Source organism: Podarcis vaucheri (genome assembly GCF_965113315.1).
Source record: "Podarcis vaucheri genome assembly, chromosome: 3".
NCBI lineage: Eukaryota > Metazoa > Chordata > Lepidosauria > Squamata > Lacertidae > Podarcis > Podarcis vaucheri.
The window spans coordinates 41,068,615-41,206,975 of NC_138761.1; the positions used below are offsets into that span (position 1 = coordinate 41,068,615).

General features: G+C 43.6%; 2 protein-coding genes and 1 long non-coding RNA gene across 8 annotated transcripts; 1 reads left to right on the forward strand and 2 right to left on the reverse strand.

Annotated features, from left to right (window-relative positions):
- Positions 1-49,953: 49,953 nt before the first annotated feature.
- Positions 49,954-65,041, reverse strand: LOC309528661. The gene is made up of 4 exons (XR_014217866.1): positions 64,939-65,041; positions 51,899-52,006; positions 50,873-50,968; positions 49,954-50,273 (listed from the first exon to the last, which is right to left on the reverse strand). It is a non-coding gene; the product is annotated as an uncharacterized lncRNA (long non-coding RNA).
- MRPS18A (mitochondrial ribosomal protein S18A) lies at positions 64,916-101,495 on the forward strand. Of its 4 annotated transcripts, XM_082216274.1 has the most exons (7): positions 64,917-65,071; positions 66,301-66,353; positions 68,357-68,388; positions 73,039-73,143; positions 89,294-89,417; positions 90,475-90,547; positions 101,077-101,495. In XM_082216274.1, the coding sequence occupies exons 1-7, from the start codon at positions 64,932-64,934 to the stop codon at positions 101,219-101,221; spliced, it is 672 nt and encodes a 223-aa protein (XP_082072400.1). In that variant the 5' UTR covers positions 64,917-64,931; the 3' UTR covers positions 101,222-101,495. The 4 variants fall into 4 exon arrangements, with proteins under 4 accessions (XP_082072401.1, XP_082072400.1, XP_082072402.1 ...); XM_082216275.1 differs by lacking the exon at positions 66,301-66,353 and having other exon boundaries at positions 64,916-65,071; XM_082216276.1 differs by lacking the exons at positions 64,917-65,071; positions 66,301-66,353 and adding an exon at positions 65,072-65,206.
- A 1,488-nt stretch (positions 101,496-102,983) lies between these two features.
- Positions 102,984-121,356, reverse strand: RSPH9 (radial spoke head component 9). Of its 3 annotated transcripts, none has more exons than XM_082216266.1 (5): positions 121,041-121,354; positions 119,541-119,700; positions 117,916-118,045; positions 116,818-116,964; positions 102,984-103,672 (listed from the first exon to the last, which is right to left on the reverse strand). In XM_082216266.1, exons 1-5 carry the CDS (start codon positions 121,265-121,267, stop codon positions 103,512-103,514), a joined length of 825 nt encoding a protein of 274 aa, XP_082072392.1. In that variant the 5' UTR covers positions 121,268-121,354; the 3' UTR covers positions 102,984-103,511. The 3 variants fall into 3 exon arrangements, with proteins under 3 accessions (XP_082072392.1, XP_082072394.1, XP_082072393.1); XM_082216268.1 differs by having other exon boundaries at positions 103,565-103,702; positions 121,041-121,355; XM_082216267.1 differs by lacking the exon at positions 102,984-103,672 and adding an exon at positions 104,623-104,846 and having other exon boundaries at positions 121,041-121,356.
- Positions 121,357-138,361: the final 17,005 nt, after the last annotated feature.

The window sequence follows — 138,361 nt, forward strand, 5'->3', positions numbered from 1 at the left end:
CAGCAAGCCCTAGGCTCTGTGGTTTAGATCACAGCACCACCCGCATCCCTAGAGCAACAAAGGTGGGACCAAAAATAAACCAGGACACGTGTGGCATGAAGCAATGGGATTTCAGCAGAAAGTTGCCGGTTATGCATTGTCTGGGAATGAAGCAGTGTGGCCACCCTCAGACTCTTGTAGGCACAAACAGTACTCAAAACTGAGTTCCGTGTGACTGCTCCAACAGTATCATGAGCATGATTCATCATGAATGCATAATAAAAAGGCTGTCTGGAAGAGCCCCTAGAAGGGAAGCAGATAATATTGAGATGAGATTACCTCCAAAAATACCTCCTCAGAAATTGTTATTAGCCTCAGGAAAGGGAAAGAATTTAAACTCTTCCACATGCATCACAATCCTGAACACACACCTCACCCTACAGACACACACAGTGTGGCTACTATTTTAAGATGACACAAAAAGAATGGATGTTTCAATGATTATTTAACATCACCAGGCCCTCACTCAGCCCAATATCTTTGTCTTTCTAATCCCACTACCAGCTCTTTGGGGCTACAAAATAGTAAACTAGTGCCAGTGTTCTACACACATTCTGAATAAAGTTCCTGTATGCTGCAGCCATGATGACAATTCATAAATCCTAGATTCTAATGCCAGAAGTGACGGCTTTCATCATCTTATCTCTTACATAGCCCAGGCCAATAGGCTTCAGCCAATATTATTTACTGATATGTCCTTGAAGCAAGGTTCCCCTTTCCCGTTGGGCTTCAGCTGGCTGGAAAAGCTTGTGGAAGGATTTTTGAAGCCTTTCCACTGCTGTCAGAGGAGTTGAATTGATTTTCTGTTCAGTTCTAAGAAAAAGATATCTGGCTAAATCCCTTTCCAGGTCGCTGAATGTCTCTGTTCCCACTCCTGCCTCACTTCTGCGGAGGCTCCAGCTGGATCCACAGAACTGTATATGTTAGTTTAGAAATATGAACCAGCTCCCTTAATCCTTGCTGCCCACAGGAGTTCTCAGAGGGTCTGAAGTTAGTTTAAGATGCCAGCAGGACATCTGAAGATGTGGCTTTAAGAAGGCACTCTTGTAGGAAGGGAACCTTTTTTTTAACCACTATGGCATTAAAAAGGGAAACGTGAGAGATAATATAGCTTAGCTTGCATCTTCAGTTTCTCAGGCAAGTGAATGGGAGCTTCGTCCCCTATGACCCTGCCTGCATCATCAGCCTAAGCCTCCTGCAGGGGACAACCCAAAGTGTTTGGGAAAGTTGTTTTTGTGTTTATAGAATGATGTGATACAGTACTTGCAGCAACCAAAAAGTCCACGAAGCATCCAGACTGTGGTCAAGAAAAGTCTCCATGCTGAGTGTAAGTTCAGCAGACGGTACTTTCACCAGCCTTTTTACCAAGAAGAGGACTGATTCAAATGAACAAAAAGAGTAATGTTGCAATGGCTTCAAGATGCCCTACATGGAGATATTAGCCAAAAAATACCACACTAGAGAAAAGCACCCACCCAAGATGGTGGTTTTCAGTGGCATGTCTCCAATGGCGTAGTGTGGAGGGTACAGAAACCTGGGGCCATCCAATAAGCTGAGTGTTGTATGACAGAGGACAAACAACAGGAAATCCTTTTTCACACAGTACATTCTTTAAATTTGATTTCATAAGGGATTGTGATGGTCACCAACTTGGATAGTAGTCAAATTTGGGGAGGACTAGCCACAATAGCTAAGTTCTGTCTCCACTTCAGAGGCAGTAAGCTTCTCAATATCAGCTGCTAGGCCCCATGCGCTGAGGGAGCACAGTTGCACCGAGATCATGCTTGCAGACTTCCTGTAAGTGTCTGGTTACCACTGGGAGAACAAAATGCTGGACTAGGTGAGTCTTCGGTCTGATGCAAAGACTCTCTTTCTGCGATTTTCGAGGTGCGACATATTTCTGGTGAAGCCTTCTTCTGCTGAGCAGCAAGGGGAGAAACAACATTACTTTATTTGCCTCACCTTGTTTAAAAGTGCAAAGAGCGAAACCAGGGCAATCGACTACCGTGAAGGGAAAGTGCTGTTCACAGCTCGCCCTGGGCAGCTTGTCTCTGCGTCCGTGTGCCGCCTCATCCTCCCATCCTTGTCTGCCTCGCTCACCCTTTCAAACAGCTTTCTTTGTTCTCTCCACCTCAAAAAGTCACTCCCATTCAGAGCAAATATTTCTCTAATCCCTAATGAGATCCTCCGCAGCCCCCACTCTTTTATTGGGGAGCCATCGCAGCAAGCCAAGCAAACATTACCTCAGGGACCCTTTGAATTAGGACTGGGGTGTGAATAGGTCCCACGCATTCCCCCCAGCTCCTGCCCTTTCCTATAGCAACCCTGTTGGGAGCGAGTGTGCCACACAGACCCTCCGTTGTACGGCGGACCTTGTCACCTGTCTCTGTTGGGGGGGGGAGGAGCAAGCCATTGCTTCGCTGTCTCCCGGGGACAGAGCTAATTGCTCTGGGCAGGCAGAACAGAGGAATACCATGGAGTTTGGTGCTCCCAACTTTCCCTGGGTGGTGTGGAGTTCAAGGACACAGGGCATACGTGCCTGGATTTGGTTTCCTTAACAATTTGCATTTATTTGGAAATATGCAAGTTGAGCATAGGAGGATGTGGCCAAGCATGCTATCAGCAAATAAACTGTCCCCCATCAGATCTGTGGAATGAGGCATCCCTGCAACGGCAGATGCAGAGAGTGATGTTGTGCTCAGGTCCTGCTTACAGGCATCTGGTTGGTCCCTGTAAGAGCAAAACACTGGACCAGATGGCCCTTTGGTCAGACCCAGCAGTGTTCTTCTTATGTTCTTATGCTTTCAGTTTGCCGAAGCCAAAAACTCAACTCAGCCTCCTCTCCAACTAACTTAAAAACGGCCGTCCCTTTGTTCCTTCTCACAAAAAAGGGCTAGATTACATCATCCTTAGCTAGAGTGTGGGGGAGAAAGTTATCACCCCATCCAGAACAGAACAGTTCAGGGCCTTCCAGCTGTTTTCTACAATCTCCACAATTTTCCAGCATCTCCCTTACAAAAATAAAAAAGGTATTGTTAGATCAGGCCAATAGTTCTGACCAATTTAAGCATCCCCTCTGGCACCACTAACTCCCTCCTGTCCAAACCCCAAACTCTTGATCCAGCATCACTTCAAGACAAACCCAACAATCAGATGGCAAACCCATAACAATATAGTTAATGCTTACAATCATTAGTGTTAATAATATTTCTAAGAGGTTCAACTAAGGGTTCCTGTGTGGGACAAAGTATATAGCTCTGGGGTCTGTGGAAGGTCTGCTTCAGAGGGCAGGAAGAAGTTGAGGTCTGATAGGAAGAAGGAGAGACTTGGAGGGAAAGGCACCCATTCCTTCCTTCTCCTGCAATAGAAGCTGGCCAATAGGTCCTTCCTTTTCACAGCTTCTCTTCTCTCACACCTGCCTCTGCTTCCTGTCTGCCCCCCTGCCCCCAGGGGGCTCTGGGTCTCTCAACCTGACTGCAGCAATCTAGGGATGTCTCAACCCAACTTAACTGAGGCCCTAATTCCCCTGATTAAGCCCAATTTGGCTTTGGGTGTTGCCAAATCTGCTGCACAGCCCTACTGATTTCTGTGTACTTCTTTTCCCTTCTTTGGGTGCAACTGTGGGCCAAAATAAATCTTAATTGCATGGCTAGAAACGCCATTTGAGGTGGGGGTGGTGTTTTTAAAAAATGATATTAAGGATGCTTTTCATTAGGAGCAGAGCACACAGGGAAGGGAGGTTTAACTCTTCCCTACAGTCCCTATGACACAACAGGAGCATTTTTCTAATGCTAGGTGCCATAAGGGGAGTGGTTTTTATTAGGATCATTGCTGGGAAAGGAAGAGTTAAACCTCCACACATTGTAGCCTTGATGAAAACTACTGAAAGCTTTGTTTTGTTTGTTAACCATGCAATTAAAGTAACATCTAGTTTGGCTCTCAAGAGATGGAAGAGATCCTATTGGTTATAGGGACTTGATGTGGATAGCTTTTTCATTGACAGGTCCTGACCCCATATGCATCTGAAGGAGCTTCTAATTGCTGCGACGTCACTGGAGGATAGCCATATGCCGCTGTCGCGTTTCCTGAGATTCTGTTTCTCAGAAAGCAACAAAATTCAGTAAGCTAATGTTACAGTGTACCCTGGCACAAATCTTATAAAAGGGGGGTATGCTACAGCTCTAGTGTCCTGAAATATGGAGCTCACTGTGGTTTCGAAAAACACATTCCTTGCAATACAAGTTATTTGGCAACTACACAGAAACAGAAAAGCTTTTACTGGAAGGACTTGCCAAAAGGTCTATGAAACCTAAGGGCTTCTCCAGACAATGTATTTGTTGAGGATTCAACTTGATTCTCTAACGTGGTAGGATTGTAGCAGGTCTTTATTGAGCATTCATTCTGATTTGTTTGTGTGGAGGTTGTACGACGACGAGTCTACATTTATCCTGATTTGCTTTTGTTGTGTTTATATGTCTTTCTGTTCAGCACTGGATCATTTCACATTTTTCAAGGCAGTTCTCCATCACTTTCCTAACTGCAAAAGGGCAGTGTCTTTCTCTTTTTTTAAGGATTTGTCTCACCTAGGCGACTGAGTGCTTTAATCTACTTTAATTGTGCCAAACCTTTCCCAATATGCACTTGAGTCCCTCCTACAAAATACTGATAGTCTGGAGGCACCCTGAGTATAGGCATTGTAGAGACCCGGTCAGGATTCCAAATGCCTTTTGGATGGCATTGCAAATTGTGAATTGAAGAAGCTTTTAGGCAAGCAGATTTCTGAGGAAAGGGTAAATGGGATGGTTATACCCGATGCCTGAGCTAATCAGCATGCAGGTAATGAAGTGGATAAGCACAAGCTTCTCAAACTGAAATTATTGCTATTAAAATTTATATCCTGCCCTTCCTGTCAAAGAAGTAGATGCAAAGAGCAATATTGTATCAAGGAGCACAAAGGCCATGTTAGAAGTTGATCACTGAATTATTCTGGTACAAAGAAAATGAGCATAAGAACATTTATAAGACAAATGGTACTGTAACCCAGGATTAAATGTGACTGCAGTGAATTCTGGTTATTTCTTTGGAAGCATATGAGGGCATAGGGTATTAATCTTTAGCCTTGTGTGCCAAAATAAGTACAGAAGGTATTTGAATAGTGGACTCTTTCTGCAATTTATAATTCTCTGCTGAGATTTCTGCCTCATTTCTTTGGCATTTGTTAGGCCTGATGAAAGCTGCTTCTCAGTTTGGGAAGGCTTCTTGATGTTAACATCTCTAACTGAGGATTCCCCTTCCAAGACAAACCGTGTCTCTCAAATATTAACTTAGCCATGACATAGCCATCCAAACTGTGGTTCTTCAGTATGTCAAAGGCCTGCTAGAGGGGTTTCCTTCCTAAGCTAGCAGGAGATCACTGTCTGAGGATGTGGGCTATAGAGATACATAAATGTTAGCATGGCAGCAACAGAATGGGAACGAGACGGTAGATCTTGTCATGACAGAGGGTCCATCATGGGCCCTTAAATGGAGAAAGAACTTCACACAAATCTCTATAGAGGTGGAACCTACAAACATAGAAAAACACAGTGAATTTTTTTTAAAAAAAATGTTTTGAAAAATACATTGAATTTTGCATAGCTCACTGTCACCATCTAATACCGTATTTGTATATTGCACTTTACAACACATTTAAAACATCCTATTTGCAGCTGTGCAGATGAGTCCAGAGTGACTGGTAGTGTTGGGTTTCTTAAAGCTGTTCTTGGTAGATTCCAGTAATGGCTGGCAAGGTGGTCCAAGTGGGGCAGCTTACTCTCCTAGCTTCCCAACGCAGTGGGTCACTGAGACTTACCAGGAAGGGTGCAGCAGGAGCCTCAGCTTGGCTCTGCCGCCATGCATGGCACTGCACCAAGTTCCCTGTGCCTCACCCTTCCCTCCTGGTAAGCACAGCGCCATCTCATCTAGTAGATTCTCAGAAAACAAAATGCAGATAGGAGAACTTCCAGTGGCCAGCAATACACTTGTCGGAAATTGGTGTTCAGTCAGTGCCCCTTGTCAGTCCCCCATGTTGAATAATTATGCAAAATAACCACATTGACTAATTTATTCAAGTCAAGGAACTTACATTACTGTGGTGCAGAAACTTAGTGCATAATGTGTTCCACTTCTCAGGAGCCCAATTTTTTCCAATTATGGATAGAACAGAGAGTTTTCTTGTTTGTATTGCTCCCATGTCCACTCCCAACAGATTTAGCTCTAAAACAATCTCATCCAACAATATGCTTGCCAGGTATCAAAGTTTGACTGCTCCAGTTTAGACAATTCATCCATTTTGCCAGGAATGGATTTTTGTCTGTAACAGGACTTCGAACTCAGTTCTGGTACTAAAATTAATTCCTGAGCTAAGCATTAATTCTAAAAGTATGTGTTCTTTCTAGCTGTTTCACACCTGTCTCCAGTTGGTAGAACTTGAAATTCTACGCACGCGCACACACACAATGTAGGTGCCACAAGCTTAAAGTTTGCCTGCAACTGTTTTAAGAACTCAACTAGAGTTCTTGAAAAGTTATTAAAGGACAGCTATTGCTGAACTTCTCTATAAAGGTGTGTGCCTGAAGTGGCTGTGAATATGAAACTTGAAGGTTAAAGTCAGGAACCTGTTGCTGGACATCAACTCCCATCAGCTGCTGCCAGCATGGCCAGTGGTTAGGGGAGACAGGAGTTGGAAATACAACAGCAACTAGAGAACCACAGCCGGGTTTCCCATCTTGTCATGGACTGGGTGGATGCAGTGGAGTGCAGGGAGGCACCAGCTGGGGAACCCCCAAGGGAAGAAGGCTCAGAGCCAGGGGACTGGTGGTAGGATGATGATGAGTGGAGGGAGGGGGGAGAGGGAGCAGACTGGGAGGAGGTGTCAGAATCTAAAGAGGTAAATGGGTTTAGTGAGCAGGAAGAGGCTGTGGCAGAGAGCAGTCCAGAATCAAAGGCAGAAGCGGAGGCAGGAGAGAAGAGGGACCAAGAGGTAGAGATGAGGCAAGCTGCTGAAGAAGCCAGGGGGTCTCACCATCCTGCTGTGACTAGCTTCTCCCTGCCCGCCCCGCCCCCCCCCGCTGCCGCAGACTCCCAGAACTCCCAGAGGTATGAAGAGGGCAGAGCAGAGACAGACAAGGTGTCTCAGATTGCTTGGGAAGGACTCAGGGGAGGAGGGGCCTTAGAGAGCTGTGGGAAGGCTGTGGTACCTTCAGTCCTCACAACTGCCTCACGGGGGAGAGATCTGCTGGGGAAAGTTGTTGTGCTCACCAGGCCTGAGCTGTTTTGTTTCTTTGAATTAAGAGTTAACTTCCCTGACACCTTGTGAGTTATTGCTGGCCTGCTCCCGACACCCACCCAGACACATCTCCGGTTTAAGGATGGATCTTAAACCAGATCTTTTGCAAGCAGTGTAGGATCTGCTGTCATAATTAGGCTAGCTGAAAACTACCTGCCCGTTTGAGACCAGAAATATGAAGGCAGGAATGTCATCCTTCACTTTCAATTGTCATCGATACATGAACTTGTCTGACCTATAAGAGGCAGACCCCATACCAAAAACTGCATTCTTTCCCATCAATCCAAGAGGAGCCAGGGGCCAGAGATTTCACCGCCCAGCAACCAGCCGTATAATTTGCAGTTAGGCTCTAAGCCAAGATGGCTGACTCTGCATGTCTACCATGCAGCAGTTTATAATGCCCATTTTCACTGAATGGAAAACATGCTCCTAATATCTTTATAGTCAGGGTAAAAGGGGGGAAGGAAGTGAGAATATAATTCGGAGAGTGACTGTTCTGCCTATCCATGTCACTAAACATGGGCCATAGTAGGACTTCTTTCATCACCAAACTCATTGCTGTTTGGTTAGAGGCAGCTAGGTTCTTCACTTGCTTTCATCCTTCCACTGCCCCAATATGCAGCCTGAGAGCACTCAGGCTTGGAATGAGGCTCTGGTTAAGTGCTGGAAATGTAAGGAATCTGAAGGTACTTTCTACCACCTTTGGTGGACGTGCCCGAAGATTAAGGCTTTCTGGGAAATGATATATAATGAAATGAAAAAGGTGCTAAAGTGTACCTTCCCTAAGAAACCAGAGGCCTTTCTCTTGGGCATTAGTAACCAATTGGTGTCGAAGAAAAATAGAACTTTTTTTATGTACGCTACTACAGCAGCAAGAATACTCGTCGCAAAACATTGGAAGACCCAAGATCTACCCACCTTGGAAGAATGGCAGATGAAGGTGATGGACTATATGACATTGGCTGAAATGACCGACAGAATCCGTGAACAGGGGAAAGAGACGGCGGATGAAGACTGGAAGAAATTTAAAATCTATCTTAAGAAATATTATAAAATTAATGAATGTTAAAATGTTGAGGTTCTTAGTAAGAAAAGGAGATTACAGCGACAAAAGACTAAGTTAAAGAAAAGAACAAATAAGGAACAAAATTAGATAAAAATTTAAATTTAGGACTTGCTGAAACAATTTTGGGAATTGGGATGCAGAAAGGGGAGGTTTGGGGGAGTCAGAGAAATGAGGCTTATGAAAAAAGGAGATGAACTTATACATGTTTGTTTTGCCTGTTTATATGTTTGTATTGTTTATAAAAACTTTGTAAAATCAATAAAAAAATTTATTTTTAAAAAATGGAATGAGGCTCTGGTAAACTTCCCTGTTTTTTACACCCATTAGCTCAGGTATCAACTTTGAAGTCCCCTCCAAACCTGGTGCAGCTTCCAGCACCAGAGGAACCCTCAACTCTCAGGAATGAATTTTCAGAGGTGCGACAGGTTGCCAGGAGTGGGGTGGGGATGGCTGACTATTGCCCTCCTCCCTGCTTTCTGTTCCTGCAAACAGAAGGGGGGTAGCGAAGACCATATTTTTCAATCCCCCGCTCCCTTGTTTACAGCAGCATTCTGTGAACAGAGTTCAGCTCACAGATCTCTGGATTCGACCCTTAGAAAATAGCAAACTTTCCAATGTTTGTTTTCTAAATCTTTGAACAGTACACCAAATTCAGGGCTGAAACTATAGTCCTCCCTTCCTTTCCATTGTGCCCAGAGGAAGGACATGAGTATTATTTGGGAACTGGTATCTTAAGCATTCCCTGCAATGTATCTATTTTGATGTTAATAAATACTATTTAAAATTCTTTTTTGTGTGTTGCTATTGAGGAAAAGATAGACGAATACACTGTGTTGTTAAATTAAATTAAACTCCCTGTCGGAGAACAATAAGGGCACCTTTGTTAAAAGGCCACCTTTCCCTGTGGCTACCTGTGCCAAGGTGAGTTCCAAGCAACACACCTCTTGAAGAAGAAGACAGCCTGTTATTGTGTGGTGGTTTGAAACCCAGTCATTTCAAATAGCTTCCTGACCCGGACACCATTATTACCTGTATCTGTGAAGCAAAGCAACCCCATCTCTCCTTTAAGACCAGTTCCCTTTTTTCGTTAACATCCAGAGATTTCTGTTTTTGCCAAGAGGTCCATCCATACAAGTGTCTTGGGAACAGAGAGATCACTTAGTCCTCCTCCAGGGATTTTATTCTCCAATCTCTGCCCTCAGTTCACTCCCACCATTGGCCAAAGTGGGGAATTTCCAAACAACTTCCATCCCAGAAGGATGAGTCCTGTGATCTGTCAGCCAAGTCTCATCTTAACCTTTTTGGCCTTGATGAGATCCAGGCCTTAATTTGAAGTGCTTTATATCCAGTAATTCAAGAGCACTGGGTATTCTAGTAGAAATAATGAATCTGTCGGTCCTTTTTCCCTATAGGCCTTTCCCTTTCCAGCTTAGTTTCTCTTTTAAATTACTGAAAATATCTTTTCTGGTTGCTTTTTCTTTCAACTTACTAGCAAAGCCAAGAAGGCAACTGACCCAAGTTGCCAAAGTGATCCAGTACTAGTCCATACCCTCCAAGATTTCTCTGATAAAAACAGGGATTTCCCATTCCATAATGATAATTTTTCTATTTATACCCCACACATCTTATTGGGTTGCCCCAGCACTCTGGGAAGCTTCCAACATATATAAAAAGCATAATAAAATATTAAACTTTTTTTTTTAAAAAAAAAAAACCTTCCCTATTGTCAGGGAACTGACATCGGAGGAAAGGGAAGTGGTAGGGCTCCCAGAGACTGGGAGAGAGTCAACAGCTAAAGCAGGGACCAGTAGGGGGAGCGCGGGGTCTCTGGAGGAGGATCTCAGTAATGCTGAGAGACACGCAGCAGCCCAGGCAGGAAGCAGAAGGGGAGAGAAAGGGGTGAGAGACACTTCGAGCGAAAATAGCGGGGAGGTGTCAGAAGCAACTGCAGGGAGACCTATGCTTCGCCGGAAGCTGTCACGTCGTGAGTCCAGGAGACGCGTTTCCGTTAAGGAACTTCTTTGCTGGAAGCGCTTCCGCAGACAGCCACTGTCGGACTCTACAAGTGACTAGAGCAGACATGTCTGAGGAGCTCTGTTACACACAGAGGTTTGTGGGGTCGCACAAACTCTGAAGGGGCACTATTTTAAGCACAAGCAGCTAATCATCCCCTTGACAGCAGTCCGACAGTCTCTGTACGCTGCCTGTGCAGGAGAAGGCATCATGAGCGACCCAGCAGGAGCCGGAGCCGCAGGAGGTGGAGCTGGTCCAAGCTTGGAAGACAGATACCGAGCATTGGAGGTCCAACTTGCGCTGCAGACGGCGAGGCTCGAGGAGAGGAGGGCTCAAGATGCAGACAAGAAGGGAAGAACCACTCAGTTCCCCAGAAAGGTACCAGGATTAGTGCAGAAGTTTGGGGGGGACCCCAAGGATTACCATGCCTTTAGAACTGAAATGCAATATGCCCTGAATGTGCAGTTTGATGAGTTCCCTGATGAGGAATCCCGAGTTGCTTTCGTAATTGGGCATCTTGAGAAGGGGGCGTGGGACTGGGTTCGACCCCTGATGGCAACGCACAACGATATCCTGAAGGACGCTATGAAATTCTTTCGTGCAATGGATATCATGTTCTCCAGCGATATTGAGGAGGGGGGAGTGCGCAGACAGCTAATGGCTTGCAAGCAGGGAAGCAGATCTGTCCGTGAGTACTGGACTGAATTTACCATGCTGATTCACAGATTGGGGTGGGATTTATCGGCAGCACCCATTCAGATGCTATTTGAAGAAGGTCTTTCTTCAGCTGTGAAAGACGAGCTGGCCAGGAGCCCCAGGGCGGTGTCTATGGATCAGCTGACCAAATCTGCGCTGACCATTGGAGCGCGCCAGGAGGCAAGAGCCTTGGAGAGGCGGGAAGGGAGAGGGGAACGTTGGAAGGAGTTACGCATTCCAGACATTCCTGAGCCAGCTTTCCCGCCGGCAGAGCCGATGGAAATCGGAACAGCCCGCGCGCGCGCAGTTTCAAAGCCCAGTGAGGGGGCGAAGAAGGAGGGAAAGGGACCCCGGAAATGCTATCTCTGCCAACAGCCAGGCCACTTTGCCAGAGTCTGCCCCCAGAGGAAGGAATGGCAAGGGATGGTGGGAACTGTTGAGGGGGAAGAGCAGGGAGAAACGGAGCAGGTAAAAGCCAACGCCTGGTTGCCAGCAGGGCACTGCAGCCAGGCCAAAGAGCAGTGAAAGTGCCCCTTTCCCAAGTGCCAGTGCCAGAAGCTCCTCGACCTGCTCTAGTGATTGAAGTGTCGCTAGAGTTGCAAAATGGACACCCCCTAAAAATAAAGGCGCTGTTGGACTCAGGCAGCTCCTGCAATTTCATGAGCAAGGAGTTTGCGGCTGAACACCAAATACAGACTATCCCCTTAAGCAACCCCCTGCAGGTGACCACGATCGATGGCAGAGAACTGTTGGGAGGAGGCGTCAGCTTGCAGACCATCCCAATGATAATGAGGGTGGCAAGGCACACAGAACTGATAGCGTTTAATGTGGCCACCTTGGGAGGCGCTCCCATTATTTTGGGAATGAGCTGGCTAGCCCTACATGATCCGCTGGTGGGCTGGCATCAAAGAGTGGTTTCCTTCGGTTCCGCACATTGCTTAGAACACTGCAGGGGGGAAAAGGGGTCAGCAGGGGCCCAAGCCACCCTAGCAGGGACGGAAGTGATGGAGAAGGGGAAGGTGCCATCACAGTATGCTGATCTCAGCGACGTGTTCAGCGAGAAGGAAGCTGACCAACTACCCCCGCATAGGCCCTTTGATTGCCAGATCAATTTACTCCCTGGAGCACAGCTTCCTGTAGGCAGGTTGTATGCCATGTCAGACAGGGAGATGCAGGAGTTGCGAGCGTTCATTGACAAGAACCTGAAGAGAGGCTTCATCAGAGAGTCCAAGGCAGCGGGGGGTAGCCCAGTGTTTTTTGTGGATAAAAAGAACACGGACAAGCCGAGACTGGTATGTGACTTTCGGGCCCTAAATGCAGTGACAGAGCCGGTGGCTTTTCCTATGCCCAGGATTGATGATATTTTGACCAGGGTGCGAAAAGGAAAGATTTTTACAAAGCTGGACCTAAGGGGGGCGTACAACCTGATACGTATAAGGAAAGGGGATGAATGGAAAACCACCATGTTCACCCCTTTGGGGGCATTTGAATATCTCGTTATGCCTTTTGGATTACAAGCAGGCTCCGCGTGTTTTCAAGCCTTTATGAACCATGTACTGGGGCCTTTGCTCTACAAGAATTGCGTGGCCTTCTTAGATGACGTGTTGGTGTATTCGGAGAATGAGGAGCAACATGTGAGAGACGTCAGAGAAGTGTTGAGCAGGCTGCATGCCAACAGACTGTGGGTGAAACTGGAGAAGTGTCAGTTTCATACCAAGGAGGTGGAATTCCTGGGGTACCGCTTGTCAGACAAGGGGTTGGCCATGGACCCCGGCAAGGTTCAAGCGGTGCTGGAATGGAAAACCCCCAAGACTAAGAAGGATGTGCAGAGGTTCCTAGGGTTTGGAAACTTTTATCGTAAGTTCATCCGAAACTTCGCTCACCTGACGGCGCCCATCACGGACTGTCTCAGCAGCAAAAAGAAGTTTGTTTGGACGGGGGAGGCGGAGCGAGCGTTTGAGGAACTGAAAAAGGCCTTCGCCTCTGACGAACAACTTCTACATGTGGATTTACAAAAAAAGCTGAGGGTCGAAACAGACGCTTCTGACAGAGCCATAGGGGCGGTGCTTCTTCTGCAGCCAGGGAAGGAGGGGTCCGAGTGGCGACCGTGTGCCTTCTTTTCGCGAAAGCTGAACAAATCGGAGAGAAACTACACGGTGTATGACCGGGAACTTCTTGCGATTTATGAGGCCTTCCGGAGATGGAGGCACCTACTAATTGGTGCACAACAGAAGGTGCAAGTACGCACGGACCATAAGAATCTAGAGTATTGGAGAACTGCGCGAGTGCTCAACCAACGGCAGTTGAGATGGGCCCAGGAGTTCTCCAAATTTAACTTTGAGATTTGTTACGTACCAGGCCAGGAGAACGTGAGGGCGGACGCTCTATCACGCAAACCTGAATATTTGGAGGGAGAGGGTGCACCCGAAGAGACCCATGTCATTCCCGAGGATCGCTGGGTGTGTGGGGCGGCACTGGTGGGGCAAAGGGAACTGATAGAGGGAACGGTGCAGGATGAATATGCCCAGGACAAACTCAGGGGTCTCAGGAGGGAGGGAGACAAACCCGGGGGTTTTGAGGAGAGAAACGGGGCGTTGTACTACAAGGGAGCGTTATACGTACCTGAAGGAGAATTGAGGGAAAAGGTACTCAAGCAACTGCACGATAGCCCCACAGCAGGGCATTTTGGGCAACACAAAACCATGTGGCTGGCGTTGGCAGAATTTGCCTATAACAATGCGGAGAACGTGTCCACGGGAATGAGCCCTTTTTTGGCCAATCACGGGTGTCATCCCCGAGCCTTCCCAGGGGGGGAGGGGGAGAACTGGAGCGTTCCAGCCGCAGAACAGTTCGTTGAAGAAATGGAAGCGATCCATCGCCAGCTCCAACTCAATTTAAACAGGGCGAAGGAGGAATATAAGAGGCAGGCAGACAAAACCAGAAGGGAAGGAGAAAGCATTAGGGTGGGGGATCAGGTGTGGTTGTCCACCCAAGGGTTACCATTTATAGGAGGTTGTAAGAAGTTAAGACCCAAAAGACTGGGCCCATTTGAAGTCACGCAACAGGTCAACCCAGTGGCTTTCAGACTCCGGTTACCTAACCACATGAAGTTGCACCCAGTGTTCCACAGATCATTGCTGTCACCGTATATAGGGGACAGAGAGGGGAGGGTCAATAGGGGACCAGCTATGGAGGAAAAAGAACACAGCTACCATGTAGCGGAGATTCTCGATTCCAGGTGGAGGGGAGAGCAAGTAGAGTATTTGGTAATGTGGGAAGGGGAGCCGGAGTCGGAAAACACCTGGGTCAGGGCAGAGGATGTAGATGACGAGGTTTTGATTGAAACTTTTCATCAGAGATTCCCTCGGAAACCCCAGCCAGTGGCGAGGTTCCGGAGGGAATACTTCGCCACCACCGACGAAGAAGAAGAGTTGGAGGGGTTCGCTGATTCCGAGGTGGAGGAGGATTCAGCGAGTCGGAACGAAGACCGATGGAGGGAAATGTTCGAGACGTCGGAAGATGAGGAGGATTCTTTTAGGGGTTTCAGCTCCTCACCGCCCAGAGGAGAGAGTAGGGGCGGGGGAGAGGGGGGCCCTGGAGGGGAGGTGGATGTCAGGGAACTGACATCGGAGGAAAGGGAAGTGGTAGGGCTCCCAGAGACTGGGAGAGAGTCAACAGCTAAAGCAGGGACCAGTAGGGGGAGCGCGGGGTCTCTGGAGGAGGATCTCAGTAATGCTGAGAGACACGCAGCAGCCCAGGCAGGAAGCAGAAGGGGAGAGAAAGGGGTGAGAGACACTTCGAGCGAAAATAGCGGGGAGGTGTCAGAAGCAACTGCAGGGAGACCTATGCTTCGCCGGAAGCTGTCACGTCGTGAGTCCAGGAGACGCGTTTCCGTTAAGGAACTTCTTTGCTGGAAGCGCTTCCGCAGACAGCCACTGTCGGACTCTACAAGTGACTAGAGCAGACATGTCTGAGGAGCTCTGTTACACACAGAGGTTTGTGGGGTCGCACAAACTCTGAAGGGGCACTATTTTAAGCACAAGCAGCTAATCATCCCCTTGACACCTATACAGGATTGTCTTCAGATGGCTCTGGGGTTGGATAACTCCATACCCTCCAACATTTCTCCAATGAAAATAGGGACATCCTAAGGAAAAGTGGGACATTCCGGGATCAAATCAGAAACCGGGACAGCTTCTCCAAATCAGGGATGTCCCGGGAAAATAGGGATACTTGGAGGGTCTGCTAATCAAAAGCAGGCCATGATAAAATTATTGTGAGGTCCTTTTTCGGACATGAAATCCATACAATCCTATTTTACTCAGAAGCAGAAAGTTCTCTGTTTACCATGGCAGGTTTGAAGTATATGATTGGATGGAGCAGGCAAAGAGATTCAGCCTGTATGTCGGTCTGTGAGACTACGAACTGAACAATATGGTTTGTGGATCAGAGAAATGCAGGGCCCCAGAATGTGCCTTTGCAGCAGGGCCCCCCCTTCTTTAATCCAGCCTGCCTGGTGTCCTGACCCTAACCCCCTCTCCTGAGAAGTGGTTCTCCATTCCCCTCTGTCCTTTCGCAGATCTGAGTGGTCTTGGAATTCACTCAGAATGACAGAGAAGAGGAAATGAATTCCCAGACCCCTCAGACTACACAAAGCCTTAGAAGCTAATGAGGAAACTTTATTAAAAAATAATAATGTTGATAAAAAGAAACACTTGGAGCCTGTTCAAACTGTGTGCGTGACGCAGCCGCAGGAGACCCTTTCAAAAGCAAATGAGAATAAGCCTCATCTGAAGTCCGCCTCACAACGCCTCAGGCAGCAGGTCACATTAACCACGACTGCTAGTGTTGAGAGCCAGGTCCAAATCATTTCTCAACAAAGCCAGCCGCAAGCTTCTCATCCCCATAGCCTGCAAAGTGTGTACCCCCCCCCCACTGCCAACAGCCTTCTTCTCATCAGGGCTGGTTCTTCCCTAGATGAAAATGAAAGTTTCACAGCATTTGGCCATGTTTCTTCCCAGCAATTCCTCTTCAAGGAAATTCCCTGATGCTATAATTAGGGTTTCCCCTTATCCTCTTGCACCATCCTGCACAGATAGGGAGGGAATCTCATAAATCTTATTTCAGTCACAGTTTACAAAAACAGATACTCTTCCCTAGAGTCACGCTGATGAGTACATGGCTGGTTCAAAGGGATTCGAGTCTGTGCCACTCTTTAAACCTCCCATGGCCCTCCAGATGTTATTGGAATACAGCTGCCAGTATCTCTGGCCATAGGGCTATGATGGCTGAGGCTGACTGGAGTTGGGGGTCCAACAATACCTTGAGGGCTACAGGTACCCCATCCCTGCCCCCTCATGTCCTCATCATGCCATGCTCCCTGTACCTTTTGTCCTGACCCACAGTTCCTTCATCTGCACTCTTGTATACGCTGCATGTGAGAGCAAAATTGAGTATGTTTTCTCTGGACTTTCTACCCATCTCACCTGCCTAGTTTTAAATGTAGCAGACAAGTGGCCTTCTCACTGTCATATCACCTCACTCAATAATTTTCTGAGATTCTCTGCTCCACACGTGAATGCTTGCTGGCATTCCCTTTGTGTACAGAGATAATGAAATCTTATTCGGCAATAAATCTGTTAAGTCTTTAAAGGTACCGCAGGACTCCTTGCTGGTTTTGCTGCAAGAAAGTAACACGGCTGCCCCTCTGGAAATGGATACGGCCCTGTTATTAAAGAAAGACCGTGTGCCTCATGCAATGGGAACTACGTACACACCCCTAAGGAAATAAGAACTGTGACTACATTTGATCTTCTGGCATCCTGCCCAAAGTAAGAAAAATAAAACAAAATTCCAGCTGAGTTCCCTGGTATTGAGAGTTTATTGATCTTCTAATGAAATGCCTGTCACCAGAATGCAGGGAGGAAAGATCTGTATATCGTAGAGACCCCAAACAAGTGCAATACATCTCTATGTACTTTACACATAGAAATGTGCTGCATCCATGCCCCTGTGAGGTCTTTGTCAACAAAGGCTGCAGCTTGCATCCCAATCATCTCCCTGAGTGTTGCCCTTTATTTTATATTCCATATACATGAATTGCTCCCTATATTGTCTAGGTGACTCTGTGAATATGCAGAGCAAAACGTCTGGGTTCTCTGTCTGGCTGCTTTGTTTACCATGTCTAGTCCCACTAACACTATGCTGTCTTACCTTCACAAAGCAAATGTGTCATTCCACACACCCACCCCAGGGTAAAATGCACCTGCAATCAATCTGTGCTGCCACTTTGGTCCATTGCAAAGTCTAGGGGAAGACATTTGCACTAATGCATGTTCAACCACGCTTTAGGTTTCTAGACGTCATACTAGAACAATTCTGTAACTGCCCCCTCCCTCCCTCCCCGCTTGACTTTTTCAAAATGAAAAAGGCTGACCTACTTTATGGGTTTGGAGAGTCTTTTGGGAACTTTCAGTTTGTTGCTTTCTGCCTTGTGGGAGTTCCACAGTATCCCCATATAATACGTCACATATGTGAAAAGAGCATAAATCCCAGGAGTGGAAAACAAACAGCCCCAGGGTGCATCAGGAAGCGGGACTGCTGTAGCTAGGGCTGGGCCAATTTGGCCATTTTTGTTTAACTCAGTTTCTTATTTTCCTATCTTAAATTCAGCTCTCCATATTTCCACATCAATTTGCAATTAAGAAAAGTCCACCTGAAAATTCATGAGCATATTGTTCTGAATTTCTCTGAATAGACACACTATTGCATCCAATTTTGCCCAATACTCACATTTTTGCAAAGCAATTTCTCCTGATATAATCCATTTTTGTATGCCATTTCACTGTTTTTATGCATACTTCGGTGTATACATTTTTCTACACTTTTCTTGAATGAAGAGGTGAATTGCAAAATTCAGAGACAAGTGACTTCTGAAGGATGGTTGTGTTTTGGTTTGCATCTTGTTTCTGAAAAGGCATATTAGGTAGATTTGTCTTTTAATGAGAAGTGAATTTCTCTCCCACCCCCTGCTAGTCAATGACTAGGGGAAAAAACTATGCAAGCAAGCAAATGAATTGGAGCCCAATGCCTCAGGCTCTCACAGTACGATAGTATTCCATGCCACAACTGAATCACATAAAGCAGAATAGCACCATTTCTCATATACAGTGGTACCTCGGGTTAAGAACTTAATTCGTTCTGGAGGTCCATTCTTAACCTGAAACTGTTCTTAACCTGAGGTACCACTTTTAGCTAATGGGGCCTCCCGCTGCTGCTGCGCCGCTGCTGCACAATTTCTGTTCTCATCCTGAGGTAAAGTTCTTAACCCAAAGCACTACTTCCAGGTTAGTGGAGTCTGTAACCTGAAGTGTTTGTAACCTGAAGCGTTTTTAACCCGAGGTACCACTGTATATGTAAAGCAGGCTAGAGAACCCCACCCCCCAAAAGTCAGTTCCCTCCATATGTACTGCCACACATTTGTTTAATTCTTCCCCAAAGCTGCTAAAACTAGCATGGGAGAAGAATTTCAGATTATTCTGAGGCTTTCTCAGCTGAGGCTCGTTTTAAGTATCACTTGAATCTAGTGCTGGGTTAAAAGAGATGAGCGATCCTGTGCCGAATCTCTTGGGGGGGGCAGTACACCTCTACTTTATACTTTTTGAATTGTTCGATTTCCCCCGTCAGGGTCAGCCTGAGGTACAGCAGCAACTGGTCTTCCACCACCCATTCCCTCAAGTCAAGATGCATAAAGCTGGCCTAGTTCTATGGGCAAAGTTCCACAAATACCTCTCTCCCTCCTAAAAATGTAACAATAATTAAAGTTACTTAACCATTTGCCAACCTAACAGTTTGAAAGCATGTCAAAAGTGCAAGTAGATAAATAGGTACCGCTCTGGTGGGAAGGTAAACGGCGTTGCTGTGCACTGCTCTGGTTTGCCAGAAGCGGCTTAGTCATGCTGGCCACATGACCTGAAGCTGTCTGCGGACAAACGCCGGCTCCCTTGGCCTATAGAGTGAGATGAGCGCACAACCCCAGAGTCGGTCACGACTGGACCTAATGGTCAGGGGTACCTTTACCTTTACCTTTTTAACCATTTGCTGTCCTTTCAAGGCACCTGAAATCAGTCGCCTGAGATCAAGCTGCCTCACTCTGTTGAACAATAGGGCTGTCTATGGTGCCTATGCAGAGGCCACAGACTGGCAGGATGGCAGCTTCCGGGTGTCCTGCTAATCCCACCAAGATTCTGTTGCAACACGAAATGGTACCATTGTTCCACTTCTCCGGCTCGGCAGGCAACTAGTGCTCTAAATTTTGACACAGCTAGGGAGGTGGCTATTGATCCTCTTGTCATGTAAATGCTGGCATTGTTCTCTACTGTCATCTCGGCCAGACAGAACAGGGAACTCTCCCCTGAGGTAATCACCCAAAGGCGTGGTGGGCACCCACATTAACTGAGCAAGGCATTGTGCCATATACCTGTCTCAATGGTTTGTTCCCTCTGGAAAGGATGAAAACCCTCTATTCTTCAGCCTTCCTACAGTAATGTTTTTCACCCAAGCATTCCAATTCTTGCTACTTCCACTGACAGAAGTTCTAGTGAACATATAAGTGACCAGCGCTGAAGCTCTACAAGGTGCAAATTTGCATTTTATTCACAATAAGGTATAGAGCACAGGAAAGGGTTCTCTGTCCTCCCCAAATATTACACTATGAAACTACATGGGATGGAGAGTTTTATTACAGGTTTTGTGTTGTTGCCTTTCAATCATAGCAGAAACTGGGGTTAGAATCATTGATAGCTATTTTCCCCCCCATAAAATGTATATGCCACTTGACTGTAAAAAAAATTTAAAACCTCAAAAATAATTAAAATCGACAATAAACTAAAACCCAGATTAAAACACATGTCAACATTCCAAATGTCTACTAAAATGCTTTTAGTAGGTGCCAACAAAAAAGTACAGTGAAAGCGTCTTTCTGGTGTCAATAGGCAGGGAATTCCAAAGAACAAAAATATCATTTTCTTATATATGGTTTTAGTACAGTGGTACCTCGGGTTAAGTACTTAATTCGTTCCGGAGGTCTGTTCTTAACCTGAAACTGTTCTTAACCTGAAGCACCACTTTAGCTAATTGGGCCTCCTGCTGCCACTGCGCTGCCGGAGCACGATTTCTATTCTCATCCTGAAGCAAAGTTCTTAACCCAAGGTACTATTTCTGTAGTCTGTAACCTGAAGCGTCTGTAACCTGAAGCGTCTGTAACCCGAGATACCACTGTATATTGTAAATCACTTCACAATGCCACATGGGATACAATTCATTAATGAAATAAGAAGAGTAAAAAGAATGTCACTCCTCCTCTGGGCTTGCACTTTGGAAACTTTAGTAAGGTTTTTAATGTCTTTTTCCCCTGACTATTTAAAAAGCTGAATTACCATGTCACCAACATTGTAAATGTTATATCAATCCCTGGCAAAGCAACTTCATAACTTCAGGAAACCCCAGTTATTTTATTTCCTGCTTCTGCCCTCCACGATTTGGTCTGTCTCAGCTGGGTTCTCCCCTTCCCCAGCCCTAGAATCCACATCTACTTTGTTTTATAAAAAAAGTCATGTGGGTGATTCGCCCTCAGTGTGTCTGCACACTTCTACAGAAAGAATCTTGTGGGTGGCCTAGATATCGTGCAACTAGCCCCGGGTCTGGGCTAGCACGACTTCATCACCAAAAATATCAATAAATAACAGGTTCTGCATCATCGTCTGGAATGGTCCAGACTCTGCCATTAATACAGGGCATGATGAAAAGTGGGCTGAGCTGATCCCTGCATCACCGCTGCTGGACGCAGACCAGCATCTGATTCGCCGGAGGGTCCAGATGATGGTGGAGCCACTGTGCTTAGTCAATGGTGTGCTGAGAACCAGACCCAGCTGCAATTTGTTCAGGGATATATATCAGCCTGAGTCACATCCTGGGTTGAACCTATCAGCTTCTTGGCATCTTCTCTGGTCCAATCAGCCCATCGGCAGAGAAAGGCAAGAGATTGCGTCTACACTACACTCACATTTGACAGGGGCAGGAAGGATATCCGGGGAATGTGGGTACTGCTTCCACAGCCCTCACTCTCTTCTTTCTCTGCATTTCTCTGTTTGTCATGTGTTCTGAATATTGGTATTCGAGATAGCCACAATGACATCACCCACCCCACCTTCTTTTACGCCTGTTTGCTCTCCACCTTCCGCCGGCTGCAGTCTTTACAGGCAACCAAGCAAGCTGCCAACTCAGGCTCTGTTGTTTGTTCTGATCTTCCTCTGACTGGAGCAGCTCATGTCAGGCGGGGCTAACCTCTCCCTCTCCTGACCGGAGTGCAGGGAAAACAGCTGTGCATTCAACTTTCTTACAGTTAAGGAGCATTATGAATCTATTTTACCATTAGTAAATAATTTATTTATTTTTAAAAAACGAACACTAAACAAGCAAGCGAGAAGGCTGTGAGGCCTGGGTAGTGCTCCCCTTCAGAAAACTACTGTGATATTTACCAGTGTTGTGACAAACGTTAAAAGGTAAAGGTACCCCTGCCCGTACGGGCCAGTCTTGCCAGACTCTAGGGTTGTGCGCTCATCTCACTCTAGAGGCCGGGGGCCAGCGCTGTCCGCAGACACTTCCGGGTCACGTGGCCAGCGTGACAAGCTGCATCTGGCGAGCCAGCGCAGCACACGGAACGCCGTTTACCTTCCCGCTGGTAAGCGGTCCCTATTTATCTACTTGCACCCGGGGGTGCTTTCGAACTGCTAGGTTGGCAGGCGCTTGGGACCGAATGACGGGAGTGCACCCCGCCACGGGGATTCGAACCGCCGACCATGCGATCGGCAAGTCTTAGGCGCTGGGGTTTTACCCACAGCGCCACCCGTTACATAACAAGCGTTACATAAGCCCAATAAAGAAACCCAGAGGGATCTTTCACATGACACAAAATGAAATGGGTATATTTCATGCTGCGCATACTAAGTAACCACATGGCAAAACATGGCGGAGGGAGGGGGGTTGAAAAGAACGCTGGACCAGCCTGAGCATGCATATGTTTGATACCTAAAGTCATGTGCGCATCACCAGGTGGGAACAGCGCAATTCTTACTCATTTGTTGTTTGCTTATCTGAAGCATTTTTGCCCTACTCTTCACCCAAAGAAGGCTCCCAGAATACCCTACAAGACTGTTTCTGTATATCAGGGGTGGGCAAACAGTGACCCAAAGACTCATGCTTCCATTCATCTAATTCCATGCAGGGGGGACCCCAGAAGTGCCTTCAGACCGGGGATAATGCTAGAATTAGCTGACTCTCTCTTGTCGTTGGCTTTGGCTCCCTTTACTGCCTCCCAGCTTACCATTCCCAAGTGGCAGCAGGCACCACCACATATATAGGTTTTTCACAGTATCTAATCCCGTGGTGTTCCCTTTTCCAGAGAGGCCCACCTGGCACCAACATTCTTGTTTTCGTATTCTTATTTTCTCAGCCTTTCTTTTTCTCTGGCTTTACTTCCTGCCCTAATTCGCATTATAATTATTATAAACAAACTCAAAAGTTACACAAAGCACAGTGTTCAATCATCGTCAGATACACTCCTCTCGACAAGTCACAAGTTTCTATATTCAACAAAATGTTTCCATTTTTCGGCAACCATTATTGCTATATATTACAGTCGTACCTCGGGTTAAGTATTTAATTTGTTCCGGAGGTCCGTTCTTAACCTGAAACTGTTCTTAACCTGAAGACCACTTTAGCTAATGAGGCCTCCTGCTGCCGCTGCGCCACCGGAGCACGATTTCTGTTCTCATCCTGAAGCAAATTTCTTAACCTGAAGCACTATTTGTGGGTTAGCGGAGTCTGTAACCTGAAGCGTATGTAACCTGAAACGTATGTAACCCGAGGTACCACTGTATAGCAGTTAACTTCTCCAGCCCTGCGAGCGCTAGGCATTTCAGGAACTACTGTATACCCTTACTGTTGGGAGTTGTGGGCTCTTCCATTTCCAGTCATACAGTTTTTGCCACTTTCTAGTGTATTTTAATGTATAAATATTTTTTTATGCCATGTTTATGTTTTATCTTGTTTCGTAAGCTGCTCCGGAAACTCTGCTGATGGATGGTAAAAGAGTCTCTTGACATACATAAAGTAAACACTTGCTGCAACTTGCTACCCATGGAAACCAATGTGCTGAGAGAGAGAGAGAGAGAGAGAGAGAGAGAGAGAGAGAGATTTTCTGAGCAGACTTGCCACATGGTATACGGTTCCTACAGATCTTTGTACTGTGTGAAGTTGAGATCTGTTTGAATTAGACCTCCCTTCCCCCCAAAAGAAGTTCCTGCTTTGCAAAAAGTCCTTTGGCCCTCATTTTTGCCCTGTGTTAATACACATTCCTGTTGCCTCCCTCTTGAGTGGGAGTCCCTTTTCAGTCTTTTTATTTGTATTAATCTCTGCTGCTCATAAGCTACATTTATAGCATGAACATGTCACTGTTTAAGTTCTTTCCACAATCCTAGTTATTACACAGCTGGACATTTCAATGATAAAAAGCATTTCCTGCAGATAATTCGAACAAACTGTCACATAGCTTCATTAAGCTTTTGCACTTTTTAGTTTGAGAACTGGAAGAGAATTACTGCCCTCTGAACATGAAATGGCAGCTCATTTTAATTATTTAGAGAACTTTTCTAGAAAACTCTAATTTTTGGGTTTTCCTAGTTGTTACATGCCCCGATTGTCACTGCAAGGCAAGGAAATAATCTCTTTGGAAGGAAACATGAAAAATTACTACATTGCTAAATCTGGAGAAAGAAGGTGGCCCTCAAGAGGAACACTCCATTCTAATGCAAAACTGAAAGCAAGGAAGAAGTGGGGGGAGGGGAACAAGCATAACATGATCCCAACATGCAGGACTATTGTCACTCCAGCTAGATATGTAGACAGTACCTGCCTATCCATGCCCTTGTGCTAACTCCACAATTTCCTACATCTGGGAACTTCATTTGCAATGGGTGCCATGTGACTTGCTTAGGTGTGTACCATGTACTTTAAAAAAAGAAAAAAAATCAACATTAGACTGAGCTGTGGTCTGTGGCAGGTGTCCAGTGATACTAACCTTTGGTGCCAGCCCTGCCTCTGCCTTGTACACATGGCTGTCTGTCCACACCCATTTTACACCAGTGTTGCCTTTCTTCTTGTGAGCTCACCCTTTCTCACAATCAGGCTACTAATTGTGAGGAGGCTTCTCTATACCTTTGTGCACACCATAAATTTAAAACACCCTCCCTAAAGAATCCTGGGAACAGTAGTTTGTTAAGGGTGCTGGGCACTGTAGCTCTGTGAGGGATAAACTACAGTTCCCAGGATTCTTTGGGTGGCTGCTTTAAATGTATGGTGTGTATGTGTATGAAGCCTGAGGCTGACGGGAACTGGCTGTAATGTTCTCCGTCTAAATGGTGAGCAGGTAGAGGTGTTGAACAAGAAATAGTTCTCTTAAAGAAGGATGTACAACAGGTCTTCTCTCCTTTAGCAACTTTCCCACTCTGCTTCTAGCCTTGCCTCCTGCTTGGGCGTAATCTTCTAAACTAGATATGTGAGGTGCCCTTGAATGCATCTATCCTTACACTGCCCAACTAGGGTCAGCTGACTGGCTGCACCTCTCATGGCTCCTCCTTTACTTATGCCTCCATTTCCTATGCCTCCATCAATCATGGGTCCACCTCCTGCATTTCATTACTTTTGCAAGGTGATGTGTCCTCCCCAACTCCCTGACCTGATCAACCATATGGGAGCACAAAATACAACAACAACAACAATAACAACAACAACAAAACAACAACAATAATAATTTATTATTTATACCCCACCCATCTGGCTGAGTTTCCCCAGCCACTCTGGGTGGCTCCCAATCAAGTGTTAAAAACAATACAGCATTAAATATTAAAAACTTCCCTAACAGGGCTGCCTTCAGATGTCTTTTAAAGATAGGATAGCTGCTTGTTTCCTTCACATATGAAGGGAGGGCGTTCCACAGGGTGGGCGCCACTACCGAGAAGGCCCTCTGTCTGGTTCCCTGTAACCTCACTTCTCGCAATGAGGGAACCGCCAGAAGGCCCTCGGTGCTGGATCTCAGTGTCCGGGCTGGAAGATGGGGGTGGAGACGCTCCTTCAGGTATACAAGGGGAAATGTACAAAAAAAATGTCTTTTGAATCTGAGAGAGACCAAGGGCCTTTATCTACACTTCCTCTTGTCCTACTGCTTCCCCACCCCCACCCCCCGGGAAACCACTCGTTAGCACTCACTCAGAGCAAACAGCTATCTGTGTTTTCCCTGGATTACCATTTGTTCCCATTTATCTCCAAAGAGTGGGTTTTCCCTTGGAAAGGAGTGGGGCGGGGGAAATCACTCGGATCTCGGTCAAGTGGAAAACAGCTCAGCCCCATGCAAGGGGAAGTGTGGATGAGCCCTAAATTGCTTCCTAAGACTCTCCCTTCTCTATGTGCACTTTTGGTGCTGGTGGTGGGACAGTATAGTGAATTAAGATGGGGAAAGTTTGCCTTTCTTCAAGCCAGTACACTTGGAGCATAAGAAAGGCTAGTCCCATGCAATCTGTGAGCAAGGAATATCATGCCAGTGGTACTAGGATAGCACTGAGATAGCAATGTGTGTGTGTGTGTGTGTGTGTGTGTGTGTGTGTGTGTGAAATCCAGAGCGTAGGATGAATTTTGTCTAGCATTGCAACTAAACAAATTTCCAATGGGAATGATGCAAGAATATACGCAGCTTGCAGACTTAACATATAGAATAAGAGAACAAGAAGAACATACATTTAGAGAAGATTGAAAAATGCTTATTGAATATGGGGGGGATTGTGTACACTTGAAAACGTTGGCAGCAGTAAGATAAATTCCACAGTGTAAATAAGTTTTGATGGATGTAATCATGGAATGCTGAATGGTTTCGTTTATGTAAAATATGCAGGAATTTATGATATGCAAAATGAACCATGGAAAGAGGCAAAGGGAAGCAAGCAGGATGCATGTTGCATAATTCTCCAGGCTTGCAATCGATGGAGGTTGCCTGGTCAGCTTTGTGTTATCTGTTTGTTTATTTTCCTTTTTTAACTAGCCTCCCCCAGGTCGCGCTAAAAGTTACAAAGCAAAATTGTAGATAACTTAGCATCTCAAAGCAGTTCCGTATTCATTCATTCGCTCGCCACTCCTTCACACGCTCTGTTTGTGGTTGGTCCTCTGCTTCCGGTTGCCAGAGAGACCACAGTGTGTTCCGAGGAGAAGCAGGAAACAGCTGGTTGGATCAGGCCTGGTTAGAACATTTGGAGGCAGGCGGGGGCGGGGCATGGAAGGCAGTCTTTTGGCAGCCAGATCAACGGCAAAATCGGTAGCAGCAGGGGGTGTTCGGGAGGCTGCAGGGGTCCAGTGAGGGATGCATGCAGTTGACAGGCTGCCAATGTGTTATTTAAGCCATAACTAATCTGTACTAACTGATCCTGAGTATGCTTTCATCCTTAAGAACATAAGAAGGTCCTTACTGAATCCAAACCAAGGCGCATCTAATCCAGCATTGTTTTCAAGAAACCCAGCAAGTGACAGCTACTACCTGGTCACCAGAAATTGTCCAGTGGAACAGCAGTGTGCCAGGTGGTACCTTCTGTGAACGCCTTCAATTAATAAAGTAACAAGGATAGTTATGTCGTTACTAAACTTTACTGGTGTATATCACTTGCAACATGCTATATCAGATATAGTAACCTTTATTCCTCTGTTAACATGGATAAATATGTTGCTTTTGATATTCTGGCTGTCTTGGATGGATCCTCAGGGCTGCAGTTTGGCCTGGCTGGCTTTTGTGTTCGCTTCCAACCCTTCAGTTCCCTGCTTCATCATCTTACTTTTGTGTGCAATTATCCACTGGAAATAACCTCTGTTTCTTTCCACCTCTCCCTTTCCTCTCATTGTTTGGCCTTCATCTGGCTTCGAGATTGTAAACTTGGGTCTGTTTTAATTTATTTCATACAGTCTTGGTCCTTCAGAAAGAAATGATTAAAGTGTCCTGATCGTTTTCTCCCACCCTGCAAGAGGCATGTCAGGCAGAAATTCGACAGCTAGAGCCTTAGCCCATCTGATCATTTTCATGCACAGAAAAGCTACCTCTCGTGCCATTCCCTCTGTGACAACCCTGTGTTCTGAGACCCCACCACATAAGTGTCTTGCAATGACGCCCACAGGAAAACAAAGCTTGGGCTCCCTCTCAAGCCCATTATGGCTGGAATGTGATAAGAGAAAATACTTCTGGCCATACTGAGAAGGCCACTGGAATTTTAAATGTCTCCACATCCAGGGAATGTGGTCACGATATGCCTGTCCCATGTGACTACCGGCCTCTACCATGTCCTGTAGGGTGTGCCTAAATGCAGAGAGGGCAAGACAGAAAGGCTCTTGGGCACTGTGGGTCTCTCAGACCCTTTTACCATGGCGTCATGCCACAGGCTCATTTAATTCACTTGATAGCAAGCCCCAATAACTTCCATCCACTGCACTTCTGTGAAAGTATGTGCTCATTGGAGCCGTACACCATGCACCTATTAAACTTCCTTCTTCACTCGTGGCAGCAGCTAGAGTTAAATTGGCTCCAGCGGAGGCAGACAGTCAGAGAGACCTCCCCCAGTGAATCACCTCACCGTAAGAGTTGAATCTGACAATGACAACAGTTCCAAGACAGTGGATGTCATTTATCCATCTGTAAGCCCATCCTGGGGGAATCCTCCATTAACACCACATGTATGAAACTCTAGCATGTGACCCCACATCTGGAATGCGTTAGGCAATGAGAATGCTTCCAGCTGTGTTAGCCTTATTCTGCTTTAGAAGGACTGGATAAAGCGAAGTTTCTCTGACTGAAATGAAGCAGGGGTTTCCTTCGAGGGCTTTCCACATAGGGTGGTAACCGGTATATTTTGTCTCATGAGTGGCTAGCACATTGAATGTGTATGGTGAAATACAGGGGCCTGCTGTGCCCCCGTATATATTTAGGAGACATATGGCATAGTCAGTGGCCAATTTTCTTCATGTGAGAACATGGCAGCCTCAACTGAGATGCTGTCTGGGAGAAGCAAGTTAATGTGATTTTGGCAACACGAGCAAAAATGACAGCCTCTGGTTCTTTCTTTATTATTAGCCCCCAATGAGAGGGTGAAATCAATGTACAGAGAAATGAAGAAAACAGAAAAATATAAAACCTGCTTTTTACCTGAGGGGACATCCCTACCATACATTTAAAGCACTATTATATCATTTTAACAGTCACAGCTTCCTGCAAAGAATCCTGGGAAATGTAGTTTGTTAAGGATGCTGAGAATTGCTATTAGACGTCTATTCCCCTCATAAAGCTATAATTACCGGAGTGGTTTAACAATCAATCTCTCCTCCTAGGAAACTCTGGGGATTGTGGCTGTATAAGGGGAATAGGGGTGTCCTAACAGCTCTCAGCACCCTTAACAACTACAGTCCCCAAAATTCGGGAGTGGGGGGAGAGAACCATGATTTTTAAGGTGGCATAGTTTTGCTTTAAAGGTATAGTGCAGAAGGGGCCTCAATTGGTGTTCATAACTAAACTCCAGCAAATTGCTCTCCTTAATGGTGTGCTAAAATAGGATAAATAAAAATATGATGCCCAGTTTCAGTAACGGTAATCCTTCAGTGTACCCCATCTCCAGGCTTCCCCAATCTGGTGCCCTCCACATGCTTTGCATTACCATTTTGCATCAGCTCCTGTCAGAATAACTAAATTTAAATACAATTTCTCCGGTTTTTTTATTGACTTCACCCATAGGGGTCCCTCTGTGATATTCAGATGTAAAATGGTTTTGTGTACCTGGCCCCAAATTGCTCATTAAAATAACAACAATTATACTTTTTAACAACAAATACTGACCACTCTCAAAGAGTCCCCTGCTGTGTTCCATAACTCCCCCCCCCAAAAAAAATTCTACTGTTGCTCAAGATAGAAAAATGTGTCCCTTTTAACAAAAAACCAAAAAACTGGCCATGGCCACTTTCACCTGCAGCTCCCAGAAGGTTGGGTTTGAGTTAATGCAGCCATCAGCCCTGAAAGGTTTAGGTACTCCTCTCGAAATCTACTTGGGTTTTAGAGGGAAATGTAGGCATTTTGAGACAGTGTGGAATTCAGTTCCTTGAAAGAACTGAATCAGAGTTGCCACTAAGGAAGAGTTATTACTACTTGAAATGCACTGGGCAGTAAATTGTCTTCTGTGTACCTGTGAGGTCTTCTGTTTTCATTCTTTTAGGATGAAGCATTCACATAGTTTCAGTTCACAAAAACGGTGTGTTGCAGCTATCAGTGGTTTGGCAATGGGAGGCCTTAAGTTTGTATATATTTTACTAAATTAGCACATGCTAATGAGGAGTGGCTGCCCTCTAGAGGATGCCATGTAAAATCCCCATCAAAATGTGTCTATGGAGCTTCCTGATGAACCTAGGAAACTCAGAAAATAATGGGTCTAACTACACAATGCACATCAATGCAGTGCTTTTTTTCCTTAAAAAATTTTTTAGGGGTACTCTCATTTTCCTACTCATGTCGAAATACTGCCCTTCAATGAGGCCAAACTTAGATTCACAAAATGTTTAGGCCGGGGTATTCGTACCCCTGCATCCCACCCCCCACCCCCGAAAAAAGCACTGCATCAATGTATCTAACAATACCCTGACAAGCCATATTGGGAGGGGGTAAATTGGAGCTGAGAAGCAGGTGTGGAGAAGATATCCCTAACATTTTACCCACTCCAAGTTGCTTTTCCACTCCAAGTTGCCTCCAAAGTGGTTTTCCACATTACAGGATTCCAAATGATGGGGTGGCATTATTGATGTTGTTTGACTCTGGCTCACATCAGCCTCATCTGGCACAGGCAGCAATCCAGGATAATAGGAATTCCACTCAATATCTGGGCAGGGGGGCAAAGGTTAGCCAGCCCTGAAAACAGGGAACTGCTTGTTGGTAACCTGGATGTAGGAGCTCTTAACATTTCATCCTAATTCAGCCTTTCTCAACCTGTGGGTCCCCAGATGTTGTTGAACTACAACTCCCATCACCCCTAGCTAGCAAGGCCAGAGCTCAGGGATGATGGGAGTTGTAGTCCAACAACATCTGGGGACCCACAGGTTGAGAACCGCTGTTAATTCATGGATTCCTGAATGATGAAGAGCATTTACCAGGTTTTTGATTCTAAACTGCCTTTCTGACTTGGAAAACACTTTGGGTTGTTTGGGAAGGGATGGATGCTCCTATGCACATTTACTCAGGAGTAAAGTTCAACAGAACTCAGTGGGATTTATGTTTGAGTAAATATACAGTAATGAAGTTGGGGGCTAGATTAGATGGGGTTTTGCCCCACCACCCCAACGTTACGACTCTGGTTGTAGAAAGTTAAGAAAGAGATCAAACCAGGAGGACAAGCTTTACATGGCAGAAATCTTGATGTAGGGAGAATGGGTCTTTAGATAACTAAAGAGATCACCAAGTATAGATTATGTGTTGCTACAGAAACTAAATAGCCAGAGATCTTTCTTTTTTGTTACCACTGTTGTGTAAGTATTTTGTTTCTCTTTTGCCTGCCTTGTTTATTTGCCTTCCCTTTTTACTCTTTATCTGTTTTCCCCATTCCTTTTTTTTCTTTCTTTTTATTCTCCCGACTTCCACCATTCACTCAGTATAGCCTTTTCATAAACTGGTAACTAGAGTGCAGTTCAATGCAAGCCTACTCAAAAATCACCCCAGTTGATTTCAATGGAAGTTATGCCCTGAGTAAACATGCACAGGATTGCAGCTTTAGCTTCCTCATGTTACAGCTTCTTCTCCTGAGAACTCACTCTTTGTGATTCAGAGCACAAGTGGTGTGGCCAGAAAGCACGTTTACACCGGCCCAGACAGCATGACTCAGCTTCGCCTCACCCCTTGTGGAACCATTGTTACAGCAAAAGGAAGATGCAGCTTGTGACACTACAGCTTTTGGAAATAGCAGGGTGTCTGGCCAAACCACACAGGGGAGCGTACAGTGATCCAAGAAATGCCACAACCAACGCAGTAGACTTCCTTCACCTGTCATGCTCATACATTCGAAAAACAAACATTTCAGAGAAGCAGTAGGCAGAGAGATGCTATAAACATAAAAACAAAAGAGATTCGATTTCTGCAGCAAACTCCCCAATTAGATAATTGCAAATAAACAAGCAGGAGCTGGAGCAAAATGTTGCAGTAGAGCTGAGCATTGTGTAAAGTTCTGGAGAGAAGGAAAAGACCTCATGTTTACTTTTCTCCTTTTTGAAACATCCCTTCCTGGGGCACAGAAAGGAGTTTTTAACCTCATAACATGTGTCCTGTCCCCCAACCCTAATCTACTTAGTGTTTGAGCAGGCCAACTGCCACTCCACTCCTGTCCTCCATCAGTGGCAGAACCTGGGGTCTCAAATTTCAGCAGTGCCCTGTGCAACACCAAAATTTGGTGCCCCGCACCTCTCACACTCCATTCTAAAGGATAGTTGTGGCATCCCCTAAGGTGCTCCTGAGGCTCCGCAGCCAGTGCGACCAAACTGGTTGTGCTCCCCTAAATCCACCTCAGCCTCCATGCTCCTTTGGGGAGTGGCTGTTTTTCAACCAATATAATTCTGCATCTCAATGAATCTCAACCGCCCTCAACCATAAGCTCAATTCACCAAGCCCTATTCAGGCATGGTTGTTTTTTTAAAAAAAGAATTCATTAAATGGGTGAGGAGAGGCCTATGGGGACTAGCTTTGCCCTCGTCTCTGTTGTGGAGAGTGATCTTATGACACTGGGAGTGACATGGAGACCCCTCACATAGCTCTTAAACATGCAGAGAGCTTCCCTGAGCACAGGCTGCTTCCCTGCTCATGGATGGTGGGAAATTAGTCTGTGTCCATCCCCACAGCCCGACCCACCCATTCATTGAACTCTTAAAGAGAGCATCTGAAAGGGCCTACAAGCAGTCTACCTGACTTTTGGTTTCTGTAGACACCTTTTCCTTTCTATCTCTCTCTAGGATAAACAGCCATCAGCATGATCTAAGCTCCCATTGTCCAAATAGTGGTCCTTTGTATGTACAATTACATAGGGAGTGGCGTGCTGCTTCTTGCATCGTTTCTAAAAAGCAGTTCTACCCAGCCTGGTGGAAGCGCCACACTTTGAAGTAGATCCAAACTGTTTCTAAAACAAGAAAATGAAAGAAAGTGGCCTTTGCTCCACCACATAAAGTACGAGTACAATGGTGAAACCAGTGCTCGAACACTGGTATTGGGGATCTGTGGTTTGTTCCAAGTAATGGTTTGATGGGTGATTAAGAACAGGATCAGGCCACCTCTGAGGCGGGCTGAGGCAACTGCCTTGGCCAGAAGCACCTCTGCAGGCAACTGCCCCCCCACCTCCGCAACCAGTAGAGAAGCATCGCCAGCTTGCAATGGTATCTCGCCAGAACCCACAGATGATGTCGCTTCACAGGTGCCACCACACAACCCAGGTAAGGAGGGCTTCCATGGAACTATGACAGCTTGGAGCAGCACCTTCTCGTTTCACCTTAGGTGGAAAAACAGGATGTGCCACCCCTGATTAAGAGGATATCGCAACAAATTGTGGTCCAAACCCAAATCCTCTACCATCCCTAGATCAAGCCCAGCCTATGCAAGTCAGCCTATCCAGATCTGGGGCTCTATGACTAAGACATCTGCCTCTACCTAACTTTAAGCATGTTCCTTGAACAACACAGAAAGGAGCCAGAAGTGTCATCACTGACTTCATTTGAATGCATCACAGTGCTCCAGAACTATGGCTTACGCTTGATTCACATCTGTGACAAAATCATCCTGCGTTGTGTTGTTTTTGGCAAAGTAAAGGCTGGAGCAGTCAGCAGGCAGGGAACATAGTGCACTTGAGAAATCTGAGACTGCAGTTACATCCTCTTTCCACTCAAGCCGCACAAGCACTCATGAGTTAAATGTGTCTTCCATGACCTTCCAGAGCTTCAAAGAGTATTGGCTGGCTTGAATATGATTACCACACAGCTTGGGGTTTTTCCTTTTTCTACAAATGAGTTTTGTTTTTTACTGCCATAGCCTCAGCGGCAGAGCATATGCCTGCGCTTCCCAGGGCGGGCTTGCTCCCGAGGGAGGTGGGGCGCAGAGGGTATATGTTAGGGATATCTTCTCCACACCTGCTTCTCAGACATGACCCGGCACTGGAGCTGTACCGGCCAGGTGTGCCTCTCCACGGCTGAGGAGGGCTGCTCTCTGCCGCTGGGTCAGAAGAGCTGCTTCCGCCGGGCGCGAGGTGTGCTGCCCACTCACCCGCCATTTTGTCACCCCCCTCAGTCATGACATCCAGGGCGCACTGCACCCACCGCACCCCCCTTCCTATGCCTCTGCATAGCCTCTAACATTTCTGCATCCCTGAATTTATCCATGCTTACTTGGAAGGACCTTTTTGCTTAATTAGGCTTATTCCAAAATTAGGAAGCCTTAACTCATACCCACCTAAAGTCTGAGAATAGATACATTTCCCCACCTCTTATGAAAATCCCTTCTGCCAAAGGGAAAAGAAAACCAAAAACATGTGTATTTGTACTTTTCATTAACTGAACCAAAGTTCACGGAATAATAGCCGAATGAGCAAGCTGACTTCATTAATTTTGGTGGCATGCCCAAAGACAATTTCAAAATATACATCTATCTAGGCTCCCAAAGCAGGTTTTTGCTTTCCTTAGACATATTGTATTTATACAATTTAAATGCAATAATACATTGCCAGACTACTACCATGTTTCAGAATACAGTACACACTACCAAGATTGAGAAATCCAGTAAAGTAATGTGAGGGAGATTGTATTGTGACTGCCAAAGACAGTAAACTAACTGGTAAGCTCTAGTGTTGGGTATGCATTGAGCATGCATCGGCAACCAGAACTAACCAAGAGAAACAGATACTATAATACTATGTAACTGAAGGGATGGAGGACACATGGGAACGTGAGGGTTGAAGAGTCAAGATGCTACCAAACGACTATCCCTATGTTGAACATCAACATAAGCTTCAATCCCAAGAGCTCGCATGATAAGCATAGGGAGGTCACTTGCATATAACATCGACAACTGGGAAACACTGGCCTGCAAGCGCACCTTTACCAAAGGTGTCATGGGTTTTGAAGTCACTCGAACTCAGGATGAAAGGGGGAAACATGCAAAGAGGAAGGCACGCTTGGCAAACCCTCATCATGATCAACTTCTGCCTGGAAACCTATGTCCCCACTGTGGAAGGACAGTCACTTACAGACTGTGCTCATGGAAGACAATCTTACTCAGCTACGAGTGATTGCCAAAGAAAAAGAAGAAGCCAAAATGTAGAAAGTGCATCACCAACAAAGAGGCAGGTGAGGATGCAATTTGCATGCAATTTGCATATGTTGATTCATAGGCATAGATGCAAACTAAGAAATAACCACTATGATTTAAAGAGAAATACAATGCACCTTGCTGTAGCTAGGGCCAGGTGATCTATTTGCCTGCTCAGTCTGCTGCCTAGGTTCCCAGGTGTTGATGAGCAACTTCAAGGCTCCTGCTTACCATTCTTATGACTTTTTATCATTAAACCAGACTTGGACTGGGCAGTGCTTCAGACAGATGACCCCTTAAAATAGATTCCTGTGCACTGTAAAATAGGACTCAAGCCACCCTAGCTAAGGAGGACTTATGAGACACTTCCTCCTAAACCACAACATCCCACCCATCAAAAAAAACACCTCATAGGCCAGCTTCAGAAACATCCTCTGACACAGTGCACAGAGCACCCACTGGAGGTTTAGAGCAAGATGCCCTTTTGCAGAACCACCTTCTGCCCATACCTATTGAAATTATTCTCAGCTGCCAGTTTGGCTGGATGGGTAGGTAAAGTGTTGAGCAAGGCCTAGCAGCTGTAAGCGCAAGGACAGCTGAAATATTTAACAGACCTAGAGGCTGTCTGCAAAAGCTGCACATAACCAATTTGGGTTGTAGCTCAGTCTATAGCAACCAGACATGTGGGAGAGGAAGGAGGCTGTCTGGAGACATGGTGTGCTTGTAAGCAGAGACTGGACATGAGTAGTTTCCAGGGTAGCAAGATCAGCCTCCAGCCCCACAGAGGATGGAGATTCACAGTTGCTCCGCATTTGACACAGCAGTTGTGTTACTTGCATGCTACAGCTGAGACAACAGAAAACTCGTTTCTGGGGATCTTAGTTTTGGGGCAGCCTCTGAACTGTCCCCCAATTTTCACTGTCTGAAGATAGGAGGTAGGGAATTTCCAGTGCAACTTTTTCCCAGCCCAATTTAGTACTACTCCATCCAGTCCACATTGCCCAGCCCATTGCTTATTTCATCCCACCAGTATAAACTGACAACATAATTTCATTTGGCATAAACTGAGCTGGAATTGATCAGTTCTCCAGTGAACAATGCATACAAACATGCATATACTGGTGCAAGTTGTGCATTAAAATGCATATATTTGCAAGAATAGCACATACAAATGCATTATGGTTGGAAAAATTGCTTTGTAAAAATGTGTCGATTGCGCAAAATTGCACGCAAACCTATCTGCATTAAGATAAATTTACATTTAAATGCTGATGAATTTTCATGAGGACTTTTGATTTTTTAAAAAATCACAAACTGATGTGGAAATGTGGAGAGAACTGAATTTAACATTGGGAAAAATGAGAAACAGATTAACATTTTCCTGTCCCTATCTTTAATGTAGGCATCCTGTACTATGGACCTGCTCTAGGTGTTAGAAAAAAAGTACGCCAGAGAAACTGGATTGATGTACTCTAGAAATGTTTGGAAGTTTCCTAATTAAAGCATGTGAACTATTACAACGCCCTCCAGTCCGCCTGCCACCACTTCTGGAGCTGAATCTGGAGGTTGTGCCAGTGCAGCCTTTGCCAGCTTGATGTCCTTCAGTTGTTCTGCAGCCTGGTCCCAGTCTTTCCTAGCCTGCATGCTGTCTAGTATGCCACAAACTGTCCGAAGCAAAATTCTTGGTATGCAGTCAACACCTATACTTTGGACACCTCCTTCAGCAGCGAAAGCACCATAGGACAACTCATACCATTCCCCATGCAACAGTCCCCAAAGACCCATAGCTCACCTCTTTTACAGTGTGATGCATGCAAGGACTGTTGGGAAGGGTATGAAGTGGTCTACGGGTCAACCCAGGGTGGGTCAACCTGATGCCCTCTAGATTGGAGCCATGGGGCAGATGGAAGGGGCTGTCATTTGGCTATTGTGAGTGCATCTCCCTTGCAGCCATCTGCTCACAGGAGAACTGGAAGCAATAACAGCTGCCTCGGTAACTAGGTTCTGAAAACTTTTAGGAAAGCTTTGGATGGAATTATTATTTTCCAGTGAATGTTACTTTCTCTCTAGTGAGTCAATAGTGAGTATCTGGGATTTATGACTTTTCTGCATCTACTCACGCAAGTCTGTAGGAGCAATTGGTTTAGGTCATCATCTGACCTCATTGGAAAGTAGACACCCCCACTGTCTCAAACTACATTTGCTGGTTCATCAGAGTCCTATTTCAAGTGCTAGACCAGAAACCACAAGACAGTCAGTGCTTACTAGTCTCAAGTGCAGGACAGATCCTGTCGGAAGTGACACCTGAACCTTGCCCAGGAATTGTCAATCCGGTATTAACAGGAAATCTGAAGCAAAGCATATCAAAGGAAGTCTTGGGGTTAGATTTATGGGTCAACTAAATAAATGTAATTCAGAAATGTGACTTGTTCAGCCTCTGAACCAAGGGGATGCCACAGCACATTATATTGATTAGACTTGGGCTGTGTCCCCTGTGACCTAGTTTTTGAAGCCTAGGGATGGAACTATGAGAACTGCTGACTTCCTCCTCCCAAGAAATATGTCTATGGCAGCATTATTGGGGATGGATCCTTCTTGTTGGAATATCCACGGTTTTAGTAGGAAGCCAATTTCTCCACCCATCTTTTACGGTATTGTTACTTAATATTTTTGGTCCCTAGAACAGAGAGCCAGATATCTAACTAGTCCTACAGACCACTATTCCCCAAACATCTGCAACCAAGGAAATCATTTCTGAGGCACAATTCTCCTTCCATATCAACTACCTGGCCAGATGCAAAGTGTGAGCAGATGCCAGCATGAATTAATCATGTTTCTCTCTATGGGCTTTAGTTACACATTTCCTCCTTTATCCTGGAGCCAGCAATGCAGCTGTCTCCTCCCTGCAGATGAGTGCACTTGGCTCTTTCCTCAAACTTATGTCTCTTCTTTGCCTCACTGAGTCTTGCGTACAGCTGATCTAACTGTTTAGATGCTGAAGATGACCGATAAGAAGCTTGCCTTCCCCTTACCACCCTTCTATGGTCATGATGCACTCTAAAGATTGCAGAATCTTTGAAATGTCAGGCAGTGCCCCCTCTGGTGCGCTTAGTCTATTCTGTTACACTGGGTTTCTCTTCAGACACTTCCTTGCTTCGTTTTCCTTGTTTAGTTTGGCTCTGGGCATCTTTAGAACTAAACATTACAGGGAATAAGGAGAGAGCAGTTTATTCCAGAAAGCAATGAAGTAAGTCTAACTTACATCTGTACTGGAGAAGTACAGTGAGTTCAGTTTGGTCAATATATTCCCTTGGATGGATTCTCTGAGCCACTTCACCCAGGAGCCTTCTGGCTTTGTGGTAAGAATAACTGCATCACGTTGATTCTTTTATCTCCAGTCTCTTTGCAAAGTACAAGCATCTATCAGCAGGGCCATAGCTATACGATCTTGCATCCCTGGCAGAACCATCGAGGTTGCAACCCATAGCCACGAAAAATAGGGAAAAACAGGGCCCCCACATATCATACAAAGACCCTCTACAGTGGTACCTTGGGTTAAGAACTTAATTCATTCTGGAGGTCCGTTCTTAGCCTGAAAATGTTCTTAACCTGAGGTACCACTTTAGTTAATAGGGCCTCCCGCTGCTGCCATGACGCCGCCGCACAATTTCTGTTCTCATCCTGAAGTAAAGTTATTAACCTGAGGTTCTATTTTTGGGTTAGCAGAGTCTGCAACCTGAAGCGTCTGTAACCTGGAGTGTAACCCGAGGTACCACTGTATTTAAAACCTTTTTTTATGAGGCAATAGTCAATATGTTTATTTATAGACATATTTATGGACATATTTTTAGCCGGTTTTGCGCCCCACCCCCTGCCTGCGCCCCTGATGGGGGCCTTCCTCGCCACCCCTAGCTACGGCCCTATCTATCAGTCAACTACTACAGCACACCAAGAAAGAATATACAGGCCATATAGCATAACTGAATAACACTTCAGGTCCAACCACATGTTACACGCAAGCACTCATAATATGCATTTGAAAGCTGCTGGGGTGGGTGAACAGCGGTCTGGAATGCAGAAAGAGCAAGTAGAAAGGGTTAAGCAGTTTCAGCCTGTCTATGCCTTCTCGGCTACCAGTCACCTTTTCAGAAGTGGATTTCTTCTTCAAAAAGGAGCCATGGCACACTTACCCTCCTTTGATATATTATTGAACTGAGCCCTTGTTCGCCCCTGTCTCAAATTAGCAGCATATTGGTGTTGTGAGTTAGGACTGTTCTGATTACTCTGAACGGTTTTGCAAAAAACAAACACAAAAAATACAAGTTCTTCTGATAGGGGCCAGGGATTTCACAAGATTATACTAATGTTCCTGGATAGCTTTTCCAGTTTTTGGAATGCAGTTTCCATCTAACAGGAATTGACAGGGCTAGGGCTGGAAACACACAGCTCTATGTACAAGGGCTACAGGGCGGGATAGTTTTCTAGAAAATAACAAGATCCTGGATACTGGAGTAGCTCTGTCCAGTCAGGCTGGCCATTGGTTGATCTTACCAGGAAGGAGTCTTGGAGTCAGACTTGAAGTCTGCCTGGGCAGTGACAATGTTCACTAGCTCAGGAGCAGCTTGTTCTCTCACCCATCTCCAGTCTCACTTTTTCATGGCTGCCTTTGGCTCAGCTATGACACAATCAAGAGTCCAAGGAAGGTGACACTATCCAGCTAATGCAGGGGGTAACCTCAGGCCTGGGTGCCAAACATGGTTGGTTGAGCTCCTCTGCCTGACTCCCAGGACTTTCCACAGGCCGTGCCTCATCCCCTGTCCATACCCCTCACTGTGCTTCCTTCACACCTTCCTCTAAATTTTGCTTTTTGGCATGGCTAGAATGTGTCCTTGCACGGTAATAATGCCCTTGCTTGCCCAGTTGGACATAGATATAATAATAATTAATAATAATAATAATTTTTTATTTATACCCCGCTCTTCCCGGTTCAGGGTGGCTAACAACAGATTTAAGACACTTAATTGATACAACAAAAACAGCATAAAATACAGTATAAAACATGAACAACAATAAATTGTATAGAAACTATACATAAATATGTATAGAAACCTCTGGTTTCTTTATGGCTGGGCTGTAGCCTACTGTACAGTCACATCCGTTGGGCCACCCGTCAATGGCATGCACAATTATCTTTCAAAAAGCAAACAAGAGACTTGAAGATTCCTTTAACTAAGTGTGCAGGCAGAGAGTCCTGAGCAGCTGCAGCACTGATGTATTCACAGCAACATGTTACTAAGCACACAGTGAAGCCATTTCGTTTTCTTTTGGCTTCCCCCCCCCCCACATCTGCAGTGAGTTGCCTGGAGGACATGATTTCACACATTGCACTCAGAGACCCATGTCTGATAAAGTGAGGTCAAAGCCTGGTCCTTAAAACTGCTATCCTCAGTGGGGTCTGGAAGGATCGTCACCAACTTCCCCCTTGCATGTGTCAGAGATCTTTAGAATCTGAGTGAGCCGTTGAGCCTGACATCATTCTCCATGTGCAACTTGGCAGAAAGGCCCAGGGTGAGGCCTGGAGACGCTTTTGGGCTGAGGATAAACAGCCCTTGGAGAGTCTATAGGCTTCTGCATCATTTATTTGCTGGATGGGCTCGCTAGTCTGCTCTGGGAAAATCTCATATTTACACTGTTCTGTTCAATCGGGTCAATCCAAGCACTCTGCGCTAAGCATCCCTTCAATTATGTGACAAAGAAAGTTATATTTTTCAGCACTTTGGAATAAGCCCCTCACTGCTTCAGATAAAATATATTAAGTAATTTGACACGGGGATTCTTATGCTTTAATTGCTTAATTACTCATTGGAGTAGCTGCATTTTAGGAACTGTCCAGCTGTCAAGCGTTCTCCAGTGAACAGGGTCCTTTTCTGGGTACCAGAACGGTAACTTGCTGGCATGCTTGGCACCCACAATTGTTAGTTGTGCCAGCTTCATGCTGCAGCTAGTTCCAACAAACAAGCAAGATCAGCAGGTGAGAATAGCAACTGTCACAGAAAGCCTGCCATGGTAGAACCAATTCCTCTGATAACTTTGTTCATGAATGATCCCTGTGTCACCTCCAGTTTTGTTGCAACCATCAGTGGTCAAACGCAGTATAAAGAAGCATCCTTACACTGCCTCTTGCCTCTTAGCTTCATCAAAAATCACGTACTGACAGGCTTCGTTGCATTTCCAATGCAATGGCGGAGTGGATATTCAATTGCTTAACCATGCATCCAGGTAGAGTGTCACCCTGTGAAGAGCAGAGTGTCAGGAGTGTGTGCAGGAGCCAGGCCCTGTGACTGGTAGGGCTTTGCAGGACAGGGGCTTTCCTAAGTTTGTTCTGAAGAGGCAAGAGGCACAGGTGAGGCCAACTCATAGCACCTGGTGGCAATAGCCGGGAAGGGATATAAGGTCAGCAATTCCCTTTGGCTCTTTGCCACAGCAACACGCTTCCTGTCTTGTTGTGTTTGGGTTCTTGACTCCTTTCTTCCTGAGCCTCGGACCCTCGACTCCTGGCTCTCTGACCCTCAGGCCCTTGACTTCCTGACTCCCATTCCTGCTCCCACCCCGCTGTCTTGCCCCCGGTCCCGACGTCCTCCGCCAGGACTTCAACCACCCGTAAGCCAGACCGTGACACAGAGTAAAAGAAATGTACTCAGTTTGTTGCCGACTGACCATAAGAACGTAAGAAGAGCTTTCTGCATCAGGCCATTGGGCCATCTAGTCCAGCATCCTGTTCTGACAGTGGCCGACCAGATCCCTGTGGGAAACCCGCAAGCAGGACCTGAGTACAAGAGCTCCCTCCCCTCCTGTGATTTCCAGCAACTGGTTTTCAGAAGCTTTACTGCCTCCCACTGTGGAGACAGAGCATAGCTATCATGGCAAGTAGCTGCTGAGAGCCCTTCCCTCCATGAATTGGTTGAATCCTCTTTCAAAGCAATCCAAGTCTGTGGCCATCACTACCTCCAGTGGGAGAGAGTTCCATAATTTAACTATGCACTGCATGAAGAAGTACAGTGGCACCTCGGGTTACATACACTTCAGGTTACAGACTCTGCTAACCCAGAAATAGTACCTCGGGTTAAGAACTTTACCTCAGGATGAGAACAGAAATTGTGCTGCGGCGGCAGCAGGAGGCCCCATTAGCTAAAGTGGTGCTTCAGGTTGAGAACAGTTTCAGGTTAAGAACGGACCTCCAGAACAAATTAAGTTCTTAACCCGAGGTACCATTGTACTTTATTTTATCTCTCCTGACTCTTCCAGCATTCCACTGCACTGGATATCCACAAGTTTCAAGTGTGAAAGAAAAAGGTTTCTCTACTCTCTTTCTCTATGCTATATATAATTTTATAAAACTTCTATCATGTCACCTCTTACTCACCACTTCTCTAAACTAAAACGTTTTCAAACACCGCAATCTTTCTTCATAGAGGAGTCACAGAGGGGGAAACCAAGCATTTCGGTTGATGTAATAATCAGCTGACAGTGTAACCACAATCTGGTGGTTGGTGTATAATCAGATAGCGGTTTAACCACAATCTGGTAAGCCTGCATGCCACTGTCAGATCTTAAAGAAAACAACAAATAGAGCAGCATTATTTGGGGCCACCGTTTACAACATGGGTAGGCAAACTAAGGCCTGGGCGGCGGATCCGGCCCAATCACCTTCTAAATCTGGCCCATGGATGGTCCAGGAATCAGTGTGTTTTTACATGAGTAGAATGTGTGCTTAATATTTAAAATGCATCTCTGGGTTATTTGTGGGGCCTGCCTGGTGTTTTTATATGAGTAGTATGCGTGTTTTTATTTAAAATGCATCTCTGGGTTATTTGTGGGACATAGGAATTAACTAATTCATTATTATTTTTTCAAATTATAGTCCGGCCCCCCACAAGGTCTGAGGGACAGTGGACTGGCCCCCTGCTGAAAAAGTTTGCTGACCCCTGATTTACAATATTATATAGTGATATTGAAGGGGCTGAGAAACTTATTTAACTGAGAGATTTTGGCATATTGGATGAAATTTTAAGATGGAGGATATTTTTAAAACATTACACTTCCACAACGAACAAATTCTGCTATGCTATAACCAGCATTATCTTATTCAGTATATGCCTTCAAACACCACGATCAATATTTATATCCTGATTTCTGTAGGTGCTGTAGTAACACAGCAGTGAAGATCGAAGACAATAAAGCGAAAGAAAACAGACCCAATTTTAGAGAATAAAGGTAAATCTCACATGCAATTGAAAACTACAAAAGGGAAGCAATTAAAATAAAAGTTGCCCAGGTTCCACATAGCACTGTCTAAACGCTACTTGGAATTTTACAACCAAATAAAATAAAAAAGTAATGGCAATTCATCCCATTCAGAAGATGGTACCTCTGGTGCTTGAGTTATGCCATTCTTGTTATGCCATTCTAGATGGATTCAGCAAGGGAAAGTACAAACTGTTGACTCACTAACTTCTCGTAACATGAAATCAAAGTTCAAAAATGAATCGGGAAGAAAAGTCTTAGTGGTTCATACCCATGAAAACCACCTACACCCCTCCTTTTGAAATCTCATTTTTCCCTGGAAATGTTAATTGACCAAGCAAATTTCTCAGTTTTTCCATAATGTTGCGGTTTTTATGGAAGTAGGAAGGAATCTGCATCATTCTCTTGCTATAATCTGAATAACTGCTCCACCGATCTATCTTGGTATTTCCAGACTTGCATTCATTTGGTTCGGAAATTCCATTTTAAAAAAAATATCCCCCATCAATGGAACAGAAATCACATACTGAATTCACACCAGCAAATTTCTTCTGTCAGCAATCTGACATGTAATTAAGATACAACAGAAATCCCCATGTCAAACTGCATACAGAAACAAAGGTGTCTTCCTGAGGTTTATGCACACTTATCCACATTTAGCTTTCCTCTGCTCTTTCCAGGCATGCTCCACACTTTAAACTTCTGTGTCTAAGCACTTTTTTCCTTCTTCTTCTTGAGCTTTCCATGTGAAAACCTGCTCTTTAAAGCTGAATTGGAACAAATGGCAATCCTCTGAAAACCCTGACTGACGTTTGCTCTTCTTGAGCACTAAAGAGTGGGTTTTCATGTATCAATAAGGTAAACTTACCACCTTGCTCCCAGAGCTACATGTGCTGTTGGGGAATAGGGAACATGTAGCTCTCCAGATGCTGCATGTATCCACCACTTATCACCACTTATTCCCTGTTAAGTGAATACATTGGTGGATACAGGCAGCATCCGGAGAGCCATATGTTCCCTATTCCCCAACAGCACAAGTTCAGTAAAACCCAGTGTTACTTACTTCTGAGTAGACATGCAGTGGATAGCAGCCTAAACAATGGGTTTCTAGCGTAATTATTCCCCTCCCAGAGCTATTCGACTGAAGCAAAATATGTTTTTGTTTGAGAAACATCCACCTTTCCCAATCCTGACCCAGAAATGAAATCCATTTAGCTGCATGTTTCTACAACAATCTTTCCTTATTTCCAGGCAATATGTCCATAGCGGCCTTTGACGTAGTGATATTCCCAAACAAAAGGCTGGGGATTAACTGAACTGGTCAATGATTTCCAGCTAGATGTGTCTCCCCACAAAGTTGCCCTGTGGACAGCCTGAACCCCCCAAGAGAGTCTGAGCAGCTAGAATGAATGAAGAGAATAAGAACCACAGCACAGTGGTTTGGTCTTTGTTAGACAGAATCATAGTCAGCCCACAAGCCACATCCTTGCATTTCAGCCTTAGCGATTCTGGTTGGATCGTCCTGTCTTCTGCCAGAGATGGAGAAGGAGGACAATACAACTCTGACATCAGACATAGCACAGTCAACGCAAAGAGATAGTTAATCTGATGAAATAAAAGATCACAAATCAAGCCTAAATCTTTCTGTTGCTTGTGTTCCTGTTAAGCCATGTGCAAATCATGCCCATTTTGCCACATTTGTTAAGCCCATGGTGGCAAGTTTACATAATGTGCATTCCTCTCAAATGACTTTGGAAAAGTGATAGTGTAGGACATTTGCTATGCAATAAAGCAATCCTCAATCTATTAATAATTTTATCCATTTTACACTGACTGCTCAGAGAGCACTGCTTCCCAAATACTGTACAGGAAGTAAAGACTTTTCTGCTTGGCAGTAGCCAGGGCTCTGCTGATGTTTTGTGGCCTTTTGTGGGCACTATGATCTAGGAATATTATGGATACTTCAAAGAACAACCAATATGATAATGTTTTATTCCAAGTGACTGTGTATATCTAACGCAGGTGGAAAGGCTGGACACAGCATGAGTAATCCCCTTTTAAACAAATAAAATGGTGCAAAAACCATAGATAGGAAAAGGGAGAATCAAGACTAGGTTTGGTATTTGTTAGATGGTGTATGTTAGAAGTAGTGGAGGAAGCAGCCAAGGGAATTTTGGAGTCTCATTTACTTGAGCGTACGTAGAGAGTCTGAGGCCTGGAAATTATTCCCTCTCCCAGAGCTACAATTCTCAGTGATTCAATAATCAATCCCTGTTCACAGGGAACTCTTAAAACTGTAGTTCTGTGAGCAGAATAAAGATCTTCTAACGACCCTCAGAACCCTTAGCAAACTACAGTTCCCATTATACTTTGAGGGGAAGCCATGACAGTTAAAGTGGTATAAGAGTGCTTTAAATGTAAGCTGCTGGTGTGCCTTGAGAGGGTTTGGATTTCCCTCAGTAAATAACCAGGGATTTAATGGCACTACTCTAGCATTAATATTCTGTATTCCTCTCAGCATTTATCCCACTCATAAAATAACCTATTGGCCATGATTATATATGTATTACTGTACGGCAAGCCCACCTTACTGTTAGCTACTGGATCAAATTGTCCTGCTTATAATTTAAATTGAAAGAAGAATGTATCATTTTCCCCTCCAGGTCTTGGTATACTTGCCTCACTGCTATTAAACTCCAGGGCAGCCCAAGCTCTTTCGACTTTCAGAGACACAAGGGAGGAGGTTAGAAGGGCAAGCTGTCTTTGGGGAGCAGTTTTCACCACATCTGCCCTTCTCAGCCAACCCAGATCCAACTCAAAATGTACCTCTGGCAAATTGCCCTCAGGCCACACAAAAAAAATTCCTTTGGGGCTACTCCTAATTGGTGGTTTCCTCCCTGCTTAACTGGATTGCTTCATCTTGTTCCTTCACTCCTGGTTTACGGGCTTCTTTTTTATGGGCCCTTGAGGATGTTGGGCTTGCCCCACATCTCTCATTTATTTAGAGGGAGGGAAGACACTCCACAATGCAGGTCCTGGTGTTTTCTCTCTCCCTCTTTCTCCACCTTAATTGGTACCCAGAGCATTGGAGCAACATAAACTCAATTATAAAAAGGAATCCAGGAGGAAACTGCAGACCGAATAGGAGGGATTATGCGTCTGAATACTAGCTGGTAGGGCAGGGATGAGGAATCTATGGCCCTACAGATGTTGATGACCATGCTCAATGGGCAGGGATGATGAGAGTTGCAGCTCAACAACCTCTGGAGAACCACCAGTTTCCCATCCCTTTGCCAGTTGAAGGGCAAACAATGGAGACAAGCCCCGCTTGTTAGCGTCCCTGAAATAGCTGGCTGGTCACTCTTAGAAACAGGATGCTGGACTGGGTGATCTATCTCTTAGCTAATGTTCTCATTTTAAAGCTGAAAATTAAATCATGGTGGCTGGAAGTGGTAGCAAAGTTGCAAGTATTCCACTATGCCTTTTACAATATTAAAAATGATAAGAATGGAATGTCAGATTTTTGCCACTATTTATTTGTGCAGCAGTTGCAGATTTGTGTTTCATGTGTACAGAAGAAGCAATATACTTTAGGTAATGGTTTTGGGTAAAGCAGGCCACAATTTTATTTGGTTATACATGAGGGAAATGGCATGGCAGAAGTGTAAAGGTTGGGTCAGCATTCCAGGCAGCCTCTGATGATTGGGAAGCACCCAAAACACCCATGGGTATCGGATTTTGCCAAAAAGGTGTCTGGGCTACAGCTCTGCATGAGTTCCACCACCTTGCTGAAAGAGGTACATCTGATGGAGCAGTGCTCAAGTGGTACAAGAGCCTTAATTGAAGAACCCTTTGGGTTGTGAATCAGTCAGAACTCACCTGGTGCCTTTTTGGATACTGTCTGGAATGATGGAGATAGGAATCCTCAAGTCCAGAAAAGGGGGGAGGAGAGAAGGGGCCAGTGATTCTGCCCACTTTGACTTCCTTTGCTATCATTTTGTCTGTGATATGAAGCATACCCCTTACTGATATTGGATTGGGAGCATCAATGGTGCAATGCTGACCCATGGCTAGAATCTGGAAACCATGGGTGAAGCCTTCCCAGAGACAAACTGCTGTTTAACAGTGGATATGAGCATCAGGGAGAGATCAATGGGTCCTTAGGATGTGGGCCAAGCCCAGGGAGCTCACACCATCCTGAACTGAGTCGTTTCTTGGTGGCAAAGGCAGAAGAGGGGTTGTCTTTTTTGTTACCTGGGCGTTGAGACTGCCCATAGTTATGATTTGACTGGGGTGTGGTCCCATGTGTGAGTCACAGTCATGACCATACTAGCAGCTAACCCTATGACACTTGCCCTGGTTGTACTCCCAGCGAACCATCTTGGGAGGGTTATGAAGTAGGGCCTTTCCATTTGGGGCAACCATGCTTTTATCCAACCTGCCTGGGCTGAACAATTCAAGCCAATGCCTGTCATTAATGAGATCCCAACATTCCAGTTCCAGAACCCTCGAGGTAAAATGTATGTTTCTTATGACTACTCCAGTAGGAGGACCCGGTCCTGATCTCACAGCTCGTGGGAGCACATGGGGCAAAATAGCCTAAGTTGCTGTGCAGCTGAGACTTTTAAGCCCACAGCTGCTCAATTCCTTGCAAAATCCCATGAGAGTTTCCATCCTCCCATAGGATTTGGCAAGGGTGCCGCAAGAAGCAGGAAGGCTGAAATCCCACCCACCACTATCCCGGTGCTGTCAGACGATGGTGCCCCTACTCACAGGACACCTTGAGTAGTGACTTCTCACTTGTTGAATTCTATTGAATCAGTAAAAGGAGGTGATTTCAAACACCATATTCCCTGCTAGGCGATAAATCAGCCTGCTAGAATACCAAGATCATTGCTTATTCAAGATCAAAATGCCAAACAGCAAAAAATAAAAATAAAAATCATTCCCTCACTATAATTTTTTTCCCTTCTACTTGACATCAGCGTTAGTTGGGTGTGGATGGGCAATGGCATCAAAACAGCACACAAAAACTTGGGGAAAACAATTGCGGAGGAGAGAAATGTAGATATTTGTGGCCATGGAAACAGAATCATCTCTGAGCTTTTTCTGGGAAGGTCCTCAAACCTCACACCCTTCCAGGAGGTCAGATGCAACCAAATAATTCCCTCAGCCATGAGGCAAGCATGTAGGCACAAGGCTGGCGGGAGCTGATAGAGATTCCTGGTTAACCAGAATTTGTTTGAAGCACTGGCTGAACTCTGTGGTCTTAGTTGCTGTCTCAGTCCCTGGAAGCAATTTGTGGTGAGAAGGGAGATGGAGCCTCAAACAAAGGTAAGAAATGTTTCCACACGGCTTCTGTTTTTCTAGGAACGTGGCCACGCTGCCATCAGCTGCTTCTTTTTTAAAACCTTGATTGGTCTCCATCAATTTGAACTAGGGATTCCTGAGGATATTGTTCAGTACTCATTTTTAAAGTGAATGCTGTATTTCTGCAGCATCCACACAACATCATCAGCATTTAAATTCTAGCCTGTATCCCCGCCCCACATTTAATCCAGATTTACGTTTCTCAGGGGAAATCCAAGAACGTAAACAATCTTGTTGCCAATTACCCATTGGCAATATCTGAATGGCCCGTTTTCAAATTCTTTTGCTTTTAGTTTTTTAAACATTCTGTATTGATTTTTCAAACTTAAACAGAAATATTGTTATCATATAATTCTGTTTAAATTTGAAAAATCACACCTACTTACAATACTTAGCCACCATTTGATGGCACCCTATGTCTGGCTAAAGCAATATGATCGTCACCCCCCCCCCCCGACTCTTATTAGATCTCTTTCATGGTGTCAGCATTTGTGCAGTGGAATTCTGCACTAACTGCAGTTTCCAGACCAAGCCTGAGGGAAGCCCCACCTAGAGTGCATTGCAGTCACTGGTGGAGGAAAATGTCATCCCGGGGGGGGGGAGTTTGACATCTCTGCCCCGCCCCCCTAGGATGCTCACCCCGCCCCCCAGGTGCCAGAGCAGCTAGCTCCGCCTCTGGTTGCAGTGATCCAGTTGAAGTTGCAGTTGAAGTTTAAGCTGAAGCTGAAGCTAAAGTTACCAATGCCTGGACTACTAGGATCAAACTATCCTAGTACAAGAACAGCCACATTTGTCATACCAGCTGAAGCTGGGAAAAAGCACCAAGGCCACCTGAGCCTCAGGTGTATCCAGGATCAGACTGTATACTTTCTCCTTCAGCGGAAGCAAAACCCCATCCAAAGATTTAAATTCATCCCCCCAAAAAAATTAATGTTAGATGTTTTACTGTGTTTTTATATGTCCTGTAAGCTGCCCAGAGTGGCTGGGAAAACCCAGCCAGATGGACGGGGTAGTAGTAATAATAATAATAATAATAATAATAATAATAATAATAATAATAATAATTCTCCGATGTCTCAAACACACAAACCCCTCACCCACAGAGACACTGATCCTCTCCTGATTCAGCTGTTATGGAGAAACAGAGGATCCAGCTTGGCCTTAAGTTAGGCTTGCCATACATCAGGAAAATTCCTGACATGTCCTGGTGTTCGGGTGTAAAAATGGCGTCGGAGGGAATTTTGCCAAATCGGCAAAATGTCAGGGAAAACCTGGATGTATGGCAATGTGAAGGGAAGAGAAGCAGAAACAGCTCCAAAAGCTTAAAATCACTATTTTGGGGGGAGGGTTCCCCCCCCCCAAAAGCTCAAGAACTTTGCATGTTTCAGGAATTTTACTTTTTGAAATATGGCAACCCCACCTAAGTAGAAACATCACAAACAAAATGAAGGTGCAAACTGAACCTTCTACTACACGGTTTGCATTTGGTAAAGTGTGCATGGAACTATAAAGCTACATATTTGCAAAACTATGGAGAGAGAGAGAGAGAAGTGAATATTTTTGTGCTGTGCATGTTTCTGTGTGTATGTATGTATATATATGCATAATTACATTGTGCATGTGTGTGTTTCTGTTTCTAATAGGCTTTTTGTTTAACCAGAGGAGAGGAAGAGGAAATCCGCATGTAATGAATCTGTTTATTTTATAGAGCTCCCCTAGAGAAGGACGGTGGAGCAAGAGTTATGCAAAGCTCTGGTGGTGGCGAGGCAGCTGCTGGGAAGGGCATATCTGGTTTTCATTTCCATTAGTAAGTGGAAGTGGCTACATAAGGCAAGACCTTGTAAATTCCCTGCTGGGAGAGTAGCCCACTTGTGTGGACCTGTCAGACTTCATCTTGGCCATTAGTTCTGAGCAAACGAGTCTTCTTGCTCTGAGTAATCATAGCTTCATTCTCCTGCATCGTTTGGACCTGTTCCTGGTCACTGCTGCTCATGCCTTTACATCTGTTCAAAGTAGTTTTAATGTTACTACATAACAAAAATAGTGCAGGAACCACCATTAAGTGATGTTGGGCTTGGTTGGGGACTGAAGCCAAAACCATTAAAAATCTTCTAATTATGCATTGGGCTTCATGAATGATAAAGCTGTACTATCCCTGGCAAACCACAGATATGCCTATACTAGGGCAAAGTTTGCACAAAATGCATATACTATCGAAAATAACACACAAAATGCATTGCATTATTCATTTTCACAGCTTTTTATGGACCTTGATCGTAGCTAAAAAGGAGCAGTGATTTGGTGCCCCTGGTAGTTATTTTACTAGCACTGTGCTTCATTCCCCCTCCCCCTCAAAAAAAAAAAAAATCCCCTACAAGATTACAGAAATTATTTCCCCTCAAATTAGTGGAAGAAACAAAGGATGTCTCCTGAAACATAAAAGCCAAGAATGCATTGGCATAAAATTTGAAAATAGGACGTGGTGCTCAAAGCAGGTAGCCCTGTCCCAAATTCTGGAGGAGAATTCTGTGTCCTTTTTCTCACAAGACAAATGAGGACCTCACAGGTTCTGCTGAGCCAGCATGTTCTCAAATACACTCACATGTCAAAGCTGCTAGTCTCAAAGGAAGTTTGATGAGGGGAAATCCATACAAAGTTCTCAAATGCAAGGAGCAGATTCTGGCTGGAAACCTCTTTCCTAGTGTTTAGGAAGAAAGTATTCAACTGAAACAGGAACTTGTGTTTTAAAACATGATGAACAGCACAATCCATTGCATGTATATTCAGTAAGTACGATTAAGTTAAATGGGGCTTATTACTAGGTAAGTGTGCATAGGATTGCAGTCTAAAAGATTTCACAAGGCTCTACAGTTCCTTGAAAAGAATCCAGGAAAGTATATATTAGGTTTTTTGTCTATATGTGCTAAATAGTTCACAGTCTACAGAGGAGGGTGTTAACTTCCTTTCATGGAAACAATTTCAAGTAACACTAGAGACAAATAATAGATTTTAAACGGTCCAACAGGATATTTAATTGTATAGAATATAAATGCCAGGCTGCCTGTGCCATCCCACATCATAGGAATCTTTGCACTTTCCAATGAGCTGGAGCAAAGCATAGGCTTCTCCTATCAGAGATGAGGAGATCAACAGCCAAGTTTTTTTAAGTCTCAAGGTCACTAATTTTAAAAGTTGCCACTCTGTCTGGCTCTCCCTTCCTTGATCTCCCAATAATCAACCCCATTCTGTTTTGCTTTGCTTTTTAAAATAATAATAATAATTTTGAATTTTACTGTAAGGGTTCTGCCAAAATTTTGTAAAGGATTCCAGCACTATAAAAACTTTGAGAACCACTGCATTGGTCTGTGGGTAAACTTAGGCCATTAGTCAGCCCCTTATCTGCTGTACAGAGGTGATAATATTTTATCTAGCAGAGTTGTTGCAAAGATTATATAAATTGATGGTCCAAGTCTACAGAAACAGATCCTTCCAAACTATCAATAGCAAAAAATATTGAGAACATTAAGTAGGACTTTACAAACTGTATTTCATCAATCCATATTTTAGCTTATCGTGCCATTTTACGAATGGGGAACTAAGGCTGAGAGAAAGTGAGGTTAAGTCAGACCTTTTGGCATTTGTTCCTACAGCTCCTTTGCCATGGAATACATATTTTCTGCAGCTTCTTCCCCGTCCTAGGCCTACTCTTGCCAATGCTTTTTGGTGCTAGGAATGCCTACAGAAAAAAAATGCTTTCTGAAAGAGTTTTCCTTTCCTAAAACCATTTCATCTCTGTTGTTAATGATACAGATGCTAGAAGGACACTCAAGAGAAAGGACCACTGCTACACCACCACTTTCAAACTCTCCAAGCATTTCCTTACAACCACTTCACTTCTAGCTTTTGTTTAGAATCTCAGTGACATGAACACAAAAAACCGAGTAGCCAACAAGAGTCTAAGTCTCAGACATATGTTCTTGCCCCCATTTCACAAGCCATGCACGAACACAGACCAAGCTCATCATAATAATAAACTATGACGGCTGTGCATCTCTCCACCTACGTAAGCTTCAGCATCATGCTGATAGAGCCGCCCAGAGGTTGTTTATCTAACCTGTCCTCTTTTAAGAAAACTTTCCCAAGCTCGTTACTCTCTACTATGGCCAATTAACTTGGGAAAAAGCAGAAGAAATAAACAGTTATCAGACTGTTGCATTTGAGGGCCCCTGCGGACGTACTATTTATCGAGCATTCATCATGGTCTGTGCTCACGTAACCAGGGCAGTTATATGCAATCACAATTCCAACACCGTTGGCACCTGCAAAAGTTTTCGGTTGGTCATAATACTTTGTTTGCGTGTCCTGCAGGAAAACTCTGTAACTTTTCATACCACTAATGTCCCAGGGGGTGGGGGGTGTTGTCCCACTTCTGCTGTGCACAAGAGTAGCCCTCCAGATGGCAATAATATGGTTACACTGGGGACTTCAGGGGATAAGCTCAGGGTCTCAGAACCTGGAGCAGATAGTCCTTTAGATGCCCTGATCCAAAATCATTTATAATCTTTAAAAGTTAATGATCAGCACTGGTTCAGAAATGAACCAGAAGTCACTGTGCCTCTTTTAATGAGACTTGCAAGCTTCCATGGTCTAGTTCATATCAGCATTCTGACTGCCACAGTATGAGCCTGCTGAAATTTCCAGGCACACCTCAGAAGTAGCTGCACATAGAGCACATTGAAGTCATCCAGTCTTGATGTAACTAAGACATGTGTAGCCCCAACCAGACTGGACCACTCCGGGAATAGACGTACCAGCCTAAGCTGCAGATGGGTAGCCGTGTTGGTCTGCCATAGTCAAAATAAAAAAAATTCCTTCCTGTAGCACCTTAAAGACCAACTAAGTTAGTTCTTGGTATAAGCTTTCGTGTGCATGCACACTTCTTCAGATACATCTGAAGAAGTGTGCATGCACACGAAAGCTTATACCAAGAACTAACTTAGTTGGTCTTTAAGGTGCTACAGGAAGGAATTTTTTTTATTTCAGCCTAAGCTGGGCAAAGTCACTCCTAGGCACCACCTGAGCATCAAAGAACGAGGAGGCAGGATCCAGGAATACCTCACAAGTGCAAACCTGAGTCTTCAAGGAAGTGTTACCCCATCCAAGATGGGTTGGTTTCCTCTTTCCATATCAGCAGTCCTGTCATTTGGGCACTTTCAGACAACCTGTTTTTTGAGCATTCATCCTAGTTTGTTTCTGAGGTTAGGCAGCATTGCACCAAGAAAGGGTCGGTACTACTGTAAAATAGTAATAGTATAGCAGCCCCCATTGTCTTCTCTGGATTAAATTTCAATTTATTAACATCCATCCAGTACATTACTACTTTCAGACAATGGCTCAGAACATTTACATGAACCAGATACCCTATGCCAGAGAAAGCAGGAAGAGTGGAAATGAGAAATGAGTTAGACAGGTGTAAAATGAGTTCATTTGTGGTGGAGCAGTCCCCCGAGACTTAGAACCAGCAATAAACTTTGCTAGGGGTCTCCAAGATCTGGGTTAAAAATGACTATCCTTCGCTAAGATAGTCAATATTTCAAACGTATTCTCATGAAACTTTGCTGGGAGATTAAACCCACCTGACTAAAAGGCATATGATTTCTTGAGGAGAAGAACAAGAGTGCTGTATTTCACAGCAGTTCCCACCTCTCACAGGCCACAGGTCTCTGAGTAATGAAAATGTCTCCATCGCTGTATCAACAAACATTCATTGGGAAATGTGTAATGCAGAGCAAAGGGTACACACATTGATTAGAAATGAAGTAAACTGGCTTGGATGACATAACTGTCAACATGAACCTTCACCTAAAATTTCTAATCCAACCAATTTGAATCTTTGTTTAAATCTCACATCCACCCATTAAGATTTTATAAAATCAAAAACATCAATATTTTTCTTCCAATTTTCTCTTTACTCAGTGCTTTATCCTTCCAGAGGTCACCCAAAAGTCACCTGCTCTGGCCAATTTAGAAGGATCAGAATAACATTGGGGAATTAATATCGGATCTTTTCCAAGCTGGCAACTATCAGTAACTGCCTGAAAACTTGAATCAAACTCTGTAAAGTGTGCAAAGGGAAGGCTTGGAGAAAACATCAGTAAAAAGATGTACAATCGGTGAAGACACCCAAAACAGTGAAGCTAAAATTGTACATTGATTTCAGAAACTGGAGAGAGATCCATTTGGCCTGTTTTTGTTATTCTACCCAGCATGTTTGCCTGAGTGGTGCCAGCTCCGCTACTCAGTTTGCCAAATAATGTATACTGATTTTCTTTTTTCAAAGAAACTAATAAATAAAATACTGTTGCTTCTTCCAGGCTTGAAAGGAAGGAAGAATTTTTTTTTTGTTAAATAATTTTTATTAACCGACCAATCAAATCAAATCAAATCAAATCACATAAATTCCAAATTACAAAGCCGAATTTTAAATTTTTGTTGGGGGTACCCATATTTCAAATTCCGAAGGGGATCCAATCATCTTCTTGCTGCTGCTTTAATGTCCACAAATCTGTCCAAATAATGTTCACAAATCTATCCAATCCTTTCTTGTTGTTTTCCACATCTCTTCTTGTTATTTTCATATATTTTTCCTTTCTCTTTGTGACCTCTGATAGTCTCCACAAGCGGGTTGAAACAAATTGTAATCCTGTGTGGGGTTTTTCATTCGTCCAAGAGTCATATTCAGACAGCTACCGTATTTCATCGCTTCCATAAAGAAAAACACTTTTACCGTCTACTCGTTAATCTTCACAGGTCTGTCACTCCCTTTCTCAGTCCTCTGAGGAGGTTCTGCCAGGAATCTGATATGAAAACAAATCCATAGCTTCCTCCTTCCGGTCAACAATCTTTCGACAGAATCTGCCAACACGAAGAAGAAGAAGAAGAGTTTGGATTTGATATCCCGCCTTTCACTCCCCTTCAGGAGTCTCAAAGCGGCTAACAATCTCCTTTCCCTTCCTCCCCCACAACAAACACTCTGTGAGGTGAGTGAGGCTGAGAGACTTCAAAGAAGTGTGACTGGCCCAAGGTCACCCAGCAGCTGCATGTGGAGGAGCGGAGACATGAACCCGGTTCCCCAGATTACGTGACTACCGCTCTTAACCACTACACCACACTGGCGACTCTCTTTTTATTGCTGCATCATTCCAAAAGCCCTTGTTCTTTTCTCGATCTCCATAAGGCAAACTTTTGCTTAGTAATTTATTTCCACACAGTTTTTAATCATCCTGCTTAGGTCAGTTATGCGACGGTTCTTTCTTGGGGAGGGGTTATTGGTTAATCACATGGAAGAAGAAATTGATAGTTCATTAGCAAGACACAATGGCGAATAAGCCACACACAAAACACAAAGAATTGGATAGAAGAATAAAGCCATCCAGCTGAAGCAGTCATAAGAAGGCCTAAAGAAGATCATCATGATGGTTCTCACTGAAAAGTGGGGGGGGGCGGGACCCAGAGAGGGTCAGATTGGTCTTCCGGGCTACAACGGCGGAAGCTGGGACAAGGGAAAGTCATACCCTGAGCAATCCTAGTCCAGGGAGGAAGCTTGTTGGAGGAACTGCAGAGCTTCCCTAAGCCTTCTTCGTGAAGCATGACTGAGAGAAGGCTGATTTCCTTACCCAGCTCCTTAAGGAAATGGTACAGTCCCTATCTGTGGGGAAATAGCTTTCTGAACTCACTTTCCCCAGGGAGCTTTCCCAAACGGTCTCCAACTAAGAATTACTATAAGAATTAGTTCCCATGGTAATGTATCCCATGGTAATATATTTCCGCAGGTGAAGACGTGCTGAGCCAGACCTGTCCTCGGGTTTCAGGCCCATTTTCCCTCTCTTGCCCACTCACACCAAGAAGTCAATATTTTTAAATGCCTGTTTTCAGCTGTTGTTTACTGATACTTTTAAAGTTGGCTTTTTGTAAACCACTTATTCTGACACTTATTACAAGCCATATTTGTTGTTGTTGTTTAGTCGTTTAGTCGTGTCCGACTCTTCGTGACCCCATGGACCAGAGCACACCAGGCACTCCTGTCTTCCACTGCCTCCCGCAAGCCATATATAATTGTTAAATAGGCAGATAAAAATAAGACAATGTCCCAATGCTTAGTGGCAATCTTCATTTGAATGTCAATTTTCTCCCTTTTCCCTCCTTCCAAATATTCTGTTTTCATAGAGGAAGGACAGTTGAGAGACCAAGTTTTGTTGGCTGAAGAGATAGTGGTGAAGAATAGTGCTGAGGGGCTGCAAATGCCGGTCGTTCTGGGCTTGCATATGAATGTAGGTATAGGGTTATGTCCTCCTGAGGAAAATGTGTTGCTACACAGTGAGAAGGAAATGAGATTTGTAGTAAGGCAGAAACTATTGGAGGGAAGGAGGTGGTGGTGGGAGGTTTCAGAGAGTTAAGGAATGTCTCGAAATAAAGGCAAGTACTAGCACAGTTGCTTTCTATTTAGGAGCAAATATCAGATATATTTAACTGCAGGATACTCTTGTTAGCTATCTGGCGTACCAAGTACACAAATAATTGCAATGCCAAAAATCATAATTGCAAAGTTAGCTGCCAAAAAGCAAAAGAACTGAAAACTGAACCATTCCTGCCACCACCCTACCCCACCCAAGTGGCCAGCACAATAGCATTAAATCTGCACCAGTAAATGAGGTAAGCACAAAAGGAATAAGCAGAGGAAAGTGCAAAATAAGGAAGGTATAGCTAATATATTCACAATCCATAAATTAATAGTTTGTGGGAAACGTGAATAAATGAAACAACGTAACAACGGTTATTTTATTTGATATTGGTGAACTTCATTTAAAGTGTCCAATTATTTTGGTTTAAGTTGCTGTTTGTTTTAACACCTCTTTCACAATGCAAAGGAGAGGACATGTGCTAGCCCCCGAGGGAAGGAACTGTTTAATTTTGGATTTCTTTGCTTTCAAATGTTTGCTTTCTTAACCTTATTCTTTAAATCTTCACTTACTTTTCCTTTATTGAACAAACGTTGTAGTAGAATAAATCATTTTAGACTAGAATGTTGTTGCAAAATACATTTCAATTAATTTCCCCACTGGATTTGACTTGTTTACACTTAGCCTGAAGGAAATCTAATAAAATTATGACTTGGTTGTTTTACTATGAAAAATAGCCATGTCCACTGGGAAAACCAAGAAACCTTGGCGATATAAACATGTTGTTTTCAAGTCCACTTTTTCATCTTGAGGCCAGTTCCCCCTTTTCCCTATTCAGTGTGCCATCATCCTCTGTTATTCATATTTTCCCACCGTTATGCCTTTTTGTGGGCTTTAAGGCCTTATCCTAAATTGAAGTGGCAGCAAAGATTCCCATTATATATTCTAAATGCATCATTTCCAGGAGAATGTTCTAATGGTCCATCCGGGCAAAACTACATATGCTGATTCCACCATGTGCCTTTAAATGCTGGCTGTTGCTTCACCTTTGCAAAGAAGTATCAGGAAGGTACAATTTCAAGCAAGAGGCAGGAAGCAGGAGGAGGGCACTCCCTTCCCTCTCCCAGCACTTTCCTCATCCAACTTTACCCTCATTGCACAAACTGCTTTTCCCCAGCAAGGGTTCAAGATCCATGCTTACAAAGGAAATATACCCGAGTGGGTGAGCCTACTCCCATTCTGATAACATAATCTGATGACAATGAAATGTCATCAAGAACTCTACCTCCAAATCAAAATTCAAGGGTAATCTCCCAGATTGCATGCTGCTGAGTTTCCCCATGACCACAGAGGAGCAATCATTTTTTATGGGCATCACCAACCAACCACCTCGCACACATGCACACACCTCCTCTGGCACACACAGAGGACTTGGGGAAGCGAGAGGAGGGCTCCCACATTGCACTGGGCTTGGAGGAGGCAGGAGCAGCTGGGATGTCTCTGTTTCTGCCTGCTCCACCCCTTAAAAGGGCACAAGACATCAGCCCCCAAGCTCCCTAGCATGCAGAGGATTCAGTAGGTCTCCTATTGTGGTGGGCTGTGCAACAGATGTCGGGTCTTTCAGACGTCTTCTGAAAACTGTATAGTTTAGACAAGGCTTCACAATAGGAATTTCTCTTTTACACAACCAGTATTTCCTGATTTTTTGAATTATGTTTTAAAGGATGCCTTTTTATTATATTTTGTGTGATGTGTCCCGCCTTTATATGCTGTTATCAAAGTGTGGATTATAAATATTCCAATAAGTAAAGAGACAGGTGGAAACACCTCCAAAGCTCAGCAGGAATTGAGAGATCCCCACCTATCCCCCAAGTTAACGCCAGAGAACTCAAAAGGGAGCTATTCTGCCTGTCCTAAAGGTGTGCATGAGACCTGCAAATTCTCTCCAATTTGCAAAATCGTGAAGGAAGTGGGGATCTGCATGCTGCTCAGTATTCTTGTCAGGGCAGGTGCAGTCGATAGAAGCAGTTGCCACTGGCAATCAGATTTGTCAAGTCTTTTCAAAGCAGGGAATAGAGTTTGTGCCAGAAAGTTGGTTTAGGATTATAGCCTATGTCTTCCAGTTTCATTTTGTGAGAGGCTGTAGATCTAACGATAATGTGGGTGGTTTTTTTGCCCCAAGGTATCTCCCGGTGCCACAAAGAATTAATAGTTATGACTTCAAAAATGTAGACTATAATAATCCAGCAGCCAACTTGCTGCTGAAATTTCCTGAAGTTCCTTAAATCTGGGAGGACTGTTTAATAAAAATAGCAGTGAGTCTGACCTGTAGTGCCCCCTCTGGAAAGGAGAAGAAAATGTCCTGTGGGGAGCAAACCTGAATAGGGCATTACTGTGTGGGAACTGGATGACCTAATAGGTTTTTCCATCTCCTTTCTCTAGTTCTTTAATTAGGAATTGTCTAAAACGCTACCAGCCCGCCAATGAAATAGATCTGCAGTTTGGATGGAGGTACCCTGCAAGGCAGACACATGCCATTCATTAGCATTGGCAGGCCACGGACAGGGAGGGGAATGGGAGCCTGAACATTTCCTCTGTGGCTGGAAGCAGGCAGGCATAACATGAAGTGACGAACAAGGAAAAGAGTAAGTCAGATGGAGAGAAAGCCCCTTTTCTTGAATATTCAAATCACAGTAATAATGGCTCCACTTTCCTTCTTCCAAAACAGGAGCCTGCCTACTCTATAATACCCGGGGGCAAGGGGCGTATTGCAAGCAAGTGCTGCCTGTTTCCTTCAAGACACAGCCCCTATTTCCAAAGTTTCAGTTTAAGTTTGGCTTATAAAGCTAAAAATTGACCATCGTATATCAAGTGTCACATGAACCATGGTCAACGCTCACGCTGAAATATCGTATTCTGCAATGGTCCAAGGGCCTCACTCCCCTTCTTACATTTGAAACCATTCTTTTGTGTGGATGTATCAAAGGTTATTCTATTTTTAATGAGAGGGTGTCTTCCCTTTTTCTCTCTCTCCATCTCTCATTCTCTTTATTCTCTTTTACTTTAAATTTGTTATTTAAAAATCAATAATAAAAAATTCCTTATGTCAAACTTTGCATGTCCAAAGTGTAAAAGTGAGTATAGTCATTTTTGAAATACACTTTTTGGGGGGCGGGGTGATTACAAATACTCTTTGGCAGCACATAATTGCAGCAGCGAACCCCCAAGAGCAGCCAGCAAAAAAGAGCAAAAAATCAAAGCAAATGAGGCACAAGAGGCCTTGGTGGATACAAAAACTATTTTGGCATCACAGTGGGGGACCTATGGGAAAAATCAAGAAAAAAATGTAATTTTTTTGAAACTTTTTAAAAATTGGGGTGCTCTTGAGGGTCTACAAAAAGAAACCTTTTGACATCATAGCATCACATCAAGGGAAACAAAGGATTTGCTAAAAATAATTTTAAAAATTAATTATTTTGAGAAATGACACATTTTGGAGGGGTCCTGGGGAAGCACCACAAAACCTATGGGGGTTCATATGCGGCCCATGGAACAAGGGTTGGCCACCCCTTCTGTAGAGAGATGAACACTCTTTTCTTGCAACATACAAGTAGTTTCTATCATTATTTTTCTCCCCTTTCTCCTTCAACGAAAAGCTTTCGGACCAAATCTTATAATCTTTCCAAATACAGAAGAGCAGGGAAGAATCAAAGCTATGGTTAGCCTGCAAAAAAAATATTAAGGCCTTCTATCCAAACTGGCACACAGTTTGTAGCCTTGGGATTGAATTAGCTACACTTAACAATCACGACAGAAAATGCTGTCTGATCAGATAAGGAAAGAAAACATGAGAAACAAATGTTCAGGCTGTTCTCTGATTCCAATTTGCTTTGAGAACAGTTAATTTGCATTAAATCAGGTGGCATTACATAAGGTATGGATCGAGATTAATTAATGCATCTTTAGGAGGGAAATGTTATTTATGTATAAAAGAAAAGAAATTACATTTTCGCATAGACTAGCCTGACAGGTCGCCACTTGCCTGGTCACTTCTGGAAAGTATGAATTGCCACTAGATGCCATTAAATGAAGAAGATTGGTGCTACTTTTTGGATTTGATCACAGGCCAATTTAGTTCATTGTCCTTTCTCCAAAGTGTCCAGCAAAGAATACTTCAGAGGAAACATTACATTGTTCGAGTATTTGTAATATATGGGCCTACCTTTGGTCCAAAGTCCTACATGCTGGCTCACTAACAAGAGTTTAAACAATCTAGATTATTTCATTTCAGTGGATTGGTCATACTTAATGACAGAATAACTGCAGCTAAATGAAAACATTTAGCAACGTAGGTAATTTAGATAGTAGGTATTGTGAGGAGCTGGAAGGAAAGGAATGCACTGACATTTTGGTTGTGGACAGAAAGCTGAAAACTGTCCAACAGTCAGATGGCATTTTCTGGTGTGTACATTTATCCCACATTTCCGTTTCATAAACTGGTTTCTGTATTGTTTTAAAAACCTGTTTAACTGGGGTAAAAGGAACATGCGTTCAAATGGAGCATGAAGCCTTTTCTCAAACAGGCTTTTAGCTATGTCAAAAACTGCTTTTTGTCTTCCTGTCTCTGCCAGTCCACTGAGATAAAGATGCATTTGCCTTCCATTCAAATATTTAATTTCACGATTTTCTGAGATGAAGGCTAGACCCTGAAGAATAGCCATTTTAATACTTCACACAGATAACATTTTTTAAGTACAGTGGTAGCTTGGGTTACAAACACTTCGGGTTACAAACTCCACTAACCCGGAAGTAGTACCTCAGGTTGAGAACTTTGCCCCAGGATGAGAACAGAAATCGTACGCCAACAGCGCGCCGGCAGCAGTAAGCCCCATTAGCAAAAGTGCGCCTCAGGTTAAGAACAGTTTCGGGTTAAGAACGGACCTCTGGAACGAATTGAGTCTGTAACCTGAGGTACCACTGTATTACAAAAGACAAAATAGAAGCAATGATCTATTAGGACCCAGATGCACTTCTAGTAGATGCATGGGGCAGTGTGTGTGTGTCCAGTGCTGATCTGCTTGTCTCCTATGAGCTGATGCTCCTCCTGTTGGAAAAGGTGGAGAGGTCCACTTTCAGGACTAGTGTCATACAGCTGAGGTAGGGGTTGGGGGGGGGGAAAGAAGGAAGTCACAGCATGGCACGGATGGGCTAAGTAGGGTGGATCCTGCAGCTGTGCTGAGGTCAGGTGCTCTTCACAGCCTCCTGTCTTCCACCCACAGCTGCCATGACAGCTACAGCTGCATGCCTCACCATCTCTGCAGCAGGAAGGGGTCAAACTTGTCTGCACCATCCAGATCAATCTCACTGCAGTTGGTGAGCAGCAGCAGCAAACCTGCTTCACTGCAGGCCCCTTTCTCAACAAGGATGGCAGCAGTGGAAGATGCCACTACTGCCACTGCAGCAGCCACAGCAGTGGCACTTCCCTGTGCTACAGAGTAGCAACATCTACACTTCGGAACTTCCTGCCTATTGACATCAGGTCAGCACCTTCTCTGTATTCCTTTTGGCGCCTGCTTGGAACATTTTTGTTTAGGCAAGGTGGCGCTGTGGTCTAAACCACTGGTCTAAACCACTAAACCACCATCAGAAGGTCAGCGGTTTGAATCCCCGTGACAGGGTGAGCTCCCGTTGCTCGGTCCCTGCTCCTGCCAACCTAGCAGTTCGAAAGCACGCCAAAAGTGCAAGTAGATATATAGGTACTGCTCCAGTGGGAAGGTAAACGGCGTTTCCGTGCACTGCTCTGGTTTCGCCAGAAGCGGCTTAGTCATGCTGGCCACATGACCCGGAAAAACTGTCTGCAGACAAACACCAGCTCCCTCGGCCTTTAAAAGCAAGATGGACTCCACAACCCCAGAGTCGTCTGCGACTGGACTTAACTGTCAGGGGTCCTTTACCTTTACCTTTACCTTTTATAGAGACATGTATTAATCTCTTTTTAGTTTACTGCTGATTTTGTTTTAAAATGTTCTTCATTATTTGTTTTTAACTGTTTTCCTGACAATTTAATATTTCTTGTAAACTGCTTGGAGGTTTTGTTACAATCAAGTGGTGTATACATTTTGCTAAATAAACATGTATGTTCCAAGTAACAGCCTGTAAAAGGTTAGTGGTTGACAGTTCAATGAACTGTGTATTTGTATATGAATTTATGACAGTTCAGGGAATTCTGTATGAGTTCAATGGGACTTACTTCCTGCACTTAAGAGAAATTACACCTAAAAGGGTAAATGCCACAAGGTTGTTGCGGTAACGTCCGTGCAACATGAAACAAGTTCACTTGAGATACTTCATTCACAAATAGCAATGCAAATAACTTTGCACTCGTATTTTTCTACAAGGTTAGCTATTTCAGAGTGTCATTTCTTATGTGATTCATTAATTTATGAATCACTTCCCATAAACCACCCCAGGATGATTTACAATAAAATCATCTGCAATGAAAATATTTTTTAAAATACAATAAAGAAAAAAGGCTGGGATATAAATCTTCTTAAAAGTCTTGTTGGAAGAGGAAGCTCTTCAGTGAGCACCAAAAAGATAAAAGAGACAGTATCTGTCTGATGTGCAGCAAGAGGGAGTCCCAAAGGGCAGGTGCCACCACACTGAAGGCCTGATTTGTACATCATAGAGCTCTTGTTGTGGCAATACCTGTAGGAAGCTCAGTTGGATATACAATGGCTGAAACAATATTTTAGGTATTCTGTTCCCAAATTGCCCAGGGCTTTACACACCACTACCAATCCCCTGAATGCAGCTAAGTAGCTAACCAGCACCACTCAAATTCTTTTAGCAGAGGCTGGCATTGTACCCCAGTAAAACTAGTGATTAAGCAAAGGGAAGGCGCCTATATCTCATCCTCCCAATACTTTAGGGTACTGAAAAAGATTTGTACAATATTATTATTAATTACCCACTCTTCATCCTACAGTGCCAGGATAGGTTGTCGTTGTTGCTGCTGCTGCTGCTGCTATTGTTAGTATTTTCCCTATTCTTCATCCTATAGTGCCAGGATGGGTTAGTAGTAGTATTAATTGCCCACTCTTCATCCTACAGTGCCAGGATGGGTGGTTGTTGTTGTTGTTGTTTACCCACTTTTCATTCTAAAGTGCCAGGGTGGGTTATGATGATGATGATGATTAATTACCCACTCTTCATCCTACAGTCCCAGGGCAGATTAAAGCATTGTTGTTGTTTAGTTGTTTAGTCATGTCCGACTCTTCGTGGCCCCATGGACCAGAGCACACCAGGCACTCCTGTCTTCCACTGCCTCCTGCAGCTTGGTCAAATTCATGTTTATAGCTTCAAGAACACTGTCCAACCACCTCGTCCTCTGTCATCCCCTTCTCCTTGTGCCCTCAATCTTTCCCAACATCAGGGTCTTTTCCAGGGAGTCTTCTCTTCTCATGAGGTGGCCAAAGTATTGGAGCCTCAGCTTCATGATCTGTCCTTCCAGTGAGCACTCAGGGCTGATTTCCTTCAGAATGGAGAGGTTTGATCTTCTTGCAGTCCAGGGGACTCTCAAGAGTCTCCTCCAGCACCATAATTCAAAAGCATCAATGCTTCGGCAATCAGCCTTCTTTATGGTCCAGCTCTCAAAGGGGCTTGAATAACTCGGAGAAGCTATGAGCTATGCCTTGCAGGGCCACCCAAGACGCACAGGGCATAGTGGAGAGTTTTGACCAGCCGTGATCCTCCTGGAGTAGGAACCGGCAAGCCACTCCAGTATCCCTGCCAAGAAAACTCCATGGACAAAGACAACAGGCATATTAAAGCATTAGAACCCAATATTAAAAACAGGTTATATAGCTCAGTGTATAAAATGACCTTTTTAAAAAAAAATCGAAAGAAAAGTGTGCTTTGGTAACCTAAATTTCAGCTGACAATGTTGGGTTTTTTAATCTATTACTAAAAGGAAAAATGAAAAATGAAATTTCGAATCTGCCATAACAACCAATAACAAGCGTGTACCAGGCGTGGCCCAAGTACATCCCATCCTCGCGCCCCCGTCCGCCCCCCCCCCCATCCCCGCTTTGGATACCAAAATGGCGGCACTTCAACGCCTTTCGCTTTTTCCCGCCACAGGAGGCGGGGCGGGCGAGGAAGAAAGCGGCTCCCCCCACCCGCGCGTTCTCGCGCCAGCCAATGAAACCTGGAAGCGGAAGCCGTCGGAGGTTCTGCCAAGATGGCTGCGTCCATGTCGCTGCTCTCCGGCTGCAGGCGGCTGGTGTCTGGGTTCTTGTGGGGGGGCTGGGCTCGCGCCCCGTCTCGCGGATTGAGGCAGGGTGAGTGCCAACGGCTCCTGCTCGCTCTCTCTCCCGGCTGCAGCGGGGAGGGGAGCCGAGGGGCTGAGGTAGGGAGACGGCGAGAGAGGCGCCTTCCCGTCAGCTCCTGGATGGCCGGAGCCGGCTCGTTTTCCGGTAACCGCCGAGGAGGGGAAGAATAAACAACTGAGCCGCGGTGTTTCCCCCCTCCCCATCCCCCATCCCTCTCGCTCAAGTCGGGGCTACGAGGCCGGCTGGGAGTATAATAACACGACAATAATAAAGGACAGTTACTTGGTTTGTCATCCTTTCGGAGGAGGTGGCCATGGGCCCTTGCTAGGTAGCAGGCGCTAAGGCTTGAAAGGGCAGCTTCTTCGGGCAAGTCTGCTTTGGACGTGGAAGAGGCAGAGTGAGGACCCACCTGTACTGTGCCGCTCTGTGCATGTTTGCTTGGAAACAGTGGCGTAGCGTGGGTTCTCAGCACCCGGGGCAAGGCAAGTAATTTGCGCCCCCTAACCCGTGGATTTTAGCACTTGAGTCTCTTCCGCGCCCCCCCCCAGAAGTTGCGCCAGGTGCGGCAGCCCCCCCTGCACCCCCACGCTACGCCACTGCTCCCACCACAAGTCTTCAGGACAGCCATCCGAAGGCTGGCGCGGGGAGAAGGTCTCTCCGCCCCACCGCCAGGCTTCGGAGCAGCCTTCCGAAACCTGGCGGCGGGAGGAGGTCTCTCCCGCCTTGGAGAGGTTCCCGCTTCCTCGAGGGGGGCCGGCCAAACGCGCCCCCCCAAATGTTGCGCCCGGTGCGGCCGGCACCCCTGGCACCCCCCACGCTACGCCACTGCTTGGAAATAAGCCCCGCTTAAGTTCATAGAGTTGGAAGAGGGACCACAAGGGTCATCTAGTCCAGCCCCCTGCAATGTATGAATCTTGCCCAACCTGGGGCTCGAACCCGCAACCCTGAGATTAAGGGTCTCATGATCTGGGTCTTACTCCCAGGTGGGTGCATTGGATGGCAGATTTAGTCAAGCATCCTGTTTTTACTTTATCAAGTCGGAATCCTTTCAGAGACCCAGATTTCTAGTTTGCTGTTCAGAATTCTCGTGTCCTGCACCCCTCATTTTTATCACAAGCACCAGTGATCCTAGGTAGATCATTTGTTAGTCTAGTGTTTTCCCCTTTTTGTATCATTTTCTGCTCTTTGCTTTGGCGGGTTGGGAACACCATTATTCTTCACTCCAGGTTTCATTTCAGGCTTATTCACCAGTTATGCCAAATACAGGTACAAACTGTCTACACACCTACAGGTATTTGTGTGAAAAAATGTACACTTGTTGATTTATATAGTTGAACTATTGTGTATGCAAGACTGTATGCTTCTTGCATACAGATTGCACATTTTTTTTATTGTTGTGTGTATAGTATAATCCTCTCTGCCTAGGATGAGACAGAGGCAAGGGAGTCCCATCCTTCGCTGCTATGGGGCAGTTGCTGATGGTGCAATCAGAACTCTGTCTGTAGTTGGGGCAACAGCTAAACAGAAGCAAAATAACCCATCTCTAGCACATTGTATCTCTCAGGAACTTGTTGGTCACAGCAGGAACTATTACTATGTTGCCCTGAGCAACACTGAATTATTGTGTTCAAGAGTGCCAAGAGTCCTGTAAAAGAATAAAAGGCATATGAGAATTCTGTCACATCTGTTACTGCTGGTTACCTGGTAGTAGGGTTTTCTAGCCTTGAATGAGAAATTTAGAGCCAGAGGCATGGTGGATTTGAGGGCGGGCTCCAGCATTTATTTTTATGGTCGGTCTATAAATGTAATATAATACAGAACTGTCTATTTAGTTAAAAGTGTACACCTTTTCTATAAAAAAAAGAAAATAAACAAAACAAGTGAGATAAAAGCAGCCTTGACCCTTACTTTTTGGCAATTAGCCTGGAAAAGTTGAAAGAATAATGAACTTGTTTTTCCCCCTGGTTAATAAGCAACCACACCTGCCAAGATGATCTGGGAATCTCAAAAGCAAGACTTAAAGGCAATAGCTCTCCCACCACCAGAATTATTTGTCCCAGCTTCTGGTATTCAGTTGATTATTGCCTCTAAACCTGGAGGTTCTGTTTTAATATTGTGGCTATACTTAAAACCTGCATGACAAGCAACAGATTCCAAAAGGCCCTGAACCACCCAGCACTGTGAGGATGCAGTGGTTATGGAAAAGAGCTGTTGCACTGCTGACATCACATCTACCATGCAGGCTCAAAAATGAGCACTCCGTTAGTGTTCAGATTCCCAGTGAATCTCTTCCTGCTTGCACTATAGATACCTTCCTATTTGATTCAGTGTCCTCAGCTCCCCAGAACCTTAACAAGTTGACATGGATCTGCTCAGCAGAAAATGGCACTTAGGTGTGATTGTGTCAGCTCCTGGCCCAAGTCATCTCCACTTTCCACAGAGTGACCAAAGCATTGACAGGAAAGTCAGTTATGCCAACAGAAAATCCAGAAGCATCCTTGAGAATTATGTTTATTTCATTAGCCTTTTGGAGTGGGTCACCAACTCCCTCATCCCTGCAGAGGGGAGTAACTACTGTGAGTGAACCTTGACAGGAATTGGTCCAAGCAAGACCAGGAAAGTTAGAATAAAAAGGTTAGGAAAAGCTAGGATATCTAGCAGTCAAGAGCACATGAGCCATATTCGAAAAAGGCTCCAACTCTATTATTAGGTTGCTTTTAGCTTCCTTGTCAGGGAGTATTTAGGGAGTTATGCAGTAGAAGGTCCTCTGAAAGGAAGAGGTATGGCCCTCTGATATTCGAGAGAGCACAAATACTAATGCTATGTCTGTGGCCCAAAGCCTTACAGAGGGACAACAGAGCTAGGCTGCTTTTTGCCATAAGCAGTTCTGAAATGGTTCCCGGTGAGAAGTTATAATGCATATGAAAATGTTATTTCAATAATCTGTAAAACAAAGCAGAATAATCCCTCAGTACAGGCTAGCGTTATTTTTTATTGCACCATCCTTAAGAGTTAATAAGGTTTTCTGTAGTTTTTGGGAGCAGTATTAGGGAGATGATTTTATGACGGCAGACAGAAAAAAACAAATACTTAATGTCATCTGTCTCTACCTGCACTAAGTGAAATATCTCTATCTTAGTTTTAGTGAAATGCTTATTTGCTGTCAGTGTCATAGCAGTTTTTTAACAGCATTCCTCTCAGTGTTTCATAGGCACAATTTCTGTACTGAACAAGAATGCATATAAGTGTATTTGAATGAATCTGACATCCTGTCTTTTTTTTTTGTACCTGCAGTTGTAGAAACTACTGAAGGAAACACCACTATTGTAAGTACAATAACTGACTTATTTTCTAAGTCTCAGATCCTTGTCTTTGTTACGCAGCAACTGTGTTTGTACAGAAAAATGCAATTGAATAATTTCCATCATGTAACCAATGTAAGTTTAGGCCTCTTTACTTGAATACAGTGATTCTCCTGAAGAGAGTAAACAGGTGACCTTTTCATCTCCTGAACCCTGTTCAAAATTTTCTAGTGCCCCTAGCATCAGTGAAAGAAATTTGTGAGAAATTAGAGGTGTATGCAGAGGTTGGGAATGCCTGCAGTTATGTATACTCAAAAGAGCCCAAAGTTACCGTAACAGTATGTGGAAGCTGCTGCTTCAGCTTTTGACTTCATGGTGCAGGAAGAAGTCATGCCGCAGTGGCTCCCACACCATGAAGTAATATGAAAAGGGTTTAAGAAATCTCTCCATTCATTGATATTTTTGAAACTTTTCTTTTTATTCTGAATGGAAATGAAGCACTTGCAATATACTGTCTATATGTGCCCATATAAGTCTTACTGTGGTTTAATTTATTGGAATTTCCTTTTAATTTTTTCCCCGAAGAGACAAGTAGTACTCAACTTGAATATCAACCAAATGTGCTATGAATAAAAACCAAAAAGTAGGAATTTAGTTTAATAAGCACAGTGGCATAGAATTTTTAATTCTGAAAGCTACATGAGACTATAAATATAGTATTCACTAGGCTAAGCCTTACTGCTTAATAAACACTGTCTTGGAGGAGTGAACAAGTGTGTTAGAAAGCCTACCATAGTGACTATTAGTAGGAGAAATATTAATAACAAAAGCAAAAGCCTTGTCCCCAGCATTGCTCAGGAATTGTAACAAACAAATTAGTGTACTTTGAAAGTTTTAGTCCATTATCTTGATTCAAAATGGCATTCATTTGTATCTAAACATAGATTAAAACCTGATTCTTGATTTCAGGAACCTTAATGCAAAATTTGGTTACGATACCTTCAGAGGTGTACAAATGCATAGCAAACAAATAGACAGCTTTCCAAAATATGTAGTAGATTATCAAGTTGTATTCTACTTCTCCCCAAAAATGTGCCCAAAGCTCACAAAATGACTTACGTGCTAGTGCTGTGGCCTCTCTTCCTAGTCCCCTCTTCTATTTCATTTCTTCATCTGGTCTCACCCCAGATCTCTTTCCAAAATTTAAATACCAGGTTATCCCTACAGTGATTATATTGCCCAAAGTATGTTATCTCTATAGATTATTTTTACTCCTCTGGCAGTATTTATTATCCGGTTGGAATTTGAATGGTCCACCAGATGTTTGTCGTGATTAGGCCCCAAAAAAGCAATGGAATGGAGCTTGGTTTGGTTCCATTGCTTTCAAGGGACTAAGTCAGAACAAATGTTTGCTGAATTGTGGCTTTTATTATTAAATATAAAGATACTAATAGGAGAATACAGTCTTCTAGCATTAGCATACCACAGCCTTGAGAGTTCTTTAGGCATCAGGAAAACCTCCTTTTATTTTCCCAGACACTTACAGATTTTTAAATCTCAGTCTGCTGCTTTTCATTAGTGTTTTGATTTTTTTTATGCTGATTTGTACTTTAGGTTTTTATTGATTCTTTTCTACAAATCATAGAATCTTTTTCTGGTGAAGGGCAATGTATAAAATTCTTCACAAGTAAATTGGTGGAAGAATGCTAGTTGAACTTGGAAATTTTAGGTTAATCCTAGCCCATGAGAATTCCTCAAACAAGTGAAAGTGGGAGGAATAACTTATGAAACTGCCTGTGATAATACAGCCAAGAAAAACCTAATCATTAGCTTTCCAGAATATCTTTGTAAGTTACAAGCAGAAATTAGAGAGCCTTAAGTATCTTGTATACTTTGAGGTTTTGGGTGGGAGACATTTCCCTACATTCTCTGTCAGTAAACAGAAGGAATGAATTTCCCCACTTGAGGTGCACTTGGGGGAAAACACATCTTAAAATGTTTATGATATTATGATAATACTGCTTCATATGCTGACATCATTCCTGGGTATAGGGAGGTTTTCTAACAGAGACATCTTCTCTGGGAAGAAACGGAGACCTCACAGCACTGCAGAATAAAAATGCATCATGTGGTGCTTTGGGTGTTGGATTTTTGCTTAAAATGCAATGTTCTCTGCAAGCAAAGGTTATGTTGGGAGAAGGCAAGCAAAAACACTCTAGATATGAAGAATTCCCAAGACTGCTGTAGTTGATAGACCATCAATATGCAGTACTGAATGGTGAAGATTTCCCTAGCATCCTCAAGAATAATGAGGGATGGTTCACTGAAAATCCCCATCTGTGCTTTGATGAAGGGTGAATGTTCTCATGGGGAAAAGAATGTTCTGCGATGTTAAAGATGTAGCACAGATGAAATTAAATATGCTCAAAAAGTGAGGTCATTCGTTTGATTTTAATTTTCTCTTGATTTTATAAGTGTGATCTGAATATGCTTTCTGGAACATTTTGCTTTTCTCTTTAGCATCATAAATGTCTGGTTGGCGAAATAAATAAAGCCAAAATCTTGGGGGAGAAAGGTGCATGTACCTCTAGCCAGCACTTAGTGAAGCTCTGTGAAGATACTCATGGTGGGGGCATGAACATTAGCTTTGATCTTTGGGCCTTTCCAGAATAACTCATGTTACATTTTGAGTGGTGTAATAAAACATTTTGCTATCTGAATTGTTAGGCTGTTTTTCAGCCAGGTGATGTTAATATACATCTTTAATATACTTCTTGTGTACTACTAACCATGTTAAATCAATTTGGTGTACTTGTGACCCAGCTATATTCATTTCAGAATAATAAGTTACAGTAAAAGGATACAGGTTTTAACATCTCCAAAAAAGAATTATTCTGTTCCTTCACCATAAATGATTTCAAGATGGCCATCCTACAGAAGACTGAATTTGCTTGAGTACTGTTTATTCCCAAACTATGTACTTTTTTTGCTTTAAACATAGATATATCATTTATCATTACAAAAAATGACAGTTAACACGGGGAAACAATCCAAAAGGTGCTGTTGAAGACTTGCTCTGGTGTCACATGTTTCAAGCTTTACAGTTCTCATTCAAAGAGACTCTGGAAAGAGTTGCAAAAGGAAAACATTGAGATGTAAAGCTCAACTGTCAGGCTATTTTCTAAAAGCCCATTTTTAAAGCATCTTCTGATATTTCTTTTGCCATAGATTGATGTAGCTCTCTGAATCATTTCACATAATGTACATGCTGCTCTTCAAATCTACGTAGATTTCTGTTGCGTGAATAATGATCTTCTAGGAAAAACATTTAGTCGTGTTCCTTCCCTGACTGAAGGAGGAATGTCTTTTCTGCCCACCCCCCCAAATCACAACTATGTGAAACAAATAGCATATGCCATTTAGTTCTTTTACTGGTTGAGAATACTACTATAAATTGTGAATATATACAAAATTTGAATATGTATAGCCTGCCCAAGTTGGTAGCTGTCAGGCCTACTGCATCTAAATTGAGTTTTCTTCAGGATAGTTTTAAATTGATGAGTTCTGACTGCAGCTGAATACTTAAAAAAGAACTCCCTGGTTCTGGCTGTATCAAATGAGAGAGGTCTGGGGTTGGTTTGTTTTTAAAAACTTGTCGTGGTCTGCTTAAAGAAAAGGAATACATGAGCTGCTTGACAGGAAATGCTTCATGTCAGATAGGCTAAGTTGTTAAATACTTCCCCAAGTGAAATGCTATCAATTTCATCAGTTTGAGCAATTTAAAGCTAAATTCAGACTACACTTTAGGAAAGTGTGCTGTGGAGAGCCACCCCAGTTTTTGTAAACATTCCTGCAGTTTTGACCAATGGAAGAAGTGTGTCTGTCCTGCAGCCATTTTTTAAAAAAGAGACTACTCCAGGCTTATGCAACTTAAGAGCCCATGTTTGCTAATATCCTCAAAGCGGCAATTTCAAAAGTATGTCTTCTTATTCGTGGCCAGGGAGGTGCAATTTGTGTCTTTTAGAGGGAGCCATGCCCATTTATGAATTTATTGCTACACAGCAAAATGGAATCTTCCTTGTAAGTAGTTGACTAATATTCTTGAGTTTGTTGACATTTGCAAAAGTGCTGAAACCTCGTGTGTGTGTGTGCGTGCTTAAACTGCGCTCTCTGCTGCGTTTGTCATCAAGTCCATTCTTTGTCGTATTCTGGATTGCCAGTAGCTAATACCAGTTAACCCTTTCCTTAAGTTTCCTTAAGGTTTTTTTTGGGGGGTGCACTTGTTGGAAATTAAGCAGCACAATACAGTGGTGCCCCGCAAGACGAATGCCTCGCAAGACGGAAAACTCGCTAGACGAAAGAGTTTTCCGTTTTGGAGGTGCTTCGCAAAACGAATCTCCTATGGGCTTGCTTCGCAAGACAAAAATGTCTTGCGAGTTCCTGCGGGGTTTTTTTCCTCCCCCCCCCTTTTTCTAAGCCGCTTATCCGCTAAACCCAAAAGCCGCTAAAAGCCGCTAATAGCGCTAATCCGTCAATGGGCTTGCTTCGCAAGACGAAAAAACCGCTAGACGAAGAGACTCACAGAACGGATTCTTTTCGTCTTGCGAGGCACCACTGTATATATTGGAAGTCTGAAATCTAAGTCTTCCCCTCCATCTGCCCTCTCTTTCCTAGATTGAAGGTAAAATGCTGGAAGTTGAGGAAGCCCCGACTCCTCCAAATCCTTCTGGTCAATGTCCTATCTGTCGCTGGAACCTAAAGCACAAGTATTCTTACGAGGTGAGTACAGCTTCAGGACCTGTAGTGTATTTTCAAGGCTTAAAAATCGCATGTAGCTACCAGATACTACTATATGTTACTCTCTCAACTCTCCTGTTTCTTAGCAGAATAATTACTCTTTGGAGTGGTTCAGAGACTACAGGCTCCTGAGGGACTTTTCCTGGACCCTTTGGAGGCCCACTATGACATATTTCTTGAGGCAATTTGAGGGTGAAATTGCTTGGCTCAGTAGCAGTCTTGATGCCATAGTTAGTGTAGAACTGTGAGATGTCCAACACCACATCTAGCCAAGTTTTATGAGATCAGTTTCAGTTGATGTGGCCTGAGAGTGTTGACAAGGTGCTTAGAACTGTTTGTCCAACCACATGTTTTCTCAATCCCTGGTTGTTCATGTTTAATAAAATCTATGTGACAAAGCATGACTGGGTGAATCCAGGTGTGTTGAATGCGATGTTACACAGCGGTGGTGCCTGCTGGCTTGAAAGAGGTGGTGGAACACTTGCTCATTTATTTATTTTTTAACACCCTGGACTCACTCATTTAGGATAGTTACTGACCAGTTGTTTTTCTTGGGAAGATGGGTGAGAGGGTCATGGCAGAGCAACTGCGGACATTCTGGATGAAACATTATCTAGACTAGGGTGGTTCATCAGGTATCTCTAGGCCTTTTTTTGGCGGCCCACAACAACACTTAACCCTCCCCCCCAAGCCCTTTCACTGCTTTCTGAAAGCTGGATAAGTTAGGCACAGTGCTTTGGGAAAGAGATGGGAAGGCTCTAGGACCCTGCCAGAGCCTCACACCTTCCCAAAGGCTGTGCCTCGCTTAGCCAGCTTTGGCAAGGCAATGAGAGGGCTTGGGGAGATGTCAAATTTTGGCTTTGCTCGCTCACCCCCCAAGCAGTGTGTGGCCACAGCAGGTACTTTGTCAAAGTATTCTTGTGGCCCACTTGGTATGAAAAGTTGGGCTGCCCTGATCTAGACCAATTTAATTCTTGGTTCTGTCCTGAGTTTGGCATCAAACCGGCCTTGGTTACGTTGATAGATGACCTTTATTGGGAGAGGGACAAGGGAAGTGTGACCTTGCTAATTCTGCTTCATATTCCAGTGGCTTTTGGTACCATCAACCCTGTTCAGTCTGCTGTCCATAACATAGATAAAACTGGTATTCCACGTCCTTCCATGCCATTCACATACCAGTGGAACACTTGTTTCCTTGATTTGCAGCTATGCACAGTTAAGTAGCTGTCATTGCTATGTTTGCACATCACCTTTCCACCAGTACTTTAACCAATACTGGCTTAGAGTATAATAGACACAATACAGAAGGAGAGAAAAATAAGCAAATGAAAGTCCCACTGAATATGAGCAACAATGTTTGCACTCTCAGAAGTTGCTTTTCCAAAGGTTATTCCAAATCTGGAATAGACAAGGGGCAGGCAATACGATGCTGGAAATGGAAAGGAAGAGAACCAGACAAGAGCACACCATTAAAGATAAGGAAGCCATAGCTGCAGAATAAGCTGATGTCAATTGGATTAATAGACTAGAGACAGAAATGCATCTGGAGGAAAATAAATGGTTTGTGAGATGGCTGGCTCACTAATAAAGAGGGGAAAACAAGAAAAATAAGGAATTGAAAAGGAGCGATAAACAATTTAGTGGTGATAGCCTTGCTGAATGAGCTTTCAAGAAAGCAGGTAAGGAAACAGTAGAGACATGGAGTTAATTAGCAGGTCTGGAATACAGGCATCCCAAGGGGTTTTGCTAAGATACTGCTCCACTGAGTCATTTTTAGAAACTCAAAGGGCTGAGGAGGCTTGTGTGGAAATAATGGAAAATGACAGGCCAAAATCAAAAGTTTAGGAAGTGATCATGACATTTGCCGCATGGAAAGTGTTAAGGCCAGGCACTATATGACCTTAAACACATGGCTTAATGTCACATGTATTTTGTTTTAAGCTCAAATAGTAGTTGTATGGAGTTATGTCAGCACTGGGGCTGTTGGGGGTGGGGAAAATTTACCCTCTTCTTCCCCTGTCATAGGCCCAACAAAAATAGCTTCTCTGAAGCTGCTATTTGCTTTTGAGAAGCTCAGATCAAGTGTATTATCTCAAAGAACATAATGTTAAATGAACAGATAATTCAAAACAATTGTAAAGCAAAGTACACAAACATCACTGCAGAGCAGCTGATCTGATATTGTAGGCCATAGTTAGTTCCAAAAAATTCTTTGCCTCCTACTGCACTTACAGGTTAATAAGACAAAAGTAAGGAAGAAGTGTCTGTCCTAAGAGAACCCATTATTTTTTATGTCTGTGCATTCTGATAATACAAGGCATTCCCTTAAGACAAGAGACATCTGGCAGGCCTGCTTTTTACCCAGTACTGTCAAGCCATTTTTTGGCATCCACTGTTATTAAGAACAGTATACAGTTCTTAACTCATCCTCACAACAATCCTGTAAGGCACTTTTAGACTGCGATAATGAATTGGCCAAGGTTGTCTGGTGAGCTTCATCTCATGTGAGTTTCATCTCATGCAGGGCAGCAGTTGAAGAAGGAGCAAAAAGGGTTTTCTTGTGTGTGTGTGTTTCTTTGTGGCTGATTAGCTGTTCTCCCTGTGCAAAGGTCAGAGGGGGCAGGGTTTCTGTTGAGGCAGGTGATTAGCTGTGGGAGGAGCTTGTCAGAGCTAGCAGGGCAGCCGCGCGCGCCTAGTGGCGCACGCAGTTTGATCCATCTTTTAGATTTAGGGGAGCTAGTCTCAAACGTTTGTTGGGGGAGACCTAGGTTTTTTGTGGGGGGAGTTATTTGTCCTGTCTTCACGCTTTTTATGATGGAGGACCGCTGTAGCCACCCCCAACGACACGTTCTCAAGATGGAGGGGGAGGGAACAGCTGCAGTCGCCTGCGGTTCCTGCGCAATGTTTGCCATCTTGCCAAAGGTTGCAGGCAGCTTTACCTGCAGCAACTGCATGTTGATTGCCCTCTTAAAAGACAAAGTCCAGCAACTGGAGGAACGTGTAGCTACGCTCCAAAGAATTAGAGAGCTGGAGCTCTTCTTGGAAGCAACAGAGCACACCGTCTCCACCAAGGAGGAGACAGGGGACTCCCCTGAGAAGGAGGCTAGTTCACCAACACAGGAGCCAGATATATGGAGAAACGTGACTCAAAGAAGTAGGAGGCCCAGGGTTCGTTCTGATTGTTTAGAAATACACAATCGCTTTGAGGTCCTCTCCCCTAGCATGGAAGACAAAGAGCAGACTCCATTTGAGGATCTCTCCCTCATTACAGTCGATCAGGTATATGAAGACGAGCAGCAAAGTCAGTCCTCAGGGAATGTGCAGGCGACCTTGGAACGGACAGCTCATGGAAGAACCCCGACCAAACCTAAGAGGAGGCGTGTAGTGGTGATAGGGGATTCCCTACTGAGGGGAACAGAAGCAGTGATCTGTGGGCCTGACAAGATGTCTCGGGAAGTGTGCTGTCTCCCCGGGGCTAAGATCCAAGATGTAACTGAACGACTGCAAGGAATCATAAAACCCACTGACAAATACCCCTTCCTCTTGGTTCATGTGGGAACCAATGACACTGCAAGCAATAGCCTCCAGAAGATCAAAAGAGACTACGAGGCTCTCGGCAGGAAATTGAAGCAACTAAATGCACAAATTGTCATCTCATCTGTCCTCCCAGTTGAACGACGTGGCCCAGAGAGAGGGAAAAATAGTGGAAGTGAACAGCTGGCTTCGCAAATGGTGTAAACAGGAACGGGTTGGATTCTTAGATCACGGACTGCAGTTTCTTGAAGATGGACTTCTGGCAAGCGATGGGCTGTACCTCACAACGGTTGGGAGAAATGTTTTTGCCAAAAAATCTCAGAAACCTCATCAGGAGGGCTTTAAACTGAATAATGTGGGGGAGGGAGACAGTGCTCCTGAAGGTAGGAGTCTATCAATTGATGAAGATGATCATCCAAATGTCATAGACCAAATGGAGCAAACAGCACGCAGACCTAGTGGTGGGAGGAAAAAATCCTTAAATAAGAGACACGGGGGAATGATTAATGGACTTCAATGTCTCTACACTAATGCACAAAGCATGGGAAATAAACAAGATGAGCTTGAGCTTTTGGTACAGCAAACTAAATATGACATAATAGGCATCACTGAAACCTGGTGGGATAAGTCCCACGATTGGAATGTAATAATGGGGGGATACAATCTATTTCAGAGAAACAGACCAGACAAGAAAGGAGGAGGAGTGGTGTTATATGTCAGGGATGTGTATACCTGTGAAGAGATCCAAGATTTAGAACCTCAAAGCCAAAGTGAGAGCATTTGGATCAAAATTAAGGGAGAGAAGAATAACAGTGACCTCATTGTGGGAGTTTACTATAGATCCCCAAGCCAAACGGAGGACATAGATGATGCCTTCCTGGAACAGATGGCCAAGCATGCAAAAGGAAGGGAGATAGTAGTAATGGGGGACTTCAATTACCCGGATATTTGTTGGATGTCAAACTCAGCCAAGAGCATAAGGTCAAACAGATTCCTCACTGGCCTTGCAGACAACTTCATTGTCCAGAAAGTGGGAGAAGCAACAAGAGGAACAGCCATTTTAGATCTGGTCCTAACCAATGTTGATGACCTGGTTAGTGGGGTAGAAGTGGAAGGATCATTAGGCGCGAGTGATCATGCTCTTCTGAAGTTTACTATACAGCGGAAAGGAGCAGCCAAGCATACTAGGACTCAATTTCTTGACTTTAAGAAAGCCGACTTCATAAAACTTAGGGAAGTGCTGGGTGAGATCCCATGGACAGTAATACTAAAAGGAAAGGGAGTTCATGATGGCTGGGAGTTTGTTAAGAGGGAGATAGTAAAAGCACAACGTCAGGCAATACCAATGAGACGGAAACATGGAAGGTGCCTAAAGAAGCCAGGGTGCCTATCTAAAGAACTTTTAACTGAGTTAAGATTAAAAAAGGATGTGTACAAAAAATGGAAAAGGGGGGAAACCACCAAAGAGGAATTCAAACAAATAGCCAGCACGTGTAGACACAAAGTCAGAAAAGCTAAAGCACAGAATGAACTCAGGCTTGCTAGAGAGGTTAAAAGCAACAAAAAAGGCTTTTATGGGTATGTTCGTAGTAAAAGGAAGAACAAAGAATCAGTGGGGTCACTCAGAGGAGAAGATGGTGAAATGCAAACAGGGGACACAGAAAGGGCTGAACTCCTCAATGCCTTCTTTGCCTCAGTCTTCTCCGATAAAGAAAACAATGCCCGACCTGAAGAATTTGAAGCAAATGATTCAGCAAAGGAAACACAGCCCAGAATAACTAAGGAGATAGTACAAGAATACTTGGCTAGTTTAGATGTATTCAAGTCTCCAGGGCCAGATGAACTGCATCCAAGAGTATTAAAAGAACTGGCAAATGTGATCTCAGAACCACTGGCAATCATCTTTGAGAATTCCTGGAGAACAGGCGAAGTCCCGGCAGACTGGAGGAGGGCAAATGTTCTCCCTATTTTCAAAAAGGGGAAAAGAGAGGACCCAAATAATTACCGCCCAGTCAGTCTGACATCAATAGCAGGGAAGATTCTGGAGCAGATCATTAAGCAAACAGTCTGTGAGCACCTAGAAAGGAATGCTGTGATCACCAATAGTCAGCATGGATTTCTGAAAAATAAGTCATGTCAGACTAACCGGATCTCATTTTTTGACAGAATTACAAGCCTGGTAGATGAAGGGAACGCAGTGGATATAGCCTACCTTGATTTCAGCAAGGCATTTGACAAGGTGCCCCATGATATTCTTGTAAAGAAGCTGGTAAAATGCGGTCTTGACTGTGCTACCACTCAGTGGATTTGTAACTGGCTGACTGACCGAACCCAAAGGGTGCTCATCAATGGTTCCTCTTCATCCTGGAGAAGAGTGACTAGTGGGGTGCCACAGGGTTCTGTCTTGGGCCCGGTCTTATTCAACATCTTTATCAACGACTTGGATGATGGACTCAAGGGCATCCTGATCAAATTTGCAGATGACACCAAACTGGGAGGGGTGGCTAACACCCCAGAGGACAGGATCACACTTCAAAACGACCTTGACAAATTAGAGAACTAGGCCAAAACAAACAAGATGAATTTTAACAGGGAGAAATGTAAAGTATTGCACTTGGGCAAAAAAAATGAGAGGCACAAATACAAGATGGGGGACACCTGGCTTGAGAGCAGTACATGTGAAAAGAATCTAGGAGTCTTGGTTGACCACAAACTTGACATGAGCCAACAGTGTGACGCGGCAGCTAAAAAAGCCAATGCAATTCTGGGCTGCATCAATAGGAGTATAGCATCTAGATCAAGGGAAGTAATAGTGCCACTGTATTCTGCTCTGGTCATAGAATCATAGAATCATAGAGTTGGAAGAGACCACAAGGGCCATCGAGTCCAACCCCCTGCCAAGCAGGAAACACCATCAGAGCACTCCTGACATATGGTTGTCAAGCCTCTGCTTAAAGACCTCTAAAGAAGGAGACTCCACCACACTCCTTGGCAGCAAATTCCACTGTCAAACAGCTCTTACTGTCAGGAAGTTCTTCCTAATGTTTAGGTGGAATCTTCTTTCTTGTAGTTTGGATCCATTGCTCCGTGTCCGCTTCTCTGGAGCAGCAGAAAACAACCTTTCTCCCTCCTCTATGTGACATCCTTTTATATATTTGAACATGGCTATCATATCACCCCTTAACCTCCTCTTCTGCAGGCTAAACATGCCCAGCTCCCTTAGCCGTTCCTCATAAGGCATCATTTCCAGGCCTTTAACCATTTTGGTTGCCCTCCTCTGGACACGTTCCAGTTTGTCAGTGTCCCTCTTGAATTGTGGTGCCCAAAACTGGACACAGTACTCCAGGTGTGGTCTGACCAGAGCAGAATACAGTGGCACTATTACTTCCCTTGATCTAGATGCTATACTCCTATTGATGCAGCCCAGAATTGCATTGGTCAGACCTCACCTGGAGTACTGTGTCCAGTTCTGGGCACCACAGTTCAAGAAGGACACTGACAAACTGGAACGTGTCCAGAAGAGGGCAACCAAAATGGTCAAAGGCCTGGAAACGATGCCTTATGAGGAACGGCTAAGGGAGCAGTGCATGTTTAGCCTGGAGAAGAGGAGGTTAAGGGGTGATATGATAGCCATGTTCAAATATCTAAAAGGATGTCACATAGAGGAGGGAGAAAGGTTGTTTTCTGCTGCTCCGGAGAAGCGGACACGGAGCAATGGATCCAAACTACAAGAAAGAAGATTCCACCTAAACATTAGGAAGAACTTCCTGACAGTAAGAGCTGTTCGACAGTGGAATTTGCTGCCAAGGAGTGTGGTGGAGTCTCCTACTTTGGAGGTCTTTAAGCAGAGGCTTGACAACCATATGTCAGGAGTGCTCTGATGGTGTTTCCTGCTTGGCAGGGGGTTGGACACGATGGCCCTTGTGGTCTCTTCCAACTCTATCATTCTATGATGTCCAAACACATAACTCCTGTCTATTTTGTCAAATCGGCCTGCCTTGCATGGAAAAATAATATTAGGGAAGGTGATCTTCTTGTCTTTAATAATTAATATAGGTTTGAACAATAGAAGATGGCTGTGTCGTTGCTAAGGGTGACTGAGAGGATCCCAAAGTAACCATCAGTGTGCTGAGTTGACAACTAGGGTATATTAGGAAACATTGTTGATTGATCCTCAACAACTACTGAACCCCCTTTGCTGGCCAAACATTTTTTCAGAAGTTTTGTAATACTCTATTTGTACTGATTAAGGCAGCAGTTACTCTGAAGATTTAGTATTGGAACCAGCCTTTCATGTTGAGTGTGCTGCTTTATGAAAGTGAGTTGTGAGCAACTTACAACTATCAGGAGCTCAATGCCTTCCACATGCACTACATCAGGAGGATATGGGGTATCACATGGCAGGACAGAATTCCAGACAAAGATATGCTCGCCCAAGCCCACATTCCCAGCATGTTCACATTCCCGTCTTGGCAACGTATACGTTGGCTTGGACATGTCCATAGAATGGAAGATGGCAGGATCCACAAGGACGTGTCTCTACAAGGAGCTGGCTTTAGGCACCAGTCACATTGGCAGACCAACACTGTTTACAAAGATGTCTGCAAATGGGACTTGAAGGCTGGCAACATCAACCCTGCCATGTGGGAATCCCTTTCAGGTGACTGCAGTGCCTGGAGAAAGGCAGTCAAATTGTGTATCCATAGCAGTGACCAGAGGAGGAATGACCACTGGGAGGAGTGCAGAGAGAAGAAACGCCATGGTGTATCTGCAATAGCACAACTGGACGCCTTCATCTCCCCCAGCTGCAAGAAAACATGTCTCTCCCGCATTGGTCTCTACAGCCACAGGAGGCTCTGCAACCTTCCAACAGCTTGACCTCACTCCCAAAAGTGCACTCCTCCATTGTCTCCTAAGACAGACAGATGCCAACAACAGTATAGGATCTCTTATAGCTGAATTTTCAGTAGATTCCATCTTAGCATGGAATACCAGCTCTTGCCCATGTTAATTAATGCTGCTGAATCCTCAAAGATTATGGCTTTAAACATAATTCTTTTTGTAAAATCCTAAATACCTAACTGGTTATGTATAGATAAGTTTTTGTGTTTGCATCTGTCGTGTGTGTTCCTCCTGTTAGTTTCCCATTCAGGGGCTAAATTTTATTTGGACCAAACTTCACAGGGTGACATAGTATTTTCTCTACTTTCTGGACTAAGGCATAAAGACTTGCTGCTTCTGCAGACATATGGCGTGATTCAGTAATACGTTTTTTGTTTAAAGTATTATCCTTTCCACTAAGGAGTCTCTTTGGATTACTCCCTTTTAATAAATCAGCCAGCCATGTCAAGGTTGATGTTCCATCCAGAAGTTCTTGGGTGGGGAAAGTGCTCTGCTGTACTTGCCTGAGCTGAACAGGGACAAGCCCACTGTAGTAGTGTTGCTTCCAAGGAGTTGCAAACTTTCATCCTGATGCTGCAAACCATAGGAGAAGAGATTGCTCTTGTGCTGTGGTCCTGTTTGCATGTTTCCCACAGGCATCTGGTTGGCCACTGTGAAAACAGGATGATGTACACCACCTTGAGCTCCTTGGAGGAAAAGGTGGTATATAAATGTAATGTAAAAAGAGGGCCTCTTCCTATGTTCTCAAGTTGGTAAGCAGCTGATCCCCGAGCCAAACCTTCATAGAGATCTGCAGAGATGTGACCTCCTAGTCTCACTCTTGAGTGCACTGCCAGACTGCTCCCCAATTCATAGCATGTGCGGAGCAGGGTTACCGGCAGTTTTAAGCTGATGGTGTGATTTTAACATTTCAGATTCCAACTGGTGCTATTCTTCTGTTGAAAGGTGAAATAGATAGATTTGCAGTCTTAGAGTCAACATTACAAAATATGACCTTCTATGTTTTAACATACCTCCATATATTCAAATTTTGCATTTTTATGCAGTTTTTTCTCATTGTCTATTTGACATGACAGGCAATATATGTATCTGGTGTTGTAAAGTTGAATGCAATGACTTGGGATTGCAGACTAAATTTGGGGTGAAAATTTAGAGTTCATTCCAGGCATAACTGTTTTGACAAGCTGCTAATGACCTCTGGTGAATCTCCCTTTTGCCATAAATTCACTGGGTGGCCTTTAATGAATCCACTCTTTCAGCTTCCACTGGATAGTAATACTAATCACCTTTACAGGGTGATTGTAAGGGTTACAGTAAAAAGACTTTGAAGGGCTATATTGATGTTAAATTTTTGCTTCTTTTAGGTTTGTTACTTATTTCACTCTTACATGATTGGAAATAAAACCAGATTTTTTTTCACTGGGAAATTGGGAGGTTTAGAACGTGGAAACTTTAGACAGCAAAAACCCTTTAAATTGATAGCTTGAAGTACCAGAGGAGAACTTGGAGGCAGCAGATCTTTTGCAACCCAAGGGGATGGGATAGTATGTGTTCTAAGATAAGAGTGTGTTGGCTGTATAAACAGACTCTGGCTCAGATTCTGATGGTGTTCAGTCAGATTATTAACACTTGTCAGTTCTCCAGGTGGCCTCAGGTATTGGTTCCGTCCACTGTTCCAGTGAACCTCTAAATCCAGAAAATGTGTTGTTCACTTTGGAGTTTGTTTACCTAGTGGGAGAAATCAAATACCCTATGGAGGTGAAGGCAAAACATGTTTCCTCTTTTCTCCCTTGGAACATGATTAGTCTGATCATGCAGTAAATGTCATCTCACTTTGGCAGCACAAAGCAGAGACAGAACTGCAGTATTTGCTTATTAGCCTCGAATTAATTCAATCCAAGTTGTTTTCATCAGATCCTACAGATTACAGGGGTGGGAATCTGGGTTCAGCCTCTCCCAGGAGCTGTCCAGTGATTAAAGCAAATCTGTGGTTGCAGTCTTGGCTGCCCACTAGCACAAAATGTTAATTTCATGGAACATGACGGCAGTGTGCAAATCTGCCAGAATTCTCTTTCTCTCCTTTAACCCTTTTACATTCTTGTTTGTTTCTCCTGTGCCCTAAAACCTGACTGTATCTTTCTGCATTGTCCCTGTTGCTTAGATAAATCCATGTGATGATGCTAGTGAGAGAGTCCCTGTTGCACTTGGGACTTTTCTGAAGTTACTGTGACCTTTTGCTAACAAGCAGCCCTCTTAAGCCAAATGGCTTAGGGTACAATTTTCATGGCTGGAAATGGGTGGGACCTAATTGATTTGTTTTGAAATGACATTTTGCAAGTGAGAAGCAGATTAGTTGCTGCCTCTATTTGGTCAAACAGAAACTGGAAACGAGCCCATTCTGTTGATGACAACTGAGATAAAGAAACAGCGCCTTTTTCTGCTCCCTATTTTTAAAATGTCACATGAGCAGTGTTGCATTTTAGAAAGGCACAGGAACATTAAGGAACCTGAACATAATAGGCATAGGACTTACTAAAATCTTCTCATATTTCATGTAAATTATGCTAGCTGCTCTGAGCAGCATGAAATTTGCCACCGACTTCTGCTGCTCCCAAACAGTTTGTGTAACTGAACTGAGGCCTGTGTCTCTGGGGCACCCTGTGCTGAACTCTTCTTTCAGTTCCCTCCATGGAAGTGAGTTCACTTTACATGCAGTCATTGGGGTGTAGCACTGTCAGCACCGCCTCTCAAAACAAACTGGTAACTATATAGTCACTAGTTAAGTTTGTCTCTTATGATGTTTGCTGATGGGATCTTGCAGATTACAATCCATCTCTGGCAGGACTTCCTGCAGACTTGCTTCCTGCAGACTTGCTGCTGAAACTTTCAGGTAAAGGCCAAAATAACTAGGAGATTTTCAAACTACTAGTTACAGTGGTACCTCGGGTTACATACGCTTCAGGTTACGGACTCTGCTAACCCAGAAATAGTACCTCAGGTTAAGAACTTTGCTTCAGAATGAGAACAGAAATCGTGCTCTCGCGGTGCGGCAGCAGCAGGAGGCCCCATTAACTAAAGTGGTGCTTCAGGTTAAGAACAGTTTCAGGTTAAGAACGGACCTCCAGAACGAATTAAGTACTTAACCCAAGGTACCACTGTACTTTGTTTTGAAGAAAGCTACAGTGGTGCCTCGCAAGACGAAATTAATTCGTTCCGCGAGCTTTTTCGTCTTGCGGTTTTTTTCGTCTTGCGAAGCACGGTGTCGGAAAAGTTTTGTAAAAGCTTCAAAAATCACCAAAGTCTTCAAAAACCTCAAAAAAGGCTACCACACCACGTGCTATGAGTTGCTCCTCGAAGTCAAGTCGCAACTGTATTAACGGTTTTAAGAAAACGGAAACAAACTTGCAAGATGTTTCCGTCTTGCGAAGCAAGCCCATAGGGAAAATCGTCTTGCGAAGCAACTCAAAAAACCAAAAACCCTTTCGTTTTGCGAGTTTTCCGTCTTGTGAGGCATTCGTCTTGCGAGGCACCACTGTACTTGATTGATAAAGTGAGCAGTGCAACAAGTTGCTAAGCACTTCTGTAGAGGTTTTTTTTTTTTTTAAAGTAGGGGGTAAGTATGACTATCTATATCTATCTATCATCTATCTATTTCCCACCTTTTCTTCATGGTGGCATACATGGTTCTCCCCTTCCTCATCTTTTCTTCACAGCAGTCCTATGAGGTAGTTTAGGCTGAGCGGTGGTGACTGGCCTGAGATCACCTAGTGAGCTTAGTGGGGATTTGTACTCTGGTTTCCCAGATCCTAATCCCAACACTCCATCACACTTGCAGTTCACTGTTTTAACATTTTGATGATTGCCACCCTGGGCTCTTTTCAGAAGAAGGTCAGGATACTAGTTTAATAAATAAAATTAAATATTGAATGAGGGCAGGTTGTTATGGGTTCTCTGAATAACCTGATAGCAGTGCTACAAAAGTCATTTTGGCAAGTGTTCTAAAACTTCTGTTGATGTGCTTTTTAAGCTTGCACATCTTATCTTACGTCTGGAAATGTGCAGGCACTGATCTACTAAAGATTGAGAAGCCAGAGGGCATGTTGAGGAGAGCAGCAGCATGACTAAACCCCATAGTGATCCCATTTACCTGACACAGATTTTCTGCCTTCGTATTTTTTTTAAGTACTTTGCTCTACATATAGTTGGCACAGGACCCAGGTACTTAAGGGCCCCCTTCTCCCACATGACCCTTTCTCACAGGTCTGCTTTAGAGGCTCTTCATCGGATTCTGCTACTGCCAAGGTGCTGTGACTGGTGAGGACCACAGATGGAGCCTTTACAGCGATGCTGCCCCAACTTCACCATTCTCTCCCCTGGAAGGTTCATCTGGTGCCAAGTTTCTCTCATCAGCTCCCAAAGGAACCTATTCCCCCAGGCCTTTTGTCAATGAGATTGAATTCTGCTCTTTGTCCGTTATGTGTTTATCTCATTGTTTAGTGCTATGGATTTTAAATCTTGCAAGTTGTTCTGATGATTCTCTGGATTTGAAGAATGGGGTACAAATGTTAATTTTAAAAAATTAAAAGAGAGAAATTGGGTTGTATAAAATTTGTGGAGTTTTCAGCCGCTTGCTGCACCACCTGGCTTAACAGAATTTGGTTGGCATATGTCTGCCTCGAGAGGCAGTGAAAGTATATGCCTTTGCGGGTGAAGTCAAACTGTTGGAGAGTCACAGTGCCTGCTGTGGCTGTAGAGAGAGGAGAGACATGTTTTGTTGCAACTGGGGAAGATGAAGGTGTCTGCTGATGCAGATATACCATGGCGTTTTTTCTCTCTGCGCACCTCCAAGTGGTCATTTCTCCTCTGGTCACTGCTATGGAAATACAATTTGACTCCCTGTCTCCAGGCACTGTGGTTGTCCGCAAGGGATTCCCACATGGCAGGGTTGATGTTGCCAGCCTTCATGTCACGTTGCCAGCTTTTATGTCACATTTGCAGACATCTTTGTAATGCAGAGTTGGTCTGCCAATGGGCCTGGTGCCAGAAGCCAGCTCCCTGTAGAGCATGTTCTTGGGGATGCTTCCACCTTCCATTCTGTGGACATGACCAAGCCAATGTAGATTATCTGCGAACATGCTGGGAATGTGGGCTTGGGAGGACTTTGTTTGTCCTGCCATGTGATGCCCAAAATCTTCCTGACACTGTGGGAGGCATTGAGGCGTCATGTCTGGTGGGTGTAAGTTGCTCACGTCCCACTACCATAAAGCAATGTGCTCCACATGCAAGCCTGGTAGACCTTCATCTTGGTATTGGTCATTATCATCACATTCTCCCGTGCCCTTTTGGAGAGGCAAGACATTGCTGTAGCCACCTTGCCAATATGCTTGTCCAGCTCAGCATCGATGGAGAGGTTGCTGGTTATGGTGGAGCCGAGATAGACAAAATTGTCTACCACCTTAAGCAAGTAGTCACCAGTGCTAATGTGTGGAGTACTGGCAATGTCCTGACCCAAGATGTTGGTCTTCATCAGGGTGATGCTAAGGCTGAACTCCGTGTGGGTTTGGGCAAAACAGTTGATGAGACTCTGTAGAGCTTCCTCAGAGTCCCCTGTCAAAGCTGTGTCATCTACAAACAACATCTCTCCAATAGGGCATAGTTCCATTAATGCAAGGATTTCCATTTCCACAGTGGAACTTTACTTTTTCCTTTCCCCACTACACCCCTCATGCCCTAAATCTGCTGCAGAGCATGGGGGACCCAGAGCAGATTAAAGGGGTGCAGGGAGCGGAAATTCAGCCAAACTTATTGGCACTAACAGAAGTCCTTGTTTGGATAGCACTCGTATTTTTATTTTTGTATTTAAAACCATTGTATTAAATATTTTTTCATAAGGAGATGCTTATTGAATCAAACTTGGCAAATACACCAACTAGGTCCAAATGAATACACCAGATCACAAATCTTTTAAAACAACCTTCATTTACATAGCTCAGAGTTACTATTGCTGTTAGGTAGTTCTCCAACTCCAGTTAAATTGATTTTTTTTTTTTAATTCTTGTAAACCAGACAGTGTGTAAGACAAGGGGGGGGAATGGTTATCATTTTGCAAAAAACACAAGATTTGGAATTCACATTACAAGCTAATACAGTTCAAAAATAATACATGTAAGAGCGTGTGCTGTAATCCTAGATCTTTGAAAGCTTCATCCTGGTCCCCAAATGCCAGGTCATTTGAGGTGGCCCAGGGCTGTTTCATACATTACACTGTTGCAAAACTTTGTAACAAGGAGTCAATCCAATGATATTAAACAGCTTACTTGGGCAAAGTGACTGCTCATGTGGGTGGTGTGCATATTATTTGAGCTGACTGTTGGCTTTTCAAGCAGCTTCCACTCCCATCCCAGTTCCCTAAAAAGTAAACTTGTTTACAGTGTTTATTTTATTTAAAAATATTTATTTCCCACCCTTCATTGCTGAGGCAGTTTTGGTGCAGGGTACATTAAAATTCAATCAACAACATAAAATGAAACATAGCAATGATAAAAAGAATACCTTCTCTTAGAGAGAGAAAAACAAAATCCATCGAAGTGCTAATGTTTAGCAAATGCCTAAGGAAACAGATGGGCCTTCAAGGGGTGCAGAAAACCTCAAGAATTGGTGCCAACTGTGTATTGGAATTCCCTTCCCTCCATAGTCAGTGGTAGCTCCTCATATGTGTAGCTACCTCCCTACTGAGGTGCATCTGGCCCTGTTTCTCTATATATTTTAGGTGACTAATTAAGAAGCATATTTATCAGCTGGCATTTGGGGGAGGAGAGACTCAATCACTGCTGCTATTAGTAACTTTTTAAGAGTGATTTGTTGTTTGTTTTTAAGGATTTTATTATTTTATGCATTTCTATCTATTTGCCTGTAGTAGACTTCCCTTTGGCTTGAATAAATAAATTATTGTGTGCAGCATGGGAAGAATTCATGGGGAAACAACTCCCATGCTGATGTAGTTATGTGCAAGTTAGCCTTTTAAGTTACCTAAATCCTGCTCTTTCATCTCAACTCAACGTAGCTTTTAAAATAATGTTCCTCTTAGCAAAATTTATATCTATTGTTCCAGTTCCACTAAAGAAATACTGTATGTTATTCATTTTGCCACAAGATATTGGTTGAAAGCTCTGGTATGTCCTCTGAGGTAGAGTTGCAATATTGCTCTGTGGATATATTTCCAAAAAAGGTGCAAAACATTTTTCTTCTGGAGGGTATTGTGATGTTTTGGATTCTTCATTTTATAGAGGCACAAATAACACTAAGCAGGCAGGTTTAACTTTACATATAAGAAATAAAAAATGCCTTGTTTCAGGATGGAAACCAATTTGTAACTGACATGGGCATGCTCAGGCTCAGATTATTTTATGATTCGTCTTTCGCAGTGTTACTTGCACTACTGAAATGACACTGTCTTTCCCTTTTTCCATCCTCTGCATTCCATGGCAAGTTAGAGGGAGTGGTTTTTAGTCCAGTAGATAGAGCAAAGCACCTTGGAAACGCCTGATAGTGTTGTAGGAGCTGTTTGTGCAGAAACATCAAAGACTGCTAATCTCTCTTGCTTTTCGGAAGCTTTGGCTCAAACATCACTTTGCAGGTATTATGTCATTCATGCTCTGGTGTTGATTGGGTTTTTCCCTTCTCTTTGCTTCTAAAGGATGTTTTATTGCTCAGTCAATTCATAACCTCTGAGGGAAGGATGCTGCCCAGGAGAGTCACAGGCCTCTGTACGGAAGAGCACAGAAAGGTTGAAGTGTGTGTGAAAATGGCTCATCGAGCAGGTAACTCATTTTGCTTGGGAGCTAACCTCAGTTTTTGAGGCTTCCTTGTGTTGGATTGCATTACATGCAAAAACTGGGCTGCCAAAGATAACTAGGACTCAGTGACCCTATAATGTTATGATCAGAAGGATTTGCCCATCCTGATTTCCTTGCTTCTTAAGAATGCTTCCCAGACTACTATTTTGCAATGCCACAGAGTGTCAGTCCAACTATGATTTTCTGAGTAATTAATGGCTACCTGTTACTGGTTAATTAAACCCTTCTTTTGATGCATATGACAACTCACAATGAGTTAGGCTAGCTAGGCAGTGGTGTAACATTGTAGAGCCCATTGAATGTTTGGATTTTGAATCCTGTTAGTGCTCCAGGTATAACAGAGCAAAACAGCATCAGAGCTGCCAGGAGCCTCCCCACTGCACCTCTTCTCCTTATGTTCTTTGACCTTAATACTAGGCAGGCTCCCATATGCTGTGTGTGAAATAAACCATTCAGGAGGACACAGAGGAAACAGACTCCTGTTTTCTATATTGGAATGTTGCCCAGTATGGCTAGAGATTTACCATCGGCAGCATTTTGACACATACAGGGAGTCTAGAAACCAGTTTGGTTGCAGTTATTTTGCAGTATGTCAAACAGATCTCTTTTTTGAGGAAAAAGAAAAACACTGCTACAGTGAGAAGTTGAGGCTTTTAGTTTTGGACTAAGAGAGAAACTTGAAAATTCTGGTCAGTTTTGGTGACGTACTTTGGTGAATAGATGGAATCTGAGTGAGGTTTCTATTAATAAATGTGTTAGTGACTTTTTTGCTATGGCAACTCAAGGCAACTTACAATATTTTAAGCAAAAACAAACACATACATACATTAAAACTAGCATTTTAAAAATATAATTCTATTTAAATAATAACAATAATTTGGGGATTAGTATGTAAGCTAGAATAGCCTATGGCATCCCACTCTGGGGTGGGCGTGTATGTACTTTAGCTGTGATCTTATGCATACATTTTCTACTCAAACTGACATCTCAATCTCTCCCCCTCCCCAACCCCAATTTTCAGGTTTGCTGCCAAATCATAAACCTAAACTTCCTGAAGGTTTTGTTCCAAAAAACAAGAAACCAAAGCTCAACAGGTCAGTTTTCCTCTGAAAACAGGGGTGTTGTTGTTGTTGTTGTTTTCAGAATTAGAATGCATGGAGTGAAGGCCACAAACTTATTCATGAGCCAGACCTTATAATGTAACCTCTCTCAAAATGGGGAGCAGGCCTTTCTAGCCCTGGGGAGGAGAGAGTGCAAGCAGCCTCTTTATGCTATGTTGGTGATAATGTGACTGGATTTGTTGAATGAAAAGAGTGGAATTGCCAATTGCTGACTGGTGCAGGCCTGGTTGCCAAGTGCTTGAGGTGAACTGGAGCAGAGAAATGAGATATTGAGGGCTTAAGACACGGGCAGGGGATAAGTTTGAGAAATGCTGCAGACAGGTTGATATTTCCATTCTTCATTTTTTTCACATGAATGAACCTGCTTATATTGACCTTGTAAAACGTGTGTGTGTGTGTGAGAGAGAGAGAGAGAGAGAAGGTGCCTTCTTTATCTTTCCTGCCTCTCCCATTAATTCTCTTGCCTACTGTCAACTTTGAAGGAGCTGAGTGCCATTTAAGAAAAATGGAGCTGGGGAAAACAGTCGCTGCCGTCTTCTGTGCTGGTGTGAGCTTTGAAATAGACAGGCTGTCTAGGTATTGGCAGTGGGTGGTGGACGGGACAGGAAGGAGGAGCTCATTAGATTTGTTGCCCTCTTTGTCCTGTGCCTGTTCCTCTTTTGTCTACAGTTTGTAGTTCACCCACGGTTTGCCCTTCCTCTGTTGCTCTCTTCCTTCTCCATCCTGCCCTCCCTCCTTGCCAAGCAGCCCCTTGCCCCTTAATGGGGGAACTTAAACCCCCTGTTGCCTCTTTTGCTTTGCTCTGTGTTAAGAGGTGCTAATCCCCTATTTATGACCTCGCCTTCTGTTTCCATGGGGATGTCAAAGCAGTTTATGAAGTTCATATTAGCAAGCTGTGGGGTTACTAAAGGCCACAGGCACGTTGCTTGAGAAATCAGAGGCTCCAGGCTTTCAGCACAAGATGCCTCTTGCAGTGTGGGCCTAGCCCTTGGTAGTCCATTTCTCTTAAGATGTTGTGCCATAGGCCAGTGTTTCTCTCTGAAGATCATGTTCTGTGCAAATATTGGGGAAGAGTTTTAAGTGTGGCACATGCCTGAGGTTTGAAAAGGAAGACTTCTGCTGCTCCACAGCTTTGCTTTCAGAATATCAAATCTGTATCTTGCAAGTTTCACACATTGATTTATTAACTCCAGGGTGACTCACTGCAGCTGTGAAATAATGCCTACTAGATGAAGGCAGGAAGTGATGAATTCTAGTCCCCTGCCCCCCTCCAAATTTGAATAGGCAAAAGGAGTAGTCGCTCTGTCTGGCATCACATCTACAACAACATTAGGTTTGGTATCCCTGCTTCATCTCCTGTCCTTGCTTTCCTTTGCTTTTCCCACCACCCAGAAGGAATCTGAGAGAGATGGGGGTGAGTGGGGAGCTCAAGGAGAAAGCCAGAAATGGATCTGGCAACAGAGCCAGGCAGCCAGGGAGGAACAAGGGCTGATCTTTAAATGTGGAGAAGGCATTATTAGGGTGGGATAGTTAAGGAAAGTAGGTACTAATGTTTAAGGGGGCTGCTTGGAGTTCTGCTTTTTAGGAATGCTACTCCAGTTCATCAGGGTATTGTCTCTGTCGGCTGGAGGTAGAAAATTCTGCATTTTTGGAGTCTTGCCATGTCTCAACCGCTACAGCAGTGTTGAGGGGTTTGGCTCTGTGCCTACCCCCACCTGTGCCTCCCACGTTGATCTCTGGAACAGCCAGTGATGCAAAGGACAGGAGACTTTTTAACCACTTCCTTTCTACAGCCCTAGGGGGGTTAGGTCATGACACTCTGTCCAAACTGCCATGTCCCATTTTCTTTAGAGCAGCTTCAAAAGAAGCAATTGTGTTTAAGGTACAGGCCCCAAGCTTGAAAGTTGCCGTGTTCAGCTCCTCCGCAGTCTTGTTTAAGTACCTCCAACTTCGGTGCTTCTTGCTTCCACCTGTAAGACTTACATAATTTGCAGTGTCATAAATCACAGTGTTTAAAGGGGGAAGTGACAGGATCTTCGGTAGGAAATAGAGAGACATTTTCCTGCTGTGAAGAAAGATCAATATTTGGGGGACTTTCGTTTCTCAACTCCTCTTGGTCATCTCATCTGTCATTCCTGCCTTTGGGCTACTAAGACTTGAAGTGCCATTTTTGAGCAGTTGGGCAGACCACTGGACGTCTTTACTATAGGAGAAAAAATGTTTTTTGCTTTGGAAACACCAGATCTCTTAGCTCAAGGCTTCCTTTAGCATAGCTTGTTCAGACTTTTCAGTTTGCTTCCCTTCTCAAAGCAAAAGACAAAGGAAACAAAAGATGGATACATCTGTTCCCTCCACAGGTGGCTTTGCCTCACACATTGAGCCTGTTTTGTCCATGGTGATCAAAGTAGCTCCTTGAAAATTCAGCAGGCTCCTCATGCTTGCTTCAGTTAGCAAGCAGGTCCTTCATCTGAAATACCACCATAGAGTTCTGAATATTTCTCCAAGGAAGAATTGGAAAAGTGACAGAAAAGCTGTGCAGTGGCTCTGACTTGACTGATGGAGTCCTACTGGTTACAGCTTGACTAGATTGCCTTCACACAAACACAAGAAAATGACCTTGGATGCTTTTCAAAAGAGTGGTCTTATTGTGGTTCCATTAACACACTTTTAATATACAGGAATATATTTCCCAAAATAAAGTTAATTAAAGTTGAAAGGGGGTGAAGTAAGCAAATCCCTGATTAGTGTGTGTGTGTGTCCCACCCAATCATTCCTTTCAACAACAACCCCCAATGATCTCACCATACATTAAAACGAATTGACCCAGAAAGCTGTTTCCTTAATAAAATCGCCGTCCTGTGTCTGTTTCTGCGGGGTCCTTATTTGCAATATGAACAAATTGTTCAGCAGGAAGATGCATTCGTGCTCCCTTTTCTTTATATGTACTGAGAGAAGAAGGCATAAAAAGCTTAATCAGAAATAACAGTTCATGAGAAATGGTTGTCTAAAAACGTTATAGACTATATATTGAACATGTTCAGATCTTCTGAGAGCAGCTTGCAGTGCTACCTGAAAAATATCAGAACTGAAAAACTTCTCCACTAGAGTTTGTGTGTCTCAGATCTTTTCTTTCATTCACACAAGCATTCAGAATTTTGCATTTTACCACCTCATGATAGGACAGAAAGAGGTTTTTTCTTTTTTAATTTTCTCAGAATGGAAAGTCAGGCATACAGTATGTGTGACTTCATGGGAAATTCTGCTTTACATGTAATGGTTAAATGGTTACTTTAACCTGAAGGCCACTTTCCATGCCCATTTCCCCCTCAAAATTCTTTTCATTGTTCCCCCTAAGCAAAGAGATAAGTAACCCATTGAGCTGTCTTTGTCTGGCCTGGTGCCCTGACTGTACAAAGGCTTGGAGTTCTCTCTCATGGGACAGTGGGAAGAAGCTGGCTGATATCAGATGGCACTGACCAACCAACTGGGCTTGGGGGTAAATGATCTGCTTGAAAACAAGAAAAGTGATTCTGAAATGGAAAGGACCAAATGACGAAAAGTTCAGGCTGTATCTATAAGGCAAGCTATATCGTTCAAGCACCAGCCCCCAAACCTGAACTCCCAAACCACACACATCTTGCATCCAGATGCTCACAGAGAATTACCATCTACATGAAACCTCAGACTGAGGTCATTTAAAGTTTTGTAGTGAGATACCATAAGTTTATTTTATATCATGCCTTACTTCCAAGGAGCTCAACATACAGCTCTGCTTCTCACTTTCATGGGGTTTGATAGTCTCCCTCACCATTCACAATGCTGAGTGTTTAACCAGGCTCTGGAGAGTGAGATGAGTCCAAGGTTTCCTCCAGTGAAGGTTGATGAATTCCATCCCCTCCCCATTCCAAATTTGTGGCAGAAGCCTGAGATTGTTTTTGCTCTGCACTTGGCAGGTGCAAGTACACAGCAGTAACAAGCCTCTGCCTACCATCCTCGGCTCCAGGCTGGAGAGGACGGTGCGCCGGTTTGCACTATGGGCTCAGAGCATTCTCCCTGTTACGCGCTTTCAGGAATGGAAGTAGAGCAAGCCAACATGCCTCTGCTTCCAGCTCAGAGCTATAGATGGGAGGCAGAGGGGTGGGGTTTCCCTCTGATCCTGACAAGTGCTCATCATCCCTTGCTGGTGCTCTGGTGGCAAAAATGGATGAACCTAAAGTGTTGAGATTCAGGACCGACAAAAAGGACTTCTTTGCACAACAAATCATTAACTACAGAATCTGCTACCTCAAGTTATAGTGATTGCCATCCACTTGAGCAACTTTAAAATGAATTAGGCAGATTCATGAAGGATAAAACTGACAATGGCTAGGTCATGATGGCTCTGTACTACCTCCAGCATTGGTAAGAGTATGCCTTTGAATACGTTTCTGGGAACATGAGTGGGGAGAGTGCTGTTGTGTTCATGTACTGCTTGTGAGCTTGCAGTGGGCGACCAGATACCTATGGCAACGGGATGCTGGACTGCCCTTCTCCTTTCATTGTTTGTCCCAGAATGGGACTGGCTAAGGTGAATAGCAAACTTTTAAAAAGATGTGATTTCTGTGTAGAAACTCCTATAGTTCCATAAACCAAATGTTAATATGTGCATTTGCACATTCCAAGGATTTCTATAAGTTTCTAGGTTAATGATTCCCAAACCTTTTTCTCCATAGACCATTTGAAAATTGCTGAGAATCTTGACAGGCCACTTAGGAATTTTTTTGCCTATTGTAGCAATTTTAATGCACTGTGATAGGTGCTTTATGATTTTAAATTGTATTTTTACAGACAGGCTGTGGGTCACCTGAATGAAGCTCAGACCACCAGTGGTTCACAAACCACAGTTTGGGAACCCCTGTTTTAGGCCACTGAAACTGTTTTTGTTGTGTTCATCTACGTTGGTGCAGACCAACTATATCGTTAATGCCATTATAATGTTTCAAGCCTTGTTGAGCCATTCATAAAAATTGGCACGGGGGGAGGGGGGGTAGACACTTTTGTACCAGAATCAATTTGGCAAGCATTAGCAAGCTTTCACAGGGACGCGGGCGGCGCTGTGGGTAAAACCTCAGTGCCTAGGACTTGCTGATCGCAAGGTCGGCGGTTCGAATCCCCGTGGCAGGGTGAGCTCCCGTTGTTCGGTCCCAGCTCCTGCCTACCTAGCAGTTCGAAAGCACCCCTAAGTGCAAGTAGATAAATAGGTACCGCTTTATAGCGGGAAGGTAAACGGCGTTTCCGTGTGCGGCGCTGGCTCGCCAGATGCCGCTTAGTCACACTGGCCACGTGACCCGGAAGTGTCTCCGGACAGCGCTGGCTCCCGGCCTCTTGAGCAAAATGAGCGCGCAACCCTAGAGTCGGACACGACTGGCCTGTACAGGCAGGGGTGCCTTTACCTTTACCTTTAGCAAGCTTTCACATGTTTATGCTCTTGAGTTTAGACATAGTATCTGATCAGTTATAGTTGTATTATGATGGGCTTATAACTGAGACTTGGTGACTGATCCAAGAATAGCCTGTGAGCTTCATAGGCAAATGAAGGTTTGAACCCTGGTCTTCCAGATCTTAGTCCAACATTCTAACAATTGTAGCCTAGCTATTTTACTTGCATGAAGTTAAATTCATAATTGCTGTAGATGGTAAAAGTAATACCCATTGTATCGGTGGATGTACTAAGACCATATTTGTATCTTGTGCTGTTCTTCTCTGAAAACAATAGAAAGTAATTGCAGCATGCTTTTTGAAGGTCAATGGATGCTGGACAATTTAGGATCAACCGGATCACAATCTTGACTACTGTGATTGATATTTATTTATTTATTTATTTATTTATACATGCATACATGCATACATACATACCCCGCCCATCTGTCTGAGTTTCCCCAGTCACTCTGGGCAGTTCCTAACAGAATATTAAAAACACGATCAAACATTTAAAATTTCCCTAAGCAGAGTTGCCTTCAGATGTCTTCTAAAAGTCAGATACAGTGGTATCTCTAGTTACGAATTTAATTCGTTCCAGAGGTCCGTTCTTAACCTGAAACTGTTCTTAACTAGAGGCGTGCTTTCGCTAATGGGGCCTCTTGCTGCCGCTGCGCCGCCGGCACACAATTTCCGTTCTCATCCTGGGGCAAAGTTCTCAACTTGAGGTAACTCTTCCAGGTTAGCGGAGTTTGTAACCTGAAGCGTTTATAACTCGAGGTACCACTGTAGTTTATTACCTTGACATCTGATGGGAGGGCGTTCCACAGGGTAGGCGCCACTACCGAGAAGGCCCTCTGCCTGGTTCCCTGTAACCTCACCTTTCCCTGTTGCAGGAAAAGCCTCACCTTGGGATTTTGTCCAAAATAAACGCCCACAAGTATTAACCTGTATTTCTCTGGTGTTGCTTGGTTTAATTTTTTTGAAAAGAAGAGATAAAGGAACTGTAGTATATCTCTTATTGCCAAGTGTACCACTGATGACTGTATTTGGAAATTAGGGACATGTGGAAACCCTATTCCTCTGCAGAAAATTAGTTTCACCAAAGTGAAATGGGGTTAGGCAAAGAGGGAATGTTTGGCGTAGCAGAGACTGCCTCCAGCCTGAGGGAAATGCTTGTTTTTCTCCCATGCCAAATCATCAACGTTAAAAGGAGTAAATAAACAGGGGCATTTTTTAGTTTTGGACAAAGCATGTTTGAAGTAGTAAAAGTAAAGTGTGTTCCGTGAAGGGCATATGTCCAAAAGTCTGTTTCAGCTAACAGTGAAAAGCCCCCAGTCGGCTTGCTGTTCACAAAAGAAGCCACAGGCCTGGACCAGAGAGTTGGATTAACCTGCTTAAGAAAAACAATAAAAGCTTTAAAATTTGGCCTTTGCTAAATCCCTTTTCCTTCCCAGAATTGGAGTGTGTGCCTCCCAAGGCTCTAATTGAAAATGGAGGGATGTCTTAAGCCATTGACTTCAACATAACTACCTCTCATTGCTTGTGTACCTCCAGATTTCCTCTTCCAGTGAGATCATTTATTATCAAAGGAGCCTCCTTTCCTCCATTAAATGCCTATAAAAGTTGTTTAGTGGGTTACATTGGTATCCTCCTCAACCGTTACAGTGAACAGGCAGTGTCTCCACTGGATTTTATTTATAATCCAGTGGAGAGCCAGTGTTGTGTACTGGTTAGTGTATTGGGTTTATGACCATGGGAGAACAGGATTCAAATCCCCACTCAGCCATGAAGCTCACTGGGTGACCTTGGGCCAGTCACTCACTCTCAGCATAATCTACCTACGGGGTTGTGGCAGCAATAAAATGGGAGGGAGAACTGTGTATGCCACCTTGAGTGCCTTTGGGGGAAATAAATTGATGTTTGGCCTTCAGGTAAAACAAATTTACCCACTTTCAATGAAATACCAGTAGAGCATTTCCAGAATGAACTAGAGTTTTTAAATTTCAGTAGTCCTTCCTAGATTGACCCCACAGACCCAGCTTTATTCTTTTCTGCCCAGAATTAAACACAAAGGCTGGTTTGAGTTAATGCGTTGGGCTGATTTAAAAAAAATTTAATTGGTGCTCCTTTTGCATAAAGCATAATATACTTCTGCTAATTCCTTGCTGCTGATCTTTTTGACTTGTACCTGAAGTGGCTTCTGCACTAATGGACCTGTAATACTAGCTACTGCCATGTGCTGAGGATAGAGGGTTATTGCTGAGCTTCACTTTGGAAGCTGTTTTGTTTCTGAAGCTTGACAGTGTTGAATGCAGAATGCAGTCTGTTTTTTCACTTGGTTTGAAAAGCTCTTTGGGATCCTTTGTTGTGAAAAATGCTGGATTAATGTGAGAGGTTTTTGTATGTTCCATAACTGCTTGGTGTTGTTGAGATTTCATTACCATTTTACAGGGCCCCAATGCTTGCTCACTGATCAAATAAATTACACTAGGATCTGCCCAGAGCACTTAACATCTAAATTTGCATGGTGCAACGAAGACAGGATGACCAAACCACAGGGATGGAGGGGGCATACTGGGGTCATAAGACCATGTTACTGCTCACCAGAGAGTTGTGTGCTCAGCAGTGTTGCATTTTTTTCAGAGAAGAAGCAGACCAGTTCCAGTTTTGGACTGAGCCAAGGTCTAGTGGTGCAGATTACACTGTGGTCATGTTTTTAGTGCTTTAGTGCTCTTGCAAGACTACATAAGAACCTAGCCTGCTTCCTCTCCTCCCCCAATCCCAACTGCTTGCACGGAAGAACAGTAGTTCACCACCACCATGCTGATAGACCAGCACCCCCACACCATTTACAGCTTGGCTTTCCCTGCTGTTTTGATGCATTTGGCTGATCTATTGATTTAGGAAGTATTCTGTATTTTATCAATGCAATTTTATTGTTGGCTGTCATGTTGTTTACCACCTTTTTAAAAAGGTTGGTGGTATAGAATGTTTTGCAAATAAATGACAATTGTGTTAATGTAGATTGAAAACCAAAATACTAATTGCTTATGGTAAAGATGATCTCAACCACCATGTATTTGCAGCCTGAGAATGTGGGAAAGCTGCTTGGATGTATTTGGCTTGCCAATCAAGACTAATAAAAGCTAGCCAGAGGGTGGGTGCTGGGAGTGGAAAATGCCTCCTGAGTTGATGTGTCAGGCTGTTTTAAATAGTTGGGCAGGGGTTGCTCCCTGCTTAAGAGGTCCTTTCTGCACCCTGAAGTGTTGGACAACTCACCCAGTTGCTAACATCCCCTTTTGTGGCAGGGTTCTGGAGACGGTAGTGGTGGCTCAACTTCACACATGCTTGGAGGACACATTTTCTAGACCCATTTCAGTCAGAATTGGATTCACGACTAGAATTAGTGCCAAGACTTTCTTGGTAGCCCTAACTGTTCACCTTTGTTGGGGAAGAGACATGTAGAGTGCAACCCTGTTGATTCTCTTTGATCTCTCAGCAGCCTTTGATACAATTGACCTCTTGAAACAGCTCTGAGGGTTGGGCATTGGAGGCTCAGTATTACAGTGGTAATGTTCCAGGACAATTTCCAATAGCAATGGGGGACTTCTGTTCTGGGGTCCAGAAGTTGTAAAGACAATCTGTTCTGGATAGGGTTACACTCCCCTTGAAAGAGTAAGTGGGGTACTCCTTGATCTACCTTTATACTTGGAGGCCAGGTGGCTACAATGACTAGGAGTGCCTGCATTCAGCTATATGGCTGACTTGCCAACGGTGTCCATTCCTGAGCAGAGAAAGCATGGCTGCAATAATCCACCCTTTGTTAACCTCCAGGTTTGGCTATTGCAATCTACTTTATGTGGGACTGCCCTTGAAAATGGAGGCTGAAATTGGTGCAGAATGCTGCTTCCAGGGTGTTGACAGACACTGCCAACCAGACTCACATAACATCAGTTTTCGAGCTGTACCTCTTTGTTTTGCAGATTCTGTTTCCAACACTAGCAAATCAAACGGAATCCTACAAGAGCCTCACTATAGTCTCTTATAGGCATGTGTGAAAATATGTTCTCCTGCCAAATTCTTATTCCCAAGCAGAAAGAAAACTTAACCTAGTTTCTTAGGAAAATAGACTTAATTCCTTTGGAGACTCTCTAATGAATCTGGCCTATTATGTAGTTGTCTTGTGCCTGCAGCCTATGACTCTGTAGAGCTTGGGGTCTTCCCAAAAAGATGAAACAGGAGGAATACATTTGAAACTGGCCTTTGATGCAGTCAAAAAAACCTGACATCCAGCTATAGCCAGTCAGAATTGAAACCTGCCAGAGGCTTAAGTCAGTATCTGTGTCTGATCTATTTTAAATATTGAAATGGAGAAGAGGGTGGATGATCTTGATTCAGAAACACTGTACATGCCCCAAGCCAGTCTTGTGTAACAACAGCTAGTAGGGAAGGGGAACAGGAGCTGCATTTATCCTGTCATAGACTACACTGGTCCCTGCCAAAGTCCTTGCTGCTGAGTCAAGCAGCTCTGGGTATGTGCAGCTTCAGTGAGTTGCACCTGCTGTCACAACTAAGAGATGCAGCCCACTTGCTCCAAGATGTTCAGTTTCTTTTTGTCAAAAACCCATTAGAATAAGACACCAAGATTATTGCACTATGCTTCACAGTGCCCCAGCATTCACTCTTGTACAAATGAAGAAGAAGAAGAAGAAGAAGAGTTTGGATTTGATATCCCGCCTTTCACTCCCCTTCAGGAGTCTCAAAGCGGCTAACAATCTCCTTTCCCTTCCTCCCCCACAACAAACACTCTGTGAGGTGAGTGGGGCTGAGAGACTTCACAGAAGTGTGACTGGCCCAAGGTCACCCAGCAGCTGCATGTGGAGGAGCGGAGACGCGAACCCGGTTACCCAGATTACGTGACTACCGCTCTTAACCACTACACCACACTGGCTCTCAGTGTGAATGAAACTGAGAACCCCTGAATGTCAGACCTTTTCTCAATTGTGAGTCACTCATGACCTCTTTTCTGCTTCTCTTCACAGGTACCTTACCCGATACTCTATCAAATCTGTGCGGCCCATTTGGAACAAGGGACACAAGTGGTGCAAGGTTCCCATGCCTATATCGCACCCTATACTCCGTGATAATGTTACTTATGGGTCAAAACCTCTTCGTTTTAACCACTAGGATGGTATAGAGCTAGTGTTGACAGCAAATTGCAATAGTTGTGGCTCAGTATTTGTCAATCCATTACAGGTATTTTTATGTCTGGTGCTCTGGAAAGAGCCAAATGAACATTTTTCCTCTGGAGGCATACAGGAATTTTCAGAAAAGAGGGAATTTAATGGCTAAGAAGAATTGTCATTTAACTTGAAAGATAATGCAATAGATGTTGCTTCAGGATAACAAAACTTTATCTTCCTTTATTTAAATCCCAATTAAACTCTTGAGTCGACTCCTAGTGCCGTGTACTGTTTCACTTCTTTGGGTAGCTTCAACCTCTTGCACGCGTACAATAGAGAAATAATTTGTAACTCGCTGCTCAAGTGGATTTCCCCCCTTCCATAGTGATGTCCTTAATTGACATCAATAGCTGGTGTCTGTTACTGCTCATGATGCTGATGGGAGGAAGACAATTAAAGCAGAATAAAAATCCCATTGTCCTGTCCCCCCCCCCCCAAACACACAAAATCCTACAGGAGTGCATGTGTAAACTTAGGAAGAATATTTACCGCAAAGTAGTTCCCCACAGATGCAATAAATACACATTCAGCTTCAATCTTCTGATCAGTTTTATAGGTCCACTTTAGCCTTGAGAGAAAAGTTTATGATCTTGAGGACAAAAATGAGATTAATATTTGTGAAACCAAAAGGAGATTCTGGGAACAGTACAGCCTGCAACCAGTATAGACAAAATCAAACAACTTTGCTCAGTTATTATTATTATTTATTTGTATGCCACCTTTCATCTGTAGCCTGTGATTTGCATACTTTTTGTCCTGTAAAATTTTGAATATTTCAAGGTGATGGGGTAGACTGGGGGAGTATTGCTATAGCCAGGTTGCTGGGAAACATGCACAAGGGAGCCTTAAATGGTGAATATGGGGGAAAGCCTGGTTAGAAGTGAGGCAACTAGTATCACACAACTGTAGTTGTCACTTCCTCTACAGGCTACCTCAGTTTCTATGTTTGGAAATGCTCTGGGTCAAAAAAAATATGCTTAATTCTTTCTGCTGCTCAGCTCTAATGCTTGTTTTATTGCAGCCACTATTTTGAGGCACTGGCCAGCAATCTATTAGATCTACCAGCTCGCAGTAATCCCTCCCTACCTGAACCTATTAACCAAAGTCATCAGACACAGCAACATTCCATTCTCTCTGGAGAGAATGGTATTTTTGTAATGGCTTTTTTATGCTGCAAATGAAAGCTTCTAGAGAGGACCTGTGCATTCTAAACTTCATTTTCACACACAATTACATCTCAGAAATACATGCAACTTATGGAATCTGTGAATATGTGCGGTCAGCCCAATATAATGTATACTTAAAGCAAAAATAATGTCCATAAAGTATCAAGTTCTGAAGTACTGTACACGAAAAATGATTGTACTACAGCCTGATTTTGTTGGTGCAATTGGAAAAGTGATGTGTGTTTAAAAAGTGTGCATAATTAAAGGAAATGTTGGAGTCCAGAGCAAATAGTCAAACCAGAAATCACTCGTGTGTCCTACTAGACTTGTAGACTATGTATAACCATCTGTAACACTTTATACCACAAAACAATTTCATTTTCTGTGTTTACATAGTTTATGTGCCTGGATAGCAAACCGACAATTAGGATTCCTGATTTCCTAATCCTAGGAGGTCTCTTATTTCTAGTTCCTTTGTAAAGTAATGGAGGCAGAATATGAGCCCTGCAGGGAATGAGTACATATGGCAAGTGCATATGGTAATTTATCAAGAGGTGTTTACTGATGATTTAGTTTACTTATATGCTGCTTTTCCACAATGAGCTGTGCCCAAAGCCACTCACACCAAACATTAAAAAAAATCAAAACATTGAAAATACAAACATACAAATTACAGAGCATGTTAGTAAATTCAAATGACAAAAATCAAAATTCAACAAATGCAGAATAAATCAGTATTACCAAAACAAACAAACAAACCCTGCCAAATCAATGTTTAAGTACATAAATACAAAGTAAAACAAAAGTGAACCAACAATTATGCTTCTGGTACTGGTCTTGCTGCACTCTAAGGAGACTGAGTTATAATTTAGAGGGAAGGAGTAGATGACATATAGCTGGCTTACAGGCTAGATGGCACACAGCTGATCTACTTAATATTTTAAAATATGGTCTCACTAACACATTAGACTGATTCCATGCTGATCTATTAAAGCAAAAATACATACCCAGTTTCAAATACAAAATCAGTACAAGGCATCTCTTCCATTTCCGGCCTCGTGCTGTTATTCATAGCATGAAGGGCAGGTCCAGGTTCTTCTCTGCGTTGCCAAAGTAGATGTAGCCATGTTGTTTAGTATTGGGGACATGGTAGAATGTGAGTCCAGGCCAGAGCAAACTTCGTAGTACTACCACTCTGCCTCCCCTCTCAAACTGGATGCTCCAGGACCCTGCATAAGAATAGGATGCTGGATTTCATCCTAATTGACAAAGACAGCTTTTCTGTGATAAGCCAAACTAGGATCATATGTGTTCAGTGAACACTGGCACTAGAACAAGCTTGACTTAGCTGTAGTACAGACTACTGTATTCTTGGCTTAGTTAATCACACAAGTAAACAGACCAGTGTAACTGTGTATTACCCCCTCATGTAGCTGCTTCCTTTGTATGTGAAGAGTGTTAACTCCAGCATGAGGTCCCAAGTCCACAAAATAATAAGCAAATAATGCTAGTAAGATCCAGTTATCATACGATAACCTTTTTATCATTAAGTCCTGAAGCTGAAGACATAAACAAGGTCTGCTAATGAGTTACATTCAGCTTCTCTATTATATCAGCATAGGTAAATAACCTCTCTAGATGACTTATTTTGCAATTCTAGGATTACCTAGGGATGTCTAATTGAAGGCAGGACAGTCTGCATGCAGAGCAGGTTACCATTGAGCTAAGGCCATTCCCATAATATCAGGAAAGTGTACAGGAATCAGCTAGATTTATTCCAAAGAGAAGCTCCAAAAGGACAAGCATTGCACCTTACAGCCTATTTGATTTCTAGGGGCAAAAGCCTTCAGGGCCAACCACCAGCAGCATGAGGTGCACATTGGCTTAATAATAATAATAATTTATTTGTACCCCGCCCATCTGACTGGGTTGCCCCAGCCACTCTGGCCAGCTTCCAGCATGTAGAAAAACATAGTAAAAATAAATAAATTAATAAATGAAAGTTTCTACATGCAAATGTGCAGCTCCAGTCAGATTGATAATACCAAATTGTTTAAGAAATGGGAGCCAATAGCTGTTCATTTTCCCTCAGCTCCATCGATAGGTGTGAGCCCCAGCTATTGCATGAGGCATTTTAGGGGCAGTGACTAAGCATGCAGCTCTTCATCCAGTTGTGTGTGTGTGTGTGTGTGTTCCACCTGAAGCAAGACTACATGTGGGCTAGCTATCCTAATTGTCAATAGCCAACATTAGTCATACACTGCATAGATCAACTGAAATCAATGCATCAAATCAATGCTTTGATTTGGGACGTGAGAGACTATTATCCTGAGGCTAAAATGCAACTTTGGGACACATTTTCCGATTGCCTGTATCAGGAAGGAAATTTGGCCAATGGACAAGCTAAGGGAAAGAAAGCAAGAGGAAAGTGAATGACAGAGAAATTTAACAGAGCTTCCAGCTCGGAAGTAGTTTATATAAGAGTTAATTTTCCTTGGGAGTCTTAATTTGCCTCCACCTTTGGAGGAAGTGTGCACTGGGGCAGTAAAGGGATTAGCTTCAATATTAATTATGCTTTGGTGCTGCTGAGAAGGTTAAGAGACAATGTGAAAATGAACTTTCTACTATAATCAGCTGCTCAATGGCTTGCTGAGTATTTCAGTTCCTGAAATGACAGCCTGAGAAGCAAGAGTATTAAAGCAGATTTGGTTCCATGAGGCTAGAAGATGTTTGGGGGAGACAGTAACCTAAAACCATCAAAATACAGCAATGAAAGGAAAAAGACTCACAGATGATAATCCTCACTTGATGACAGAGCTAATTCAGAAAAGCTGCTTGTCAGCTTTGGCAAATGCTTGATGCTACATGTAGTTCATATAGCAAAAGAAATGTTCAGGAAGCAAGAAGACTGAAAGGTGTGTTAGCTACCTACATTATCCCAACTTAGCTTTAGGATAAATATCAGAGACACTCGGAAGAGCAGCAATGGGCAGGGTGCTCTCCTTTCTTTTCTGAAGGCCAATTTGATGCATCTCCTCCAGCACAACCCCAGCCACCAAGCCATATTTTCCTATATTGATTTCCTTGACACACTTTCCTTGGGACATCCTCTTTGGGACTGCCATTAAAGGCCATTCAAAAATTGCAGCTGTTGCACAAAGCAGCTGCCCTGCATAAAAGAGCACTGCTTTTCCCCTTGTTACCTGCCAATCAAACTTCAGACCCACCACAATGTCCCATTTCTCCTGTTTTGAGCAGCTGAATTGAGACTCTGACTATCCCAAATGAGTCACTCTCTGCGCACACCACCATTTTAGTTGTAATCAACACACTGCTTCGCACAATTGAGATGGAGGTGAAATTGGGAACATTTGTGCTACGTTCTCAATTCTATAAAATTTCTTCCATGAAGAGATCAGGCTGTGAATTAAGGTGCAATTTATTCACGGAACCTCTTACCTATTTTGTTACACATAATTACATAGCAAAACACAAAGTTGGCGTGCTAAAAACACTAAATGCCTCAATTCAATTCAACTCCTGGAAGACAATGATTTTTTGAGTTCTTGTCTGTAATTCTGCAAGGCAGGATTAGTGTTTTTAATACAAAGTTGTATCAACCATTCATCTGATCACCATTGGCGCCCAGGAATTTCACAGAGGCAAATGCATGGAATTTTTTCAAGGCAAGTGATCAGGCTGATGAAGCAGGGTCCCTGCTTCGCCAGCCCGGTCAGCTTCTGCACAAGGATCATTGAGCCAGCTCTGTCTGTGCCTGCTATTTGAGGCCAAGATACGCTCCAGCAAATGGAGACAGAAGCTGGAGCTGGCTCCAATTGCCCTTTACTGTGAAAAAGAAAAAGGAGCCCTTTCCTATGAGGATCTCTAGTAATGGAGCAGGGGAGAAAATGGACAGACCGTAATGGTGGGGAGTAGGGAAGTATAGCAGCTGCTATGCATCCTCTAGCCTGCTAGTTATTATTATATTTTACTTTTTATTCACAAGAGGACTTTAGTAAAAAAAAAAAAGCAGGCAGGTAAAAAACAACCCTGCAGCGTAGCACAGTAAATGACTAGGGGTTTAGTAGCATGGCTGTTCTAACAGAATACTTGGGAGATCTATCTGATGGCCTTCTTTAGGGCAGAAGGTACAGGATATAAATTATCCTATAAGAAAATGTAAGTATTAAATTCAGATTCAAAATTATGATCCGTTACATACAGAAGAAGAAGAAGAAGAAGAGTTTGGATTTGATATCCCGCCTTTCACTCCCCTTCAGGAGTCTCAAAGCGGCTAACATTCTCCTTTTCCTTCCTCCCCCACAACAAACACTCTGTGAGGTGAGTGGGGCTGAGAGACTTCACAGAAGTGTGACTGGCCCAAGGTCACCCAGCAGCTGCATGTGGAGGAGCGGAGACGCGAACCCGGTTTCCCAGATTACATGACTACCGCTCTTAACCACAACATCAAGTAGCTTTTATGGTATTATGTACAATAGAAACTCATACCCTAGGATGTAACAGAATTGTCAACTAATGCTACATAATGTATCTTGTTCTCATAATGAGTTAACAAAAAAATTAGGCATGACTGAGAGCATAATGCTATGCATGTTTTTGCAGGATTAAGCCCCGCTGCATTCAGTGAGGTTTACTCCCTAGTATGTTTAGGATTGGGCTTAACAGGAGGAAGCCTTGCTGAACACAGTGGGCCTTATTTCCAAATAAAATTTGTAAGATTGCACTGCATTTCCAATGAAACCAAAGGAACAAGTGAGTTGCAACTTTCAAAAAGACTTAATCACAATTTAGCTGGATTATAACCAAAATTAATGCTTTCTTTATTTCCTGTAGCCGCACAACTTTTATTTTAAATAAGCACATAAATGTTATCTATGGTTGAAGGGGATTCTTTTCTTGCCTCTGTTGTCAATATCCCAGTCAGAAACTTTGGTGGGCAGAGCTCAGCACGTAGCAGCAAGCACAAGACACCAGCTGAGGCAGTGAACAAGGAGGTGTGGCTCCAACAGTATTTCAGCAGCAGTGAAGATGACATTCACTAAGGATCAGAGATCCGGCATATGGCACGTTCATGAGAAAAGCTTTGCAGGGTTACTGTGTTATTTTTTCAAATAACTATAAACCCCATAATTTGCTTTTTAAGCTGCACCCGCCAGAACTAGCTTAAGCCAAATACTGTCTGGACTGAAAAAAATTGCCTGTCAGGTCTGTGTGGGAGGAAAGAGCCTGGGAAAAATATCCTTTGGATGAAGATCTGGAGCTTCCCATTCCCCCTCTGGAGCAGGCTGCAACCTTCACCCTGCCAAATACGGGTGGGAATGCTGAGGAGGAGCTTAACCATTTCCCAAACAAGACACTGCTCCGAAAGCTTGTCTGCTCAACCAGCCACTGACTCCTCGATGGCCCTCTGTCAACTGCCAGGACCCTAGTGCCTGTGTTTTAAACGTCAACCTCCCTCCCCTCGGCTTCTGCTTTCTCTCCAGCCTGCCACTGTATCCACTCTCATCCCCCATGTCTGTCTGGGCTCTGACCTGGGCCCTCTGTGATATGCAGGCAATGGAGACGCTTGATCTACTAACTGTAAAATGAGAGGCCCTTAAAACAACAGAGCTGATCCACTTCAAATCTACTCTTCCATAACACTCCTGTTTTGGATGTATTTCAAAGAACAGGGGTGGGGATGGGAAGAAGCAGTTTTCAATGTTGGTAAAAGCTGCCTGTTCCAAAAGGTCGCATTAGGGAAACAAAAACAGTGACACCTCTATTATATCTAGGTGATACTATTCACAAAGCATCATATGGCTATGGCTGTGTTCGCATACATCCTTTTCTGCTCCTTTTTCTCCTGCTAAAACAACTGCAACAGAATTAACTACGTCACTTCTCTCGCATCCATATATACAGTTGCACTTTGATTTTGAACTACTCCCATTTCCCCCAACATGTTCTTGCCAACATTAAACATTAGGCAAGCATTTTGACTTGCCAGATGGAATGATCCCCTCTTTGTTCCCCCTGTGCAGTTCCAACCCACTCTTTTGTCCCCACAAGAAGGGGATTGGTTGCTTTCCCTTCTGAGGGTACCTCCAGACTATCACTGTTTTGTGGGAGGGATTCAGAGGTATTCCAGAACTTTAGGTTTGAACAGTTAAGAGTGGATTAAAGTTATTTGCCCTAGCACAACTAATCCACTTAAAAAAAACAAATGAGACTTTTTGTGGTTTGAAAAGTGATTGGGGGGGATGCACTGAGAAGTTTGGGATAAACAGATGACTAACAGGATGGAGAAGAATCCCTGGCATCTCCAGGCACAGCTGAGAATGTCCCTCACCTGAAACCATAGAGACCTGCTATGAGTCAGTGTAGACAGGGTTTACCAAACTTGGGTCCCCAGCTGTTTTTGGACTACAACGCCCATCATCCCTAGCTAGCAGGACCAGTGGTCAGGGATGATGGGAACTGTAGTCCAAAAACAGCTGGAGATCCAAGTTTGGAAACCCTGGTGTAGATAATACTGTGGAAAATAGACCAGTGGTCTAACTCAGTGTAAGATGGCGTCTTATGTTCCTCATACCCATGGGCTGAAGGCAGCCTTCCAGTCCTCTTTAATCAGCCGTCCAGCAGTTGCTTGCCTACTCCAAGCCCCACCCCTCTGCAAGTGCTTGTGCCTGTTCTTGAACTGTGGTGATACATCTTGCTTCCTGGATGAAGGAGGGAGGGGTACCTATACAAGCCATTCACACGTGGCCCTCAGGCTGAAAATGGATTCCCACCCCGATTTAGGCAAATCAGTTACCCCAACTGTGGACACTGCAGAAAACTGGTTAGTTTAAAATTAGAAGTTGCAGCTTCTGTTCCCTTCTGGCATGCAAGAGGAGAAGGGAGCACACAGCTCAAGGCTCGCCGCAGCTCATGGGAGTTATAAGAAACCATGGTTTCCCGTTACATCTGAATCAGACATATGATAGATTTTGTTGAGATGAGTATGGATAGAATTGTACAAATTCAGTATTTATTAAGAAAGGAATATTTTTTTAAAAACAAAAAACAGCAATTCTGGTAGGAGGAAGTGTACATGTATGGGAAACATATAAAGATTAGTTCCAGAACTACAGGGATCAAAACTGAAATGAGATGAAATGTGACAAGAGTGCTGGGGCAGAAGCACCTTAATTGGCCACACTCCAAAAAAGCTGGGGCAGGAGGCAAACCTGAACAAGGGCAATTAGTCCTCCAACTAATAATTCAACACACACAGCAGGGAGAAGGATGTGGATTGAGAACCTTTTCCCACAACAAGGGGAAAGCGATGCCCTAGGTCAGTGTGGGTAGGCTTTTGATGGGAATTTCATTACAGCTTATCCGGTTTGTATCATGTACATAAACTTGACCCCAACCTCTCCTTTCTCACCATCAGAAATAAAAAAGGAGGAGCAGGGTGGTGGTATAGCAGCCTCATCCAGAAAGCATAGACCTGTGCTCATAAGATGGCTGCTTCTTTTATTTCCTTTACATCATGCCAGAGTACATGATTAATTTTTATTATTTATTTCAGATTTATAGAATGACTTACTTCAAAGCATTTACTTTCATCCTGTTAAGGAGATTATTATTTTTCCTACTTTGTGGATAGAAACTGAACGCAAGGCCACCCAATGAGTCCATGGCTGAACTTTGATTTGAAACAAGGTCTTCCATGTCTATATCTTAAAAATTACCCAATGAGTCACACTGAAGCTCTCTTTTGCATTACTGTTCTCCATGTACTCATCTCTTATCTCTCATCTCAGCTTTCCAATCTAGTAACAGTGATCTCTGTCAGGTACTATTGCAATAGAATAATACATTGCTGAATACAATGCCAAAACAACTTGCAAATATGCTAGATATAAACTGAAATTTTCATGCTGACCTCAAAGACTATGGCACACATGTTCTGTTGGTACAATAAATGTTTGCTTGTTGCCATAGGTCATTGCATACAGGACAAATAAGAGGGACATGTCTGAAACAGACATACAATGTGCAAATTAAGCTACCAATTCATAAATAGCATACAAAGCAGGACAAAAATAACAAATAAAAAACCCTGATGACAGCTTCCAAAGGCTTCTCTTACTTAGTTGTTCAAATTAGTGAATCTCCTTTACAATCCACTGGTAGTTTATTGTCTGCACTTATTTTTGTTGCTGCAGTTTCCAATAATGCTACTTGATAACATCTGTATTTGGATTCAAAACCACTATATCCTGTATTGACCATGACATGCATTGGGACACATGGTAGGATAACAATTTAATTCTGGGATAAGCATCATGCTCGGACAGTGACAGTGAAAAATTCTTCCAACATTTGCACAAATTGTGCAGGGTCAGACTGGCAGACTCTGCATCAGGTAATTAAAAAAAAGTTCTTCAGCATGCAAGAAGAGCACTGGCAGTTCTGAGGATGACCATCACTGAGATCTCAACATCTGGCTCAACTATAAGATTTCTTCATCACAAATATTAAGAACAGCCAAGGAGAAACTACTTTCTAAAAGTCAATCAGTGGGTATTCAGAAATATTCAGACCATCCACTACTAAATGGAGCACACAGGTAGCTAGCTGGGAGCTATGAAACAATGAATCCCTAATGTCAACTTTAAAAAGGATTAGCTATGAAAACATGGGGGGGGCCCTTTGTATCCTTATTTCTCAACTTGCATGAAAATTTCACTGTCATGCTTTGAAGTTGTTTTTGCATACAGTTTATTCATAAAGAAGACCTATACATTTACCTTTCCTCCCCTCATTTACAAAGGGAAGCTGGGATATATCTCCTTTCCCAAAGCAACGTCCACCAGATAGTTGCAGATAGAGCTTTATGAAGTCTGATTTTGCTAAATTTTCTTCTGGTTTCCTAAAAACGGCCTCTTGTGGTAGGGTTTTACTTTCATTAAGGCTCATCAGTCCCTAGAACAAGATTTAGACCGTATCTGATTTATGTAATAAATATAACCTGGTTCTGTCTCAAGGCTTCAGCAGCTATTAACGCAGAATCAAGAGCCCTATAACAAAACTGAAAGAAAAGATATGAAGCAGAAACTAAGTCACATATTGAAGGGAGAAAATATTTTTCCCCCTTTCAAAAAGTAAAATTAAAAGCCTATAATTACATGCCCTGGAATGACACGACAGACTCTCGGCTCCCCTGTCCTTGTTTGCTCTGGGACGGTAAAACCACCTCAGAAACAATGAACAGTCTCCTTCACGAAGAGTAGCCAAGATTTCTTGATAAACCAGACCCCTGAAGTACTTGACAATTTGAACCCAAAAACCCAGTATGACAGTTTATTACATACAGAAGCAAAGCTCAAGAGATATAGGCATAGTTCCAATAATTTGGGCAAATTGTGGGTGGTCAGAAAGTCAAAAGCAGCAATTCTAACTGGCTCTTGTTCATGTTACAATTGTCTCATAAGGATCAGTTCCAAAGAAAAGGTCACACCTTGAGGGAACACCCTATGATCAGTGTAGGAGTAGCAACATCAGACTCCAAAAGTGTCAATACAGACACACATTCTTGGCACGAACAGGCCTAGTGTGTGGCCTTTGATAGGGAAAATCATGGGAGACCCTGAGCTGAACACACATAAGATGCTGGTACTAAGAGAAAGCAATATAGCCTCCTGAAAGTTGTGCGAACTCTAGCAGGGCTGATAGTCTCTTCTCCATATCCACAGTTCAAGAGGTCAGCATATACCACACACAGTCTGGTTTCTCTGTCTTCACTTCACTAAAGAGTCCAAACTTTTCTCATATTACTTGATTAGGGTTTCTGTTCTTCCTACTGAGGCTGACCCCACAGTGTCTCCTACTGGAAGGTGACTGGTACAGCAGCCCGATGCTAAAATAGTATTAACGGACAAGCAAATTACCTGCTAACTTGGCCATTTGACCAGATCAACTTATCCACACAGTCTGGGGAGTCATTTATCCTCCAGAAGGTTAAGCATATACTTCAGCAACTCATTTCACTGCATGGCTGCTTCCTGGATTGTTCTACCACAGGCATAGGCAACCTTCGGCCCTCCAGATGTTTTGGACTACAATTCCCATCACCTCTGACCACTGGTCCTGTTAGCTAGGGATCATGGGAGTTGTAGGCCAAAACATCTGGGGGGGGCGAATGTTGCCTATGCCTGTTCTACTATGTTGCATAAGGCTGCACTGCTGTTATCTTTTGAACCCACAAGTTCTCAAAGCTGCCCTTCCCCACTCAAGAACAGACTAGAGAAACACCACCAGACTCCCCCCCCCCCTCTGTGCCTTCTTGGTAACATCATTTTCTCTCCGACACCATTACTTCCCCCTCATCCATTATAAACTTCTTAGTTTGGATTTCAGAAAAGCAGCTTGAAAGGTCTTGTGCCCATGTGGCTCTTGGCAGTCTGCGAGGTAAAGTGCTGTCGGGCTCAGAGTTTTCACAAGGCTGTGGAGGTGCTGCTTAGTGTTAAGCTATGAAAGAGGAGGGCTCAGGTCACATCTGTGAAACGTTAGCAGGGAGAGGAGGCTGGGGGGAAGTAGGTGGCCAGCACAGCATAGCACTTTGTTGGGTTTTGCAAGGCCACTTGGGAGATAGGCAGCCATTTGTCTTCAAACCACCTCCACCACACACCGATAACAGGCTGCCTTATAGTCTGCTTGCTGGCGAGGGGCTGTTAAAAAAAAACAACACCAAAAACCCTACAGACTCAGGCTTCTTGAATAGCTGGAGACAGAGCTTGATAGGGGATTAATCACTTCAGGGGGAGCGGGGGGACTGTGAAAGGGAATAAATTAGTTGTGCTAATGCCTGGATATAAAACAGGTTCATGTCTCTTAGCTTCAATCCTCCCAGCACCTGGGGCTTTTGCATCTATTAAAGCACTAACATAAAACCTGGAGGATTTTCTCCAAGCACTTGCACAAAGAGGCCCCATCGCCCAATACTAAAGCCCCATTAAATGCTGTACCGATAAAGTTCAACCCTACAAAGGAAACCAGTGTTGGATAATTCTGATACAGATAGTTCTCAGAAGCAGTGAGGGAAGTATAATATAGTATAATAAGACCTAATAGTGACTCCTGGTAATCAGACACAATGAGCACCATCGTCAGTTATTTTGGCAAGAGAGTTGGAAGAAGTTGGGGCTCTGGCTCGTGATATACATTTCGTAGCTGTGGTATATTATAGTCATAATACGAGCTATATTTCTGTTCTATTCATCTTACATATCCATAAATGTGTGAGGGCCAATTCAAAAATCATACAACTCAACATAATTTCTATAAATGAAAGATTGAGAGCTCAAGATTAAAATCAGATCTCTGTTCTAGAATCAGACAAAGAGAGCGGCCCGGGAGCACAAGGCAACAGTGCACAGCCTGCCCGCCACTCCCAAACCTTTTCAGGGCTTCAGGGGAAAGGGGAGGCTGCCAGCAACTGGGGAGCGCAGGGCAATGGCGCGCGCCACACTCGGGCAATTCGGCTCCAGGGACCACACATTCACTCCATAAGACACACAGACATTTCCCCTTACTTTTTAGGAAGAAAAAAGTGCATCTTATGGAGCGAAAAATATGGTATACCACACAAAACTAGAGCAACTGCTTAGGCTCAAATGAAGTGACCTGCTGTATCTGAAAAATAATAAGATTTATAGCAAGCCTGTTTGTTAAAACCTCTTCTAATATTTCAGAGATCATAGCTCTACAGTCAAACCTCGGGTTGAAGTAGCTTCAGGATAAGTATTTTCCGGTTGCGCGCTGCGGCGACCTGGAAATAACGGAGCGTGTTACTTCTGGGTTTCGTCGCTCGCGCATGCGCAGACGGTCAAAACGACATCACACGCATGTGCGGAAGCGGCGAATTGCGACCCGCAGACGCCTCTGGATGTGTTTGCTTCTGGGTGTGTTTGCTTCTGGATGTGAACAGGGCTCCAGAATGGATCCCGTTCACATCCAGAGGTACCACTGTATTGTGAGGCATGCCTTACACATTTTCACAGACATATGAGTACCTATCCCATTGTCACTTGCTTCAAAGTCCTCTCTTTTGCAGCTGCTTCTATACTTTCCTGTCACTTCTGTAGAGTGAACATGAGCAAAAAATTTTGTATTTTCACTGGCATTATGATATTGGGGTGATATTTTCATGCATTTATGTGGAATTTATTCAGACATTTCTGTATTTGGATGCCACCTTGTGTTACAAATTTATAAAACTCTGTATTTAGCAGGATGAATAACTGCTGTTCTGAATGCAGTCATGCTGATCACAGCACAAATATTCTCCCTCTCTCACTCCAGCTTCCCATTCTCAAATTCTGTACAATTCTTCATCAAATTCATATTGGAAGCCGTATCAAATTTATAGCATTTACTGACAAGCCAAGCTGTTTCAAGTGCAATTTAGAAGTATGATGCAGATTTAGAAACAGAAATACAAGACCTCTCACCAGAGAGCAAGACTGTGACCAGGTAACCTGTCTGCATGCTCAGTCTACTGAATGCAGATGAGCAACTTCAAAGACCCTGCTGTCTCCTCTTAAAGCTCTTTATCTTTATTCAGGACATGTACTTTACAGCCCTACAAACAGAGGACTACACTCTGTAAAGTAGGACAAATGGCCACCCTACTGATAGGAAGGAGCCATGCCACATGCTACTCTGCTCATGATGTAAAGGTAACAGATTAATGACTTTGAAAAGCAAATTGGCTGTGAGAAGTTCACTAATACTGGCCATAAAGGGGGGGGGGGCATTAAATACAAAAACTAACTCGTGTAATTTTTGTTGTTCCCTTTTGACTTCTTGTTTGAAATAATGGATGAGCACAAACACCGTTAGCTCTAACTACAGTAACAAAATCAGCAAAGATTTTTATGTGAAGGATATAAAAATTCATGATAAAAAAGGTCCTAAGCTACGAACAAAATTCTAGCCTGAGCACCACAGCCTCTAAAACACCCTTTTCTACACAAACTCTGTTGGAAGTATTTAATGAGAAGCTAGAGGGGAAAGAGATGCATTGGATACACAACATGGAGTAGTTTAATTCAACATACTGAGCAGTGTGGAATGGGCTCTGGAGAAGGGATTAAGAGGATGAGAACTCAAGAACAGCATATAGGAAGCAAAAGAAATGTGAGAAAGTGGGAGAGGTAATAAGGTTTGTGTTGATGAGGGGTTAGGAAACTTCAGAAGGGCTGACATGTTCAATTTGCAGATAATAAAGGGTCATATTTGTACAAAAGAGCAATCTTTATTCAGTTCTGGTAGCTCTGTTATGTTTATTTGGAAGCAAAAAGTATTTTAAGGAGGGAGCTGTAAAACAGCATATATTAGAAAACAATAAGAGCTACATTAATTGTTTTCATTGCGCTTAGGGGCTAAGATATTCACATTTAATAATGAGTGTATTCATCCATTTCCTAAACTGTTACATTTTCTCCTGCCAAGATAAAAGATTTATCAAAGAAAAGTTTGAACTTAGACTGCCCAGGATACAAGGTTAGAGTTAACAAGACCCCATTTAGATAAGAGGCAATATTGGGGGGAAATGGTCTTGCAAAATACTTCAAACCACATAAAAATGTTCCTATCTCTAAGTAGCCTTATCTTGCCCACCAGGACACTGGCTGCTGCAAGCCCCTTTTAATGAAGAGAAAACACAGAAAATTCAAGCAGGACAGGGTGCTGACACAAGACACAGACAAAGCTACCCAGTGAAAGGATGCAACAGCTCATTTTGTTTTTATGTGTTTTATCCTGCCACTGGAAAGGTTGGTATATCTGAAGAACCAGACCATGAACAAATTATATGTATCATGTTTTGTTATGAGAAATAATGTAGCATGTTAGTTTTGGGGCAACCTTTGCTATTTGGTGTGCCTAATCTGATTTTATTTGGGTTTAGCAACTCTGCTTATGGGGTTCATGCTTGTGTGTGTGTGTGCTTTATTGCTGTATTTAGATTGTTCTCCACTTTGAAAATTATTGTATTGAAAGGAAGGCCATACATCTTTTTTTATGCACACACACCAACAAGAGTGGAAACTGTGACCTCAGCTAGGTAATGAAAAAGCTACATGGCCTTAGGTAAACTGCCATCATGCTCAGAGTCCTTCCTGCAGTCTACAATATGGAAATTGTAGACCTACAAACCTGCAGTGGGTTGAAATAAGAGTTCTCTAAGCACTAAGAAGCTCCATATAAATGCTTATTGTTATTATTACACAGTGAAAAAGCAGATAGCACTTCTTAAGTGGATATGAAAGCTTCACAACACTATTTTCATTTTGCATTTGGAATGTCACATCTTCCCTACCTTTAGGAATATCATGTTCAAGTGAATCCAGGAAGTCAATGGCAGGGTCCAGGTCAGCTTTCTCCAGGAGAGTTTTGTTCTTCAAATTTACAGGCTCCGTGAAATGGAAATAGGAGCTTAATTTTTTAGCCTCCACCAAAGACAGACCTGTTGGGTTAATAAGAACTTTGCCATCTTTCAATTTACTACAAGCTTACTATCTAATAGACTTATAAAGCATCTATGTGTTGATGACACTAAATGAACCCACAGAAGTAGATAGAGACCTCTAGAAATAGGTAGTCTTGCAGCACCATGGAAAATCAGTTAATTTTATACAGCCCACTTTGAACCAGCAGTTGCTCAAGGGAAATATATTGGTAGCAGCTGCAATCTAAACTGAGCCCTGAAATCAAATGAAGAATTATTCAAACTAGCACCATAACCAAAAGCACTACAGGATCATGAGATAGGTAGCTCCAAAAGCAAAGTTATTCCAGATAGGCCTATGTTGTCCAATGTACAAGGCTTGTCATACATCTACTATGATTAAGGTCCTCCACATGACGGACAGGATGCTTTACACTGTCATGCATAGTAACATTTCCTCACATGATTAGCAAGACTCAAGAGCATGAGTGCAAAAAATGAACTGAAAAAAAGATTTATCAAAGAAAAGTAGTTTTTCCTACTTTAGTGCTATCATTGCCCCAAGAAACAATTAATAGTTCTGGTTGTGCATCCATGGGCATAGCCAGGATTTGGGGGCGGAGGCAGGACTTGGTTAGGGAGGGCAGAACTGAAGTGGTCAGTTAGTTAAGTATTTCTATTGTTTTAGAGTGTGTGCATCCCCTTATTTCCCCTCAGCTCACTGTAATTAATTATTATTATTATTATTATTATTATTATTATTATTATTATTATTATTATAATATACCCAGCCCTCCCCAGCCAAGGCCGGGCTCAGGGCGGCTAACAAGCAATAATAAAAACAAGTTGAATGAATACAACTTAAAAACAAGCACCAGAGACCCTCGCCACCAAGTCAAACATGGAAGAAATAACTGCTTGTGGCTACTTTTGTGTTCAAAGACGCAGTTATGACTTACACGGACTTACCTTCAAAGTTTCTGTTTTCATGCACAGGTCCCAGTGGTGACTTTATATAGGCACCCCGTGGAACAATACCCACTGCTTTATCTATCTGATCTATTGCAGATACAAGACGGACTTCTTCCTTGATCAAGTTCTTTAGTAAAAAGCAAACATTAAGAAAAGCCACCTTAGTTTTACATACTAGAATGAGAACTGGAACAGAATCATGCACCTACAAACTTAAAATATATATTGCCTTCATCTGTCATAGGAGAAACATATGCCAATACATTTATTTTCATTACATGGCATTGGGGCTTAAGACAGATGCTGTTTTAACACACACACAATAGGTCAGCTGTGTCAAAACAGGAACTACAGCCTGCAGTTAGGTTACAGCAAGATTAGGAAAAGAGGGACCAGCTGTAAGGAGTACAGGAAAGTGAGATTAGGGTTTAACTGAGAAAGTACTCAGCACATGTATGTATGTATGTATGTGTTCCACATGAGACACACAGAGAGAGAAGTGGGAAATAAGTATATAGAGACTTGCTGGAATATTCAACTCATACATATGGGATACATCTGGGGTGTAGGCCAAAGTCAAATGTGGAGGGAAAGGGAAGGCTAGATTACTAGCAGGGTGGTGGAGTGGGGTACATTACTTTTTATGGAACCTCAATGTTTTACAAGAACTGTATAAAAAAGGATAGAGGGAGAAGAATCGTGGCATGAATCTCTTGACAAACTCTAGTGAATATGTAGCTGGATTGCTGGGGTGGATAAAGGATAGCAGGTCACAACTGGTACCTCTAACTTCTACTACCTTTCCATTCCAACCTTGGAACATAGGAATTAGCTCTTTTGTATCCTTTCTTTAGGGACGCGGGTGGCGCTGTGGGTTAAACCACAGAGCCTAGGATTTGCCGATCAGAAGGTTGGCGGTTCGAATCCCCGTGATGGGGTGAGCTCCCATTGCTTGGTCCCTGCTCCTGCCAACCTAGCAGTTCGAAAGCATGTCAAAGTGCAAGTAGATAAATAGGTACCACTCCGGCGGGAAGGTAAACGGTGTTTTCGTGTGCTGCTCTGGTTCGCCAGAAGCAGCTTAGTCATGCTGGCCACATGACCTGGAAGCTGTACGCCGGCTCCCTTGGCCAATAAAGTGAGATGAGCGCCGCAACCCCAGAGTCGGCCACGACTGGACCTAATGGTCAGGGGTCCCTTTACCTTTATCTTTTCTTTATATGCCTGTGTGATATCTGTATGAAGCTGAGTGCAGGTGTGTTTGTGTGTGTATTTATAAAAAGCTTCTGTTAAGCCTTTTAACTTAGTATTTTGTCTGCACCAAGTCCAGTGAGCTCCAAGGACCAGATATGTTAAATGGATAAGAAAGGTTTGCAAGAAATTCCAGTTCAAATCTCTGGTACCCAATTTTAAAAAATTCCAAATAATAAATTCCTACACTAGTAAAAAAAAATGAAGCAACACAAAAATGTTAGTAGTCCTATGTCATAATTTTATCATATTGCTCTGCATTCCTAGAAAACTAGGAAAAATGTTTTACTTCAAAAAAGCACAAGTGCAAATTGTGACAAAATATCTTGTGAGCATTAGGTGACGGGATCCCAGGGGTGCTGCAATGTACTCACTGTTGCTTCCTCTTCATATGGTCTCTCACCTTCTTCTTTCTTCTCATAGTGTTCATATTCATAGGATGGGTCCCCTTGGAAACGCCCCTTTAGCACTGAAGTCAGTGCAGTAAATTCCTCATTAGGAGGTGGCAGAAGGCTCCATTCCACACAATTCAAGCTGTTATTCACACATACATAATAAAAGGGTAAAGCATATTTTTATTGGCAAAAAAACTCATGTTTTCAGACATTTGGAGGTCTACTGAAAGATCTCACAGAAACAAGCAAGAGAACAGGTGGCAAGCAGGCAGAATCCACAAATGGTATGCAGAGATAAAAACCAACTGCCCCCTCATGGCACCACAATGTGTGAAGGAGGAGCGGGGAAGCCACTTCAGATAGTCAGGTAGGAGGAAAGGCAGAATGGCTACTAAATCTGAGAGCCAAACGAAAACAGATAGCAGCAAACTCATAAAGGATCAGGTCAGAATTCCTACCAAGCTAGGGTGCTATATAAAGCAGGGACACACAAGAGACGGTAGATGAACCTCTCCCTGAATATGCCCCTTGCCTTGCAAAACAACTTTCATATATATATATAGCTTCCTTGTATTGTGGCTCCATGCCTCAAAGTGGCCACTGCCAGTAAGAAAATGGCTTTAAAAAGTGACTAAGACTACAATCCAGTACAAACATACCTGGAAGTATGACACACTGAACTCAATAAGACTAGTTTCTAAATAGGAATGTACTGTTGAGGGACTGCGCTGCGAAGTTCATGGGTCACCTCTTGCCTATGCCATTAATTCACTAGATGGCCTTAGGCAAGTCACTCTTTCAGCCTCAGTCGCCCCATCTGCAATATGGAGATAATAGATAATGCCTGCAAAGTGTTCTGAATACTCAGAAGTGCTCCACAAGTGTTAACTTTCATTTAGAGTTTAACTTGCCCTCTCTACCTATGTTGCCATTTAAAATTAACCTCACTCCCTCTATCACACACATTTTTAATAAGGCATCAGGAGGATGTTGCTTCTAGACATTACTGTCCCCTCGTGACCTCAATTCTGTTTCATTGACTTGAACTTAATGTTTTGAGTGGATTTTAAAAAATAGCTGTGATTAACTAAGGCTCACCATTAGAATCACAGAATTGTAGAGTTGGACCACGAGGATCATCTAGCCAAACTCTTGCAATGTGGGGAATCTTTCACCCAGTATGGGGCTTAAAACCAATGACTGTGAGATTAGGGTTTCTAGCGTGGTGCTGCGCTGCTGGGAAAAGCTTGACCTGCTGAAAAGTCTAACAGCTGACACTTTGGGGGCATCTCGCAACCCTTCTCAGAAAACAGCGCACCTGTGCAAACCTCTACCTGGGAAGCTGCTATTAAAGGCACAGGAGTAAAGAGGAGACAGGGACGGACAACCTGCTGGAGCCATGTCTCCCCCCCCTCCCTCCCCGCTATTTCACCTGCCCTATTTCACCGCAGTCCATCTTCTGCGAGCCCAGCTGCCCACCTGTAGAGGCGGCTTCTGGCCCCCGCCCTGTCGGGCCCCACTCCCTCGGCGATGTAGTAGGCTCCTCGGATGCCCTGGATGCGGCCCCACAGGCGGACTTGCTCGAAGCGGTAGTCCCGGCGCACCAGCAGCAGCGAGTTCCGCAGGGCCGCTCGCTTCTCCGGGCTCAGGCATACGCCGCTGCTCGCCACCAGGTCCAGCGCGTAGGGCAGCGTCTCAGCATCCATGGCCGCCGGGCTTGGGTGGCGGTGGGGACCAGAGAGCGCAGGCCCCGACGCTTGCGTCCCGTTGCCGGGCAACCGTTTCCAAGGCGCCGCGTTGGACGTGAGGTCAGAGGTCGGCCTCGGCCCCCTCTCGGCGTTCGAAGGCAGCTTGTCATCTTGCCCCGCCCCGCCCCGCCCCCCTCACAACCTTTCATAGCCAACGAGCCCAATGCCCTAGAAACGGGGCCTGCAGAGAAAGCTGAAGCTGTTGCTACGCGTCCTCGCTTCGACTTGGCGTCCTCCCCTTTAACCGTAACGCGGCGGACGAAAGTTCAACAGGCGCAGCTTTTCCGATCTCGCCGCGGCGACGCCGGGATGCCAGAAAGCTTTGCTTGAGGAATTGCTGCCTGGTTAAAAAGCAACGACAATGTCTAGGGCACCCAGAATAATAACGGGTGAAGAAGCACCGTCCCATGCACACTTGCTCCAGAGGAAGCCCTGCATGGGACTTCTGAACAAATATGATGCATTGGATTCTGTCTTTTTTCACTGGCAGGGGTTGCAGTGGTGAACAAACAAATGTTCTTCACTTTGGGGAACATATGAAATGTACGAGGTTTTCCATGGAATCAGCAATTGATTTTTTTCCCCTTTTTGGAAAACGATAACCCACTCATTCAGTACAAACAAACCAAAATACTGTATTTGAAAAAAATGGTGATATGACTGAACTCTGTTTTGTATGGCTGTGCAAAATATGTGTAACTTAATAGCTGAATGCACATTGTCTAAAATGTACATGGTTATTTATTTGTTTTATTCATATCCTAAGTTTTTCTCCAATTAGCTCAAGGTGGCATACATGGTTCTCCCCCTCCTCATATAATCCCCACAACAACCTTTTGAGGTTAGGTTGAGAGTCAGTGGCTCACCCATGGTCACCAAGTGAGCTTCATGGCCAAGTGAGCTCTAGTATCCCAAATCTTAGTCTGACACTTTAACCACTACACCACACTACAGAAGTTGCTTACCTAATTATTATTTTTATTATTTTATTTATTACAGTGGTACATCAGGTTAAGAACTTAATTCATTCTGGAGGTCCGTTCTTAACCTGAAACTGTTCTTGAGACACCACTTTAGCTAATGGGGCCTCCTGCTGCCACTGCGTTGCCGCCATGCGATTTCTGTTCTCATCCTCAAGCAAAGTTCTTACCCCGAGGTACTATTTCTGGGTTAGCGGAGTCTGTAACCTGAAGCGTCTGTAACCTGAGTTACCACTGTATTTATTAAATTAGTTGCTTTATCTTGCCTAAGGCAACCCAAAGCAACTTACAACCAACAAACCTACCAACAGACAAACCCAAGAAGAAAGAGAAATACATTAAAAACAACTCACCTACTTCTAAAAGACCACAGATAGTTAAAGACCAAAGACCTGGTTACAGAGGAAAGCTTTTGCCTAGTGTCTAAAGATATATAATGATGACACCAGGCAAGTCTCCTTAGGGAGAGCATTCTACAAGTAGGGAGCTACTGCAAAAAAGACCCATTCTAATGCTGCCACCCTCCAAACCTCTTGTGGTGAGGGCACAGGAAGAAGGGCCTCACATGATGAGCAGAGGGTCCGAGTTGGTTCATATGGGGAGAGGTGGTCCTTGAAGGGTTGTGGTCCTGGGCTGTTTTAATGTTGTATCAGTCAAATCCAGTACCTTGAATTGGGCCCAGAAACTGTTTGAAAGCCAATGCAGTCGGACCAGACTTTCATTATTTTAAAAAAGATTATTTATTAGTATTTTTATTTATTAGCTTTACTATTCTGATTTCATTGAAAAGGCTTGCAGACGTTTATTTACATGTACTGTAGCTGAATTCTACAGAAGCACACAGAGAAGACACAGAGGCACAGAGCTGGAAGGGATCTCGAGGGCCAGTGAAATGAAGCTACTGAGAGAGGCATGAGCAGTGCAGGGTTCATGTTGAAGTTTATCCAAGAGACTCACCCCAGGAAATGGCTTTGTAAAATGCAGCCATGTGTTGCTTTCCTACGCCCTCTGTCTTGCCACAGAACCTTTGGTGTGTCAGCCTCTGAGGGTGCCAGTTAGAATAAATGGTGACTGTAAATTTTATTGCATGAACACCTATCCAGTTTGAACTGGCCTAGGACCCAAGATTATATGAGCAAGGTCAACTAATCAATCTCAGGTGTTAATGAATTTTCCACTGTTGAGCACAAACCGGATTCAAAGCAGATGTCAGAGTTGAAAGCTCATTATTCCATAACTGATTTTACAAGCTACTCAGTCTCCACTTCCCACCCATCGTGGCTGAGCTTTCTTTTTTCAAAAAACAACAAAATCTGTTGCTTAATACAAATTCTTCTACGTTCAATAAAGCTTGGTGGTAAGTGTTCTGCTGGCTTTGTCCTGACCCCCAATTACCAAACACTGATAAAAATCAGAAAGTAAGTGGCTGGTATTATTTAACAAACGGAAGGTCAGAAGCACTGTCTTTCATCAAGGTCAGAGGTTACCATCACTGTCATTAAACAATATGAAAGTGATCTCTCCTGTGGGATTGCTAGATCTTTACCAGGATTAGACTCCAGTATCTCAAGAAACATGGTCTTGGAGAAACTTATTGCCTCCCTGATTTGGTCCTTGTTGCTGCTTCTCTTCTCGTCTGTTTTTACACTTTGGCTCTCAGTAGGCTGAGAAAGATATGAATGAGCCAACTACTGTAGGACCATGGCAAATTGCAATGGGACATTCAGGTCCACTTCCCATCTTTATAGTACTATGGAAAGCCTGCCCAAGATTAGCAACGATGCTTTATTAATGCTGTGTGTTTAGCCCAGTATCTAGTTGTTCTGTGTTAAACTGCTTTGAGAGTACTTTTGTTGAAAGATGGTCTAGAAATATTATGAGTTAATGAAAAACTGGACCAAATCAAGGATTCATCTGGTAAACTGTGAACATGAGAAGCAAACAGCCATAAATGTTTGAGGGGGGGGGGAAATGAGCATAGAAAGCAATATTCAGAAGTGACAGGCTTGGTTTATATCATGGTTTGTCTGTATAAAATGGTTTTATGGGACAGCTAGCTTACGTATGCTATTAGTATTGTATATTTTAAGATGTCACACTGATAATCATCTGAACGATGATTGGGAGCACATCACAAAATATCATGTCTCATTCCTCTCCTCTGCTTTTGCCTGCTGATTCTCCAGTTCTTTTCATGGTTTGACCATAATTTGCTATGACATCCAAATCAGGCAAACTGATCAAGCTAACTAGACTGCCTCCAAATAGGTTCATTGAAACAGGTTTGTAAACTATTGTTTGGAGACAATCCCAGTAGCACTAACTATAGTTTATCCAATTCACATGTCAGAAAACCAAGAAAGGTAGAGAGGAATATGAGTGCAAGAGAACAGGAGAGTCTGCAGTACATTCCAGATTTTACAAAAATGTGAAAGATCACATCTAAATTGTATGCATTACATTTATACAGTTATATCCCATCTTTCTTTTACAGTGGAACTGAAGGAGAAATACATGGAGCTCTCAAACTATCTCATAGCCAATCATTGACCAGCTCCAGACTTGATCAGCTTCAGCAAAATTGCTGCATTACATGTCTTCCCACCATGGCTTGGAATAAATATACTGAGCCATTTTGTACAACTTTGCTCGTTCTGCAGCATAATTGCTCTTCATTGCAGTGTGTGTATAGAGTTCCTGCTCTAGAACAGACTGATTTATTCAGCAGGAACTTGTTACTAAATACAAAGTCAAGGAAAAAGATGCCACAGAATATGAGAAGAAAAACTTGGAGTTACTTGCCATTTCCCTTCCCTCAGTACTGAAGGAGTGTGTTTCAAGCATATACTTATGTTTTTTATTTGTAGCACTTTGTTCTTTGGCTATCTGACAATGTGCTAGGAACACACTGTTTGTTTTATTACCAACTCTAAGATTTACTTCAAAGAGGAGGAATCAAGCACATTCTCTAGGAATACACTCTCGCTGTACAGTTGCTAGTGTACAGTATAAAACAGAGCTCAGCCGATGGGGGAACTGTGCTATTCCTCCCCACTGCTACACCCATGCCCTCCCCAACCCTAAAGCTTTTCCTCAATAACACCTCCTACCTCACCCCATAAACCACTGGGGATTTTTCTCACACCTCTTAGTAATGAATTTGAAAAGGGAGTACAATAAAAAAAATTAATGTGCATAGCTCTGTATAAAACAAACACAAAATGTTTTGCAGACTAACTCAATCCAAACATTTGTTACCAAGGGACAGAGGGCATCTTTTATCCATGTTCATTTCTTCTCATTTATTTGCTCTCTGGTCTTCCCAGTATACCTCTGGCTTCTCTGTGTTATTCCAGGTTTCTGCCCCACTTTTTTCAGACTCCATAAGCAGGCTTCCCATCCGTACGTCACAATTTTGCATCATGGCTTGATTACGATAACTGCTTTCCTTTTCAAATAAAGGGGCATTGTGCTCCAAATACATGAGTACAATCCCTAAAAGTACTTAATCCCCTCATGATGGTTCTACCAATTTCATTCAGTTTAAGCTACTAATTAGATTCCTAATTATTTTTCATTATATTTTAAAAGGACATTTAAGCTCTTAGATTTTCCATGCTGTTTAAAAGTCTTTTCTTTTATATCAGTTTACTTGAAGTCAGTGCTCCACTTATTTTTTTCCATTTCATTTGTGATACCAGTCAGAGTTACATCTTTCAGTGCTAAACTATGCCAACCTTTTTTGGTAAGGAAAAAAAGTCAGACAAAAGTCTTACACTTCCTAACATGTATTTAATTAATTCAAATAGTGTTGATTATGTGTTGGAAGCCACCCAGAGTGGCTGAGGCAATTAGTAGTAATAGTAGTAGTGAGTGTGAAGTAAGGAATGACGTCACATCCACACCATACATTTAAAGCATATAGCTTCCCCCCAAAATCCTGGAAGCTGTAGTTTCCTCCTCACAGAGCTACAATTCCAAGCACTTTTAACAAACTACAGTTCACGTGGTTCTCTGGGGAAAGCTATGTGCTTTAAATGAATGGGAATGAACTGGACACCCCCATGGTCATTAAGTTAATAATACCCAAAAGTGCATGGCTGCCCGCACAATAGTTCTTTGCTATAGTCTCCACATGGCTCCACATGGCTCCACATGGCTAAAGGGCTAAGGTGTTGCCCTTTACTGAAATACATTAGCTAAATTCCCCACCCCACGCCATCCATCCAGTAAAATAAATAAGTGAATGAATGAATGAATGAATGAGGATAGAACAACCTTGGCCCTCCAGATGCTTTTGGCCTACAACTCCCATGTTCCCTAGCTAGCAGGACCAGTGGTCAGGGATGATGGGAATTGTAGTCTCAAAACATCTGGAGGGCCAAGGTTGAGGAAACCTGGGATAGAAGCAGGAGTTTAATGCTTTTCAATTGCAATTTGAAAGGGCAATACCATACCATTTAGAGTCTTTAGAAACCAATGTACAAGTCAGCAAATTACCCTTGTTTTCACACAGTGGCCAGTTAGAAGGAAATAATGCATTCCCATGGTCACTTCTCCATTATTAGTTTTTTAGTAAGTCCTCCACTTAACATATTTTACTTCTTGTGCTCATAGTTTGCATGTAGGTGGCAATTCCTTTATTATAAAATATGCTTTAGAAAGCTATTATCACATTATCCATACCCGTAAGACAGGATTTTATTGGCCCACCACACCATCATTGCAGTTGGAAGAGCTAGAAAACTCCAGGTTTTGCCACACTCTGCTGTTGACCCAGGAAGATCCTGATGGGTCAGGGCAAAGCCCCTGCCCCACCCAGTCCACCATCCTAAGTGTTTTGCCTCCTCCAGTTGCAGCCCTTTGGTTCTGCCTGGAGGAGTAGTAATTTTTTTCAAATCCAAAAGTAGGCAACCAGTTTCTCCATGTAGCAATTACTCTGCAAATCGCATTGCTACTTTTGTTATATACACACACCTGCAATTTACATGAGGTTTATGTTCCAGAGATGGCACCTAAAGCCAAAGTTGTTGTTGTTGTTTAGTCGTTTACTCATGTCCGACTCTTGGTGACCCCATGGACCAGAGCACGCCAGGCACTCCTGTCTTCCACTGCCTCCCGCAGCTTGGTCAAACTCAAGCCAAAATTATGTATACTCAAAATACACTGGGTTCAGTGGCAGGTGGGATTGCCAAAGTCTTTTTCCCCCAGATGCCTTCCTGCTTTTTAAAAAAATTGCCAAGCTCATAAAGCTGAATGTGCACAATTTAAATGTGTGTAAATTGTGGGCTTGTACACACACAAACAACACACACACACACACACACACACACACAGTGAACAAACCCCCAGGAAGCACATATTGCCACGTTTCTTCAGTTTCCATGAAAAGAAGAGATGGTTAATTCTAAATGCTACAGTGCCCTGGATGCATTCAACATCTGGAACCCCTGTAGTAGCATTTCAGCAAACAAACCCCAACAGGCCAGAGGGTCATGATCAGAACAGCTGTGCTGAGGAGTTGTATAGCATGTTTTCACTGCCTTCTTTTGGCATGATATAGGAAGGCAGTGTGCCCAAAGAGTGTGATTATCATGCCCAGGTCCAGGGGAAGACAGGCAATAGGCGCCAAAGAACTGCCTTAATTAAAGTATGTGGTTACATGTAGTTTCCTCAATCTTTTTACTTTATTCAGCTCTTTCCAGGGAACTTCATTCCCAGATCTCTGTTGCCTCTAAGGAAAATATAAAGTTACTGTGCAAAAAATGCTGATATGCTGCTCACAATGTCCTGAAATGAATACAGGGGTTGGCAGAATGCTGGGCTGCCAACTTGAATAAAATACGGGGGGGGGGGGAGGTAAGCCCCATCTCGTGAAATTGATCACATGACACAGCGCACGCACACCATTTGAATGGCAATGCCCATCAACTTGTGGAGGGGGGGGGCTCAAATATTTTATTGGCCCCTAGGAGTTGTTTCCTATGGCAACCAACCTACATTCAGTCAGTAGTGACTGGCCAGAACCAGTTGGTTGTGGTCTGCCTTGTGGCAGTTCAGCTGGACAGTGCTTTCCAGAAGATGGTACTGAGGAGTTTCTGCTCAAACCAATAGCACAAGTTTCTATTTTATCCCCATGATGTTCAGCATCTACATGAAATTGCTGAGCAAAGTCATAGAGGGGTTTGGTCTGTGTTGTCTTCAATATTCAGATGACAAACAACTTTATCTCTCCTCACCGGAGCCTGGTGAGGGTTTGAAGATGCTGGTCTAGTGCGTGGCCACAGCAATGGGTGCTTTCCTCAAAAAAATATGGCGTCCATGTCACAGAAGCACAGCTTTGATGGGAGACATGTCCTGTCTTCTATCAAATGAGCAACAATGGCACATTTATGACACAAAAGGTATTTAGAAAGGCCTATAGAATAAAATTGGTGATGAGGAAGGGGTATTCCTTCTGGTTTTCAAGATGTAGGAAAGGGAGCATTGGCTTCAGAGAAAGCTTTGCCCTGTTCCTGAAATCCAATCCACACTCCCCCTTTCCCAATCTTGTGGTTCAATCTTGTGATCACATCAGAAGAAACTTGAGCCTCCTGGATGGCAGAGAGTTGTAGAGACTGGGATTAAATGGTTTAATTTGCTAATACCTTTCCCCAATACTGGCACCCAAAATTCTTCAGTGCCTTTTATGTACAGAGTATGCACTTTCAAAAACAAAGGACCTGAACATATTATTGTTTATGTATCAGACCAACCTTGTGTTCAGTGCTTTTTTACTCAGAAGTAAGTCCCACTAAATTGAATGGCACTTTCTAAATAGCAGGTACATTTGAAACAACAGCCTTAGAAACCACATAACGCTGCTTCATATTAGGTTGCTAAATTCAGCTTTAGAAGCAGTTTCTCTTATGTTAATGGCATAGCACTCTTGATTTTATGTGCTGCATCTGTGTCCCATCTTCCCAAAAGCGGTCAAAGCAGCATTGTTTTATCAGAGGGTCATTAGACTGAGAGGCAATCTTGCCCACGTGAACCTCAAATGTTTGTTCACTTTATTGGAAGTGAGTCCCATTGAATTCAGTAGGATTTCCTTCCAAGTAAACATGCATGAAATCGAGCTGTACACTCATATAAACATACATCTAATTCAGAACAGGAACTGTCTCTTCTAATTGCAGATATGAGCTCTTTAAGGGGGTCGCATGAGAAATATTTGAAATAGTTAATGGACTTATACCCCCAGCTTAGCAACAACAAAACACAGTAGAGCATATGTAGCTTACAGTATATTAAAGAGTGAAGTAAAAAAGCTATCCTGTTGTGTTTTATATTGTGTTGGGAAAAAGTTTTTGCTGAATGTTCTTTTTCATTGGCTATATTTTTGTTTCTCTCTTGATTCAAAAGATGGCACCAGTAGGGATGTGGGGTGGAAAATTGGTTCTTTTAATGTGAACCTACTTAATTCATACTTTCTGAACGGATACACAAACCAAAGCACACTTGTTCTTTAAAATTCATCTTTAAAATTCAGACTTCTCTGACTATTGTGATTCTTTTCTCCAGCCAAAAAATGCCTACCATAAAAGTGTATATTAGGGGGAACTGTGCATTAACATGCTTATATTTGTGAAATGATATACTATAATTTCCCTATAATAGGGAAATTGCTTGCAAAAATGCATATATTTTGTGAAATGCACATGAAATTCTGTAAGTATTTTAGTGCAGACCTTTTTTTAAAAAAATGCAAACTGATTTGGAATACAGCTGCAAATACACCTTGGAAGTCAAACAGCTTAGTTCCTGAACGTTTTGGCTCCCGAACGTCGCAAACCCGGAAGTGACTGTTTCGGTTTGCGAACTAATTTTGGAAGCCGAACTACCAACGGGGCTTCCACAGCTTCCGATTGGCCGCAGGAGCTTCCTGCAGACAATCAGAAACCACGCTTTGGTTTCCAAACGTTTTGGAAGTCGAAGGGACTTCCGGAACGGATTCCATTCGACTTCCAAGGTACGACTGTAAAATGTTTTAAGTGTGTTCTAAGTGCAATATACAATGTGACACTAACTGGGGGTGATCCCAGTGTATCTGAAGAAGTGTGCATGCACACGAAAGCTCATACCAAGAACTAACTTAGTTGGTCTTTAAGGTGCTACTGGAAGGAATTTTTTTATTTTAACTGGGGGTGGTGAGCCTTATGGAAAATTCAATGTATATTTTAAAACCCTTTTTAAAAAAGCATTTTCAAAACAGTTTTTATATGTGTGTAGATTCCACCTACGAAATGAGAACTGTCCAACCCTTGCCACTACCAATGGAAAGAGAACTAGTAATTGAGAGCGAACACATCCATTTTTATATTAATGGGTGACAGAACAGTGCCTGCCTTTTAAATAAACTACCTGTACAGTGGTACCTCAGGTTACAGACTCCGCTAACCCAGAAATATTACCTCAGGTTAAGAACTTTGCTTCAGGATACGAACAGAAATCATGCTCCAGTAGCGCGGCGGCAGCGGGAGGCCCCCATTAGCTAAAGTGGTGCTTCGGGTTAAGAACAGTTTTAGGTTAAGAACGGACCTCCGGAACGAATTAAGTTCTTAACGCAAGGTACCACTGTAATGCATTCAACTGTATTTTGTCTTTGCCCTTCCTGCCTGACTGATTTTTGTTAGCTCAAATGACCTACGGTAATTATACAGTACACTTCCTATGGTCTCCCCCCCCCTCCCGATTTGTGCCTTCCCACCCTCCAGTATAACAGTGTAAAAGAAAGGAAGACCTTAGTGGGTTTTTATTTTTTTTTAAACCCACAACAATAACAAACCATTGTATATGCCAGCTGACCACCCACATTGACCAACTTTGTTAATGCCATTCCATCATTTTATTTGACTTCTAAAGTAGATGGGCAAGCATTGCACCTGAAAAACTCACCGTGTGGAGAAAAGCTCCCTGGAAAGTGATTTACAGCAGCTTCCATGTGACGAGTGTTTTATGTGCGCAGGGCCTTGGCAAGTAGAAAATGTTCATCAAAAACAAATGATCATGGTGAGCAGGATTGAGACTCCCTTATCTGGAGTGTTCTGCTAAACAGAGTGCATCGGTTTGCTGTCCAAATGCAGCTGACAGTTACAAAAACAGGCACAAGATGTTTCCTAGGCAAACACAATCTGTTTTAATATACTTTAATGGGTGTTATATGGCCTTTTTATTTCTATTACATTTTGATGGAGTGCAAGGGCAAATGAAATCACGTTCCCAAAAAGCAGAACAAGCTTTGAGTACGTTAAGTGGCATAGTATTATGTGGTTTGGAGAGAAAGAAAACCCTTCTCACATGTGAAGCTATTGGTGCATGGGGGGGGTACTTTAATGCAGTGTTTCCCAACCACTGTTCCGCGGCACACTAGTGTGCCGCGAGATGTTGCCTGGTGTGCCGCAGGAAAAATTAAAAAATTCGAAAGATTTTTTTTTTTAAGTCAAATTTTCGATTGGGGCGCCGTCACTAGATGACCCCTGGGGTTCCCTCCCTCCCTCCCGCTCTGCGCCTCCCTCCTCCTCCTCCTCCTCCTCCGGGGAGGCCCTTCCTGGCTCTCGGCCAAGGCTTGGCGGCTGCCACTCACTCACTCGCTCGCCCACCCGTCCCTCCATCCCTGCACCCGGCCTCTCCCCCTCCGTCCCCGGCGCAGGGGCTGCCGGGATCCGTAGTCCCCTCGCCCTTGGGCTCCGCGCCCGCGCGGGGTGCGCAAACTACGTTTCCCAGCGTGGCCTGGCGGGCCGGGCGTTTTGTTTGAAGCGCTCTTCTCCCGGCCATGGAATGAGCGCAGCGGCAGCGGCCGGGCGGGCAGGGGCTCTTCCGCGCAGACCCCGCGCAGCCTGCCTGTGCCCCCGCGGAGATCGGGCGGCAGGATGGAGCCCGGGGATCCCCGCGGAGGCGGAGCGGCGGAGGCGGAGGCTGCCCCCCAGGTAGGGCTGCGTCGGGGTTTTTTTATTTTTGCAATGCTGCATCTGCGCCGGAGGGGACGCATCGGACCGCGGGGAGACCCCTTGGCGTGCGTGCAAGGCAATGCATGCATGCAGGCGTTGCACGGAGTGCAGTGCAATGCAATGGCAACGCGGCGCCCTGCATGCATGCATGCAGCTTCCACCGGCGCTCCGGACTTGGCAGGTGAGGGGGGTCCCCAGTGGGCGGCAGAGAGAGCCGGGAGGGCGAAGGGGAGCCGGGGGGGAGCAGCGCTGCTCCCCGAGCCGAGCCCGGGGTGAAACTTCGGCGTCGTTGCGCCGGGTGTTGGAAGCGGAGGCTGGCGGGGGCCCCTCACCTGCAAAACCTGGTCGCCTCTCATATATTTCATGCATTGCATTCATCGCCCGCTTTCTCCTCCAAGGAGCTCCCGGGGGCGCGCGTGGTTCTCCCCGTGTTATCCTCGCAACAACAGCCCTGCGAGGTGGGTCAGGCGAGTGGCCCAAGGGAGCACCCAGGGATTGTCCTGGCCAGGTGGGGTGATTTGAACCCTGCTCTCTGCCCGGTCTTCGTCCTCATTTAGCCCCCACATGTGCATGACTGTGCATGACTGAGGTTTTCCCCCCTCGTCTTGGCTATGGTTTGAGTCTGTCCTGTTAATTAATGGGGTTCTGCCTTCGGAGAAGATGAGCCAGCCCTCAAGGAGGTGATTATGTAATTTGCTAGCAATTCATGTCCCTCCCGGCGTGACGCTGTGCGCTGACGTCACGGGGCTGTAATGGTGGTGTGCCTCGAGATTTTTTTCATGAAACAAGTGTGCCTTTGCCCAAAAAAGGTTGGGAAACACTGCTTTAATGGGTCCTCACAGCATTCTAGTGCCCCAGGAAATGTGGTTCATAGGTGTGGCACGCCCTCTGATGTGCAACTTTGCACCAGGGAGTAAGCAGTGGCAGCTTCTGCCGGGGGGGGGGGTGTGAGAGGATGGAATGGAGGAGCAGGGCAGTAGGGGAACATTGTATTTCATAGGTGGGAGCAAGTTATCCCTGAAAGAGCAACAATCATACATTTCATGGTAGTGCCTCCATCCTAAACAAATTCTGAGGTAACTCTTAAATACTTTGATGGTGTTAACTTTCAAGTTTGTATGCTTAGGACTGCAGACTTGTTTTAATTCCCAGTTTATCATTGTTATAATTTGTATATGAAAATGCCAGCAATCACAGAGGTCAAGCACTGGGAGGAAGGATATGCTCTATGGCAGGCATGTCCAGACTTGGCCCTCCAAATGTTTTGGGACTACAACTCCCACTATCCCTAGCTAACAGAACCAGTGGCCAGGGTTGATGGGAATTGTAGTCCCAAAACATCTGGAGGGCCAAGTCTGGCCATGCCTGCTCTATGGGGCATCTGCCCCACTTTGCTGCCACCTATGGGTAGCAAGAGGCATTGCACGAGGTTAACTGAGAGTGCAGTCCCAGGCACACTAAGGTCCAAGCCACACATAATAATAATAATAATAATAATAATAATAATAATAATAATAATTTATTATTTACACCCCACCCATCTGGCTGGGCTTTCCCATAATGCTTAGTGTACAGCATGCAGCTATAGCTTCAGTTTTATTTTAATTAATAACAGGAGCAGAGGGAATAATTGTTATCAGGATCACAAGGCACAGGGAGGGGAGGTTTATTCTTCCCTCCAAGCCAGGATCAGGTCAAAAACTGCACTGCCTCCAGCACAGCTACAACAATAAGAAAAAAATTCCCATAGGTGCTAATGGAAATGTTTTCTTAATCCTTGTAGTTGCATTGCAGGGCAGGAAGGGATAAACATCTTCTCCACTCTTCAGATGCTGTGATCCCGAAAACAGTCAGAATTATGGACAACCTGCAATTATAGAAATATATAAAACTTGGAGACATAACTTCATGCTACACAGTGCTTTTTTAAAAAAATGTTTAGAGGAACTCTCATTTTGACTCAAGAAAATCACCATTTTATCGTTCAAATTGGAGGAAATACCGTAAATACAGTAAATGGACAAACGTTAGGGGTATGCGTCCCCCCCCCCAGAAAAAAACACTGACTCTACATATCAAGTGTAATGTGTAGTTTGGCCTTTAGAATCCCAGAATCTGAAAGAGACCTCTAGGTCATCTATTCCATCTGCCTCTTAATGCAAGGAATCCACTGCTAGAGCTTTCCTTGAAAGGTGTAGGTGGCCACTCAGTCTCTGTTCAACAACCCTTCCTCCTATGAAGGAGTGCCCACCGCCTTGCAAGACAGCCTGTACTGCTGTCAAACAGCTCATACAGTCAGGAAATTCTTCCTAATGTTCAGTCAAATCCCCTTTCTTGTAATTTGAGCTCATTGGTTTGGGTCCTACCCTGTGGAGCAACAGATGTTGCAGCAAATTTGCTAGCTTTTATGTAAGCTACCTTGGGAGCCTCTGTTTGAGGCAATGAAGTGACTTAGCAATGGGGGATAAATTCAATTCAGATTGCATTTAAATATGAACCTACCTAATCTCACACCTTCTGAAGCACAATCATGGAAATTCACACTTCTCTGAACTTTGCAATGGAAGCCAAGTAACTAACTTGTACAAACATGCCTATATTGGGGTTAAAATGCATGTATTAGTTAATACAAAATACAAAAAAATTATTTACATCAGGGGAAATTGCTTTGCAAAAAAAAAATTTGTATGCTGGGCAAGTCTGCATAAAAAAATAATTTTGCACTAAAATGCTGATTAATTTTCAAGAGGCTTTGCACACACACAAAAAATTCCAGTGATGTGGGAATCTGGAAAACTGAATTTAAGAGTGGGGAAATTAGAATAAATTCCATGCTACTCCAGCTGCTGTGGCTGAATTAGGGGTATAGGACTAGCCTATCTGATTAAGTAGTTAAGCTACTAAACCTATTGGATGTAACTTTTTATTGTATAAGTGCTGTTACCTACCATGTGCTATGGCAGATTTATCAATATAAAATAAATTACTGTATGTTACAACAGAGTTTACCTGCTTTGTTAGCACTGGGGAGGTACCTGGCAACAGCAACTTTTTCTAACAGGTTGGGTGTTTGATACTTATCAGCCTAAATGCAAGTTGTTTCTTTGCCCTTCAAAACTCTCCAGGGAAATATCTGGAGCCATTGTGCTGATTGATCTGGGTGTTCTGTGACTTGTGTTTGCAAACACCAGCGTAATTGTTTTCACAATGTGGAAGCAATTAATGGTTCCTTTTCTTTTTATGCAAAATGCAGTTGTGCCAGCTTAACATCTGGTACTTTGTAAGCAAGGAGATGGTATCTTTTAAGTAACAAGCTTCAGCTCTCACTAAAGGTAGGTTAATGTTTCTTGCCTTGTTTTTTAGGGTTTTAACGAAGTTGGAGAAGGGTTAGAATAGATTAAAACCACATAGCACTGGATGACTAAATTCCAGACTGAAGGAAATTCTGAAGATGGAACAACTCAATCTCATACAAGCCTATTACCTGTAGTGCAGGAAGTGGATGCTAAGATTATATTGGAATATAGTTATGTACTGGTCAGATTTTGGAAATCAAATATTTCCTTGTGTGAGAAAACACTGTGGTTCTCAGTGTGTGGAGGTAGGCCTCCTTAAGGACCAACCTTACAATTTCTAACCTTCTGTTCAGTACTCCTCTTTTCCACATTACAGTGGTACTTCGGGTTAAGAACTTAATTCGTTCTGGAGGTCTGTTCTTAACCTGAAACTGTTCTTAACCTGAGGTACCACTTTAGCTAATGGGGCCTCCTGCTGCTGCTGCTCCGCCAGAGCACGATTTCTGTTCTCATCCTGAAGCAAAGTTCTTAACCTGAGGTACTATTTCTGGGTTAGCGGAGTCTGCAACCTGAAGTGTCTGTAACCTGAAGCGTCTGTAACCCGAGGTACCACTGTAGTTTGCATCTAGAGTCAGGGTGGTGTGGGGGTTAGAGTTCTAGGAGACCAGGATTCAAATCCCTACTCTACCCCGAAGTTCTCTGGGTGACCTTGGGCCAGCCACTGACTCTCAGCCTAACCTACCTCAAAGGATTCTTCTGCAGTTGAAATGGGGGGTGGTGGGGTGAGCAGGGAACCATATAGCTCCTGGGGGGAAAAGTTGGGATATATATGCAAATAAATAAAGAAAATTTTAAAACTGAAATTTCATCAGCTTTTTAGTACCAGTTTTCCTAAGCTCCATATTTTTATATTCAATTTTACCGATTTTATATATATATATATATATATTGCAAGGCAATGTTCCCAAATATAGTGCTTTTTGTAGGTTACTTTCATGAATACGTGGATATTTATGCATTACTTGGCTGGAGAACTGCATTGCACAATTCAGAAAAGTACAAGTCTTAAAAAGATGACTATGTTTCAGTTAGCACAATGTTCCACCAAGTGAAATTTCGGTAGGTTCGCCTTGAAATGTGAACTGAATTGAATGACTTCTCCATCCCTACTCCCAGTTCAGTGTGTATAGGATTACAGCCTTAATAAAATAAAAAATCTACTTTTACTGCCAGAGAACAGGAGAGGTGTTTGTGGGGCCAGTAATTTGGCCAGCCTTTGGTACGATGCACCTTGCCTTCTGGGGCCAGCCCTGATGGATACACAGGGAATTATCATAGGAAACTTGGGCTGCCTTCCTGAGCGTCCCTGTTGGCTGAATAATCTGTGTGGCAGTCCTTGCCTTCATTGCTGCTGTGAAGGATATGAAGAAGAAGAAGAAAAAGAAGAAGGAGAAGGAGAAGAAGAAGAAAGAAGGAAGAAGGAAGAAGGAAGAAGGAAGAAGGAAGAAGGAGAAGTATTTCTATACTGCCTTTCTCCCAAGTTGGTGTTCAAGGCGGCTTTCAACATTTAACAAACATTATTATAAAATACTAAGTAATAAAAACAAACAAAAGATATATGGGACAGCCATTATTCCCCTCATACTCACATGCCCCTGGTGCCTTCAAGCATGCAGTGTTTCGTGTGATCCTGTTTCCTCTCAGTCATTGCATATCTTTGGGCCTGTGCTCATCACAAGATAGGATCGTTACTAGTTGAGCCTGTCAGTATAAAATGATGCTTGGATAGCCATTTCCTGGCTTGGAAAGGGCCGCTCTCGGGAAGAGTTCAAGAATCTCTGCTTGAGCTGGCAACATGATGTGGGAAAATAACTTTATTGGGGTTTGGCCTCTGGATGGCAAGAACACAAGTGCTGTTATGAGAAAGGGAGAGGCTGTAGAAACCTCTGTAGCTGCAGGAGACAATGTTTTTGGTTTAGCGCAACAGGGATGAGGCCCTTCAGCTGTCAACGCTGGATGAGGCTGACAGATTACCAGAAACAGAACTTTTGCAGCTTTATCCTAAATATGTTTATTTACAAGTCTGTTCCACTGAGTTCCATGTGGCATATTCTAGACTGAGTTCAGGATTACAACCTGAACAAAACAGTGCTACTCATCTTTGTCCAGGAAATTTGTTTCCTGCATCATGCCACAATGTGAGAGCGCACCGGTTCTAACTCACACAGGGGGAGATTTCTGGTTATATGGTTACAGTTGTATAACTTTACTAAAATGCATTAAGCTGATTGCTCAAGCCGGTGGTAACCTTGACGGATGACTAGCTGGCTCTGTGTACCCTATAAATCCTGCCTTGTAAACATTCCTAGACTCCTTACATCTTCTGTCCTCATAAGAATGTCAAGCAGGTAATTCCTCTCATACAACATTTAGGAAGCCACTCCTGGGGCAAAATGGCTTGCAGGAGATCTAGCTTGTAATTTAAATATGTGCCTTCTGGGGATTTGCATGAAGCAAATAATTAATGATGATTTCATTTCTTTTATCTTCTTCTTCCTCCGTTGTTCCAGTCAGACAGAATGATTTAATCTAGCAGAATCCTGGGGCAGGGGGTGATGAAAAGTGAGGTGCTTTGCTCTTTATGTCTGAAGAATAGATCTACTTTTTTCTTTTTTAATCTGCTCTTTCTGTAGAGCTCCTTATTTCTCTAGGTCATTGACCTTTTTCAAACACATCTGGACAGGCCAGAAGGAGCCATCTCTCATTCCCTACGTACGGTGAACAGAT

Coding starts and splice junctions, on each gene's coding strand:
- MRPS18A (XM_082216274.1), top strand. CDS start 64,932: ATGAAACCTGGAAGCGGAAGCCGTCGGAGGTTCTGCCAAGATGGCTGC. Junction 66,354..68,356: donor AACTGTCTACACACCTACAG/GTATTTGTGTGA, acceptor TTGTACCTGCAG/TTGTAGAAACTACTGAAGGA. Junction 73,144..89,293: donor AGCACAAGTATTCTTACGAG/GTGAGTACAGCT, acceptor TTGCTTCTAAAG/GATGTTTTATTGCTCAGTCA.
- RSPH9 (XM_082216266.1), bottom strand. CDS start 121,267: ATGGATGCTGAGACGCTGCCCTACGCGCTGGACCTGGTGGCGAGCAGC. Junction 118,046..119,540: donor CATATGAAGAGGAAGCAACA/GTGAGTACATTG, acceptor TTTTTACTAAAG/AACTTGATCAAGGAAGAAGT. Junction 116,965..117,915: donor TGAAAACAGAAACTTTGAAG/GTAAGTCCGTGT, acceptor TTAACCCAACAG/GTCTGTCTTTGGTGGAGGCT.